The 144,179-nt window shown below is 35.6% G+C and overlaps 2 protein-coding genes and 1 long non-coding RNA gene across 6 annotated transcripts; all 3 read left to right on the top strand.

Moving 5' to 3' along the window:
• Positions 1-20,515: 20,515 nt before the first annotated feature.
• On the top strand, positions 20,516-31,108 carry LOC128354439 (uncharacterized). Of its 2 annotated transcripts, XM_053314681.1 has the most exons (15): positions 20,516-20,882; positions 21,763-21,912; positions 22,531-22,656; positions 22,749-22,903; positions 23,157-23,241; positions 24,066-24,215; positions 25,190-25,315; positions 25,408-25,568; positions 26,585-26,669; positions 26,954-27,049; positions 27,446-27,469; positions 28,182-28,268; positions 28,969-29,030; positions 29,140-29,260; positions 30,077-31,108. In XM_053314681.1, exons 1-15 carry the CDS (start codon positions 20,825-20,827, stop codon positions 30,154-30,156), a joined length of 1,566 nt encoding a protein of 521 aa, XP_053170656.1. In that variant the 5' UTR covers positions 20,516-20,824; the 3' UTR covers positions 30,157-31,108. The 2 variants fall into 2 exon arrangements, with proteins under 2 accessions (XP_053170656.1, XP_053170657.1); XM_053314682.1 differs by lacking the exon at positions 27,446-27,469.
• A 14,813-nt stretch (positions 31,109-45,921) lies between these two features.
• On the top strand, positions 45,922-102,018 carry LOC128354448 (CD48 antigen-like). Of its 3 annotated transcripts, XM_053314691.1 has the most exons (9): positions 45,922-45,926; positions 47,789-47,836; positions 98,724-98,873; positions 99,188-99,313; positions 99,406-99,560; positions 100,229-100,316; positions 100,602-100,688; positions 101,143-101,182; positions 101,504-102,018. In XM_053314691.1, coding segments are annotated over exons 2-8 (654 nt in total). In that variant the 5' UTR covers positions 45,922-45,926; positions 47,789-47,790; the 3' UTR covers positions 101,145-101,182; positions 101,504-102,018. The 3 variants fall into 3 exon arrangements, with proteins under 3 accessions (XP_053170666.1, XP_053170667.1, XP_053170665.1); XM_053314692.1 differs by lacking the exons at positions 45,922-45,926; positions 47,789-47,836 and adding an exon at positions 97,609-97,795 and having other exon boundaries at positions 101,509-102,018; XM_053314690.1 differs by lacking the exons at positions 45,922-45,926; positions 47,789-47,836 and adding an exon at positions 97,609-97,795.
• Positions 102,019-114,713: 12,695 nt separating this feature from the next.
• Positions 114,714-115,498, top strand: LOC128354465 (uncharacterized). The gene is made up of 3 exons (XR_008321051.1): positions 114,714-114,748; positions 114,940-115,026; positions 115,439-115,498. It is a non-coding gene; the product is annotated as an uncharacterized LOC128354465 (long non-coding RNA).
• Positions 115,499-144,179: the final 28,681 nt, after the last annotated feature.

Here is a 144,179-nt window from a genome sequence, read left to right as displayed (position 1 = left end):
AACTGCAGTACCACTAATGTCCACTGGATGCTGTCGCTTAAAAATCTCTAAGCTCTAGCAACATAAATGGAAAACCTTGCAAAAAAGACAAAACTTGTGAATGTTTTCCTCGAGAAGATTATCAAATAGACCAAAATCTGACACCTTATCTGTATTATTGAGTCCACCCTGTTACATAAACCCAGTTTATTGTTTAATGTTGGGAAAGGCAGCTTGAGTTGAGTCAACAGAGGCTTTAAAGGTTATCAGGAGCCACCTGAGAAAAAAACCTGTTTGCATTTCTCAGACAATGAAGCTGCTCTGATTTCAGTCTTTCAAGTTTTCTCACCTAAGACTTTAAAACCTTTTTGTTTGGGTCCTTTCAATTCAAAGGCCTTAGCAATCTGTACAAAACCTCCCTACAGTATCTTTAGACTGTGGTTCAGATAAGGGAAACTCTTTAACATGCCTTTTAACAGACAAACATAGAGGTTGTGTGTACAGAATAGACTGAAATAATGATAGTAAAATTGAAGCAAACATGAAGAATATGGATCCAAGAAGACATCGAGCAGCGACTCTTTACACTTTGAGCTGTCTGTGATGGAAACTGACAATTGTGAGAACATTTTGCCGGTTATTTATCCAAAATGATGTCCTACTGGTCCACCCGTGACCAATTTGAACTTAACAAACATACCAATCAGAATCCAACATGAACATTTTAACATTTCGTAACTGCAGTTTTTAGATCCACACAGTACATCCATGAATCACAAAAAACAAAATGATTGATATGAAATGAAAAATAACTATGAATTACCACACATTCATTGTACAATCTGACACATAATGTGACATTCATACAGTTTAAACCATTGTATGAGTACTTTTTTTGTCGTACAGACTTCAGGAATTCAGGTTCTCCTCCTTTCTTTAGATGTTTCTAAGCTTTCGTCTTTCAGTTCTCCAGCTTTGGTTTGATCTATCCAAGCTCTGGTCTCAGTCTTTCTAAAGAGTAGACTTCATGTAGAACACCCTGGTTTCTCCGGTATTGAACTTTCTAAGCTCTGATCGTGGTCTTTCTGTACTCTAGCCCTGATTTTTATAAGAACTGCCTTGCTCTTTATAAGCTTCGAAATACTCAGATTTTAGTTATTCTACATTCTGGGTTCACGCTTGTAATCTCTATTCTGTTTTGATGGTGTGCACTACAACACTGTCCTCACATACAAATAGAAATCCTCCTGAAGTCTGATTTCACCTCTTCTGTCCAAAACGGATCAATAGCACTTCCTCTTAAGATGCAGATTCCACCCATGTGCTGATCGTCTCTCATTCACACTCTCAGCGTGGGGCGTCTTCGGGGGTTTGCTGAGGTTCAGGTGGAGGCTAATCCGACTGCGTTTCCTCTTGCCAGCAGCGTGCCGGGGTGAACCGAGAGTCACTGCTGACGTCACGGCTGAGGCTTCGTTTGAAACATGGCTCATTATTTTATCATTTTTATTTACAAGCTGGGAGTGTGAGAGGGGGAGGAAGGAAGAAAGAGAGAGATGAAGGGAGTGTATGCAGTCATTTCATCTTGAATTGGGGATTTTAAAGCTGAAACACATAAAATATGTTTTTAAAGTTTTTTGAGTCAGGCCAAAGTCAAGTCATAAGATAATTGCAAGTCAAGATGCTGTCAGGTCTTTCAGGTCTTGCCACTAAAATTACATTTAAACATCTTACTGAGTTGTGTTAATGGTGTTTCTTATAGCAAGGTATAATTACATTAAAATAACACAGTAACATTACTTACAATAAAGACAACATTTTTAGAGTAATAAATTATTATATTATATTTTCAAATATTACAAAATGTATGTGAATAGTGTCTTTATTTTTAATTAAAATGTAAGAAATCAAAATCTCACATGGAAGACAGCATAACATGACATAAGATAACAGCATATAGCATAGCACTGTATAACATGGTGTCATTCATTCCTGTCAGAAGCAACCAATACATTTCACCCCCCCAAAATATCCTGCCATAATATTTGATGGTTGAGCATCAAAAAACAAATCTCATTTTTAATGAACGTGAGTTTCATTGAGTCGCCTTCTTCTGAAATAAGAGCGAGTCCTGCTCAGATGTGTGTCTTCTGTGTAGGTGGCAGCGACGCTCTGATTCTCTCTTATGCTGCTGTCAGAGCCAATTTATTTCATATGTAGCGCACACACACACACACACACACACACACACACACACACACACACACACACACACACACACACACACACACACACACACACACACACAGACACACACACACACACAGACACACACACAGACAGACAGACATCTTAAAGACATCTGAATGCAGATACTGAGGCAAACTGGAATTGTCCTTTTAAAATACCACATTGTAAGAAATTTGTGGGTCAGTGCTTTTATGTAGTTTAATTCACACTTAATCTACCAATATGACTTCTTAGCAATAAATAAGGTTAACATCCAAACTGGGATTAAGACAGAAAAAGCCAGATGGGAGTGTTAAAGACGGAGGAGAAAAAATGAGAAAAAGCGGAGTAGTAGATTTAAAACTTTAATGACAGCTGTTTAGTGAAGCGTGTCATTAACATGTTAAATTACACACAGCTCACCTCTGTAATCCAGAGGGGTGGGAGAGGATGCTGGGAGACCATTTGACAGAAATAAACTGGCTCCACGTCAGAAGTCATCTGTCGGTCACTATTTTAACTTTCAGAGATTTTAACTTTTCTAGATCAGATTTATATCTAAAACAAGCACATTCACCCAACTATTGGCCAGATTATCCAACCCCAGATCCCCAAATGATGAATTCAAATGATTTTCTGTGGATTTTTCCTTTTTAAGACTAAATTTCCAATTATTTTCAGTATAATTAGCGAGTTGCCTTTCAATTTAAAGAGCACAGTCATGCTTCTCAGAGGATAACCTCGTTAGTTTGATGCCAAATGTTACATTTTTAAAACTTTTCAAGTCAAATTTGACTCATTTTTACATTTGAGAGCATAAAAACTCCCTCAACGCTGCTCCTTTTTTGTGCCACACATATTTATTCAAAAACTGATTCTTAACACTTAATAACATCTACTTCAATTGTGGTGGCTGTTTGTTTTCCTCTTTAAATAACACAGGACCAAAATATAGGCGGATTTTGAATCTTTATTCCTTAATAAACCTAAAGAATACACTCTGTCTGCTCTCTCTAAGCTTCATTAAGAGTTAATTAACCACATTTATTGTTATTATTGAATAGATTTGTGATTCATAAATTTGGTATAGAGCCAGCATGTAAAGGTTAATCCCACTACTGAAGACTCCACTGTGTGTTTTCTTCTGAAGAAAGCAAAAATAACCTTACACCTTGCAGCAACACTAAATTGCACTTAGCATGGATTTTTTCTTCTTCTTTTTAAATCTTTTAGCCATTCAAGCCACAAATTCAAACTTTGGCTGAACAGATGCTGCCTCTCCCCCTGAAGCTCCAAACTCTTCCAAACTCTCAGCTTGTAAATGGGTCACGCATTCAAGTTACTTTGGTCGTAAATAATGACAAAATGAATGCTGTAAGAAAAGGTTTTTGTCTGGTAGTTGTTGTGTTCTAGGCTGGAAATATGGAGCAAATCCACTTCAGGCAGGTTAAATCCTTTAATTTGCTTCAACATAACTGCAGAGTCGAGTTTCTGTTTCGTCTCTTTTAGCTTAGAAAAGATTAACATGGTGCTACAATACTTTAAATATAATTTGTAACTATGACAATATAATGTATATAAATTCAAGTCAAGTCAGTCTTATTTGCCCAATATGACAAATCATACCTTTTTCTCAACAGTCTGTACAGCAATACATCTACTGTCCTTAGTGCCTCAATTCATATAAGGAAAAAAAACTTGTGTACAGTAATAGAGGAGGATCCCTCACTCAGGATGGACAAATGTGCAATAGATGGAGAAAAACAGTGTTGAACAGGATAACAATATTATAATGGATTAATAAGTTAAGTTGGGGAGTAAATGTAACTGTAATCTGTTACTCATACGAAACTACACATCGTAACCTTTCATTCATTCATTCATTCATTCAAGTTTTTCAATGGAAAAAAATGACCACAGCACATAGGTCGACTTTAGATCCCGCACTCGTCTATTTGATTATTCGTTTTTAATGACACACCCCTAGTCAGTATCCATCAAAAAACAGCTGAAAACATTAATTCGAAAATTTGAATTAAAAAGGAATCAAATGTAATAAGTTAAGTAATTGAAATAGTTTACTTTACTTTACTTTTAAAATGGAATAGGACCTGAGCCACGCAACATCCATCGCCATGGAGACCAGACTACAACATGGTGACAGAAAAGAAATTACTCACACAGGAGAGAGTATAATAAAGACATCATTCAGAGAGAGAGAGATGGAAAGAGAAAGATGGATGAGGTGAGGCTTTAACTTCTGCATGATGGGGAAACAGATCCAGAAACTGCAGGAAATGGCACCGACAACCAGGGAAACAGCGGTTTTAGGACGGGTGCTGGTCCAGTAAGACATGCCTGAGGGACAAGAGAGGATGGGAGGAGGAAGAAAGAGGAGCAAACATAGAGGAGGAACATATGAAAACAGTTGCAATAATCATTAATCTCATTGGCAGGACGGTGCTGAGTAGATTAATCAAGACAAGTCCTCAATTTAAGGCGACTGATTGTAGGTTGAGGCAAACGATGACTGTCATTGTAGCGTTTCGTACAACTTTTTCCAATTACTCGGAACATTTTCCCCCCTTTCACATCACTCCTCGTTCGGCTTTTAATTGCCATGTAAGTAAATAAAAGTGGTAGTTTCCTCACTTGGCCCCATAAGCTGTACTTAAAAGAGGTGAAATTATCTCCCACCGCCCATGAAATGTGGCTGAAAACTTTGGCAGTGCTGCTCTAAGAGGCTCAGGGTGCCTCTTAAATCTGCTCTCCTCTGTGACACTCTTGAGGCCAAAAATACACCGCTAGACCTCAGTTTACTGGTTTATGTTTCAGGTATTAAACTGGAAACTGTAAAAAATGCACAAAAATCTAGAAGGAAGGCAAGATCAGAGCAGAGAGAGGGGTTAAAGACAGTCAGACCAAAACGTCACAGAATCTGTAATGGAAAGTTAAAGAGGAAGAAGGGAGAGGGGAGAGGGGAGAAAGCATTTCAGCGTTAGATTTATTTATTTCAGATGATGACAGAAGATAGTCGCTTGACGCATATGTGCCGGATATGGAAAAACAAACTCCCGCATGTCTGTCATAGTACACAAATACACACAAACGTACGTGACAAGTTTGTTTGCTGTACTTTATACACACATGTAGAAAATCACTTTTATAATCTATGATGCATGTATACAGTAAATTTAACTGCCCTGATGTTCAATTACTGTTTTCAATCACTACATTTAAATGCTGTTTATAATCATAAACATGGTCAAAGTTACAAAACTTAGGTAAGCCTGTATGTTATATGAAATAATGATTTAATTATAGAAAGCTTTGGTCTCATTTGTTAAAGCCCTTATTCAAGAACAAGGTCATTCAAAGTTCCTTTACAAAAAACAAGACAGGATATAATAGCAACACATGGCAAAATAAAAATACGTTAAAGTACAATTAAAAGTGTCTTATTGGAATTTAAATTAAGCTAAAATAGAGTACAGACAGATAGAAACAGGAGAATATAAGGTTATAGTGCAATGTGAGATATCAACCCTAAAATTTAGATTTTCTGGGAGTTTGTTCTGATATGTGGAGCACAAAAACTGAATGCTGCTTCTCCTGGTTTAGTTTTGGGGTTAGCATTAGGGACAGAAAACAGATGTGACCCAGACCACCTGAGAGGTTTGGATGATTCATTATGTAGCAGCAGATCTGAAATGTATTTTATTGTTTTGAAAACCAACAGTAGTATTTTAAAGTCTGTTATTTGACAGACAGGAAGACAGTGTAAAGATCTGAGAACTACTTTAAGACTGAAAGACTTTCAAGGTACAATAAGCATCAAATTACATTGTAGTTATTATTTTTCTCCCTTGTTAGATGTATCAAGAAACACATTTTTTGAGGTTATAATGGGAGTAATACAATGCCATACCACTCCACATCAGCAGGGGGCATCTGAAGTTTAATCAGGTAGCCAGAGTGATGGCAAAACTACTTTTTGCAGACACTTTAATGAAGTTGACAAGCACACAAACTGATTTCCAATAATGATATTTCCACCTAGAGAGAGAAGGTCCAGTACAAAATCCACTAAAATCACTGTAGGAGTCAACAGTTTGGAGAATGTTTGAGCTTCAGTAGCCTGGGGTTGCGACTGTGTGACCCTTTGACCTGTCTGCTGCCGTCTTAAGCTGTAAATCTGATGCTGTGATTTGTGTAAATAAACTGTCCGACACTCACAGAGGAGGAGGAATGTGTTCAGCTCAAACTCTGTCTGCCTTCTGAGGTCAGAGGCCACCACACACAGAAATTAAACCCTGAAATGATCATCTTATTTATGAGTAACACTGATAGAACATATTGGGTTTGTCTTTAAGGATTTTTTTCTCATCCTCAGGAATCATACGTCAAGTAATGAGTTAGAGAAACATGATCCGCTGAGAAAGAGCTAAGCGGTTTATGTTTAACCTGGAACAAAAGCTTGAGTAAATAAACTTTGTATGACATCAAACAGGGTTAGAGATGACTGCTGCTGACTTTCCCACACTCACAGATATGACTCAGGTGTGTCACTCTAGCACGTATACCATCAACAACCACAACTCAACCTTTATGTGGAAGATGAAGGCCCAAATTTTAGCCTTGGTAGTCTTTCTATCATTGTATGGCTTCATTAATGGTTAAAAGACTCATTGATTGATGCTTTATAGATCATTTATAACTTTTTTTGGGGTTGGACCAGGGTGTTGAAAATCCTCCATCAGCATCTTTTTTTGGCTATTTAGTTGATCACTGTTTATTAAACCATTAAGTCTACACTTATAAATGATAGTGAAAGTCACTATAAAATGGAGAAAATGGTGTAATACAATAGGTGGAAGATGATGAAGGCCCACATTTGTATCTGAAATGCCATTTACTGCCTTTCTGTGCATTAAATGTAGCCTTTATAGTCTTTCTAACACTACATGTCGTTATTAATGGTCAAAAGACTCATTGATTAATGCTTTATAGATAATTTCTAAGTCATTTATAACTTTTTGGGTTGGCCAGGTTGTGGAGAATCCTCCTCCAACATCTTTTTTTTTGGCTATTTAGTTGATCACGGTTTATTAAACCATCAAGTCCACACTTATAAACGATAATTATACATTTTTTTAATAGCCTGGTCGAAACATCCATTGGAGGTGTATGCATGAACCGTTAAAGAGTTAAAAACACAAAGCAAAGATTTAAAGTAATGTTTGTAATCTTGTAATGTGATGCTATCTGTAAATATTTATGGGGATGGGAGTAACTTTGTAGAAGAAAAAACATGATTAAAAAACAGCATGTACAATCAGAGGAGAAACAAAAACAGTCTAGAGCAGAAATATGTAATTTTTTAGATATGACAGAGGTTATCAGTCCACCCCTGGGGGTTTCTCCTCTCTGTCATAACGGTCAGACTCATTTTATTTTTTGCCAAACATTTCAGCAACATTTGATGGTCTCAAAGTTTGAAACATCAAAGAAGCTTAATTAACTAAAGTAAGAGGCAGTCAAACATATAAAATTGTTATTTTCCTTAAAGGAGTTCTGAATATATCTTTGTCATGTTATGGGTTTTTTCTGTTAATCTTTGTATAATTTAATGAATATAACACCTTGATGTGACATGAATCCCTACAGTATAATATATAATATGAAACTTATTTATTGACTTGGTCAGAAGAAGGGGTAAAAAACATGTATGTATATTGTACAAAATAATTAATAAATTAAAAGAAAATGAGCTTTCAACCCTGCAGGCGAAATAAAGTCTCACTCATGCTCTCTCCAAATGATTTTAACCATTTCAGTCATATTTTACACCCAAAAGTATTCACTCTTGTAAAGATAATCTCCTCTTTTGTTTTTCATTTGGCGCCATCTGGTGGACAAACTCTGGATGTGCACTTTCTGTCTGACAGTAATAAACGCCTTTTATTCTCATATCATGTCCTTAGTGAGCAGGACAGTGATGAGTGATGAGAGAAATGAGGGCTGAAAAGTGAAATTAAGATAAATCAAACATCCTTAAATCATGTTCTTGGTGTGCAGGATTCACAGCTCCCTGGAGTCACAGGTGTCCCTCAGGATGTCAGATTTCCAGGTGACACAGTTAAAAGTTGAATTGCAGTTGAATGAAGTTGAATTTCATATTTTTTTAAATAATGAGAACAAAGATAATAATATTATTAAGATTGATCGCTGTAGTCATGTTATGTGGTTCTTGCTGCATGCATTCAAGATTTGAATACGTTATTAAACATCAGGAAGTTGGATTTTTGGGGAACCTTAGTGCAGCGAAAAAAGGGAGTAAGATGTATTTTAAAGCCTACAGCACTTTTTAGAGACATTCGTCAAAAGTGCTTTACATGAACACGACACAACATGCACAAAGTAAAAAAATTCTTTTAGTTTGTTATAGAAGCTAAAAAAAATGTTTTAATGATGGCTTTAAATAATCACAGTAGTCAATCATTTTAACAGTAATGATGCCTTTCTGAGACTTTACAAAGCTGTTAAAGTTCACATTTCATTGTCTATGCTGTGAGAAGTTTAACAGAAGTAATCTGATTCTGTCTGATAATCATCAAACTAAAGTTCACTGACATGATACACGTTGTTTTGTTTAATCTGTTTGAGAAACACCGCTGTGATAAGGAAATTAAGTGTGTGAAAGTAACTTGCAGAGAGACGGAAGCATGTAAAGTATGAAACTAAAATGTGACCGCAGCTCATCAGGTGAAGCGCTTCCTGTCCTGGCTGTAACTGCAGATTATATACGACCCTGCTTTCACCTTCACACTCACTTCCCTCTTTACTCTCAGCAGAGGATGTCAGCAGCATACTTTACTACTTTTCACTCAGTGAATACATTAATAAATCTCTGTATACATATATTTTAAAATATCAACAGAATCACATTTACGTGTTTTACTCCTATTGAAGACTAAATGAGAAGAGAAAAATGTGGATATTTTTCTTTTTGTTTTGGACTGCAGTGAGAGCCAACAGTAAGTTTTGGATCATTTAAATTGATATGTTGAGAAAAATTATAATATCATGCTATATCTCTAAGCTTTGTTATTTTTTAAGCTTTCAATTTGAATTTTGTAGTCACACCGTCACGTAGGATAAGTCTAGTTCCCGTTACAACATGGCCACATTTAGAGACTTCAGTGATAACAGGAAATGTTCATTTGAAGCCTTTAACTGTGAATATTTGGCTGTGAACTGTTTTATGAATTCGGTTTTAAGGATTAATGATGTGATGAGGAGTCATAAGAGGTTTTAAAGGGATATTTGTCCCTAAAATTGTGTCCTTAGTGAGCAGGACAGTGATGAGTGATGAGAGAAATGAGGGCTGAAAAGTGAAATTAAGATAAATTAAACATCCCTAAATCATGTTCTTGGTGTGCAGCAGGATTCACAGCTCCCTGGAGTCACAGATGTCCCTCAGGATGTCAGGTTTGCAGGTGTTGCATAGTTAAAAGTTGAATTGCATATTTTTTTTAATCATGAGAACCAAGATAATAATATTATTAAGGCTTCAGTGAATTAATTTAGGCTTCAGTGATAACAGGAAATGTTCATTTGAAGTTTTTAACTGTGAATATTTGGCTGTGAAAAGTTTTATGAATTCAGTTTAAGGAATAGTGATGTGATGAGGGGTTTTAAAGGAATATTTGTCACTAAAATGAGACTAAAGTCAGTGTTGGAAATTACTCAAGGTGCTAAAGGTCACTTTATGTTCTCCATTAATAAAATATATATTTAAACATTTAAAACATTTCATAACACCGTAATGTAGTGGTGAACACATGTTAAAAAGACAGGTTCACATTTCTCGTCTGTCTGAAAACAGTCAGGAGGTTTTTCTTTTCACATGGTTTCATTTATAGAAGTGTTAGAGGTCCTCCAGAGATAAAATTATACAATATTAAACTGAAAAGTAAATATGAGGACAGAGAAAATTATAACAAACACAACAGCACCACATTAAGGTTTATTTTTTATTTCTTTTCTTTCCCTTAGAAGGTCTGACCTCTACAGGTTGGGAACCAGCAAAACAGCTTGTGTGTATATATCCTTTGTGTAACTTGTTGCAGCAAATATACTGATTATAACAATACAAAGAAATAGGTTGGTTTTTTTTATTAGCCTATTAAATAGGTGCACAGTAAGACTGTTAAAAAGGCATTTTTCATTTCATCTCGACTTTAAACAGAAATTTCTATTAACTTGTTTTATTTTTATTTTGCAGAAGAACCACTCTACAAAGAAATAGGTAACACAGTTGTTCTCTTACCAGACTCTGTGAAGAATCCCATCTACAACATCAGATGGATGCATGGCAATAATGTTGCCATGACGTATCGGTATGGAGGCGAGCCTTTATTCTTCGGACGATTCAAAGGTACAAATGTAATCTAAATCAAGGTGTTTGGTAGACAGAGATCAAAGAGAGATTTTAGTTCAAATTAGGGGTCTAAATATTTGTAGTAGGGCTGTCAGCGTTAACGCGTTAATCGCGATTACATTAATGCAATCCATAACGCATTCATTTTTTTAAATCGCATTTTAATGTTGCAAGCCTTTTTGTCCCTTCTACTCCCCCGTAGACGGCTCCTCTAGCTGTAGCGCTATGCTTTGAAGTGGCCTCCTGCAGTAAACCTACCGCGCTGATGGAAAGTAAGAGAGCTACTGGACTTTTGAACGGCTTGTTTAACTTTAAAACACTTCCAGACGCTTCAGTTGACAAGTCAAAAGTAAAATGCAACCTGTGTCGATTCCCAGTTAAGACACTGTGGTAAGAAATGCTTTACATTATGGGCTTAAAACTGCCTTGAAATGTAAAATAAGAGGATTTAAACCCTTCAACAGGCAGGGATGGAAAATGAGATGTAAGTAAAATATTTCCACTCATATTTTTAATATATTGTAACGTCCCTCAATAAACACCGAGACGTTAGCCGGTTTAGCTGGCTCTTTATTCCTTTATATTACACAGGCTACTGTGGGCCGTAGCCAACACCAAAACAACCAAACCTAATGTAGTAGCTCCTTAGCCACACACGTGCTGCCGTCTTCTTCTCAGAGGCTAACAACAACAACACACCTGCACGCTGCAAGTCTCACTCTCAAGACGCGTTCACAGACACTCGGGAAAAACAGCACTTTAACTGAACAGAACAGAAACTGGCTTAAACTCTCAAATTTTATAACACAAAACAGTAACATGCCCAGTTTGTTACAATATTGTTGTATCTCCACCAGGATGCGTTGCCCTTATTAAGGTATAAAATGGTGATAATGATAAAAACACTTACAAGTGTTATTTAACATAGAAAAGTGATACACTCTGGTCATTATATCACACATACTAGTTTCTAAACTGATTTTTATAAATTCTATCAAAGTATAGACCTACCACAAGCTTCAACAGGATGTTAAAGAGTCTGTATCTCCTGGTGCACGCTGCCTGTTTAAACATGCAATCAAAATGTGATTAATCGCGATTAACTATGGAAATTCTGCAATGAATCGTGTTTAAAAAAATTAATCGTTTGACAGCCCTAATTTGTAGTCATAGATTAATTATATTTTAAGGTATTCTTTTACAGTGTTTAAAGACCGTGTAAAGTGAAAATATATTTGTGTTCTGAGTTAGTCACATCACAGACAGATGTGTTATTAACCATCCTTCCAAATTTGAATGCTAGAAAAATTGTCTAAGTATGTAAAATTATCTTTTAAAATCATGAAAAATCAAGCACTTCTCTGTGCTGCCAAACGCTGGGGGCGTGTCTGCTGAAGGCGCTGGAAACACACCCACGCGCGGAAGGGGGCCGCCTCCGTGTAACATAGCAACAGTAGCAATGGACGCTCGCGCTAACAGCATTGCAGTGACCCAGCCCTACATGTTTGAGCCATCAGAGCCAGATACTGACTCGGAGTCAGACAATGAACCTGCACAATCTCGTGCCTCACAGTCTGCAACAGAATGGTAATGTATTTCTCCTATTTATGCAAGTTAGCAATATGTATTACTGACTATCTGCTATGGGATACTGACGCCGAGCTAGCAACCGAGTTAGCTGCCGAGGTACGCTCCCACTGACTAGCTAAAAACGTTAGGGTTTCATGTAATGAAGAATTGTGATTGTTTTGTCTGTTCACAGATTAAACACTTGATTTTTATTACTGTTTCGTTAATTTAATTACTCCTTTTGTTTATACCTAATAAAGGTAGTACTAGTATTTGTTTTTTAGAGTGTAGTGGGTGGTAAACCCAAGTAAATTCAGTTTGTCCAGCTTTGAAAGGAGGCATTTTACTCGTTTTTTCAGATCATACTATTCAACAAATGTGGGGAAACGCATTAGGTAACTAATTAGACTACAAAAAAGTTAAATATAACACTAACCAGTTTCACTTAGTCAGTTACTTACCTGTCTTCTGATTAATTTGTGGATTGCTGAATGTCATCATTATAACACACAGGCTGAATAAGACAATATGCTTCAACTGATTAGGTCATTTTGCTGAACCAGGCTTCATACTGAACTGACAACTGAAATGGTTAACATTCGTCACACTGTGATTAAAAATGTACTTGTGCAGGTGCACATGTGGAGAATGCAGAACAATGCCCACAGAGGTTGAAAATGTCTGCTGCAAGGAGCTGAATGCTGTATGTAAATGAAAACTGTTTTTCACAATAATAAATACATAAGCAGCAGCATACTAGATGTCTAGCACTAAAACACCTATTACACATATTCCTATAGGTTCAGAGTAGATGTGGAGAGCTGCCTGAAGAGCCACGCTGCATGACTCTTCATCCAGGCTTGGAGCCAGTCTGCCTGAACCCCTACTCCCTGCAGAATGCCCTAAACATTTATCAGGCAGACCATGGACCACTGGCGGAAAAGGAAAGATCTGGGTAACATAGACAATATAATAATTGTTTTACTGATTTCAGATATTTATAAATTACACTTGTGTTGATCAAATGACATGCCTTACAAAGAGAGGTAAGATTTAGTACCCGGGAATAAACTTACATCATTTATACAATCATATTATAGTTGACTAATGTATACAGTGTATTTCATTTACACTTAAAGCACATGAGTGATGCTTGACTGTATCCATTTTAATCCTTCATCTTCCTGAGCTATATATAAACTCTCATGTTGGACAGATTGCAAACAATAAATACTAGTTCATTCTTTAGCTGTTTTTCACTACATAGTAAATCAAACAACATGTACATCACCTTGATATATAGATGTATAAACTGAATGCACATGATTGGACATTTATACAAGCAATCACTAGATTATTATTATTATTATTATTATTATTATTATTATTTCTGTAAATGTAGCTGTGTGGTCGTTGAAATTCCTTGGAAACTGCTGTCCATTTTCTTGTCCATCCATTTAGCCAATATGATGAGGTAGACTGCAGGTTGATGAATCAAACTCATCTTCCGAGGTCCCAATCTGTAAGACATGACAAAAAATGTGGAGGGAAACAAATAAGTTCAGTTTGGTTTCAGATAAGTTCTTCTAAAAGACAACACATGTCAATGTTTTGTGAAAGACAGCTCCAGTGTCAAATTTGATTACACAGAGGACAACATACCAAAAGTAAACATACATAAAAATATAAATCAAAGTATTTTTCTACATTTTTTTATTACAGGCGTGCTCGCTACCTGGCCTACAGGAGTGTTGTGTCCTGGTGCTGGGGATACCTGGGAAAGGACAACCGGGTTGTCATCCCCTCCTGTGTTGTCCTCCGCATTCATCAGGAGTACCCTGATGAAGATGGGGAATACACAGGTTTTAAACCTCCCCTTTAGATTGTTTTATTATTTATAGTTTATTGCTTGCTTATATTGTTATTTGTTTATAAAATGTGTCCAATATAAAATAAATGTATTATTGAGTAATGATATATTTGTGTGTGTCACAACTTACTTCTTTTACAATGGAGGCTGGTGGAGCTCTGGTCCTGAGATTGGCTGAGGCAGGAGTAGGCTTGGGCGGTATAAAGGTGTTGCAGTATACCAAGGTGCTTTCTGAGTGCTTCATACTGTTATAGTGGTTTAATTTCAAATGTTTTAGTCACCACGGAAATTAGTCGCCAGAAATGTGTAATAAATACCATACACTAAGGTAAATGTCTGGAAGCTATGAAGGCTTGAAAAAAATATATATACCGCCCAAGTCTAGGCACAAGGTAAGTCACAGGAACAGTGGCTGCCAGATATGATGGAGGAAGACACTGAGACCTGTACATGGGAAAAGAAAACAGGAATAAGGAAAAGAGACATTAGGCTGTCATCATGAACACTGCATACATACACACAACATACCTCGTGGGTACCTCGGAAGCCACTTTGACGCTCATTTTAGGTGTCCCTCGGTCCATGTTTTACATTACACACAAACGTAAAACCTCAGTCTACATATAATTCCTTGTCATAGCTATATTGGTGCACATAAAATATTACCTGTCGATTATCATTGTGTTGTCAGATGGATGACGCTCAGGGAATAAGGCCAAATTATGTCACGATTACATGCATGCTAACATTACACGGGCATGACGGTGCATGATGTAAAATCACTTTCAGGATTTGCGCATTCAGCAAAATGCATTTAATTGCCTAAATGTACAGTATTATAACTTATAAGCACATAACGTTACTTACACTCTCTGACGGGCACATAATGCCGGTGGCGGTGATGATGGCACCTGCTGTCGGCGGGATGGGAGGATGTAAGCCGGTGAGGGAGACGGTCGGTGGCGGTGATATAGGCACCTGCTGTCGGCGGGATGGGAGGACGTAAACCGGGGAGGGAGACGGTCGGTGGCGGGCACGTAATGCCAGTAGCACCTGCTGCCGGCGGGACGAGAGGACGTAAGCCGGGGAGGGAGACGGTCGGTGGCGGGCACGAAGCCGGGGAGGGAGACGGTTGGTGGCGGGCACGTAATGCCAGTAGCACCGGCGGGACGAGAGGACGTAAGCCGGGGAGGGAGACGGTCGGTACGGCACCTCTAAACAGACACAACGGACTGCTCAAAAATCCCGACTTCCAGTGAAGATGCACACACGAGGAGGAGTCATGACTAGTTAGCTAGCTGAGAGCGAGCTGGAAAACGACTGAGGCTAATGCGCTGAATGTATTTATACTGCAGCAGCAGCAGGGGCGGGTTTATGATAATTACCGCCGCGTTACGTAACGCGGCGGAGATTTCAGACCCGCCTACTAAATCCTGACACAGAAATCTGGAAACACAGTTTGTGAAGCCTAGCTCCACAATTCAAATCTAAATGGTTGAAATGCTTTTTACACCTTTTTTAGAAATACATTTATGACCTATTTAATGTGTTTAGAAGAAAATGTCTGATTTCACTTTACACGGTCTTTAACAGGTTTATCACAGAGTATGGCTAAAATAATGGATTGAATTACAATACAGGGGTTTTAAATGTGTTCTCTGCATGGATCTGTTTTTTAAGGAGTATAACCCATTACATTTGACAAATTAATGCTAACTCTGAATTTTCACCTTAATCAAAATATTAATACCCTTTAAAGGTATAATGTAAAATACAATCACTTTCATGTATTTTGGTATAAAATGCCTTTTAGATTCATTAATTATCCCTGTAAAACCTATTTAAATACCTTAATTTATTTTCAGTGGGAAATCAAAACTGTATAAAAATCAGCTGTTCTACAAACATGTTTAGTGTTTAAAGTGCATATTTCTCCAGCTGCCCTCCTTAAGTGACCAACACTAAAAATAAGTGACTCTAGCTGACAACATACTGTGAGATGACTATAAATCCTCATTTAGAAGATAAACTTGTACATTTTTACAGATCGTGGTTCACTGAACAATTCAACTGGAGTGATGATGATCAGAGGACTGACTCGAGACGACAGCGGCAACTACACAGCAGAGATCAACAATAACGTCACCAGCAAGACTGAACTCCTGGTTATCTGTAAGTGGAGGAAATGTGTTTGAAGTTTGGTTTCATGTATTAAAACGGCCTTAAATTCAAAGGAAGTGTTTCATTTTCTATCAGCTCCTGTCCCTAAACCCTCCATCTCTGTACGGTGTGATTATGAGAAGACCTACTGTGTCTACATCTGTGAGGGCAACACCACAGGAGCTGAACCAGTCACCTTCTGGTGGACAGCAGATGAAAAGATGTGGAATTCAACCAAGGAGCTCAAAATAACAAAGGTATACACATGATAATGATGTTTGTGAGTCTCATCACTAACAGATAAATCCTGTTGCAACAATAAACCAGAATCTAGTCTTTAAATTGATTCACATGTTCGGGCATCAGTCGGTGAGCTGAGGCAGAATCCAGACTGAGCTGTTTAGTTTATTTAGACAGTTTAGCTTTAACAATAGATTAAATCAGCTCCTTAAAATCTGTACATTTAGTTTATGAGCTTTCAGCTAATAATGTTTTTCTCCTTTCTAGGAGAATAAGGAGTGGTGGTTCAGCTGTGAACTTCAAAACCCAGTCAGCTCCAGCAGCAGTGAAGTCTTCAACCCCTTCATAAGTGAGTTATCATATTAGCAAATATCTGCTGTAACACACACTGTTCCGCCTACGGGACGGGTCGGAAGTTGGGAGGTAGCGACAAGTTCTTCTGAATGTTTTAAACACCAACCCTTAAACATATATATTCATGCCGTACATTGTTAGAAAGCTTAGATTGACCTGATTCATTCAAGACCACTCACGACTCATATGGTTGCTCACAGCCGTAATAGTATTAGCGATTGGCTCGGCTAGCCACTCAGCTAAAGTAAGAAAAGCTATAATGCTACATACCTTCAAAGTCTTCCCTTTATCCACAACGACCATCTTATGACTCAGGACTTTCTGTACAACTCGCCAAATATCCATTCTGCTGAAATATGAAATCCGTTTCCATAAAACCGAAATACTTTCCTCAATATGTCAACATGTATTTAGTCCAACACGTAACGTAATAACACAAATAACAAACCATATACGGTCCGTTTACGTCATTTCCTGACCTGCACGTCCATCTCAGAGTACACGTGACTAGATGTTTACGACCGTGAGCCTCTCCTGCTTCTGACGACATCACACACAAGCCAATCGGTGCTTAGGATTAGGCAGTACATGTCTCCAAAGCCAATGAGGACATGTGACCGACAACAATGACGACATGGCTTTGATTGACAGCTGTTCCAGCCAATGGAAATATTCGGTGAAATGAAGTTGATAACCTTTTAGCCAATAGTCTGAGGTTTCCAACGTTGTATGACATATGACACTAAGTTATCAAGTTTGGCTGTCCATAAGCGTAACCGGAGTGCTCCACTGTCTGTGCGCGCACCCGGTGTGTAAAAGAGTTGAATCATATTCTGCATTCTGCATTTTGTTACACGGTTGGTTGTTCTTCGACTTGACATCTTTATAGATAAATAAATGGATAGATAAATAGATGTATAGCTAAATAAATGGATAGATAAATAGATGTATAGCTAAATAAATGGATAGATAAATAGATGTATAGCTAAATAAATTGATAGATAAATAGATGTATAGCTAAATAAATGGATAGATAAATAGATATATAGCTAAAATAAATAAATAGATAGCTACATATGGCAAAGAAATACACAGCTGCAGAGACAGCAGAGTTGCTTATGAACTGGAGTGATGAGGAGGCATTTTGTGATCTTTTGACTCCAAATGTGGACTGCATGAAGCCAAGACCTGTGGCTGTGGCCTCATTGTGTCTATATCCCGCTGAGAGGTCCCTGAATGTCTGTACACATGTCATTGTAAAGGCAAACCTATGGGCGAGTAAACAACCCCATCATTGTAACCTCTGCCACTCTTTGTCAGTAAGTCACAGAATCACACAGACACTTTTACAAGAATCCTGAGAGTGTTTCCTTTCCAATGATACCAGACACATCTCTGAGTCTCAAACTATGTGGGATCTGTGCTGCTCACAACTTGGGCATGTCGTTTAGGCTAACAACATAAATAATAGGGGCGTGTGTTAAGTGGTGAATGCATCTTAATGTTTTCCTAAACATGACAATGTACTCAATGTCCTCATAGGAGTTACAAAACATGTTCTAACAGACATTAAATGACTAAATGATGAGCTTTGAGTTCATTATTTTAGTGTATTGGGGCTCCTCAGAGTGTATTATCAAAGATCAGCTAAAGACATTAGAATACAATACAGTGTCCTTATTAACTATTTGCTGTTTTAATGTTTTATTCATTCATTTAGGAGGAGGTGATCAGACATCACACAGCAACTTAATGACAGTATATGTAGTGATTACGGTTGTGTGCTTCTTGGTCTTCATCATCATCTTCATCATCTGTTTCAGGTAGAAGAAGAAATAAGTACGAAGTCAGAAAATATTGTATTTATTGTGATGCAGTAAATATTCTGTAATTTGGTGGTCTGATATAAATCAAATCCTTTGACTTGAATTTACATTCTTTATATTTTCTTTAGGTGTGGTGTGTTAATATTAATATTTCTCTAAATTTCTCTGATAATCCGGTCGTGTATCAAACATAATAAGGTTCTTTCAGGAGTGTGATTCTACCAACAATAATAATCCTGATGATGTATTTTCATGTAATATTTCTTTCACACCTATTCCTGGTTTATGTTTATGCTGGATAGCTCCTGCTAAGTATATTAAGCTTAGATATTTGTGTTGCAGTGATATACATTAATAGATTTCTGACACTAAGTTGTTTGTACACTTTTACAGTATTTTAAACTGAAAGGCTGCTTTTTTTTTTGGGCTTTTTGCCTTTAATGGACAGGTTAGCAGAGATAGACAGAGAGGGGGGCAATGACACGCAGGATGGGACCGCTCGGTGCGGGATTCGAACCGGGGTCAGCCTCATCACATGTGGCGGGCGCTCCTCCCACTGAGCTAAACTCCACCACCAGGCTGTTTTAATGCGCTTCATGGCAGTGAGGAAGAGGAGGAGGAGTGTCTACAGCCTTTTTAGCTGCCATACAAGCTAGATCCTGTTGGCACTCCAGCAACATTTCTTGTAAATATGGTGCCCCCCCCCCCCCCCCCCTCCCCCCATATTTTACTGTTGTACCAATACAATCCTGATTATTGGAATAAATCTTGTGTTAAGAGTGAAGTCAAGTCTCGTGGCCTTCCTTTTGATAGTCCACCATTTATTGAACCTCCTACTTTACACAAGTTAAAACATATAATGACATATTTTAAAGTTATGTGTTTCTTTCATGTATTATCATCTTTACACATCTCAACACTTATAGTGGGGATGATAAATGTGGTTTTGATTGCTTTTTATTGACTTATTTGTGTTTTTGCTTTGCCTTTATGACAGTAACTAACAGAGTGACTGAAACATGTAATATGAATAAAAGTGACAGTGGCTCAGTCATCAGCACGTCATGAAGGTGTGGCTATCGTGGGTTTAAGGTATGAGGAGCGGCTGCTGCAGCTTCATTCATGATCACTTTCTGTACTTTTTCACCCTTGGAAACAGTTTTTAATTTCCATGGAATATGAAACTTATTTATTAGGTTTGGTTGCTGTAAGCAGAAGAATGGGACAAAAACAACAACAATTAGACTGAAAGAGGATCACAAGTTATGATCTTGTAAAAAAAATATTGATGAATTAAAAGAAACTGAGCTTTCAACCCTGCAGGCAAAATAAAGTCTCACTCATGCGGCACATACAAGGAAAAAGTAAATAAACTAAAATTCATAACATTGGAAAAAAAGGCATTTTAAGATTTGTGGTGATGCTTCCTCTAAAAGATTTTGACTATTTTAACCTTTTACAGATACATTTACACCCAGATTTATTCACTCTTGGAAAGATATTCTCCTCTATTCTTTGTCTTTGGCGCCATCTGGTGGACAAACTCTCCACCTGCACTTTCTGTCTGACAGTAAGCAGCGCTGCAGCAAAAGATGCGGAAAAGAGGAAGTGCATCTACTTTGGTATAGGAGAAAGAATAAAAAACAGGTTTTAAAGATGGCTTTAAATAATTTTAACAGAAATGATGTCTTTCTGAGACTATAGCTGTTAAAGTTCACATTTTATTGTCCACGCTGCGCCAGGTTTGACCAAAGTCCGTGGCCGGTGTGGTGAAGCGCTTTTGTCTCTGGGCGGTAACCCTACATTTGCGTAAGATCTCGCGAGAGTGATGTAAACCTTGCTCTTTCCCTAAGTCAAACGGAGTGTATTGTGCGTCTAAAACAACCAGGACTTAAATAAAATCGAGTTTCATCATCATAAAACATAATTATTTTGTGCAACGAGCTTAATGAATAAATATGGCGAACAAATCTCGCGAGAATTACTCTAATCTATGATAAAACACAAACCTGTAGACTGCGCCTGCATTACTCAGCGACAATTCTTCCTACTTTTTCACTCAGTGAATACATTGCTAAATCTCTTTATACTCGAAATATTTTTAAATATCATCAGAATCATTGTGACTTTACGTGTTTTACTTCTATTGAAGACTAAATGAGAAGAGAGAAATGGATATTTTACTTTATGTTTTGGACCGCAGTGAGAGCCAGGGGTAAGTTTTGGATAATTTAAACTGTTTTTAAACTGAGATTTTGAGAAAAAAACGACATGTTATACATTTTTATAATATAATACATATTTATTTTTAAGTTTCACTTTTGTATTTGCACCGTCACGGAGGATAGGTCTCGTTTCCATTACAACATGACCACATTAGAGACTACCAACAGGAAAGGTAGATTTGAAGTCTTTAACTGATATTTGTCTCGAAAATTAAACTAAAGTCAGCTTGGTCACTTTATGTTATGCTATTTTACATTAATAAAATATGTATTTAAGCATGTAAAACCTTTCATAACACACAGTAATGTAGTGGTGAACACGTGTTAAAAAGACAGGTTCACATTTCTAGTCTGTCTGAAAACAGTCAGGAGGTTTTTCTTTTCAGATGGTTTCAATTATAGAAGTGTTAGAAGTCCAGAGAGATACAATTATACAATATTAAACTGAAAAGCAAATATGAGGCCAGAGAAAATTATAACAAATACAACAGCACCACATCAAGGTTTATTTTTTAAATTTATTTTCTTTCCCTTTGAACGTCTGACCTCTACAGGTTGGGAACCAGTGGAATAAACTACCACAGCAACATTGTTTTTTTCATTTAGCCCTGTATATATAATCTATTAAACGTATTCATTCATTCACACATTTGTCTATTTATTATGTATATATGCTTTTCTCTATCCATTGTGTAACTTGTTGCAGCGAATATACTGATCATAACAATACAAAGAAATCGCATTTTTTAAAATTAAATAGGTGCACAGTATGAATGTGGATGTGATCCCAAAAGATTCAAAAGGCATTTTTCATTTAATCTCAACTTTAAACAGAAATTTGTATTCACTTGTTTTATTTTTATTTTGCAGAAGAACCACTCTACAAGAAAATAGGTGACAAAGTTGTTCTCACACCAGACTCTGTGGAGAATCCCATCACCAACATAATATGGATGTATGGTAATGATATTGCCATGGAGTGGTATCAAGGCAAGACTTTATCCTTGCAACAATTCAAAGGTACAAATTTAATCTAAATCAAGGTGTTTGGTAGACAGAGCTCAAAGAGAGGTTTTAGCTCAAATTAGGGGTCTAAATATTTGTAGTTATGAATTAATTGTATTTTAAGGGATTATTTTACGGTATTTAATAGGTTTCTCCCATATTTTGGCAAATTAAAGGATTTTATAATACAGGGATTTAAAATGTGTTTTCTGCATGGATCTAGTTTTCAGAATGACCCATTACATTTGACAAATACAATTAATGCTGACTCTGATAGTCCCCTTAAAGATATACTCTAAAATAAGTTATCACTTTCATGTGTTTTGGTATAAAAAGCTCTTGAATTGTATAAATACAATACAAGTTACATTTTAAAGACTTGTTAATTCATTATATCTGTCAAACCCAAATAAATACCTTAAGTACATAATTATCTGTGGTAAATTGGTGTTAAAATTCAGTAAAAACAAAAAATCAGTTGTTCTACAAACATTTTTATTGTTTTAAAGTGCATATTTCTCCAGCTGCCCACTCTTCAGTGACCAACACTGGGAATAAGTAGCTTTAGTTAACAACATGCTGTAAGATAATTATAAATCCTCTTTTAGAAGATAAACTTGTACATTTTTACAGATCGTGGTTCACTGGACATTTCAACTGGAGTGATGACGATCACAGGACTGACTCGAGACGACAGCGGCATTTACACAGCAGAGATCAACGGCAAAGAAACCAGCGAGACTGAACTCCTGGTTATCTGTAAGTGGAGGAAATGTGTTTGAAGTTTAGTTTAATTTATTAAAACAGCCTTAAATTCAAAGGAAGTGTCCTTCTGTTTCATTTTCTATCAGCTCCTGTCCCTAAACCCACCATCTCTGTATCCTGTGAGAGGACCTACTGTGTCTACATCTGTGATGGCAACACCACAGGCACTGAACCAGTCACCTACTGGTGGACAGCAGATGAAAAGAGGTGGCCTTCAACCAAGGAGCTCAAAATAACAAAGGTCTACACATGATAATGATGTTTGTGAGTCTCATCACTAACAGATAAATCCTGTTGCAACAATAAACCAGAATCTAGTCTTTAAATTGATTCACATATTCAGGCATCAGTTGGTGACCAGCTGAGACAGAATCCAGACTGTGCTGTTTAGTTTATTTATCTAGTTTAGTTTTAACTATAAATTAAATCAGCTCCTTAAAATCTGTATGTTTGGTTCATGAGCTTTCAGCTAATAATGTTTTTCTCCTTTCTAGGAAGATAAGGAGCAGTGGTTTAGCTGTGAACTTGAAAACCACGTCAGCTCCAGCAGCAGTGAAAAAGTAATCAACCTCTTCAGAAGTGAGTTATCACACCAACAAATATATGCTGTAACACATTTAATGTATTAATGAATCTTAAAGGAGCTAAAGCTTTGAGTTTATTATTTTTATATATTGGGGCACTATAATTATCAATGATGGGATGAGCTGTGGTGGAAGTATAGTAAAAAAAAGACTTTGGCACTAAAAACACTGTAAAGTTGAAATATAGAAGACTCGATTTGACTCATTTGGACGCTGAAGCTTCATATTAGCTTCAGATCAACTTTTAAATCCATGTTTCCACAGAAGGAGGACTGTGGATTTAGTCCTCCATCACTTCCATTATAAACATTATGAAGGGATCTAATGGTCAGTATGAACAGGAGGAATCATTACAGCAAGAAAAACAGGTTTCAGTGCTCGTTTGGTCTCTTGACTGTTTTAAGACAAACTCTAGCTTAACGACAGGTTCATATTTAATTAACTAACTGGCTCCTTTTAGTGACTTCATATTCAAACACATTTTAACAATTATAACCAGGATATATATATATATATTTAAATTAGAGCATATACACTTAAATAAATGAAATATACATTTCAGTAATTAAAGTCTTGATGAAAAGGCATTGCGACTGTATGTAACTTCCATATTGTGACGTATTTCTGAATGAAACAGGACGGACAGGTGGAACATAATACATTTTAGCTCTGTGCTGCTAAAAGTTGAAGATTGATTGATAGTTGGAGGTCATGATATTATTGGTTGGTTCACACTCATGTAAGCATACATCATGTTTTGTTTTAAAGAAGGAAAACAAGTCAGAATTTTGATATATGACTTTCATTTTTATTTTGCAGAAGAACTACTCTACAGGAAAATAGGTGATAAAGCTGTTCTCACACCAGACTCCGTGGAGAATCCCATCTACAGAGTAGTGTGGAAACATGGACCTAATATTGCCATGCAGTGGTGGCATGAAGAGACTTCATCCTACCGACAATTCAAAGGTAGAAATTTAATCTAAATCAAGGTGTCTGGTAGACAGAGATCAAAGATTTTACACATTTATTTTGACGTTTTTGATACATTTAGGTTGAAATTTTCAGTTTAAATTCGAGGTCTAAATAGCTCTTCTACAAACATTTTTAGTGTTTTAAAGTGCATATTTGTCCAGTTGCCCACTCTTAAAACTGCAGTCTGTAGTACTGTAGCTAGAAAATTTGAATGAGTACAGCTTTCAGGTCCCTCCTTCTCACTCTCTGTTGCACTGCAGTCCTGCCTTCTAAGCCCCTCCCCACCCTGCCAAGGCTGTACAGTGTTTCCCACAGATCTGAAGGCAATGTGTGCAAACTGACCGGGGTGGGGGGATGGTTTGGGTGGGGGGACATAAAATGATGGAGACACACGCGGTGTGCACGGAGGGTAGGGGCTGTGTGTGTGTGTGTGTGTGTGTGTGTGTGTGTTTGTGTAGGCTATGTGAGAGAGACGTGTGAGTGACAGAGAGACGGAAGCGGAAAGGAAATGCAGCTTAACGAATACAATGCGTATTTTTTAAATAGCGTTAAAAAAATTATTAATAACGAAACGCAATATGTGGCGGCCGATGTTGAATCTGTGGCGCACCGCCACAAATTAGTCTATGTGTGGGAAACACTGCTGCATCAGGTGAAGGCCAGTCCCCACAGTAAGAGAGGAAACCGGTTTGACCAGTGAGAGCACTGCATGGGGGAGGGGGGCTACAAGCAGCTTGTGTACAAGGGTCATAGACACTCCTCTTGGCTGTTTTACTCGGAGGGAATGGATTCTTGCAAATTATTTTACAACCACTGGGTGGACCCAGAGACAGTGAATTATATCACAGCTTATCTATAATAGTTACAGACTGCAGCTTTAAGTGACCAAATAAGTGTCTCAAGCTGACAACATACTGTAAGATGACTATAAATCCTCATTTAGAAGATAAACTTGTATATTTTTACAGATCATGGTTCACTGGACATTTCAACTGGAGAGATGACGATCACAGGACTGACTCGAGATGACAGCGGCATCTACACAGCAGAGATCAACAATAGAGTCCCCAGCAAGACTCTACTCCTGGTTATCTGTAAGTGGAGGAAATGTGTTTGAAGTTTAGTTTAACTAACTAAAACAACCTTAAATTCAAAGGAAGTGTCCTTTTGTTTCATTTTCTATCAGCTCCTGTCCCTAAACCCACCATCTACATATCGTGTGATCCTGAGATGACCCACTGTGTCCTCACCTGTGATGGCAGCACCACAGATGCTGAACCAGTTACCTACTGGTGGACAGCAGGTGAAAAGAAGTGGCCTTCAATCAAGCAGCTCAAAATAACAAAGGTATACACATGATAATGTTTGTGAGTCTCATCACTAACAGATAAATCCTGTTGCAACAATAAACCAGAATCTAGTCTTTAAACTGATTCACATATTCAGACATCATTTGGTGACCAGCTGAGGCAGAATCCAGACTGTGCTGTTTGTTTATTTAGACAGTTTCACTTTAACTATATCTGGTTAATAAATGAAGATCAGTTACAGATTCTGAGGATGATAACAACATATTTTACAGACATGTAGCAGCTGATAATGTAATAAAAGAACCAATGAACCAATAACATAATAACTTTTTGTCAATAATGTAATGAAACTGAAGCTGATAACATAATAATGTACTAATATCACTTTATTTAATTTTTATTTATTGCATATAAAGTTTTATACTCTCTCTTGGAGTTCTATTCCTGCCCAATCCTTTCAGCCCATGTAATAAAAAGGGCCAGCCAAAACATTTTACACTGGTGGTGTAGAAAAAAATTCAGAAGTTTTAAAACTCTAAATATTCCCCCAGTTATCAAGCAAACAAAATGGCTGTAAAATGCAATATGTTAGGATAATTTGGCCATTAAAGTGGTGTTTTATAACATTTCTTGTGAGAAATGTGCATTTTATTTTTTCAATCTTCTTCATTGAGTGAATTTATGAGGTTTGGTTTATCAGTCATACTGTTTTTTTCAGGCTTTCTATTGTTTGAGTTACTCTCTCTGTATTGTGTAGTTATCCGAGCTATTATTTAACTGTTTGATGTTTTCAATAAAAAACATATATTTTAAATTGCACCAGGGATTAACTGAGTTCCACAGAGAGTCTAGTAATTCAATTTATACCAGATAATTCAGTCTTTCTGACAAGCTAAATAGTGGATTACATATATATTAAAAAGCTGATGACTGACAAGTAGCCACAGTAATGTTGTTAATCTGGACATACTGTAAAAAACAAAGGCTCCATAAAAATGAACTCTGTATGTTTGGTTTATGAGCTTTCAGCTAATATTGTTTTTCTCCTTTTAGGAGGATAAGGAGGAGTGGTTCAGATGTAGAGTTGAAAACCCAGTCAGCTCCATCAGCAGTGAAAAAATCTGCAACCCCTTCATGAGTGAGTTATCACACCAACAAATATCTGCTGTAACACATTTAATGTATTAATGCATCTTAATGTTTTTCCTAAACATGACAATGTCCTCAATGTCCTCATAGGAGTTACAAAACATGTTCTAACAGACATTAAATGACTAAATGATGAGCTTTGAGTTCATTATGTTTCTGTATTAGGTTTCCTCAGAGTGCATTATCAAAGATCAGCTAAAGACATTAGAATACAATACAGTGTCCTTATTAACTATTTGTTGTTTTAATGTTTTATTCATTCTTTGTTTGTAGGTGATCAGACATGGATCTACATCTTAACACCACTAGTTGTAGTGAGTCTGGTTGTGTGCATCTTCATCATCTATCTCAAACGAAAATGCAGAAAAGGTAAGAAGTCACAAAATATTGTATTTATGTTGATGCAGTAAATATTCTGTATGTTGGTGGTCTGATATAAATCAAATCTTTGACTTGAATTTACATTCTTTTTATTTCTTTAGGTTTATTAATATTTCTGTAAATGTGACTGATAATCTAGTCGAGTTTCTATCCTCATGCAAACATCCACAACCAGAACAAATACTAAGAGATTCTTTTATGCAGATTTCATGAATCTCAAAAGAAAAAGTGAAGCAGCAGAATTTCCTGTCAGATTTTGATTGTGGATGTTAATTAAGTAGTAACACAGTCTGTTTCCTGGAAAATAAACTCAAATTATAAAACAAATCATGATTAATGGAGAATTCCAGTGAGTTGACACACACTTATTCATCTGTAATACAGGACTCGTTGTCAGGACAAAGCAAGGTAAGATAGTACATTTTCACATTAATCACCTATTTTTGAGTATTTACATGACAGTATTTTAAAATAATTTTCCATTTTTATACACAAATCCAGCACTTTAGAAGTAATTTATATTAAAGCTTTTACAAGCAAAAAACTGTTTCATATCCATTCAGTGTACTTTTTTAAATGAACTAATGAATTTGCTCATTTGTAGATTAAAGATTTTGTTTTACTGGTCATCAGTTTAATCAGTTATAGCTTTTATGTAACTTTTTACATACCAGGTTAATTGTAGAGATTTTAAAACTACACTCAGATCATGTTGAAAAAAAATCTTGTTTGTAAAACTTTATTTAAAATGAACATTATAACACAAAGACACAAGACAAGATAAGAGTGAAAGGCTGCAAAACAAGACAACAACAAAAACTGGATTACAACTTGTATATTATCTTACTGTAGTACATATGTATGTGTATGTGTGTGTGTTTTTTCATAATTTCATAGATCACAGAGGGAGGCTTAAACTTTTGTACAGAACAGAACAAAAGTAATCTTGATTTAGTAAAGTGATCTGTTTTTAATTTAACAGATAAAAATGTATTTATTTGTAACTAAATACTGACAAAGACGTCTTATTAACATATTCTTTGAATATCAGCAGTAAAACATGATATATATTGTGTGATAACAGCATCATGGTTGTGATTGTTCTTCATTCATCTGACAGCGATGCAAGTAATGCTTTCAGATTTCAAAAATACATTTAACCTGAGCCTGGCATCTGTTGTGACCCACTGTACCAGCAATGGAGCTGGTGAGTAAAATATTATCATATAAAATATAATTGCTAACCTTAACCCTGAAAATGAGAACAATTCCTTTTTTTAAATGTTTTTTTGGTCCTTGAACTGATATATCTGCAGTGAACTAGAAGTTTCACTGTCTGACAGAACGGATTTAACCTGTTGATACCATCAATAATATTCCCCTCAGTAACTGCATTTACTTTCTGTACTTTAGCATAATTTTGAGTTACTTGTAACAGTTGAGTGTTTCCATTTTATGTTATTTTTTATTCCACTATGTTTATCTGACAGCTACAGTTACTGGGAACTGGGATTTATCTGAGCTGTTAAAAAGAAAAAAAAAACCTTTAGAGCCGAGGGGAACCGCAGGATTCATTCTGAGTTTGTCATTATGACCGACACATTTCACATTGTGTTATTTGATACATTGTTCAAAAAATATATAGATTAGTTCAGCTTTAATGCTCATTAGAAGTAAAATAATAAGTGTCTCAACTCACCTCTTTTACTGCTTAGTATATTCAAGCAGAACCAGCTTTACAGAGCAGTCAGTGGGGCACTGTGATAAGTAGGGGTTATTACACTTCTTACCACAAGGTGTCAGTAGTGGATGGTCATTAGCAGAGCTGTTGATATGGTCAATACACCTGCCTTTAGACTAAATCAAACTGATTTACCAATATCTTTTTCTTGTAACAAACAACACAGACCTCACACCACAATGGGAGTTTGCAGGAAAGAGAGGAAGATGGCATGATTTCAGAGAAAAGGTAAGTTAGCTGCAGAGTGGAGTTTATATTAAACTGAGACACTAAATTTGTCTGTGAGCAATAGATATATTTCAGAAATATTATTATTTGTTTGGACTGTTTTCCACAGATTGACCCTCCAAATATATGCTCAGTAACCATTGATGACATTGAGAGTTGGTACCAGGAAAACCCCCACGGCAAATTGCCATTCACAGTGAATGGAGACTCCTACGAGCTGGACTTTAACAGTTGAGTTTTGTTTTAAATCCTGTGATAAGAGAAAAATGGCTGTTTATGTTTAATTTCTTTATAGCTGTGTGGAAGGATCTGAACAATTTGGAACAAACTGTATGTAAAACATTGATATTGAACTGTATGCTAGTTTATAGTTCAGTGGACCTAGTCTGTGCTGTCTAAAGGACTCTGTTACACTTAAAGGAATATAATTTAACATTTTTTAAAATGTTTTGCCCAAGAGTTGATTAAGAAGACTGATATACTACTCTCATATTAGTCTGATAAATATGTTCAGCAAGCAGCCAGTTAGCTTAGCATAAAGACTTAAAGCAGGAAGAAGCCTAACATAAACATCACTAAAACCACAACTTATTGTTTTACACTTTAGTTTATGTACATATTAAATAAATGAGATATAGGTTCAAGTAGGCAGATTTTTATCTTCAGCAGAGCCAAGCTAGCTTATGTTAAGCTAAGCTAGCTGTCTGCTGACTGTAGCTTCATATTTAGGATACAGACGAGAGTGATATCAAGCTTCTCATTTATCTTTATAAAAGAAAGTGAATAAGAACATTTCCTCAAATGTCGTATTATTCCTTTAATTGAAATCAATTAAACAATTTGATAGATACAATAAACACGTTCTCTACTGCATTTGTTATGAGAGCAAAATGATACAGTTCGTTCCTGGGAAATTTATGGACAGAGAAAATACAAAGAACAACTAATAAATGATCTTAGCTATAACATACTGAAACCTCGTTAAAAAGACTCTTGAAACATCACATGGAAAATTCAATTCTATTTTATTTTCATGTTTTCCACAGAGATGATCCAAACCCAAGTGAAGGACAACAGTCAATATAGCATCAGACGTGTGCTGTTGCCACTCCATGCTCATGTATAACAGTTCCCACAGCCGAGCAACCGCATGGCCGCTGCGACAGTCTGTTTTAATGTTCTTCATGTCACTGAGGCCACACTCACAAGCAGCAGCAGCAGATAAAGGGAGAACATGGATCAACTTTTTGGTTGCCAAGATGCTGTCGCTTCTTGCTTTTGGCACTCCAGCAACTTTTTTTGTTTTTATCAATGATGTGCCTTTTGGAAAACTACCCCATTTTATCTGTCTGGCTCTCAAGCTTGTTACCAGCATAATTTAAATGTTATGTTTCTGAAGGTTTCATAAAACCATGAAGGTTTTGCTTGTACTGTATTTTAAGTTGAGGATAGATGGTTTGAGAAAGTTGAATCAATGAGGTCTGGATGTGTAGGTATCATGAGAAGTATTACTAAGTAAGAAGTATAACTAATACTAATATCAGGTTGATGCCGCGTGCAAAAAAGCCAACCAGTGCATGTATTTTTTTCAGAAGCTCAGGAACTTTGTACATTGACACTAGATTCATGAGAATGTTTTATTCCTGTTTTATAGAATCTGTTCTTACATTTGCTTTTATCTGCTGGTTCGAGTCAATTAACTTAAAGAACCGCAAAAGACTTCAGGGCATTGTCAATGTGTGTAGTAAAATCACTGGTACTCCACTGACAGACATTTCCCTTTTGTACAAAACTAGGTCCCTGAGGAAAGCAAAACGAATCTTGTCCGACCCCAGTCATCCCCTGGCATCGGAATTCAAACTGCTCCCATCCGGACGCAGATTTTGTAAGCCTAGATGTAGGACAGTCCTAGGTTCCAGCGGCCATTGGCCTTTTAAATAAAGGATGATTCTTGGCCTTTTTAAGCTATTTTAAGGTGGATTGCATGCACTGTGGTCACTTTAACTTTTTGTTTGTACTATTTATTGTTATTCTCTATTGTACTAACCCTAACCCTATTGTATTGTACTAACCCTAACCTTAACCCTTGCCCCTCGGGGACAATAAAGATATCTTGAACTTGAATGTATATTTTTATTGTAATATATGCGTAACTACTGTGTAGGTTTTATTGTTTTAAAATTACATGAACATACAGACTACTAGTTTTAAAATAAAAGTATTTCTAAGCCTAACAACTAGTGTCCCAGATTAAAAAACCTACAAATTATTTGGCATGGATAATATTAATATATTCCATCTTTGTTTAGTACAATATCGAGAAATTGTCTTTTGGTTTAACAAGAAAATATCTCAGGGTTTTCATAATGATGTAAGGTGTTGATATAATGTATTGGATTCATATGTAAATAAGGTAAACAAGTCAGTGTCCCACGTTACCCTAATCCACCCTACTGATGTTTTAAGGAAACTTTTATTGTTTATGTTCACTGTTATCCTTTGATTTGAACAGAAATAATTATCCTTTCACTTCTTCCAAACACTGTAAGAGCTACAACAAAATAGGCTAAATAAACTAATAGATAAATTAGCTTATATATGTATGACAAATCACAAACACAAACATCAATCAAATACAATTAAAATGTACAGATATGCATCAATAAAGACATTCACTGACACTACAAAACAAACAATATGCTTAATCACAGATGTAACACTCATTTATCATAAATGATAACTTAATAACCTTTCACTAACACTATTAATTGACAGGCCCTTTTTGTTTCGCCCATAAAAACCTTCAAAATAAAAGATCCAAAACAAAAGGGAACAGGAAGAAAAAAAAGCCACACATAAAATTACCATCAGCAGAGTAACTTCCACCTACACCCACACTTCTCTCTTTACTCTGTCTCAGATGTCAGCAGCATCCTTTCCTACTTTTTCACTCTGTGAATACATTAATAAATCTCTGCGTACTCAAAATATTTTATAATATCATCAGACTCACTGTGGATTGACTTGTCTTACTTCTATTGAAGACTAAATGAGAGCAGAACAAATGTGGCTGTTTTACTGTCTGTTTCTGACCGCAGTGAGTGCCAGGGGTAAGTTTTGAAACTTTAAAACAATTTTTAAACTGATATGTTGAGAAAAAAATATAACATTATGGTTTATTTCTGTGTATCCTTTGTGTGTTGTTTTTCTGTTTCAACAAGAATTTTGTAGTCACACCATCACATAAGATGTCTAGTTTCCGTTACAACATAACCACATTTAGAGAAATCACATTAACAGGAAATGTTCATTTGAAGTCTTTAACTGTGAATATTTGACTGTGAACAGTTTTATGAATTTGGTAGTATGTGTAGTGATGTGATGAGGAGTCATACAAGGTTTTAAAGGGATATTTGTCCCTAAATTTAGATTAAAGTCATTGTTGGTGCTTGGTCACTTTATGTTCTCCTATGTTACATTAATGAAATGTGTATTTAAACATTAAATAACATTTCATTACACACAGTAATGGTTTAAGTATATGTTAAAAAGATGAGTTCACATTTCTAGTCTGTCTTAAAACAACAAGAGGTTTTCCTTTTCAGATGGTTTCATTTATAGAAGTGTTAGAAGTCCAGAGAGATAAAAAATAAAAATTATACAATATTAAACTGAAAAGTAAATATGAGGCCGGAGAAAATGATAACAACCACAACAATACATTTAGTTTTTCTCTCCTCTTTCACTTCTTACCCTTTGTCTGACCCCTACAGGTTGGGAACCAGTAGAATATACTACCACAGCAACAGCGTGTTTATTCATTTTTTTATTTACACATTTATTTATTGACTTATTCATTCATTCACATATTTGTCTGTTTATAATTGTATACATTTATGTCTATATACTTCTGTTTCTATCCATCGTGTAACTTGCTGCAAGGAATATATTGATTATAACAATACAAAGAAATGTATTTTTGTTGAGACATTTATTGTAAAATATGTGCACAATATGACTGTGGATCTGATTCAAAAGGCATTTTGCATTTCATCTCAACTTCTCTAACAGAGAAATTTGCATTCACTTGTTTTATTTTGTGGTACCAGGCATCCCGAGACATTTTCCCAGACCTATTCCCAGATTTATTCCTAGATATCCTGTTCCCAAACCACCCCGTCTGCAGCCCATTGCGCCGTATCTGAATAGAGGCCACTCCAAAGGTACAAACTTAATGTAAATCAAGGTGTTTGGTAGACAGAGATCAAAGAGAGATTTTAGTTCAATTTGCAGTTGTATATTAATTATAGCATTGAATGGATTTATCGCAGATTTTGGCTAAATTAATGGATTGTATAATAATACAGGGGTTTTAAATGTATTTTCTGCATGGATCTAGTTTTTAAGCAGTATATCCCATTACATTTGACAAACGAAATGAATGCTAACTCTGAATTTTCACCCTTTGTTGTTCTTTTTTTCCTTATTTTAAAAAAAAGATGTACGGCCCTTTAAAGGTATACTGTAAAATAAGGTGTCACTTTCATGTGTTTTGGTATAAAAAGCACTTAAAATCGTGCTGATAGTCCTCAAACCTCAGCAACAGCTTGTTCATTCATTCACATATTTGTCTATTTATAATTGAACATACATTTCTGTGTATATACTTCTGTTTCTATCCATCGTGTAACTTGCTACAAGGAATATATTGATTATAGTAATACAAAGAAATTGATTTTTGTTGAGACATTTATTGTAAAATATGTGCACAATATGACTGTGGATCTGATTCAAAAGGCATTTTTCATTTCATCTCAATTTCTCTAACAGAGAAATTTGCATTCACTTGTTTTATTTTGTGGTACCAGACATCTGGAGACCTATTCCCAGACCTATTCCCAGACCTATTCCCAGATATCCTGTTCCCAAACCACCCCTGCCTCCCATTGCGCCGTATCCGAATAGAGGCCACTCCAAAGGTACAAACTTAATGTAAATCAAGGTGTTTAGTAGACAGAGATCAAAGAGAGATTTTAGGTCAATTTGCAGTTGTTTATTAATCATAGCATTGAATGGATTTATCGCAGATTTTGGCTAAATTAATGGATTGTATAATAATACAGGGGTTTTAAATGTGTTTTCTGCATGGATCTAGTTTTTAAGCAGTATATCCCATTACATTTGACAAACGAAATGAATGCTAACTCTGAATTTTCACCCTTTGTTGTTCTTTTTTTCCTTATTTAAAAAAAAAATGTTTGGCCCTTTAAAGGTATACTGTAAAATAAGGTGTCACTTTCATGTGTTTTGGTATAAAAAGCACTGAAAATCTGGCTGATAGTCCTCAAACCTCAGCAACAGCTTGTTCATTCATTCACATATTTGTACTCAATGTCCTCATAGGAGTTACAAAACATGCAAACATGTTCTAGCCACACACCTCCAGCCTAGTTCCATAACTAGCCAGAAAAATCATCTTCAGTGGAGATAGGGATTATTACTTTCTTATGATGAACTTTAAGTTCATTATTTTTGTGGATTGGGTTTCCTCAGAGTGCATTATCAAAGATCAGCTAAAGACTTTAGAATACAATACAGTGTCCTTATTAAGTATTTGTTGTTTTAATGTTTTATTCATTAATTTTTTTTAGGTGATCAGACATGGATCGGCATCTTAATACTAGTAGTTGCAGTGATTCTGTTTGTGTCCTTCGCGTATTTAACGTACAAATGCATGAAAGGTAAGAAGTCACAAAATATTGTATTTATTTTGATGCACTAAATATTCTGTGTTTTGGTGGTCTGATATAAATCAAATCTTTGACTTGAATTTACATTCTTTATATTATTAGGTGTGGTTTATTAATATTTCTGTAAATTTGACTGATAATCTAGTCGAGCATCAAACATAATCAGGTTCTTTCAGGAGTGTGATTCTACGTTTAAGTTAATATTTCTTACACACCTATTCCTGGTTTATGTTGATGCTGGTTTTACAGTATTTACCTCAATGAAAGGAGAATGTGATGATTAGAGGTTATGTGTATTCCTGTAACTTGTCAGAAGTGTCAAAGTTTGGAGTAGATAAGACAACTAATGTGGTTTGTTCTTTTTCTTAACAAACAACTTAGGTGCCAAAATACAATGGCTGTATAAAACAAAGAACAATGGCAGAAGTGAATGGCATAATTTAAGAGAAATGGTAAGTCAGCTGCAGAGTGGAATTTATATTTAACTGAGACACGTTATTTGACCGGGAAGAGCTGGACGAAGTGGCTGGGGAGAAGGAAATCTGGGCTTCCCTGCTTATGCTGCTGCCCTCGCGACCCGACCCTGGATAAGCGGAAGGGGACGACGACGACGACTTTATTTGTCTCTGAATAATAAATACATTTCAGTATTATTGTGACTTGAATTGACTTTTCCCCACAGATTGACCCTCCTAATGAATGCTCAGTTACCATCGATGACATTCAGCGGTGGTACCTGAAAAAACCAAACGTCAAAATGTTCTTCAAAGTGAATGATGAAGAGTACAAGCTGAACTTCACAGGTTGAGTTACTTTTTAAATACTGTGATAAGAGAAAAATGGCCAAGCTTAATTTCTTTAAAGTTTTCTGGAAACATCTGTGAAATTTGGAGCTAACTGTATGAGACTGCTGTCAGAGTTTAGTTAGTTGCGGTGAGTTTAACTATGTGTGAATTAACTATAAATGTTATTATTCCAAGATGTTGTGTATGCTAGCTTGTAGACAATCCCCCTTTTTTGCATCTTCAGTGGACCTGGTTCACACTGACTAATATTGAAAGGAATATAATTACACATCTTTGATATACTACTCTCATATTAGTTGGATAAATATGTTCAGATGGTAGAAGCTTCTCATTGAGCTTTCTGGGAGAAAGTAAATAAGCACATTTCCTAAAATGTTGTCTTATTCCTTTAATTGAAATCAGTTTGAATGGGTACAACAAAAAGTTATTATTAGAGCAAAATTAACCAGTTTTTTTATGGATAGTTATTTATGGACAGAGAAAATATAAAGAACAACTAATAAATAATCTTAGTTATAACATACTGTAACTTCCTTAAAGACTCCTGAAACATCGCATGGAAAATTAAAATCTGTTTCTTGTTGTTTTCATCAGTGACGACCCTCACCAACCTGAGGACCAAAACTAAACACCAGCTCAAGTATACGGTTACCTGATGATGTTGTTCATGTCACTGAGGTCACGCTCACAGGCAGCAGCAGATGAAGGGAGAACATGGATCAACTCAACCACCATCAGAAGGAGGAGAGGTTGTCTGCAGCCTTCTTAGCTGCCAGATACTGTCGTCTTTTGTTTTTTCGGCACTCCAGCAACGTTTTTTGGGAAACTGATGTGCCTTTGAAAAACCTGTGTTTTATTTGCCTCTTACAGCCAGCTAAACCCATATTACAAGGATAATTGAAATGTTACATAATTAGAGGTTACACCAAGGGTTAATGTTGAATAATGTTACAATTAAAAGATCATTTCTTTAGAGAAGTTGAATTGGATTTCCCTTCCTTGTTCCAATACTTAAGCCTTGAGTTACACAGTTTGAGCCTCTGTAAACTATTTTCTTTATTTTGTTATCATTTAAATGCCTTTTTTATTATTTTTATATACAGTATCTTGTGTTTTATAATTTATTAAGATGTTTAACAGGTTGTTGGTGATTTATTTGAGTACAGTAAACAGAGGTCACGGCTTGGAGAAGAGTTTAATGTTATGATTGACCAAAATAAGATTTAGATTCAGGCTTGAATGTTTGCTCCAGACATTAAAGCTTATTTGTAGGTGGTGCTCAGATGTAGGGTTGTACCTTTTTAAATAATAGATGTAATCTTCATCAATAAAGACCCTCTGTCACCCCCCTAATTGTCCTGATTGAGTTTACCTGGTTCACTCAATATCTTTCACCTTCACACAGGGTGGTAGACCTGGTGAGAGGTTTTATCTTCTTTAACTTACATTTTATCCTATATTAATCTAGTTTAATGGCAACTTAATTTGGATTGTTTTGTGGTAATTGAATGTTGTATCTTTTTCTTCATTTTTTGGATAATGAGGACATTTTTGGACATAGAGATATTTTTGGACATTATTGCTTACTAAGGATGTTTTGGGAGTCAGGGCACTTGGACAGTGGGGTCATTATTGCTTCTTAGAGACATAAAGTTAATTTCCTTGCATTTCTCTTTTTATGAAAACAAAAAAGGCAGAAGTTCACTTACACATGGCCTCTGCTTTTCTTCCTTTTTGTGAAATCAATGGACATTTGCTTGTTTTCTGTCCTTGAGTACCCGAAAGGACTTTAAGAGATTGAATATAAAGTCGATGGGGGTAGACTCTGCCCTTTACAGCTATGACTAGACCGCTCTGCTGTGGGTGTAGCAGGTGAAGTTGTGTTGACTGTGTTCTGTGGTTTATGTGGCAATCAGTGGACTGACGAAGCACATGGAAACAAAAGCAACTCAGTGGAAAATCTTTACCTGGAAAAAAGGAAAAAAAAGCTTTCTTACATAGCTTCTGTACTGCTGATATATTTTCACTTCACTTCTAAGAAGAGATGTTTTCAGAGCATCACATTTAAAATTAATACATACAATTTAACAACTACGGTATGCATGCTATACAGTATATCACTAAAATAAACAGGCAATTCTAGTTAGACTGTAATTTCTGGAAGCTTATGAATAAAATTTCTGGTATGCAAAAAGAAGCAAAGGGAAACTTCATCAATAACTGTCATTAGACTCCTACATGGCTCACAAAATGACCTTTTGTAAAGTTTTCCTTTGTAATGTAACTGTGAAACACTAACCAACAACCCCAAAATGAGCACACCCAGTTCCTTTTTTAAACTCTAAAAATTATTAGGTTGAGAAAGGTCCTTTGACTTTCTTCATGAAGTCAAACTTAAAAACATTCTTTCATTAAATGTGGTTATTTTTCTATCATTTGTATGTATGGATTGCTGATATGGATGCTCATATGTGGCTGAACAGTTCTGCAGCTGTGCTCAAAGCGTCTCTGGGTTGTTTGCAGAGTTGAGAATGACACCTTCATGTTCACTTTCCCTCTCTTGATTTTTCACCATTTCTCTGGATTATGTGCTTCAGAATCCAAATATAATCCACTCTTCTCCATTATTATTATTATCATCCAAAATTGTCTCTGAAACATGATCTGTGTGAAGAAAAGTGTCTCAGTGAAGTGACTGCTGTTAAGGTGGCATTGATCAGTAGCTGCAACAGAAACAAGTTTGATTATATCCTCAATTACAAGGAAGCTATATTGATATATTACAGTTATAATATTTAATTTTGAATATATACACTTGTTTAAAGTGTTGTTTGAAACTTTAGGATTAATCACAGTATTTTTTTAAACTGTGCCCTCACTGCCAAAAGCAAATAGCCAAGAAGTGATGCGGTGAGGAAATTAATTGTGACTTCTAAGAGTTTTGTGTATGTACAAAGTACGTCTTTGCATGTATGCTGGTGTTTATTTAAAGTATCAGAGCTGTATGACTGAATTCCTGTGGTTTTTCTCTGTTAGTTTCCACTTCAAATTTGTACTGCCTGTAGCTTCTCACATACACATATCTACTAGGGTTTGTGGTTTAAGTGGCCCCAATGGGTGGTAGCATTTTTCTTTTTCCTCAGGTAGGTTATGTATTGAGGTTAGCAACACAGAGCTAAAGCTGGCAGCTGAAGGAAGGAGGCCATGATTTGCACTCATGTAATGATGTCTCATGCTGGTGTTTCTTTTATGTGCTTGCACACCTGCTGTAAAAACTGTAGAGGAGTCGAAGGTGAAAGTCCCACTGCATGGGATACACTTTTCTGTACTTAAGACTTTAGAATTTCAACTGGGATTCTCCTCGGCCTTCCTAAAGATTTGTCCTTCAAAACAGTTTGGATGTCACGACTGCCCAGATCAACAACAACAAAAATGACACACACGACTGGCTGCATCAAATCAAGACTTCTGACCTGCTTTGGTGGAAAAGGTTGCAGGCTTTTTAGTGAATTGTATTTCTATATTGGAGATCTGAGAAATTGCAGCATTTTTATGAAATATGATTCAGGGACCAAATATTTAAGGAGCGAGACTTGACAAGATGCATCAGGAGCACATTGTGCATTTCCTTTGCAGCAATGCATCATTTGCAGGGAAAAGCATGGAGAAATGGAGAAAAAGAAATGTTTTTTTTTAGTAAATAAAAATAAAATCTTATTCGGACACAGTCAGTTCAGTGATGTGACAAGAAGAATCCACTGTTGCTCAGCCAATCAGGCACCAGGCTGAAGTTACTTCAATCAACAGCTTGACACGTTTTACGCAAAAAATGTCAGTTGAAACCTGTAAACCCCCCCACCACCACCTTTTCTTTCTTTGGACGGGTAAGCACCTTTTACCAACTCTACTAACCAACTTCCTGGAAAACACATTAAAAAAAAGGTTGGAAACTACGGGTGTTCATCAAACTGCTTGTGTGTCATCTTGCCATTTCCTGTGTTTAAGGTATGAGAGGTGGCTGCTGATTCTTCATTCACGCTCACTTTTCACCCCTGGAAACAGTTATAAATCTCCATAGAATATGATATTGATTTATTATGTTTAGTTATAAGGAAGAAGGGGACAAAAAGAAACAATTAGACTTGAAATGGACCACAAGCTGTGACTTTGTATATGTGATCTTGTAAAAAAAAAATTAAAAGAAACTGAGCTAAGATTCATAAAACAGTGGAAAATAAGCATTTTAAGAATTGCTGTGATGCTTCCTCCTCCATTTCCAGTCATATTTACACCCAGCTTTATTCACTCTTGTAAAGATATTTTCCTCTGTTGTTTTTTCCTTTGGCGCTTTCTGGTGGACAAACTCTCCACCTTCACTTTCTGTCTGACAGTAAACAGCGCTGCAGGGTAAAAAAAAAACGCCTTTTATTCTCATATCCTGCCCTTAGTGAGCAGGAGAGATGACTAGTGAGGACTGAAAAACACTCAAATACTCATATAAAAGACTTAAAACTTGCTAAAATGTGTCGTTAAATTCACATTCCAGTTTTGTTTTATGTTTTACATCAAAATACATGTTCATAAGTTTTTAAGTGCAAAAAATAACTTCCTTCTGAAGTTAAAGTTGATTTTTTTTTTGTTTTTTTTTGGTTATTTGTACATCATATTAACAAATAAGGCCAAGAATGAGAATAATAATCATAAACTGATAATAACTCACAGGGCTGGCCCTTGGATTTTGGTGGCCCTAAACAAAATTCTGTTTGTGGCCCCAAAACACTTCAGACACAAGCACCAAACTACACATGCTGCTCATAACTGAACAAACATGAACACACACACTAGAGATGGAACATGAACAACAACTCACTTTATTTGAAAACAAAAGTTTATTCAAATGTGTCTAATGGATGTATAGTGCTGGTACTATATGTTGGGGGGTAGCAGAGTATGTAGAAGGCAGTGGTTCAGCAGTTATGAGCTCTGGAGCTGCAGTCACATCAGAGGAGGGAGGAGATGAGAGATGACAGGTTGCTCCAAAATATTTAAATAATGCAAAGAAAAGATGATGCATTACATTATTATTCATATTTAAATATAGGCTGGAAGACATTACAAAGCAATGTATTACATGTATCTTCCAGACCGATAACCACACAACAAATACAATTTTATCAAAATATTCAAATGATCCAGTTATCTAAATATGTCCAAATATGATCTACAGAAATACAATTTAACATAACTAGAAAACTTATCTGACATACACTAGATTCATAAAACAGTGGAAAATAAGTTTTTAAGACATTGTGGCGATGTTTCCTCCAAAAGATTATGACTATTTTAACCATTTACAGTCATATTTACACCCAGATTTATTCACTCTTGTAAAGATATTCTCCTCTGTTGTGTTTTCTTTTGGCGCCATCTGGTGGACAAACTCTCCACCTGCACTTTCTGTCTGACAGTAAGCAGGGCTGCAGTGTAAACGCCTTTTATTCTCATATCCTGTCAGAGTGCAGGTGGAGAGGTTGTCCACTAGATGGCGCCAGAGGGAAAAAACAACGGAGGAGAATATCTTTAGAAGAGTTAAAACTTCCGGGTGTAAATATGACAGCAAACGGTTAAAATAGTCCAAATTTAAGAGGAAGTATCACCACAATTTTTAAAATGCTTATTTTCCACTGTTTTATGAATCTAGTGTAATGTCAGATAAAACGATACTAACCGCCAACAACAGGGGGCGCTAATACGATAATTAGTTTGTTAAGTGAAAAACTAACGAAGAAGAGTGGAAAACGAGTTGCAGTAATAATGGCAAGCGGGGCCTTTGAGCGGGACACGTAAGGAGAAAGACGGATTGGAAAAGTTAAAAGAAAAGAAAGTCCAGACTGATGCATCTAAATGTAAAAAGCTCACCGAGCTGTTTGGCTGCAGTGCGAATAGCAGCAGCAGTAATATAATTCTCGTCTGCAAAAACACGGAATCACCCAGCAAAAGTGTTGAGGACCAGGTGGAAGTTCAACCTGATTAGCATCAACATGCTGAACATGATGAGGGACAGACAGCAGAGGGACTGGTAAGTAACAGGGACACTATAGTAGACTACATTTAATCAGGTTACCATTGACCCCTCTCTCATAGTCAGCTTTTATCAACTGGGTTTGTATAATATGATGATGATGAAAACAACCATGCCGTTTAGTGCTGCTAATATTAAGGTGTTACATCTTGCTATCTGTAAATAAATAAACGCGGTTAAAAATGAATCGCGATGTGATTTAATCTAATCCTTATAGTGAGCTCACTTCTGCAGGTAGATAGAAAACCATGGTGCTGAAACTGGAAACCCTAAAGCAACCATTGGTATCACCCTTATGCTAGCGAGTGGGGAAAGGGGCTAAATAAAGCTCCACATGTAATCAAAAGTTTGGGGAGTTAAAATCTCACTGTCTTCCATCAGAGTTTGTTTCTCTGTCAGTAGTGTGGTGAGCTATGTGCTGACACTTATCCTAACATTGACTACAAGTCTGGGGTTTGTTTGTATATTATAAGGAAGAAATTGATAGTAATGAATTAGTTAATTGGTTCTGTGATATTATTTGCTACAAATACGTTGTTTGGTATAATATTGTGAGGAGATATCAGAACAAGTGACTGCTTGTTCTTGGCTGGGTGGTGGGCCTATTACGGAGAAAGTCCAGGGCCGTTTTTTATTCCCAGTCTGTCCCTGAGGACAGGTGATGATTAATGAGAGAAATGAGGGCTGAAAAGTGACAAATACTCAGATAAAAGTCTTTAAACTTGCTAAAATGTGTCTGTTATGCACATTCATTCCAGTTTTGGTTTTTTGAATGTGTGACATCAAAATACAAACAAGTATTTTAAATGTAAAATAACATTTTTTCTGAGATACAAGTTGCATCTTTTTAATTTGTTGCTTATTTGTACATCATATTAACAAATAAGGTTAAGAATGAGAATAATTATCATAATCTGATAATAACTCAGCTGTAAAGCCCCCCACTGCCCTCTATAATATACTGTAGCGTCTCCTGAAACACTACATGGAAAATTCAATATATTCTATTATTTTCCACAGCGATGATCCAAACCAACCTGGTGATGTTTTGAGCACCGAATAGGATTTCAAAGACCTCCAGAAGACAGCATGCAGCTGCTGAGGATATTCAACATCACCAAACAAAAAGAAGGTCCACCTCCCCACCTCCCTGTGGACATCTAATTGACTCTGGTGAGAAGGGACTGCTTGTGAGGTAGTGGGGAGACACTGTGATAATATCTTCAGTGGAAGTGAAACAAAACTAATTTACAGACAATACTTGACAAAATAATTTGGTTAGATAGCTCAGCTCAGAGTGTGCCAAAGCAGACATTCACTAAGAAAAGCACATCACATGTCTTACAGCAACACACAAAAGCTAGAGTTTAACACCAAAAGCACATACATTTGTAGTAACACAAAAAGGTGGAGAAGAAGAAATAACATAAATGTGAGGTGTATCGTGACATCAGAACAGGACTTATTGAATATGAGAAGTTACCAGCTGTCGTGTTGAAATTTTTCAACCGTTGCAGGCCCCCATACTTCCTCAAAAACACTGCCAGTTAAAGAGTCGTTTGTCTTCCGTACTCTTTCCAATACGTTTGGCCGTTTGGTGTTTGAGAGGGCTCAGTGCTTGTACTTATGTCACAATCTTTATTTTCTATTTCAAAAAAGAGAGAGAGATATTAAACGTATGTAAGTCTTGCATGTATCTGAAAAACCTCCAACAGATGAATTACACTCGAAATGAATTGAAAAACTTGACTGTTTCAATAAGTAAAATAAATTAAACATCCCTAAATCATGTTCTTGGTGTGCAGGATTCACATCTCCCTGGAGTCACAGACATCCCTCAGGATGTCAGGTTTAACAGTCCATAATAACATTGTGTTAAGATTAAAAGTTGAACTGCAGAAGTATCATATTTGTAAAGTCATGAGAACAAAGACAATGAATGTATTAATATTTATCGCTGTTCTCGCTTCATGCATTATAGCTAAATACGCTATTAGACACCAGGAAGTTTGATTTTTGGGGAAATTTAGTTCAATAAAAGAAAAAAAAGATGCATAGGATACAGCATGATCTATGGAGGACTGAAAGTGCCAAAATGAAATAAATAAATACACCATTAAATAATTAATTAAATGTGTCATTAATTAATTAAATGTGTCATTAAATAAATAAATGTTTTATTAAATATGTCATTAATTCATTAAATACCAACTCATTTGGTGTAAAAAAAAAAAAATTTAATTATTTCACTATTTAATTAATTATTTCATGGTCCTGTGTTGCAGGGCATCATGAATTTATTTTATCTGTCAACCTCACCCATCAAAGTCAGTGGGCGGATTCCTAATACCTGATTGGTTACCCTGCACATCAAGTCAAGGCATATCGATTCCAGATAATGGATTGATGCAGAGCTAGAGAACACACTCCTAAACACTGGGTGGTGCTATTCACATCTACGTTGGTTTTAGATACTCTGTCAAACAAAACTTTTTCTTCAACACTAAAAGTCCAGAGCGTGCGAGGTGCAGGACAAGATGGCTTTAAAGGGGCTAAATGCGATTTCAATTTCACTGCTAGACGTCGCAGCTCTGGACTGCGTGCAACCAAAACAAAACTAGCTAAGGGGTACACCCCCCCCCCCCCTTTCCGCTCGCCTCCCCCTCTACCTGCCTGTTTTCAGTGAAGCACTTTCCATCCGTGATGAAACAGCTGACTCAGGACACTACGGACCGTTGTGACGTCAAGTAACGAAGTAAGTAATATAAGCGAGAGTAACGTATTAGTAACGTATTTCTAAAGTAGTGTAACAGTTATTAGCTTTCCGATGCTAACGTTAGCTAACTGCTAGTAGTTGAAAATTAACAAGCTGAAAATAGTAGCCAAGCTAACAACTTCACATTGATCATTTCTGTTGGGTTTTATGAGCACTGCTGGCAAACAGACATTTGGGTTTTTGACCAAGACGTGTGTTGCTAGTGTAATGTAGCCAGAGTCTGGTTCATCAACTGTCTCTAAGGTAGCTAATGCTAAGTTTGTTCCTTATAAAATTATAACGTTATATTATAATTGTTGCTGCTCTCTTCATAACAGATAGTTTGATTTTGGTTTTAAGGGCAGCAGCAGCAGCATCATGTCTGCTGAGGCAGCGGCAGAGTGTCTGCCTCCTCAGAGGAGCCAGTGTGAGCTGCTCAGATGAGAAGAAACAGGTTTGTATCATCATAGTGTGAAACGCCAGTTTTTCCAGTGTGTCTACATCATGATTTACTTTTCAGTGTACGTGTTGTTTATCTTTTACAGAGCCTGCTTCAAGACTTGACCCTGGAAGGAGCCTTTTGGACCTGAGGCCAGGGCTGGTTTCTGATGCTCTGATGATGCAGCAGGGCCATCATGATGCTCAACTGCCATGCCATACCTACCTCTGACATCTGCAGCAACATGCACCCCACATTTACAGGAACATGCATCATTTAGAGATCAAAGGCAACTCAGTCCTGTTCAGTAGACTCCTAACATGTTTAATTAATCATTTATAATAATTTATGTTCAGAAGTTATTGTTTAGCCTATTGTTCATTAATGAGTAAACAAATATTCTTCAAAAAATGATGTGTGGATCTGCTTCATTCGCTAATAACCGAATTGTGAAACACCATAAGTTTTCTGCTTTGTGGTAAACAGTACATCAATTTACATTTCACTTGTGTATGGTCAGTGATTGAATTACACTCTATAAGCAGTAGTGGACTAAGCCAGTGTTATCTACAGTGTTACAAAGGATAATGTTGAAATGGATGAAGCATGAATACAATCTCAAATAATGTCCAGTTTATTGGTGAGCAGTATTGCACAGTCAATTCCAGAAAACAATCATAAATACTATTATTTTTTTAAAGAGGTATACATCACCTTCCTCTTCTTGCTGTAACCATCTGGACAAAAAAAGGTCAATTGTATCTGTATCTGTACAATCTACACTGAAGTTAAAATGAAAACTAAACTCCACTGTCGTACACGTTGATGTGTTAGTTATGTTTTAACATCTCAAATGTGGTTTACTGCCCCTTCAGTTCATAACAAACTGAAGACAATAGATCAAAAGCTCAAATTCAGAAATAATGACAATAATGACACCATTTAAGGTTTATGATCAGTAGTGACAAAGCAGCAGCATGCAAAGTGTAATTCAGTATGGTTTGTCTGCTTTTGTGGCGCCTGCTGTACTCAAAGCCACTGATGAGGACCTGATGAGGACAGGACGGAGAGTCTGAAGAGTAGCTCCTGGTGTTATTCCTTCCATCACACAGCATCTGCCAGTCTGCCATGGTGGAGTAACTGCAGTATTGGGCATTATGACCTGAGGAATGCAAGACAAAAAATGTAACCTGTGTATAAAATATTTCAGAGCTTTAATCTAAACAAACCCAACATGATCAACAATTCACACATTTAAACATTTCAGAATTGCTAAACTGTCAATTACAATAAACTTCTTCAGTTATAGAAAACACAAGTAGTTGTCAGACCAAAATGTCTATCATCTTTATCAGAGTAACAGTCACAGTATTTCATCACCAGTCCAATAGCCTGTTTATTATTTTTAGGACAAAAATATCTTACTTTATATTTAGTCAAAAGTTTCTGAAATAGCAAGGACTGGTCCAGTGAAGCATGGTTAGCATCATCATCATCATCATATATGTACTGCCCTGATAGTATTACAACTAACATTACACAAGCAGGCCATACATATTTTCATACTCACTCCGCCATGTCGCTTTCGCTAAGTCCGCAGCCGGTCCTCAGTGGTTTGAAAGGGGGAGTGGCATTACGGTCCGGTTATATAGGGGGAGTGGGTTAACGGTTAACTTCGGTGGTTTCAAGTTAGCTATAGCGAGGGTATGTTCACTTCCAGTTTTCAAAATAAAAGCACCAATTCTATCGTTATGGTTTTCTTAATAATAAAAGGCAACGGGTGTTTTATTTCATGAAAATGACCGGAAGTGCATTACTCGCTACGGCTACCTCCGAATTTGCAGGAACAAAACTTTAAACAGGTGTTATTTGGACAAATTAGCGCCACATTGTGGATCTAAAGGGATACTTTCTCACCTAAAAAGGTTAGAAATGTCGATAAAGTAGTATATTTGCAGAGTTAGACCTAAAATGAAATCCGCTTCAACCTGCTGATATCAGCTCGGGCAGGGACGAAGGCATGCTACTTCAGACCAAAGCAATGGATCAGGCTAGATCAGCGTTAGCCCCGCCCACTGACTTTGATTAGTGAGTTTGACAGATAAAATAAATTCATGATGCCCTGCAACACAGGACCATGAAATAATTAATTAAATAGTGAAATAATTAAATATATTTTTTTACACCAAATGAATTGGTATTTAATGAATTAATGACACATTTAATAAAAAAAATATTTATTTAATGACACATTTAATTAATTAATGACACATTTAATTAATTATTTAATGGTGTATTTATTTATTTCATTTTGGCACTTTCAGTCCTCCATAATGATCACGATACAACATGCACAAAGTAAAGAAGTGCTTTTACTTTGGTATAGAAGCACAAAAAATGTTTTAATGGTGGCTTTAAATAATCACAGTAGTCAATCATTTTAACAGTAATGATGCCTTTCTGAGACTTTGTAAAGCTGTTAAAGTTCACATTTCATTGTCTATGCTGTGAGAAGTTTAACAGAAGTAATCTGATTCTGTCTGATAATCATCAAACTAAAGTTCACTGACATGATACACGTTGTTTGTTTAATCTGTTTGAGAAACACTGCTGTGATGAGGAAATAAAGTGTGTGAAAGTAACTTGCAGAGAGACGGAAGCCTGTAATGTATGAAACTAAAATGTGACCGCAGCTCATCTGGTGAAGCGCTTCCTGTCCTGGCTGTAACTGCAGATTATATACGACCCTGCTTTAACCTTCACACTCACTTCCTTCTTTACTCTCGGCAGAGGATGTCAACAGCATACTTTACTACTTTTTCACTCTCTGAAACCATTAATAAATCTCTGTATACTCGAAATATTTTAAAATATCAGCACAATCACATTTATGTGTCTTACTTCTATTGAAGACTAAATAAGACAAAAATGTGGCTGTTTTACCTTCTGTTTTGGACCGCAGTGAGAGCCAACGGTAAGTTTTGGATCATTTAAACTGTTTTTTAAACTGATATGTTGAGAAAAATTATAATATGTTATATATTTTTATAATGTCACATATTTTATGTGAATGCTTTGTGCTTTTGGGTTTTTTAGGTTTCACTTTGAATTTTGTAACCACACCATCACGTAGGATGAGTGTAGTTTCCATGACAACATGACCATATTGAGAGGTGTCAATGACAACAGGAAATGTTCATTTGAAGTCTTTATCTGTGAATATTTGGCTGTGAACAGTTTTATAAACTCAGTTTAAGGAATAGTGATGTGATGAGAAGTTTTAAAGGAATATTTGTCCCTAAAATTAGACTAAAGTCAGCGTTGGAAATAACTTGAGGCGCTTGGTCACTTTATGTTCATTATTTTTGCATTAATAAATTGTATATTTAAACTGCGGCTGTCATTCATTAAAATATCTAGTCAAGATTAATCACATGATTGTAATGAGTTACATTAATTTCACATTTAACTTTTTTTTTCTGTGCCTTAAATGCTGTCACATTTTTTCAATTTTTCAGTATTTAATACTCTTAACAACATGGGAGATGACACACATGCAAATGTATATTATTATTACTGGAACAATTAAAAACAATGAAATAATGTATACTCCAAAAATCTGTCAGTTATGATATCAGTTAGGATCTACTTTAATAAAATGTCACAACACACAGTAATGTCGTGGTAAGAATAGGTGAAAAAGACGGGTTCACATTTCTAATCTGTCTAAACGTCCTGCAACCCTGATTCCTCATATGGGGACATTACATTTTTGGTTTGCTGGACCTTATACTTCATTCTGTTTAAGTTTGACCTGTTGTCCTTGTTCATACAGGCTTTTTGTGCCACCTAGTGGTAGCAAAAGCACAGTACATTAATCAGTGTAGAAATGGGAGGCATCTTGGCCAAATCAATCAAAAGCAGATTTTATGGTTGAAACTTGTTTATTTATTCTTAATAATGTTTATAGTTTGATATGCTGTAAAAATGTGAGTACAACTAGCAACAGTAACAAGTTGTGACAAGACTAATCAGGAAGTACTGATTTGAGGACATTGGGACTTTATGTAAGAAAACATTACTGGGTAAGATTTTCTTAATAAACCAACGGTTTTCCAATTATTGTTAAATATGCACAGTATGACATGGGATGTGATCTTCAAGGGCATTTTTAATTTAATCGCGAAGAAATTTGTATTCACTTGTTTTTATGTTATTTTGCAAAAGAACCACTCTACAGGAAAATAGGTGACAAAGCTGTTCTCACACCAGACTCTGTGGAGAATCCCATCACCAGCATTAGGTGGAAACATGGACCTGATATTGCCATGGAGTGGAATGGAGATGAGACTATATCCTACCGACAATTCAAAGGTACAAATTTAATCTAAATCAAGGTGTTTGCTTAACAGAAATCAAGGATTTTGCACATTCATTTGAAGTTTCTGATACATTTAAATCAGGTTTTAATTGTGCTCTCTGCATGGATTGATTTTTTTTTTTAAAGGAGTATAATCCGTTACATTTGACAAATACAATTAATGCTAACTCTGAATGTTCACCTTAATTAAAATATTAAGGCTCTTTAAAGGTATACTCTAAAATAACATCACTTTCATGTGTTTTGATCAAAAAGCCCTTAAATTATACAGATAGTCCCCAAATATCAGAATATGTTGCAATCCAAAGATGTATTCAATCCAATTAAAAACATTAATTACATAATTATCAATGGGTAATTTATGGAAATGGGGTTAAACTTTAGTTTTCAGTGGGAAATGAAAGCAAGGCTTTTGTATGTAAATCAGCTGTTCTACAAACATTTTTAGTATTTTAAAGTACATATTTCTCAAGATGTCCACTCTTCAATGACCAACACTGGAAATAAGTGTCTATAGCTGACAACATACTGTAAGGCAACTTCAAACCCTAATTTAGAAGATAAACTTGTTTATTTTTACAGATCGTGGTTCACTGAACATTTTAACTGGAGTGATGACGATCACAGGACTGACTCGAAACGACAGTGGTATCTACACAGCAGAGATCAGCGGCAGAGAAACCAGCAAGACTGAACTCCATGTTATCTGTAAGTGGAGGAAATGTGTTTGAAGTTTGGTTTAATTTATTAAAACTTAAATTCAAAGGAAGTGTCTTTTTGTTTCATTTTCTATCAGCTCCTGTCCCTAAACCCACCCTCTCTGTATCATGTGAGCGTCAGATGACCTACTGTGTCTTCACCTGTAGTGGCAGCATCACAGAACCTGCACCAGTCACCTACTGGTGGACAGCAGGTGAAAAGAAGTGGAATTCAACCAGCCAGCACAAAATAACAAAGGTATACACATGATAATGATGTTTGTGAGTCTCATCACTAACAGATAAATCCTGTTGCAACAATAAACCAGAATCTAGTCTTTAAATTGATTCACATATTCAGGCATCAGTTTAATTTTTCAGTTATTATGATTTTTTCAGAGTTTCTATTGTTTGAGTTACTCTCTCTGCATTGGGGTAGTGCTGGCCTAAAAGTTAGAGAAGTGAGTTTGTGACTGCCGGTTCACTGGTTTACTCCCCCGAACCAGCAGGATATATCTTGGTGGGGAGAAGTGAAGAAGCAGCACTTGTTCTTTCCTCATTACCACAACTGAGGTGCTCTTGAGCAAGGCTCTTAACACTTGTATACTATCATTTATTCCAGATAATTCAATTTTGCTGACATGCTAAATAGTGGATTACATATATGTTAAAAAGCTGATGATTGACTAAGTAGCCACAGTGTTGTTAATCTGGACATACTGTAAAATAACAAAGGCTCCATAAAAATGAACTTTCAACTTAATATTGTTTTTCTCCTTTCTAGGAGGAAAAGGAGCAGTGGTTCAGCTGCATAGTTGAAAACCCAGTCAGCTCCAACATCAGTGAAGAAGTCTTCAACCCCTTCATAAGTGAGTTATCACACCAACACCCTAACCCTAACCAAACCAACACATTTAATGTATTAATGCATCTTAACATGACGATGTGCTCAATGTCCTCATAGGAGTTACAAAACATGTTCTAACAGACATGAAGGGCCCCATCTTGCGGTCGGCGCACAGCGGATGGCGCACGTGTCTTTGTTAGTTTCTCTCGGCGCAGTTGTCATTTTCTCGCCCTGCGCCCACGTAGTGTAAAAAGCAAATGCACTTGCACCAGTCTGTGCGCCTATGGGCATGTTGGTCTCAAAATGAGGTGTGGTGTGGCGCATTGGTGCGATTGTGCTACTGACCAAAAAAAAAACATGTCTAAAGTCACTGGCACATATGAATTTTTCCGCCGTTAAAATAGCAAAAGTGGATTTGAATCCGCCTCACATTTAATTCATATAAAGGAAGAATATGGAGATATAACCAACCAGTCTGATGAGTGTAGAGGTGTGCAGCAGCCTGGTGTCATCAGCTGATTTAATAAACAGTGAGTGGCTGTGCGTAATGGCACTGCGCTCTGTGCAGCATCAGAGGCTACAGACTTTCATAGGTTGTTAGGACTGTCTGTAGTGGCACACTCCATTTTTTACAATGAATTAAATCTGATAAATATTATGACTAACTAATATGACATGCATTTTTAATATGTTGATGTACATCATAATACGAATTCACATTGTGGTCCTTTTATTTGTAATGTTTTGCATGTTTGTGTGCTGCTGCGTGTCCGTGTGGTAACAAGCACAGTGTCTGCGCCTATATACCCCCCTATATACCCATCTATATACCTGCCTACATACCCCCTTATATACCCCCTTATATACCCCCTTATATACCCCCCTAAATACCCGCCTACATACCCGCCTACATACCCCCCTACATACCCACCTATATACCCGCCTATGTACCCACCTATAGGAGCATATTGGACCCTAACCCTATAGTAGTAACATATGCGCCAGTGACTTTAGACCTGTGGGGTTTTTTTTGGTCAGTTGCACAATCGCTTTCCTCTGCCTCAAAATAGCAAGATGGGGCCCTCAATGACTAAATGATGAGCTTTGAGTTCATTATTTTAGTGTATTGGGTTTCCTCAGAGTGCATTATCAAAGATCAGCTAAAGATATTAGAATACAATACAGTGTCCTTATTAACTATTTGTTGTTTAATGTTTTGTTCATTCTTTGTTTGTAGCTTATTGGACATGGATAACAATCATGCCAAAAGTAGGTGGAGGGATTCTGGTTGTGTTCATCATCATCATCATCTGTTTATTATACAAATACAGAAAAGGTAATAAGTCACAAAATAGTGTATTTATTTTGTTGCAGTAAATATTGTGTATGTTGGTGGTCTGATATAAATCAAATCTTTGACTTGACTTTACATTCTTTATATTTCTTTAGGTGTGGTTTATTAATATTTCTGTACATGTGACTGATAATCTAGTCGAGCATCAAACATAATCAGGTTCTTTCAGGAGTGTGATTCTACCAACAATAATAATCCTGATTATGTATTTTTATGCTGAGAGACACAAAGTTTCTATCCTCATGCAAACATCCACAACCAGAACAAATACTAAGAGATTCTTTTATACAGGTTTCATGAATATCAAAAGAAAAAGTGAAGCAGCAGAATTTCCTGTCAAGTTTTGATTGTGGATGTTAATCAGCCTCTGTGTTGAAACTGTAAATGACATTATGATGATTCAGCACAAATATTCACAACAGTGTGTTTGAGTTCATGACGTTCATCGTTGAGTAACACACAATCTGTTTACTGGAAAATAAACTCAAATTATAAAACAAAACTGATTAATGAAGAATTCCACTGAGTTAACACACACTTATCCATCTTTAATACAGGAAGACGTGTTATCAGGAAACTGAAAGGTAAGAAAGTACTTTACATACCCATTTGTCATTAATTACAGTATTTATTATGAAAGTATGTTTAATGTTCTGTTTTCCTGTATCCAACACTCACAAGCAATTAATATCAAAACTTTTTTATTTTTAAATAAATTGATGAATTTGTTAATTTGTAAAACTTTTAACTGGTCATCAGTTTAATCAGTTATTGTTTCAAACTTTTTTAACAAAACAACCAAATGAGAGAGCAGTTATAAATTAAACATGATTAATGACGAATTCAAGTGAGTTAACACACATTAATCATTAGAGTATTCATTTCCACTGAGTTAACAAACACATTTATTCATCTTTAATACATGAAAACTTGCTAACAGGACAAAACAAGAGATTCTTTTATGCAGATTTCATGAATATCAAAAGAAAAAGTGAAGCAGCAGAATTTCCTGTCAGGTTTTGATTGTAGATGTTAATCAGCCTCTGTGTTGAAACTGTAAACATTGTGATGATTCAGCTTTGAAACTTTTAACTGGTCATCGGTTTAATCAGTTATTTTTTCTTATTATATTATAGTTTTTTTTTTTTTAACTTTTTGGACTAAATAAAACAACTAAATGAAAGAGCAGTTACAAATGTTAGAAAATATAAAACAGAACATGATTAATGAAGAATTCCAGTGAGTTAACACACACTTATTCATCTTTAATACAGGAGACGCTGTTGATGGGACAGGAAAAGGTAAGATAGTACATTTTCACATTAATCACCTACATTAATCACCACCAGTATTTAACATGGCAGTATTTGAAACAATGTTCCTTTTTCATGTACTGTACACATCCAGCACTTGAAAAATGCAATGTGCTTTTTTAAATAAAATGCGCAGCAGCACACAAACATGCAAAACATTACAAATAAAAGGACCATAATGTGAATTCGTATTATGATGTACATCAACATATTAAAAATACATGTCATATTAGTTAGTCATAATATTTATCAGATGCCGCTGTGGACAGTCCTAACAACCTATGAAAGTCTGTAGCCTCTGATGCTGCACAGAGTGCAGTGCCATTACGCACAGCCACTCACTGTTTATTAAATCAGCTGATGACACCAGGCTGCTGCACACCTCTACACTCATCAGACTGGTTGGTTATATCTCCATATTCTTCCTTTATATGAATTAAATGTGAGGTTAGCAGCTCATCAGCGTCCATGTTTCTGGTAGAGGTGATGACTTTGATTGACAGGTGACACTTGGTAGGCGGCGGGGTTTCAGCAAACTTGGCGGGCACTCCCACAACGTTTGGGAGCAGAGAAAGAGACAACTTTGAAGCCTAATTTCATATATTTGCCGATTTTTTTAATCATTCAAATTTGGCAGGGTGGTTAACAACACACTCTTTTGTGGTATGTCAAACTCAGAACACATATTTATTCTTACTTTACACAGACTTTAACCATTTGGGGTGTGTGTGTGGCAGAAAGAATTTTTTGGTTGCAAAAATGTGGATTCAGTATTCATTATGGGTTTGTCATTATGACCGACACATTTCATATTATACAGTCATTTGATACATTGTGCATATAAAAATATAGATTAGTGCAGCCTTAATGCTCATTGAAATAAAATAAGTGTTTTAAGTAACTCAGTTTGCTCAGCAGCAAATCAGTCACTGGGGCAATGTGGTAAGTAGGAGTTATTCCACTTCTTACCAAAAGGTGTCAGTAGTCATTAGACCTAAAGACATGTATTTGTCCTCTTATAACCTGCCAGAAGTTAAAAAAGGTGGGCAAAAATTTAGAGTAAATCAAACTGCTTTCTCTACAACACAGACTTGAAACCACAATGGCAGTATGAGAGAAGGAGAGGAGGATGGAGGGATTTCAGAGAAACGGTAAGTTAGCTGCAGAGTGGAGTTTATATTTAACTGAGAAACATTGTCTGTGAATAATAAATACATTTCAGAAATATTATGACTTGAATGGATGTTTTTCCACAGACTGGCCCTCCAAATGAATGCTCAGTAACCAGCGATGACATTGAGAAGTGGTACCAAGAAAAAACCCAAATCAAAAGGTCCTTCACAGTGAATGAAGACGAGTATGAGCTGGACTTCACAGGTTGAGTTACATTTACGCTGTGATAAGAGGAAAAATGGCAGTTTAAGTTTAATTTCTTCAAAATTGTCTGGAAACATCAGTGAAATTTTGAAACAGACCACTGTTAGGGTTTAGTTAGTTGTGAGTTTAAAGTAGCTGTTGATGCTCAGGTGAATTTCTTTTTTTAAAGAGCTGCTCCATATAAACCCAACAAAATATTCATGAATTATTAATTTATTACAAATGTTCCAAGATGTTAAATGTATGCTAGCTTGTAGAGAAATTTCATCTTCAGTGGACCTGGTTTACACTAAAAGACCCTGTTACACTTAAAGGAATATTATTTACATTTTTGGAAATTTTTGGCTTTTGTTTTTTTCTTCTTTGTTTTCTTTTTTTAGAGATAAGACGACTGATATATTACTCTCATATTAGCCGGTTAATATGTTCAGTAAGCAGCCAGTTAGCTTACCTTAGCATAAAGAACTAAAGCTGTAAGAAGCCTAACATAAAACCTAAAACCATAACTTGTATTTACTTTACTTTATGTACAGATTAAACAAATGAGATATAACAGTTTAATTAGCTATCTTTAGAAGTTCAAGTAGGCAGATTTTATCTAATCAGTCAAAGCCAGGCTGGCTTATGATACGCTAAACTGTCTGCTGACTGTAGCTTCATATTTAGGATACAGATGAGAGTGATATCAAGCTTCTCATTGATCTTTCTGGAAGAAAGTGAATAAGAACATTTCATAAAATGTTGTATTATTCCTTTAAATCAATCAGTTTGAATAGTTACAACAAACACTTTCTCTACTCCAGTTATTATTAGAGCAAAATTATCCAGTTCTTTCCACGCTCCTCCTGAGAAATTTATGGACAGAAAAAATCTCCTGAAAGACTCCTGAAACATCACATGGGAAATTAAATTCTTTTTTTCTTAGTTTTCACAGAGCAAAGCCATGCCGACCCAACGACCAGCAATGTATGCAAGGTCAGACGTGTGATGGTGGACCATGAATGCAACTATATAGCGGTTCCTGCGACAGTCGACAGTCAGCTTTAATGTTCTTCATGTCACTGAGGTCACGCTCACAGGCAGCAGCACATAAAGGGAGAACAAGGGTCAACTCAACCACCATCAGAAGGACGAGAGGTTGTCTGCAGCCTTATTAGTTTACCACACAAGCAAGATGCTGTCGTCTTCTGTTGTAGGCACTTGATGTGCCTTTGAAAAATATCCCTGTTTTATCTGCCCTTGCTCTCAAACTTGTGGCAAACTGCAAAATACATAGTTGGAGTTTTACCTCGATTCTTGAATGCCACCCCACTAAACTCATGTTACCAGTCTAATAGAAATGTTATGTAATTAGATTAAACCTTCAGTAATACAAGTGCTTCTTCATGGCATTGATTCAACAAGGTGCTGGAGACATTCTTCAGAGATTTTGGTCCATATTGACATGACAGCATCACACAGTTTCTGCAGATTAGTCGGTTGATGTTAATCGCCCATTCCACCACATCCAAAAAGTCCTCTATTGGATTGAGATCTGGTGACTGTGAGGGCCATTTGAGTACAGTGAACTCATCGCCACGTCTTTGTGACATGATGCGTTACCTTGCTGGAAGTAGCCATCAGTAGATGGGTACACTGTGGTAATAAAGGGATAGACATGGTCTGCAACAATACTCAGGTAGGCTGTGGCATGTAAACAATGTTCAACTGGTACAAACTGTGCCAATAAAATCTCCCCCACACCATTACACAACCACCACCAGCCTGAACCATTGATACAAGAGGATGGATCCATGCTTTCCTGTTCTGATGCGACCATCTGAATGTCACTTCAGAAATCGAGATTCATCACACCAGGCAACATTTTTCCAATCTTCTATTGTTCGGTGTCTGTGAGCTTGTGCAAATTGTAGCCTCGGTTTCTTGTTCTTAGCTGACAGGAGTGTTACCTGGTGTGGTTTTCTGCTGCTGTAGTCTATCTGCTTCAAGGTTCGACATGTTGTGCTTTCAGAGATGGTCTTCTGCAGACCTCGGTTGAGTTGGTTGTAGATCAACAGGTTGTGAAAGACCAGCCCATCTGGCACCAGCAACCATGCCATGTTCAAAGTCACTTAAATCACATTGTTTCCCCATTCTTATGCTCAGTTTTAATTTCAGCAGGTTGTCTTGACCATGTCTACATACCTAAATGAATTGAGTTCCTGCCATGTGATTGGTTCATTAGATATTTGCGACAACAAGCAGTTGAACAGGTCAACTTAATAAGTGCTTGGTGAGTGTATATTTTGTTCAATATTGTTTTATATGAGATTAATTGCTTGTAAATGTTGCTAATTGAATTGTTTTTAATTGTTTATTCTTGTAGTGTATTTTTATATCTTTCTGCCGAGGGTTTTTTATTTTTTGAAGATTACATGGCTAAAGATTTGAGTATAGTCAACCTTAAAGTATAACCTGGCTTTGTGATAAAGGGTTACTGTTGAATAATGTGAAGATAAATTCCATGCAATACTTTTGCCTTTTGTTACACACTTTGAGCTAATATAAACAAATATTTTATTTTATTATCATTTAAATGCCTTTATTATTACTTTTATTTATCTTGTGTTTTTTTATTTTATTTATTTGAGCACAGTAAACAGAGGTCACTGCTTGGAGAAGAGTTTAATATTATGATTGACTAAAGTAAGATTTAAATTCAAGCTTTAATGTTTCCTCTGGACATTGTTTGAAGGAGGTGGTGCATAGATGAAGTTTTATACAATGTAAATTAAATGTATCATCTTCATCATATCAATAAAGACGTTTAAACTTGATTACATGTGTAGTATGTGTAATTTCCCTCAACCCTCCCTTTTTATTATTCTTAATCAAGGTGTAGTAAACTGTTTTTGTTTTATTTATTCCACTTCCTTTTCCTCACTTATACCTCACTTCAAAAATCTCTTACAGTATTGTCACTAATGCTCAGTGACTGGTAAACAGCACAGTTGGTCTGTAGTGTAATCATAGTAAAACTTTGATATGTGTGATAATCTACTGACATTGATTTTTGATTTTATCACATTTTTTTCTACACGTGACACTGAAGATTTTTGAGTTAATGAATCTTTTTATATGGTAACTGTTTATATGTTATGTTGAATTTATATTTGAATATGTCTCTTTAATCACAAGTGTTTTTAACTTTAAGTATATTTTACTATGAGAACAGTAGATGGTTTGAGCTTTGTGATGAAAGGTTGATGTTGAACTATATTACAATTAAAATATAAAATACTTTAATTTAGTGGTCGGTTTTAATTTATAGGTGGAAAATATAATATGATTTATGCTTCATGTGAATATAAGCCAGTTCATCTCATTTCAATATATGTTTTCTGTATATGCCACAGTTGTAAAATATAGCTTTTAGTGTGTATTAGGTAGAATAAAGATGTCACAGCCTCACTACAGGTAAGAGATTCATCCTGACTCCATCTGTCAGAATAACCCTTTTCCATGCATTTACCATAAAAGTGAGAATATGTGCACACTCTAAATTCAAGCTAATTAGCAGGATGGGACACAGCTGGACCCGGTTTCACCTCCCAGTTCAGAGAGTTTGTGGAGAAATGTGGTTCAACCATTCAGACTTTAGTAACCCAACAGGTGCTTGTTTTATAGGCTTCATCAAAAAAAGCAAAATTTGAATCCTCTACACTTCCTATTCATTTACTTTTGTCACGTACACTTTTATAATGAGATGATTTCAGAGGGTTTTTTAAACGTAGGAATACAGATGAGAGTCATTACAGCTTAGACCTGAACTCAATAGTAGTTCTACTTCTCCACCACATTAATATCACTCATGTAGTTTGAAGAATCTTCCTTAAAGTAATTAACAGGATCTGGTAGTTTGCTAATGAACAGTCACATCTGCTGCATAGACGAGGAATATTCTGCTTTATTCTGTCGTGTTTCAGTCAAGTCACTGCAGGTATGATCTGAAGCTTCATATTAACTTCAGATAAACTTTAAAAACATTTGTGTACAGAAAGAGGTTTGAAGATTTTCCAAGCATACGTACTTTGCACACGCGCAGAGACGCTACCACGTAGGCTATCTGATGGGACCGGTTTTTCTTCTCTTTTTGTGCTGAATGAAATGGCAGCAGGGCATTACAGTATGTAGGTACAAACGTCGCAGTTGCCAGGTAGATCAGATAAATGCGTCTGAGTGGCATTTCCTTGATTGTTCTACTGTCTCACTCCACCCTTCTCATCCAGCTTTGACTGTCAGCCGCAACTTGTCGTACTTTTTCCACTTTTTCCACTTTCTGGATATAGTTATAAATCTCCATACGTTAACTATTTTTACATATCAACAACAGAATCACCGTGAATTTACTTTGTTACTCCTATTGAAGCCAAACTGAGAACAGAAAGATGTGGTTTCACTTTCTGTGTTTGGTCGCAGTGACTGCCAGTGCAGGTATGTTTTAAATAATTTAAACAGTTTTTAATCCGAACAAATTATTACATAATATGTGTCTATGTGTGCTTTCTGTCACACTATCAGGTTAGATAATAGAGTTTCACTTTTGTAGTCACACCGTCAACAGTGATAGGACATTTGAAGTCTGACTGTGAATATTTGGCTGTGAACTCACCTTGGTCACTTTATGTTCTCCTATTTTACATTAATAAAATATGTATTTAAACATTTAAAACATTTCATAACACCGTAATGTAGTGGTGAACACATGTTAAAAAGACAGGTTCACATTTGTGGTCAGCAGAGGCGGTACTGGCTAGTTTTGCGCCCTGGGCGGACAGACCATCTTTTTATTTTCATTTTTTTTTTTTTTTTTACTATCATATATATATTTTTTTTTTTGCATTTTATTTATTTGTTTATTGCATTTTCACATAACCCAATAATTTACATGTAGCAATAACGGGTCTGTATTAATTTTCTAAATGTAGGCTATTACTATTTATTTGGAAGCAGCAGTTTGTGTTGTGTGGCCTGGGATCATAATCATCACAGGTCAGTCTATCCCCCGCCCCCTCCCCTCTTTGCTTTTCCTCTGAGAATGAGACTCACTCACAACCTGCTCACAGCCTCTGCAGTCGCAAATTGATCCCCCGCCCCTCCCCTTTGCCTTTTCTTCTGACACACACAACCTGTATACATGACTCTCAGCAGCAAGTTGACGTGATAGTAGGGGCGCCTCATCGCCCACTGCACCAACTTGATGTGGAAATGAGCAGTATTAGTCTAGAAAACCGGCGATTTCTTTTTTTTTTTTTTTTTTTTGAGGACACACTTTTTTTTTTCTTTTTTTTTCTTTTTTTTTTGAGAGCGCTGGCAAGCCCCCAAGTAGATTGCGCCCTGGGCGGTTGCCCACATTGCCCATAGCAAAAACCGCCACTGGTGGTCAGTCTGAAAACAACAGGAGGTTTTTCTTTTCACATGGTTTCATTTATAGAAGTGTTAGAAGTCCAGAGAGATAAAATGTATACAATATTAAACTGAAAAGCAAATATGAGGCCAGAGAAAATTATAACAAACATAATAGCACAACATTAAGGTTTATTTCTTATTTCTTTTCTTTCCCTTTGAAGGTCTGACCTCTACAGGTTGCAAACCAGAACAGCAGCTTGTTAATTCATTAAGGCCTATACATTTGATTGATTTATTAACTCATTAAGTCATTCACACATTTGTCTATTTATAATTGTTTATCCATTGTGTAACTTGTTGCAGCTAATATACTGATAATACTAAAGAAATTATTATAATTATTATTTTATTGAAAAGATGCACAGTATGACTGTGGATGTGACCCAAAAGGGTTAAAAAGGCATTTTTCATATCATCTCAACTTTAAACAGAATTTTTTATTAACTTGTTTTATTTTTATTTTGCAGAAGAACCACTCTACAAGAAAATAGGTGACGAAGTTGTTCTCACACCAGACTCTGTGGAGAATCCCATCAACAACATGAGATGGATGCATGACTATGATGTTGCCATGTGGTATCGGTTTGGAGGCGAGCCTTTATTCTTCGGACGATTCGAAGGTACAAATGTAATCTAAATCAAGGTGTTTGGTAGACAGAGATCAAAGAGAGATTTTAGTTCAAATTAGGGGTCTAAATACTTGTAGTTGTAAATTATTTTTACAGTATTGAATGGGTGGATTGTGGCTAAAATCAGTGCCCGTCCTGGCCTCCCTTGCGCCCTAAGCAAAATTCTGGCACGCTTTGTAACCAAGGTGCGGACTTAGTGGTGGACGGGGCCTTTTCAGAAGCGCGGTGCCCTACGCAGCCTGCAAATATCTGCATATAGGCAAGACCAGCTCTGGCTAAATTAATGGATTGAATTACAATACAGGGGTTTTAAATATGTTTTCTGCATGGATCTATTTTTTAAGGAGTATAACCCATTACATTTGACAAATACAATTAATGCTGACTCAGAATTTTCACCTTAACGAAAACATTAAGGCCCTTTAAAGGTATAATGTAAAATACAACTTTCATGTGTTTAGATTCATTAATTATTAATTAATTGAAATCAAGTTTTACTGTATCTAAATCAGCTGATCTACAAACATGTTTAGTATTTTAAAGTGCATATTTCTCCAGCTGCCCTCCTTAAGTGACCAACAAGCTGACAACATACTGTAAGATAATTATAAATCCTCATTTAGAAGATAAACTTGTACATTTTTACAGATCGTGGTTCACTGAACATTTCAACTGGAGAGATGACGATCACAGGACTGACTCGAGACGACAGCGGCATCTACACAGCAGAGATCAACAATAGAGTCCCCAGCAAGACTAAACTCCTGGTTATCTGTAAGTGGAGGAAATGTGTATGAAGTTTAGTTTAATTAACTAAAACAGCCTTAAATTCAAAGGAAATGTTTTTTTGTTTCATTTTCTATCAGCTCCTGTCCCTAAACCCATCCTCTACGTATTGTGTGATCCTGAGAAGACCTACTGTGTCCTCACCTGTATTGGCAGCACCACAGATGTTGAACCAGTCACCTACTGGTGGACAGCAGGTGGAAAAAGGCGGAATTCAACCAAGGAGCTCAAAATAACAAAGGTATCACATGATAATGATATTTGTGAGTCTCATCACTAACAGATAAATCCTGTTGCAACAATAAACCAGAATCTAGTCTTTAAATTGATTCACATATTCAGGCATCAGTTGGCGACCAGCTGAGGCAGAATCCAGACTGAGCTGTTTAGTTTATTTAGACAGTTTAGCTTTAATTATATCACTAATTTGACCCTTTTGGTCCTTTATGCACAATATATTCCAATTCACTATTAATTGAAAACCCAGTATTTTGGTCGTCAGTGCATAACATACACATTTCACAATAACAGCTGTAAAATTGTGAAATACCTATATCTTATGTATGTTGGCAGTAAAGTAAACAAAATGGCTGGAAATGCAATATGATCATATAATTTAGGCTTTTAAAAATGTTTCTGTCACATTTCTAGTGAGAAATGTTTTTATGTAATTTTTTCATGTTACTGGTAAATGAACAATTGTAATTAAATATTCAGCAACATTAACAAACAATCCAGACTGTGCCGTTTAGTTTATTTCTGAAATTAAAATGTATATAAACATATTTGAGTCATTGTCTCTACTTTGTGCAGTTATATTAGCTGTTACCCAGGCAACAGCTACAACCAATTACAATTACAATATAATATAAATGCATACATAAATAGTCTCATTATAAATCCTTAATCCCCCCCCCCCCCCCATTTTATTTGTGTTCTTTCAAAAGTCTCAAAAGTCAAGTCAATATTTATTTGTAAAGCACATTTAAAAACAACCTCAGTTGACCAAAGTGCTGTACACTTGAAATATCAAACAGTTATACATTATAACTGTTTGATATTTCAATTAAAAACTGAATCTTAAATCCACAGAGAGTCTAGTGTACTGTAATTGATACCAGATAATTCAATCTTACTGTCTAAGTATCTAAGTAGCCACAATACTGTTGTTTTCTGGACATACTGTAAAAAACAAAGGCTCCATAAAAATGAACTTTATATGTTTGATTTATGAGCTTTCAGTTAATATTGTTTTTCTCCTTTTAGGAGGATAAGGAGGAGTGGTTCAGCTGTGAGCTTAAAAACCCAGTCAGCTCCATCAGAAGTGAAAAAGTCTTCAACCCCTTCATGAGTGAGTTATCACACCAACAAATATCTGCTGTAACACATTTAATGTTTTAATGCATCTTAATGTTTTCCCTAAACATGACAATGTCCTCAATGTCCTCATAGGAGTTACAAAACATGTTCTAACAGACATTAAATGACTAAATGATGAGCTTTGAGTTCATTATCTTAGTGTATTGGGTTTCCTCAGAGTGCATTATCAAAGATGGTCACTTTATGTTCTCCTATTTTACATTAATAAAATATGTATTTAAACATTTAAAACATTTCATAATACACAGTAATGTAGTGGTGAACACATGTTAGAAAGACAGGTTCACATTTGTAGTCTTAAAACAGTCAGGAGGTTTTTCTTTTCAGATGGTTTCATTTATAGAAGTGTTAGAAGTCCAGAGAGATAAAATGTATACAATATTAAACTGAAAAGCAAATATGAGGCCAGAGAAAATTATAACAAACATAATAGCACAACATTAAGGTTTATTTCTTATTTCTTTTCTTTCCCTTTGAAGGTCTGACCTCTACAGGTTGCAAACCAGAACAGCAGCTTGTTAATTCATTAAGGCCTATACATTTGATTGATTTATTAACTCATTAAGTCATTCACACATTTGTCTATTTATAATTGTTTATCCATTGTGTAACTTGTTGCAGCTAATATACTGATAATACTAAAGAAATTATTATAATTATTATTTTATTGAAAAGATGCACAGTATGACTGTGGATGTGACCCAAAAGGGTTAAAAAGGCATTTTTCATATCATCTCAACTTTAAACAGAATTTTTTATTAACTTGTTTTATTTTTATTTTGCAGAAGAACCACTCTACAAGAAAATAGGTGACGAAGTTGTTCTCACACCAGACTCTGTGGAGAATCCCATCAACAACATGAGATGGATGCATGACTATGATGTTGCCATGTGGTATCGGTTTGGAGGCGAGCCTTTATTCTTCGGACGATTCGAAGGTACAAATGTAATCTAAATCAAGGTGTTTGGTAGACAGAGATCAAAGAGAGATTTTAGTTCAAATTAGGGGTCTAAATACTTGTAGTTGTAAATTATTTTTACAGTATTGAATGGGTGGATTGTGGCTAAAATCAGTGCCCGTCCTGGCCTCCCTTGCGCCCTAAGCAAAATTCTGGCACGCTTTGTAACCAAGGTGCGGACTTAGTGGTGGACGGGGCCTTTTCAGAAGCGCGGTGCCCTACGCAGCCTGCAAATATCTGCATATAGGCAAGACCAGCTCTGGCTAAATTAATAGCTTGAATTACAATACAGGGGTTTTAAATATGTTTTCTGCATGGATCTATTTTTTAAGGAGTATAACCCATTACATTTGACAAATACAATTAATGCTGACTCAGAATTTTCACCTTAACGAAAACATTAAGGCCCTTTAAAGGTATAATGTAAAATACAACTTTCATGTGTTTAGATTCATTAATTATTAATTAATTGAAATCAAGTTTTACTGTATCTAAATCAGCTGATCTACAAACATGTTTAGTATTTTAAAGTGCATATTTCTCCAGCTGCCCTCCTTAAGTGACCAACAAGCTGACAACATACTGTAAGATAATTATAAATCCTCATTTAGAAGATAAACTTGTACATTTTTACAGCTCGTGGTTCACTGAACATTTCAACTGGAGCTCTGACGATCACAGGACTGACTCGAAACGACAGCGGCATTTACACAGTAGAGATCAACAACAAGGTCAACAACAAGACTGAACTCCTGGTTATCTGTAAGTGGAGGAAATGTGTTTGAAGTTTAGTTTATTTTGTTAAAACAGCCTTAAATTCAAAGGAAGTGTCTTTTTGTTTCATTTTCTATCAGCTCCTGTCCCTAAACCCATCCTCTACATATCGTGTGATCCTGAGAAGACATCCTGTGTCCTCACCTGTAATGGCAGCACCACAGATGCTGAACCAGTTACCTACTGGTGGACAGCAGGTGAAAAGAAGTGGCCTTCAATCAAGCAGCTCAAAATAACAAAGGTATACACATGATAATGATGTTTGAGTCTAATCACTAACAGATAAATCCTGTTGCAACAATAAACCAGAATCTAGTCTTTAAATTGATTCACATATTCAGACATCAGTTGGTGACCAGCTGAGACAGGATCCAGACTGTGCTGTTTAGTTTATTTATACAGTTTAGCTTTAATTATATCACTAATTTGACCCTTTTGGTCCTTTATGCACAATATATTCCAATTCACTATTAATTGAAAACCCAGTATTTTGGTCGTCAGTGCATAACATACACATTTCACAATAACAGCTGTAAAATTGTGAAATACCTATATCTTATGTATGTTGGCAGTAAAGTAAACAAAATGGCTGGAAATGCAATATGATCACATAATTTAGGCTTTTAAAAATGTTTCTGTCACATTTCTAGTGAGAAATGTTTTTATGTAATTTTTTCATGTTCCTGGTAAATGAACAATTGTAATTAAATATTCAGCAACATTAACAAACAATCCAGAGGGGTATTGCACGAAACCAAGATAAGGGATTAAGCCGGGATATGTTAGTTATCCTGGCTGAATTTAGCCTCAAGTCGGTTGCATGAAAGCAGGTTAAATTTAACCCGGCCCAGTTACTATGGTGATTTATTCTCTGCAGCTAGCCTGCTCCAGACCAGGCTAACAACCAGGCTAAGATTATTCCCAGGGATTCATCTGGCAGTTCTGTCAATCATGTGACAAATTAATGTGTTTTACAGCATTTCCATGGTCTTTATAAATATGTTGATATAATAGACTATATTGTTGTTTCATTAAAGTCTGTTGACTGTTTAATTGCAACAGTCATTTTATAGTCATTCATGTGGTATCATTATTGTGTATAATGTAGCTACAGTAGATTTGCTTTGTACTATTTACTAGCCGATACTCACAATATTACTTGGCTGCTTCTGAGGCTGAGCAGCATCTGGGTCCTGTTACACATTATTTTCTATTAGCACCAAATCACTGACTTCATATCCATTATGGGCTAAATGAGCAAGACAGTTCCATAAAATTGACATGATACCTCAAGCCTGGAGTCCAGCAACACTGTCTCCTCATCTGCAGAAGTGCATCCTGCAGCTGCAGATGTGCCTTCCTCCTGCCCTACACCTAATTATAATAATTGTTTGCACTTAATTATATTTCCTGAGTAGCATGCACTTTTACTTGCCACATTTAAATCAAAGTGTTTATTTTAATTTAAATCAAAACTGTTGATTAGTGGGCTTGGACAGTAACTTCTTTAGTCCTTTAATTGTAATTTTGACAGTTCTAGTGGAGCACTGTTGTATTAATTGTACTTTTTTTTAAAAAAGTATATTTTTTGGGCTTTTTGCCTTTGATGTACAGGTTAGTAGAGAGAGACGGGAAGACTGGAGACAGAGAGGGGGTAATGACATGCAGGATAGGAGTGCTTGGTGTGGGATTTGAACCAGGGTCGTCTGCAGCGAGGACTGTAGCCTCAACACATGGGGCGAGTGCTCTACCCACTGAGCTATACTTAACCCATTAATTGGATATTAATTTCACTACTTATGCATTGAGCCGGTCTGCGATTGTCTGACAGGCTTTCTCCTTTTCCTTGATTACAGTGCTTTGTGCTTGTGTTGCCTTTTTTTCTTATAATTTCTTTAACCTCATCATGAAATTCCATCAGGAGCTGTTTTTCAGCGGTTGTGAAGAATGACGCGCAACACCTTTCCATTTTGCAATCTGTGATTCTGTGATCGATCCCGTGGGTCTATGTGAGAATGCCGTGAACACGCATTTATCCCAACTATCTACACCTGGCTTGACATAGCCGCACCTTTTCATCTTGGCTCAGCAAACGTGCAACCGAATAAGCCAAGATGCGCCGGTCAGACTAGATCAAGCTGCGCTTGCTCAGTTATCCTGGATTTCTTTATTCTACTTTTGTGCAATACCCCTCCGGCCGTGCAGTTTAGTTTTTTTAATGTATATAACACATTTGAGTCATTGTCTCTGCTTTGTGCAGTTATCTTAGCTGTTTAGTTTAGTTTATTTGTGTCCCCATTAGCTGTTAGCCAGGCAACAGCTACAACCAATCACAATTACAATATAATATAAATGCATACATAAATAGTCTCATTATAAGTCCTTAAACCCCCCCCCCCCCATGTTATTTGTGTTCTTTTCTGTAACTCAAAAGTCAAGTCAATATTTATTTGTAAAGCACATTTAAAAACAACCTCAGTTGACCAAAGTGCTGTACACTTATTAAAATACATTATAACTGTTTGATATTTCAATTAAAAACTGAATCTGAAATCCACAGAGAGTCTAGTAAACTATCATTTATACCATATAATTAATCTTACTGTCAAGCTAAATAGTGGATTACATATATATTAAAATGCTAATGATTGACTGACTAAGTAGCCACAGTGTTGTTAATCTGGACATACTGTAAAAAACAAAGGCTCCAAAAAAATGAACTCATCAAAAAATCTGTATGTTTGGTTCATGAGCTTTTAGCTAATACTGTTTTTCTCCTTTCTAGGAGAATCAGGAGGAGTGGTTCATCTGTGAACTTAAAAACCCAGTCAGCTCCATCAGAAGTGAAAAAGTCTTCAACCCCTTCATAGAAAGTGAGTTATCACACCAACAAATATCTGCTGTAACACATTTAATGTATTAATGCATCTTAATGTTTTTCCTAAACATGACAATGTCCTCAATGTCCTCATAGGAGTTACAAAACATGTTCTAACAGACATTAAATGACTAAATGATGAGCTTTGAGTTCATTATTTTAGTGTATTGGGTTTCCTCAGAGTGCATTATCAAAGATCAGCTTAAGACATTACAATACAATACAGTGTCCTTATTAACTATTTGTTGTTTTAATGTTTTATTCATTCATTTTTTGTAGGTGATCAGACATGGATCATCATCTTAACAGGAGTGATTCTGGCTGTGTGCTTCATCATCATCTTATATTTAATACACAAATGCAGAAAAGGTAAGAAGTCACAAAATATTATATTTATGTTGTTGCAGTAAATATTCTGTATATTTTGGTGGTCTGATATAAATCAAATCTTTGACTTGAATTTACATTCTTTATATTTCTTTAGGTGTGGTTTATTAATATTTCTGTACATGTGACTGATAATCTAGTCGAGCATCAAACATAATCAGGTTCTTTCAGGAGTGTGATTCTACCAACAATAATAATCCTGATGATGTATTTTTATGCTGAGAGACACAAAGTTTCTATCCTCATGCAAACATCCACCACCAGAACAAATACTAAGAGATTCTTTTATGCAGATTTCATGAATCTCAAAAGAAAAAGTGAAGCAGCAGAATTTCCTGCCAGTCTTAGATTGTGGATGTTAATCAGCCTCTGTGTTGAAACTGTGGATGACATCATGCTGATTCAGTACAAATATTCACTACAGTGTGTTTGAGTTCATGACGTTCATCGTTGAGTAACACTCAGTCTGTTTACTGGAAAATAAACACAAATTATAGAACATGATTAATGAAGAATTCAAGTGAGTTAACACACATTTATTCATCTTTAATACAGAAAAACCTCCTAAAAGGGAAGAGGAAGGTAAGAAAGTAAATTTTCACACATTAATCATTTTAGAGTATTTATTTCCACTGAGTTAAGAAACACTTATTCATCTTTAATACAGGAAGACTTGCTAACAGGACAAAGCAAGCATCTGTCATTAATTACAGTATTTATTATGAAAATATGTTTAATGTTCTGTTTTCCTGCTTCCAACACTTAAAAGCAATTAATATCAAAACTTTTTTTAAATAAACTGATGAATTTGTTCATTTGTAGCTTTAAAACTTTTAACTGGTCTTCAGTTTAATCAGTTATTGTTTCAAACTGTTTTAACAAAACAACCAAATAAGAGAGCAGTTATAAATAAAATGTGTAATTAATGTAGATTTTCAAACTACACTTTGGTCACACTGAAGAATAATCTTTGGTTTAACTATATGTACAACTTCATTTAAAGAAAACATTATTTACATCTATGTTTTATTGTATGTGATTATAACTTTCACTATGTGACAGATTATTATTTCATTTCTAAACCAGAGCAGAATAGATAGATAGAATAGATCATGTAACCAATGAGTACATGAAGTTTGATTATTTCTTTTCAGAAGAGTAGCTGTTGTTTGTGCTTTTTATAAGGTTGATAGTATGAAATGAGTGATTGACACAAAGACACAAGACATGAGGGACAGACTGCAAAACAAGACAACAAAAAAACTGGATTCAAACTTTCATATTTTCTTACTGTAGTACATATGTATGTGTTCATAGATCACAGAGGGAGGCTCAAAGTTTCTGTACATCAACTTCAACTTCGTTTCCATTGTATCTTTACACAGTCATCAATCATACAGAAAACAATAAAACATGTATTCTGACAAATAGACTTTTTTATATCAGGGGTTGAAACATGTAACATAGATTTACTGTGTTAACTGCATCATGGTTGTGACTGTCCTTCCTTCATTTGACAGAGATTGAAGAAATGTTTCCAGATTTCCAGGAATCACCGAATCAGGAGCCAACATCTGTTGTGATCCACTGTTGCTGCAAAGGAGCTGGTGAGTTGTTGTTGACAGTCTGACAGATTATTGTGGTTGTAACAATTCACTTATTGATAGTGATCTCATCAAGTCCAGAGATCCATGAAACACATGAACTGTTTTACATCATTGTGACAGTTTAACTTTTTAATATTTTAACAGAAGACAGGAAGTCTTCTAGGTATGAAAGAAACATCAACCCAAACAATCAAACATCAATCCACTATGTTTATCTGACAGCTACAGTTACTGGGAACCTTGCAGATTCTAATTTTATAAAACATGATCATCATATAAAATATTTGTTATAAATAGTTAAAATCAACAGCAATTTGAACCAGAGCAGTAAAACATTAATGAAAACACACATGAATATAACATTCACAGGGGCCTTTTTTCTACAGCACAAGGACTTTCACTTTTTCTGCTGACTGATTTACAAAATATTCATGAATTATTAATTTATCACTGGAAATGTTAAGAGGCAAAAAAAACCCTTAGAGCTGAGCAGAACTGCAGGGTTCATTATGGTTTTGTCATTATGACGACACATTTCACATTATATAGTCATTTGATACATTGTTCATGTAAAAATATAGATTAGTGCAGCTTTAATGTTCATTAAAATAAAATAATAAGTCTTAACTTATTCAGTTAGCTCAGCAGAACCAGCTTTACAGAGCAGTCACTGTGATAACTAGGAGTTATTCCACTTCTCACCACAAGGTGTCAGTAGTATTTGGTCATTTGACCCGATGTATTTGTCCTGATATAACCTGCCAGAAAGGAGGAAACCGTTCAGAGTAAATCAAACTGACATGGTCTCTGCTTTCTTGTAACAAACAACAGACCTCAAACCACAATGGCAGTATGAGAGAAGGCGTGGACGATGGAGGGATTACATGGAAATGGTAAGTTAGCTGCTAAATGGAGTTTATATTTAACTGAGAAACTTTATTTGTCTCTGAATGATAAATATATTTCAGCATTATTATGATTTGAATGGACTTTTTTCCACAGACTGACCCTCTAAATGGATGCTCAGTAACCAACAATGACATTGAGAGGTGGTACCAGAAAAAAACCCACAGCAAAATGCCCTTCACAGTGAAAGGAATCCCCTACAAACTGGACTTTGATGGTTGAGCTTTCTTTTAAATCTTGTGATAAGAGAAGTTTAATTTCTTTAAAGTTGCCTTGAAACATCTGTGAAATTTGGAGCTAATTGAATGTAAAATAGAGACCACTGTTAGAGTTTAGTTAGTTATGGTGAGTTTAAAGTAGCTGCTGAGATGCATTTCCTTGAAAGAACTGCTCCATTAAAACCAAACAAAATATTCATGAATTATTAATTTATTACTGGAAATGATATTATTCCAAGATGTTGAACTGTTAGCTTACAGAGAAATTCCCTTTATTGCATCTTCAGTGGACCTGGTCCACTGACTAAAAGACTCTATGTTACATTTAAAGGAATATAATTTACATATTAGTTGGGTAAATATGTTAAGCAAGCAGCCAGTTAGCTTAACTTAGCTTAGCATAAATACTCAAAGCAGGAAGAAGCCTAACATAACTCCCCTAAAACCACAATTTGTCTTTACACTTTGTTTTTGTATGGATTAATTGGATTAATTAAATGAGATCTGATCAGATAACAATAACAGGTTAATTAATGAGCTTTAGAGGTTCAGTTAGACAGATTTTATCTTTGGCTAGAGCCTTGCTAACTCATGCTACGCTAGCTGTCTGCTGACTGTAGCTGCATATTCAGGATGCAGACGAGAGTGATATCAAGCTTCTCATTTATCTTTCTGAAAGAAAGTGAATACGAACATTTCATAAAATGTTGTATTATTCCTTTAAATCAATCAATCAGTTTGAATAGTTACAACAAACACTTTCTCTACTCCAGTTACTATTAGAGTAAAATTATCCAGTTATTTCCATGCTCCTCCTGGGACATTAGAAAACACACAAACTAATAAATAATCTTAGTTATAATATACTTTAACCTCTTTAAAAAGACTCCTGAAACATCACATGGAAAATTCAATTCTATTTTATTTTCTTGTTTTCCACAGAGATGATCCAAACCAACCTGGAGACCGAAACTAAACGCAAGGTCAGACGTGTGATGTTGCCCCGAGTGCCAATATATAGGAGATGTTGCCCCCTGAGTGCCAATATATAGGAAATGTTGCCCCCCCCGAGTGCCAATATATAGGAAATGTTGCCCCCTGAGTGCCAATATATAGGAAATGTTGCCCCCTGAGTGCCAATATATAGGAGTTTCCTGCTCTGACAGTCCACTTTAATGTTATTTATGAGGTCACGCTCACACGCAGCAGCAGATAAAGAGAGAACATGGATCAGTTCAACCTTTGAAACACTACCCTGCTTTATCTGCCTTGCTTTTAAACTTGTGCCAAACTGTACAATACTACTGATCCTCTGATGCCACCCAGCTAAACTTCTGTTACCAGGATAATGGAGATGTTTCTGAAGGTTCCTCAATGTTTGCTTGTACTGTGTTTTAAATTGAGGATAGCTGGTTTGAGAAAGTTGAATCAATGAGGTCTGAATGTGTAGGCATCATGAGAAGTGTTACTAATATATATTTTGTATGATGTTTTATATGTGATTAATTGTTTGTAAATGTTGCTCATTTACTTGTTTTTAATTGTTACTCTCGTACTTTATTGTTTTTATATATTGTTTGAAGGTTACATCATTACGGGTTACACCAAGGATTAATGTTGAATAATGTTAAAATTAAAAGATCATTTCTTTAGAGAAGTTGAATTAGCTTAGATAGTAAATACTTTAGCCCCGAGTTACACAGTTTGAGCCACTATAAACTATTTTCTTTGTTGTTATCATTTAAATGCCTTTTTTAAATTATTTTGCTTTATGTGTTTTATCAGGTATCCTCTACATGATGAACAGGTTGTTTTGTGATTTATTTGAGCACAGTAAACAAAGTCACTACTTGGAGAAGAGTTTACGGTTATGAATGACCAAAGTAAGATTTAAATTCAAGCTTTAATGTTTCCTCTGAACATTATACAGTGTTAGTAAGAAGTTTTATACAATGTAAATTAAATATATAATCTTTATCATTTCAATAAAGACGTTTAAACTTGATAATATTTGTAGTAGGCCATGTGTAATTTGCCTCACAATTATTATTCTTAATCAAGGTGTAGTAAACTGTTTTTCTTTTATTTATTCCACTTCCTTTTCCTCACTTATACCTCACTTCAAAAATCTCTTACAGTATTGTCACTAATGCTCAGTGATGGGTAAACAGCACAGTTAGTCTGCAGTGTGCACACAGATGAAAAACTGTTGACACCTTTTATACCCTGGAGCTCAGTAAACATCCTTATCTGGTGTCATTTCCATCTGAAGTGCTCTGTCCATCTTGCACATAGTGGATATAATTACGCTCGGCATTTGGACACTCAAATAAATGGCAGTGGTTAGATGTAGTGCACTTGATATTAAATAAGGAGTGATTTCAGACATAGCCTAAGATTCTGTTACATTGATATCAGTTTAGTATCAGCATAAAGTCTTCTTAGTTAAAGGTTAAATAGTAAGATTCAAATGTAGGACAACTTGCAGCCTCTTCTTGAATTTATATATAAAACAAGGAGGTTAGTGAATCCCACAGAGACATAGAGAGTTGCTTCACCCCTGAATCCTGCACTTACCTCTTTGCTGATTGGGTCTGTCAACATGCTGCAGACCAAAAGTTAAACCCTGTGACAAATAGAAGATTGAACAGACGTACTGAGAGAACATTTCTGACCTATAACTGAACTAAGGCCTGAACTAAATCCATAACTGACTTTTGAGGTTGTTTCAATCAGGACGAAGGACCATCACCTCAGTAAACATGGAGATAAAACTCACATCTTTTGGGTCTTATCTTCAGACGAGTCATAAAATCTCACATTCCCTGAATCTCTCTACAAATCTGAACATCATATTAATGAAATGTCTGATCGTTATAGTCATGGTAAAACTTTGTGTGTGATAATCTACTAAGGACATACTGAAGATTTTTGAGTTAATGAATGTTTTTATATGGTAACTGTTTATATGTTATGTTGAATTTATATTTGAATATGTTTCTTAAGGTTTAATCACAAGTGTTACTTTAAGTATATTTTACTATGAGAACAGTAGATGTTTTGAGCTTTGTGGTGAAAGGTTGATGTTGAACTATTTTGAAATTAAAATATAAAGTACTTTAATTTAGTGGTCGGTTTTAACTTATAGGTGGAAAATATAACATGATTTATGCTTCATGTGAATATAAGCCAGTTCATCTCATTTCAATATATGTTTTCTGTAGATGCCACAGATGTAAAATATAGCTTTTAGTGTGTATTAGGTAGAATAAAGATGTCACAGCCTCTCTACAGGTAAGAGATTCATCCTGACTCCATCTGTCAGAATAACCCTTTTCCATGCATTTACCATAAAAGTGAGAATATGTGCACACTCTAAATTCACGCTAATTAGCAGCAGGATGGGACACAGCTGGACCCGGTTTCACCTCCCAGTTCAGAGAGTTTGTGGAGAAATGTGGTTCAAGAAAGGTCATTCAGACTTTAATAACCCAACAGGTGTTTGCAGGTAACCTAAAAACTGCCCTTGATGATAGGCTTAGATTTATAGGCTACATCAAAAAAAAGCTAAATTTGAATCCTCTACACTTCCTATTCATTTACTTTTGTCATGTACACTTTTATAATGAGATCATTTCAGAGGTTTTTTAAACGTAGGAATACAGATGAGAGTCATTACAGCCTCAGACTTGAACTCAATAGTAATTCTACTTCTCCACCACATTAATATCACTCATGTAGTTTGAAGAATCTTCCTTAAAGTAATTAACAGGATCTGGTAGTTTACTAATGAACAGTCACATCTGCTGCATAGACGAGGAATAATCTGCTTTATTCTGCCGTGTTTCAGTCAAGTCACTGCAGGTATGATCTGAAGCTTCATGTTAACTTCAGATAAACTTTAAAAACATTTGTGTACAGAAAGAGGTTTGAAGATTTTCCAAGCACACGTACTTTGCACACGCGCAGAGACGCTACCACGTAGGCTATCTGATCGGACCGGTTTTTTTTTCTTTTTTTTTGTGCTGAATGAAATGGCAGCAGGGCATTACAGTATGTAGGTACAGACATCGCAGTTGCCAGGTAGATCAGATAAATGCGTCTGAGTGGCATTTCCTTGATTCTTCTGCCATCTCACTCCACCCTTCTCATCCAGCTTTGACTGTCTGCCGCAACTTGTCGTACTTTTTCCACTTTTTCCACTTTCTGGATATAGTTATAAATCTCCATGAATGAACTCATTTTACATATCAACAACAGGATCACCGCAAATGTATTTTGTTACTTCTATTGAAGCCAAACTGAGAACAGAAAGATGTGGTTTCACTTTCTGTGTTTGGTCGCAGTGGCTGCCAGTGCAGGTATGTTTTAAATAATTTAAACAGTTTTTAATCCGAACAAATAATTAATAATATGTTTCTATGGGTGCTTTCTGTCACACTATCAAGGTAGATAATAGAGTTTCACTTTTGTAGTCACACCGTCACGGACAGTGATAGGACATTTGAAGTCTAAAATATTTGGCTGTGAACTCAGCTTGGTCACTTTATGTTTTCCTATTTTACATTAATAAAATATATATTTAAACATTTAAAACATTTCATAACGCCGTAATGTAGTGGTGAACACATGTTAAAAAGACAGGTTCATATTTGTAGTCTGAAAACAGTCAGGAGGTTTTTCTTTTCAGATGGTTTCATTTATAGAAGTGTTAGAGGTCCTCCAGAGATAAAATTATACAACATTAAACTGAAAAGCAATATGAGGACAGAGAAAATTATAACAAACATAATAGCACAACATTAAGGTTTATTTCTTATTTCTTTTCTTTCCCTTTGAAGGTCTGACCTCTACAGGTTGGGAACCCGCACAACAGCTTGTTTATTCATTAAGGCCTATATATTTGATTTATTTATTAACTCATTAAGTCATTCACACATTTGTCTATTTATAATTGTTTATCCATTGTGTAACTTGTTGCAGCTAATATACTGATAATACTAAAGAAAATTATTATTATTATTATTATTATTATTATTATTATTATTATTTTATTGAAAAGATGCACAGTATGACTGTGGATGTGACCCAAAAGGGTTAAAAAAGCATTTTTCATTTCATCTCAACTTTAAACAGAAATTTTTATTAACTTACGTTTTATTTTACTTTGCAGAAGAACCACTCTACAAGAAAATAGGTGACAAAGTTGTTCTCACACCACACTCTGTGGAGAATGACATCAACAACATGAAATGGATGTATGGTAATGATGAAGCCATGTGGTATCGGTATGGAGGCGAGCCTTTATTCTTCGGACAATTCAAAGGTACACATTTAATCTAAATCAAGGTGTTTGGTAGACAGAGATCAATGAGAGATTTTAGTTAAAATTAGGGGTCTAAATACTTACAGTTGTAAATTATTTTTATCGTATTGAATGGGTACAGGGCACATGCATCCTGTACCTCTAGCGAGCATTACAAACGTGGCTAAAAGCAGGAAGAACCCAGGATGTCTTATTGTGCAGTATAATGTAATAAATCATAAAAAACAGAAGTTGAATTTCTTGTATGAATTATTTTAAAAAACAACAACATGAATCTCTACTTTATTACAATGTAATACAAACTATTTACATTTTCCCTCTCTTCACCAATAATTTTTTCTATTCTCTCTTTTTATTTTTTATACTATTACAGCAAATGTGGTATAATTGTTGAGCACGCACCTAGGTGCGGACTTAGTGGTGGGCGGGGTCTTTTCGGAAGCAAGGTGCCCTACGCAGCCTGTATGGAGCTATTACTGTTGCAATATTATTTGCAAATGCGTATCTCAATCTGTCTGTGTGTATTCAGATCTGTGTGTGCGTATTCAGATCTGTGTGTGTGTAATATGATCTGTGTGTGTGTATTCAGATCTGTGTGTGTGTATTCCGACCTGTGTGTGTGTAAAAAAAATCTGTGTCTGTATTCAGATTTGCAAGTGAAGACAAATCTGCAAGTGCATGCAAAGATCTGTGAATGTGAACACAGATGTGTAAGTGTACATAGATCTGTAAATGTGTAAACCGATCTGTAAATGCATACATAGATCTGTAAATGTCTGTCATCACTTACAACTCAGGCAGGAGCTCTCGATTGGCTGTGTTTTTACACGTGAATTTTGCAACACTTCTGCCGCGGCAGATCTGTGATCTGCAAATGTGTAGAAATGAGATTTGTCTGTGACCTCAGTGTTCCTTTGCCCTGAGCTCAGGCTCACAGGCTCACGCTGCCTGGCTGCAGTAGCAGTACCGCCTACACACAAGTTCATGTTTCAACAGTAACATAGTTGTCAGAAGTATTATTGCCTTCTTAAAATAAATTATCAGTAATGTTATTTGTGAACAAGTTACGTTTGCTCAGCTTGTGTGTGTCACTGAGCAAATATGTCAAGTAACAATACTTCTGACAACTAAGTTACTGTTGAAACATGAACTTGTACTTACAGCGAACACTCTTGAATCCATGTGTATTGCCTCCCGACCATACACTCGACACAACGCCAACCGTGAGCGCAATGAAATGACCCCAAATGACACGCTTATCATCACTGGGTGCTACGCGCCGACTGGTGGTGTGTAGGCGGTACTGCTACTGCAGCCAGGCAGCTTGAGCCTGTGAGCCTGAGCTCAGGGCAAAGGAACACTGAGGTCACAGACAAATCTCATTTCTACACATTTGCAGATCACAGATCTGCCGCGGCAGAAGTGTTGCAAAATTCACGTGTAAAAACACAGCCAATCGAGAGCTCCTGCCTGAGTTGTAAGTGATGACAGACATTTACAGATCTATGTATGCATTTACAGATCTGTGTTCACATTCACAAATCTTTGCATGCACTTGCAGATTTGTCTTCACTTGCAAATCTGAATACAGACACAGATTTTTTTTACACACACACAGGTCAGAATACACACACACAGATCTGAATACACACACACAGATTGAGATACGCATTTGCAAATAATATTGCAACAGTAATAGCTCCATAAGCCTGCCAATATCTGCATATAGGCAAGACCAGCTCTGGCTAAAATAATGGATTGAATTACAATACAGGGGTTTTACATGTGTTTTCTGCATGGATCTATTATTTAAAAGTATAACCAAAGTCCTTCTAAGGCAAGTCATCTCACTCGGCGGCAAAATTGGCCACGCCTCCGGGCAGCTATTTGGCCATAGGAAGACCAACCGGCTATCTAAATGAATAGGGAGAGAGCTGTATCTCCATTTTCTGAGGTCTAAGGGACATAAAAAACATATGTTTTGAAATCACGATGAAAATCAAACTATAATCGCTGAAAGGGTTTGATGGTTTGGTATCAAATTAACGTTTTAAAAGCCTTTTTCCTTACAGGCATCTTGGACTGCGCATGCGCAATACTTCACGACAGTCTTCATTTACGGCAGGCACTGACAGCAAGACGTCATCTTACGCTCACAGCAGAGACAGGAGTTTGCTCACAGTCAACTTTCCCAGATCATGCCACAATTTTGGATAAAGCATTACAAAATATATGTACACAAAGTAGTATAAACTGCTGATCATGTGTTTTAAAATGTCGCTGTTGAAAATGACTTCCAAGTGTCGCAAAAACGTGACCGCGTAGGACCAGCAAAATGATTGGAGCAACGGCACCAGAAGAGGCGGGACATGTGCAAACACCGGCCATCTTGGCGTTACGTAGTTTCCCTATGCATTTCAATGGGAGTGATATGTCTCCTCTTATTATAATGTCTCTGGTATAACCCATTACATTTGACAAATACAATTAATGCTAACTCTGAATTTTCACCTTAATGAAAACATTAAGGCCCTTTAAAGGTATAATGTAAAATACAATCACTTTCATGTGTTTAGATTAATTAATTATCCCTGTAAAAGCTATTTAAATAACTTAGTTACATAATTATCAGTGGGTAAACTAATGGTACTGGGGTTAAAATTCACTTGATTTTTCAGTGGGAAATCAAGTTTTACTGTATCTAAATCAGCTGTTCTACAAACATGTTTAGTGTTTAAAGTGCATATTTCTCCAGCTGCCCTCCTTAAGTGACCAACAAGCTGACAACATACTGTTAGAAGACTATAAATCCTCATTTAGAAGATAAACTTGTTTATTTTTACAGCTCGTGGTTCACTGGACATTTCAACTGGAGTGATGACGATCACAGGACTGACTCGAGACGACAGCGGCAACTACACAGCAGAGATCAACGGCAAAGAAACCAGCAAGACTCAAGTCCATGTTATCTGTAAGTGGAGGAAATGTGTTTGAAGTTTGATTTAATTTATTAAAACAACCTTACATTCAAAGGAAATGTCTTTTTGTTTCATTTTCTATCAGCTCCTGTCCCTAAACCCTCCATCTCTGTATGGTGCCATCCTGAGAAGACCTACTGTGTCTTCACCTGTATCGGCAGCACCACAGGAGCTGAGCCAGTCACCTACTGGTGGACAGCAGATGGAAAAAGGTGGCCTTCAACCAGGGGGCTCATAATAACAAAGGTATACACATGATAATGATGTTTGTGAGTCTCATCACTAACAGATAAATCCTGTTGCAACAATAAACCAGAATCTAGTCTTTAAATTGATTCACATATTCAGACATCAGTTGGTGACCAGCTGAGGCAGAATCCAGACTGAGCTGTTTAGTTTATTTAGACAGTTTAGCTTTAACTATATCACTAATTTGACCCTTTTGGTCCTTTATGCACAATATATTCCAGTTCACTATTAATTAAAAACCCAGTATTTTGGTCCTCAGTGCATAACATACACATTCACAATAACAGCTGTAAAATTGTGAAATACCTACATTTCATGTATGTTGGCAGTAAAGTAAACAAAATAGCTGGAAATGCAATATGTTGAGATAATTTAGGCTTTTAAAACATTTTCTGTGACATTTCTAGTGAGAAAAGTTTATTTTATGTAATATTGTCATGTTCCTGGTAAATGAACAATTGTAATTAAATATTCAGCAACATTAACAAACAATCCAGACTGTGCAGTTTAGTTTATTTCTGAAATTAAAATGTATATAAACACATTTGAGTCATTGTCTCTGCATTGTGCAGTTATATTAGCTGTTACCCAGGCAACAGCTACAACCAATTACAATACAATATAAATGCATACATAAAAAGAGTCTCATTATAAATCCGAACCCCCCCCCCCCATGTTATTTATGTTCTTTTCTGTAACTCAAAAGTCAAGTCAATATTTATTTGTAAAGCACATTTAAAAACAACCTCAGTTGACCAAAGTGCTGTACACTTATTAAAATACATTATAACTGTTTGATATGTCAATAGAAAACTGAATCTGAAATCCACAGAGTCTAGTGTACTATAATTTATACCAGATAATTCAATCTTACTGTCAAGCTAAATAGTGGATTACATAAACATTAAAAAGCTGATGACTGACTAAGTAGCCACACTACTGTTGTTAATCTGGACATACTGTAAAAAACAAAGGCACCATAAAAATTAACTCTATATGTTTGGTTTATGAGCTTTTAGCTAATATTGTTTTTCTCCTTTCTAGGAGAATAAGGAGTGGTGGTTCAGCTGTACACTTGAAAACCCAGTCAGCTCCAGCAGCAGTAAAAAAGTCTTCAACCCCTTCATAAGTGAGTTATCACACCAACAAATATCTGCTGTAACACATTTAATATATTAATGCATCTTAATGTTTTTCCTAAACATGACAATGTCCTCAATGTCCTCATAGGAGCTACAAAACATGTGCTAACAGACATTAAATGACTAAATGATGAGCTTTGAGTTCATTATTTTTCTCTATTGGGGCTCCTCAGAGTGCATTATCAAAGATGGTCACTTTATGTTCTCCTATTTTACATTAATAAAATATGTATTTAAACATTTAAAACATTTCATAACACCGTAATGTAGTGGTGAACACATGTTAAAAAGATGAGTTCACATTTCTAGTCTGTCTGAAAACAGTCAGGAGGTTTTTCTTTTCAGATGGTTTCATTTATATAAGTGTTAGAAGTCCAGAGAGATAAAATTATACAACATTAAACTGAAAAGCAATATGAGGACAGAGAAAATTATAACAAACACAACAGCACAACATTAAGGTTTATTTCTTATTTCTTTTCTTTCCCTTTGAAGGTCTGACCTCTACAGGTTGGGAACCCGCACAACAGCTTGTTTATTCATTAAGGCCTATATATTTGATTTATTTATTAACTCATTAAGTCATTCACACATTTGTCTATTTATAATTGTTTATCCATTGTGTAACTTGTTGCAGCTAATATACTGATAATACTAAAGAAAATTATTATTATTATTATTATTATTATTATTATTATTATTATTATTATTAATATTTTATTGAAAAGATGCTCTGTATGACTGTGGATGTGACCCAAAAGGGTTAAAAAAGCATTTTTTATTTAATCTCAACTTTAAACAGAAATTTTTATTAACTTGTTTTTATTTTACTTTGCAGAAGAACCACTCTACAAGAAAATAGGTGACAAAGTTGTTCTCTCACCAGGCTCTGTGAAGAATTACATCAACGACATAAGATGGATGTATGGTAATGATGAAGCCATGTGGTATCGGTATGGAGGCGAGCCTTTATTCTTCGGACAATTCAAAGGTACACATTTAATCTAAATCAAGGTGTTTGGTAGACAGAGATCAAAGAGAAATTTTAGTTAAAATTAGGGGTCTAAATACTTACAGTTGTAAATTATTTTTACATTATTGAATGGGTGGATTGTAGCTAAAATCAGTGCCCGTCCTGGCCTCCCTGGGGTCCTAAGCAAAATTCTGGCACGCTTTGTAACCTAGGTGCGGACTTAGTGGTGGGCGTGGTCTTTTTGGAAGCAAGGTGCCCTACAGCCTGCCAATATCTGCATATAGGCAAGACCGGTTCTGGCTAAAATAATGGATTGAATTACAATTCAGGGGTTTTACATGTGTTTTCTGCAAGGATCTATTATTTAAGGAGTATAATCCATTATATTTGACAAATACAAATAATGCTAACTCAGAATTTTCCCCTTTTATGAAAACATTAAGGCCCTTTTAAAGGTGTAATGTAAAATACAATCACTTTCATGTGTTTAGATTAATTAATTATCCCTGTAAAAGCTATTTAAATAACTTAGTTACATAATTATCAGTGGGTAAACTAATGGTACTGGGGTTAAAATTCACTTGATTTTTCAGTGGGAAATCAAGTTTTACTGTATCTAAATCAGCTGTTCTACAAACATGTTTAGTGTTTAAAGTGCATATTTCTCCAGCTGCCCTCCTTAAGTGGCCAACAAGCTGACAACATACTGTAATATGACTATAAATCCTCATTTAGAAGATAAACTTGTTTATTTTTTACAGCTCGTGGTTCACTGGACAATTCAACTGGAGAGATGACGATCACAGGACTGACTCGAGACGACAGCGGCATTTACACAGCAGAGATCAACAATAAAATCACCAGCAAGACTAAACTCCTGGTTATCTGTAAGTGGAGGAAATGTGTTTGAAGTTTGGTTTCATTTATTAAAACAGCCTTAAATTCAAAGGAAATGTCATTTGTTTCATTTTCTATCAGCTCCTGTCCCTGAACCCGTCCTCTATGTATTGTGTGACCCTGAGATGACCTACTGTGTCTACACCTGTAATGGCAGCACCACAGGAGCTGAACCAGTCACCTACTGGTGGACAGCAGGTGAAAAGAGGTGGAATTCAATCAAGCAGCTCAAAATAACAAAGGTATACACATGATAATGATGTTTGTGAGTCTCATCACTAACAGATAAATCCTGTTGCAACAATAAACCAGAATCTAGTCTTTAAATTGATTCACATATTCAGACATCAGGTGGTGACCAGCTGAGGCAGAATCCAGACTGAGCTGTTTAGTTTATTTAGACAGTTGAGCTTTAATTATATCACTAATTTGACCCTTTTGGTCCTTTATGCACAATATATTCCAGTTCACTATTAATTAAAAACCCAGTATTTTGGTCCTCAGTGCATAACATACACATTCACAATAACAGCTGTAAAATTGTGAAATACCTACATTTTATGTATGTTGGCAGTAAAGTAAACAAAATAGCTGGAAATGCAATATGTTGAGATAATTTAGGCTTTTAAAACATTTTCTGTGACATTTCTAGTGAGAAAAGTTTATTTTATGTAATATTGTCATGTTCCTGGTAAATGAACAATTGTAATTAAATATTCAGCAACATTAACAAACAATCCAGACTGTGCAGTTTAGTTTATTTCTGAAATTAAAATGTATATAAACACATTTGAGTCATTGTCTCTGCATTGTGCAGTTATATTAGCTGTTACCCAGGCAACAGCTACAACCAATTACAATTACAATATAATATAAATGCATACATAAAAAGAGTCTCATTATAAATCCGAACCCCCCCCCCCCCCCCCCCATGTTATTTGTGTTCTTTTCTGTAACTCAAAAGTCAAGTCAATATTTATTTGTAAAGCACATTTAAAAACAACCTCAGTTGACCAAAGTGCTGTACACTTACTAAAATACATTATAACTGTTTGATATGTCAATAGAAAACTGAATCTGAAATCCACACAGAGTCTAGTGTACTATAATTTATACCAGATAATTCAATCTTACTGTCAAGCTAAATAGTGGATTACATATTTATTAAAAAGCTTATGGCTGACTGACTAAGTAGCCACAGTACTGTTGTTAATCTGGACATACTGTAAAAAACAAAGGCACCATAAAAATTAACTCTGTATGTTTGGTTTATGAGCTTTCAGTTAATATTGTTTTTCTACTTTCTAGGAGAATAAGGAGCGGTGGTTCAGCTGTGAACTTAAAAACCCAGTCAGCTCCAGCAGCAGTGAAAAAGTCTTCAATCCCTTAATAAGTGAGTTATCACACCAACAAATATCTGCTGTAACACATTTAATGTATTAATGCATCTTAATGTTTTTCCTAAACATGACAATGTCCTCAATGTCCTCATAGGAGTTACACAACATGTTCTAACAGACATAAATGACTAAATGATGAGCTTTGAGTTTATTGTTTTTCAATTCAGAGTACATTATAAATAAAGTTTACATTTTGTATTCTTTGTTTTTTGTAGCGGATAACACATGGAAGCTGATCTACCTCATAATACCAATTTCTCTGGCTGGGTTAATAATTGCTGTCTATTTCAGACACAAGTACAGAAAAAGTAAGAAAATATTATTTATTTTGATTAACTAAATATTCTGATATAAATCAATTTACATTCCTTATATTTCTTCAGCCGCGGTGTTGTAATATTTCTGTAAATTTGATTGATAATGTTAATCAAGTTATGCATCATACATAATCAGGTCCTTTCAGGAGTATTGATGAGAGACAGGAAGTTTTTGCTGGTTAACTTCTGCTAACTTTATTAAGGCTAGATAAATGTGTTAGTCATATTCTTTACTAAGAAATAGTTCCTGACACCTATAATTTGTTTGTACACTTTTAAAGTATTTGCCTCAAAGAAAGATGGATGTGATCATTAGGAGTGTTTACACTTCTTACCACAAGGTGTCAGTAGTGGTTTGTCATTAGACCTGAAGACATGTCTTTGTATTCATGTAATCTGCCAGAGAAGTAAAAAGCAGAACATAAGAAGCTTGGTGCAAATCAGACAACTGACATGTTTTCTTTTTCTTGTAATGAACAACACAGGCTTCAAACCACAATGGCAGTTTGTGAGATTGAGTAAAGGATGGTGGAATTTTAGAAAAACGGTAAGTTTGCTGCAGAGTGGAGTTTATATTTAACTGAGAAACTTTATTTGTATCCAAACAATAAATATATTTCAGCGATATTATGATTTGAATGGACTATTTTCCACAGACTGACCCTCCAAATATATGCTCAGTAACCAGCGATGACATTGAGAAGTGGTTCCAGGAAAGACCCCAGGACAAAATGCCCTTCACAGTGAAAGGAGACCCATACGAACTGGACTTTGACAGTTGAGTTATCTTTTAAATATTGTGAAAAATTGAAAAGTTGAATTTCTTTAAGTTTTCTTGAAAATATTACTGTTGGTAAAATAGACTGTCAGAGTTTAGTTTAGTTGTGGTGAGTTTAAAGTAGTTGTTGATGCTCAGATGAATTTCCCTGAAAGAACTGCTCCATTTAAACCCAACAAAATATTCATGAGTTATTTATTTATTACTGGAAAAGTTATTCTTCCAAGATTTTGAACTGTAGCTTATATAAGCTGCTAGCTTATAGAGAAATGTCCCTTTTTTGCATCTTCAGTGGACCTGGTTCACACTGACTAAAATACTATGTTACACTTAATATAATTTACATTTTTGGAAATAAGTTTATTTGTTTTTTTACCAAGAGTTAGATAGAAGATAAATATGTTCAGCAAGTACCCAGTTCACTTAGCTTATCTTAGCATAAAGACTTAAAGCAGGAAGAAGCCTAACATAACTCCCCTAAAACCACAACTTGTTGCTTTTACACCTTGGTTTATGTACATATTTTATCTTCAGACAGTGCCAGGCTACCTTATGATAACTAATACATAATCTCTTAGCTATAATATACTGTAACTTCTTTAAAAAGACTCCAGAAACATCACATGGAAAATTCGATTCTATTTTATTAATTTCCACAGAGATGATCCAAACCAACCTGGAGGACGACAATGCATGCAAGGTCAGACGTGTGATGGTGCCCCCTGAATATAAAGCAGTGTTCTGCCCTCACTGTGCGTAAAGCCACCCTTGCAAAGCTAGGCAGACAGTTAACATCAGCAGGTGGGAAAAAAGGACCAGGAGGAGACTGATTTTGGTTTGAAGGCAAAGTCTTGTTTAGTTTTCTGATTCTCTTTTCTTTCCTTTTTTTATTTTTTGTAGAACTACAAGGATATGAAATACACATAGAATGAATGTTACAATGTGTACTTAATAATGTTTACCACTGTAACTGTAACTTTTTAACAATGCTTTTTAAAGACATGAATTGACACCAACATGAATTTAGCTGCCTACAAGCCAGCATCACAAACAATAAACTGAAGCCTAATGCTAAAGGCTAACAGAATAAGCTACATGACCAGAGCTGATTAGCAGCAAACATGAGATTTCTACCACAGAGTGAAAATGCAATTGAACTCTGGAACAGGTACCATCAATAAACATTAATGAGACAGTGAATTAGCAGACGTATATTCACCCGGGCTTGTCAACTAGAAATGAGAGCCGCACATGGCTTGTTGTAGCATGCCCAAAAACAGAATTAATGTGAAACAACCAGCCACCATCAGAATGGGGAGGGGTTGTCTGCAGCCTTATTAGCTGCCACACAAGCAAAATCCTGTCTTTTGTTTTTGGGACTCCAGGAATGGTTTTTGGAAAATTGATGTGCCTTTGAAACACATCCCTGTTTTATCTGCCCTTGCTCTCAAACTTGTGGCAAACTGCACAATACATAGTTGGAGTTTTACCTCGATCCTCGAATGTCACTCAACTAAACTCATGTTACCAGGATAATAGAAATGTTATGTTTCTAAAGGTTTGATCTAATTACATAAGTGTTGCTTTAACTGTATTTTTAAATTGAGAAGGATAGATAGTTTAAGAACATTGTATCAATGAAGTCTGGATGTCTAGGCATCATGAGAAGTGTTACTAATGTACACTCATCGGCCACTTTATTAGGTACACCTTGCTAGTACAGGGTTGGACCCTCTTTTGCTTTCAGCATTGCCTTAATTCATGGCATAGATTCAACAAGGTGCTGGAAACATTCCTCCGAGATTTTGGTCCATATTGACATCACAGCATCACACAGTATCTGCAGATTTGTCGGTTGATGTTAATCTCCCATTCCGCCACATCCCAAAAGTGCTCTATTGGATTGAGATCTGGTGACTGTGAGGGCCATTTGAGTACAGTGAACTCATCGCTACGTGTTACCTTGCTGGAAGTAGCCATCAGTAGATGGGTACACTGTTGGTAATAAAGGGATAGACATGGTCTGCAACAATACTCAGGGAGGCTGTGGCATTTAAACAATGCTCAATTGGTACAAAGGGGCCCAAACTGTGCCAAGAAAATCTCCCCCACACCATTATACAACCACCACCAGCCTGAACTATTGATACAAGAGGATGGATCCATGCTTTACTGTTCTGATGCGACCATCTGAATGTCGCTGCAGAAATCGAGATTCATCACACCAGGCAGCGTTTTTTCCAATCTTCTGTTGTTCGGTGTCGGTGAGCTTGTGCGAATTGTAGCCTCGGTTTCTTGTTCTTAGCTGACAGGAGTGTTACCTGAGGCCTGTACTACGAAGCTGGATTTTCTCTTATCGAGGTAACTTCAGGGTTAACTCTGGGTTTTCCGTACTACGAAGCTGGTTCACTTCTTACCGGGGTAAATCACCATGGTAACTTATGCTGAACGGCTAACCTGCTCCGGAGCAGGTTATGTTCTGGATAAGAGATCAATGAGTACAAAAGCACCACCTCCTGACCAATCAGTTCTCTTAGAAAATGACCTGCCCATTCTTAAAAGATCCTGGCTGTCAACATTGGTGCGCGGATCGCGAGAGGAGCGCTTAGGAGAGAATGAGCTTTTAGGGATAGATGCAATTTTTTAATTGGCCAAAATATATATTTAAAAAATAATCATTGAGGCACATGAGGGATATTATTCTGTATGTTATACAGTTGGTTTGACATCATTCACTCAAATGGTTGAAGCGGATAATAGGTTTGTATTTTGAATGTTGAATATTAAACTAACTTAATGTCTCTTATGAAAGGAAGGGCACTGAGGAAGCGCTCTGCCCCAAACGTCTGTGCCGTGATAAAGTGGCATTGTGTGATCAGAGTGCTGTCCGTTTATATTGTCTGATAAATTAATATTGTATGATCTCGTGAATTTACACATTAACAGACTCAGCTATTTTCTGCCAGCATTGCTTCCTGGCTTTTGCTGCAGCAACAGAGTTGCTTTTGGCCTGGATGATGTGTTTGAATTCTTCATATTGTTGAAGAATAATTGTCTGCTCCTCCATGGTAAAGTAGGCTGCTCTGCAGGGTTTCTGCATGTTTGTGATTGGTCAGACGCTGCAAACACCTCCCCTTTATGTGAACGCGCAGAGATCCAGATTGGAAAACCCTGGGTTGATTTACCGAGTTGATAACCAGCTTCTAGTACCGCTTATCCCGGACTGCGAAGATCTGGTTAAGTCAACCCAGGTAACGGAGAGAGATCCTGGATAGGTTAATCCAGCTTCGTAGTACAGGCCTCTGGTGTGGTTTTCTGCTGCTGTGGCCCATCTGCTTCAAGGTTGGACATGTTGTGCTTTCAGAGATGGTGTTCTGCAGACCTTGGTTGAGTTGGTTGTAGATCAACAGGTTGTGAAAGACCAGCCGGTCTGGCACCAGCAACCATGTCACATTCAAAGTCACTTAAATCATATTTTTTGTCAGTTCAAACTTCAGCAGGTTATCTTAACCATGTCTACATACGTAAATTAATTGAGTTGCTGCCATGTGGTTGGTTCATTAGATATTTGCGATAACAAGCAGCTGAACAGGTCAACCTAATAGAGTGCTTGGTGAGTGTATATTTTGTTCGATATTGTTTTATATGTGATTAGTTGTTTGTAAATGTTGCTAATTGAATTGTTTTTAATTGTTTATTATTGTACTGTATTTTTTATATATTCCTGCCCAGGGTTTTTTATTTTTGAAGACATGGCTAAAGATTTGAGTGTACTCGACATTAAAGTATAACCTGGCTTTGTGATCAAGGGTTAATGTTGAATAATGTGAAGATAAATTCTATGCAATACTTTTGCCTTGTGTTAGACACGTTGAGCCAATATAAACAAATATTTTATTTTATTATCATTTAAATGCCTTTATTATTACTTTTATTTATCTTGTTTTTGTGATTTGAGCACAGTAAACAGAGGTCACTGCTTGGAGAAGAGTTTAATGTTATGATTGACTAAAGTAAGATTTAAATTCAAGCTTTAATGTTTCTTCTGGACATTGTTTGAAGGAGGTGGTGCATAGATTAAGTTTTATACAATGTAAATTAAATGTATCATCTTCATCATATCAATAAAGACGTTTAAACTTGATTACATGTGTAGTATGTGTAATTTTCCTCAACCCTCCCTTTTTATTATTCTTAATCAAGGTGTAGTAAACTGTTTTCCTTTTATTTATTCCACTTCCTCTTACAGTATTGTTACTAATGCTCAGTGACTGGTAAACAGCACAGTTAGTCTGCAGTGTAATCATAGTAAAACTTTGATATGTGTGATAAAATCAAAAATCAGTATGTCAGTAGATTATCACATTTTTACTACATGTGACACTGAAGATTTTTGAGTTAATGAATGTTTTTATATGGTAACTGTTTATATGTTATGTTGAATTTATATTTGAATATGTTTGTTAAGGTTTAATCACAAGTGTTACTTAAAGTATATTTTACTATGAGAACAGTAGATGCTTTGAGCTTTGTGGTGAAAGGTTGATGTTGAACTATATTACAATTAAAATATAAAGTACTTTAATTTAGTGGTCTGTTTTAACTTATAGGTGGAAAATATAACATGATTTATGCTTCATGTGAATATAAGCCAGTTCATCTCATTTCAATATATGTTTTCTGTATATGCCACAGATGTCAAATATAGCTTTTGGTGTGTATTAGGTAGAATAAAGATGTCACAGCCTCTCTACAGGTAAGAGATTCATCCGGACTCCATCTGTCAGAATAAAGTTGATGAATCTCCTTTTCCATGCATTTACCATAAAAGTGAGAATATGTGCACACTACAAATTCAAGCTCATTAGCAGGATGGGACACAGCTGGACCCGGTTTCACCTCCCAGTTCAGAGAGTTTGTGGAGAAATGTGGTTCAAGAAAGGACATTCAGACTTTAGTAACCCAACAGGTGTTTGCAGGTAACCTAAAAACTGCCCTTGTTGATAATCTTAGTTTTATAGGCTACATCAAAAAAAGCAAAATTTGAATCCTCTACACTTCCTATTCATTTACTTTTGTCATGTACATTTTTATAAAACCTGAACTTAATAGTAATTCTACTTCTCCACCACATTAATATCACTCATGTAGTTTGAAGAATCTTCCTTAAAGTAGGCTAGTAGTAATTAACAAGATCTGGTAGTTTACTAATGAACAGTCACATCTGCTGCATAGACGAGGAATAATCTGCTTTATTCTGCCGTGTTTCAGTCAAGTCACTGCAGGTATGATCTGAAGCTTCATATTAACTTCAGATAAACTTTAAAAACATTTGTGTACAGAAAGAGGTTTGAAGATTTTCCAAGCACACGTAGTTTGCACACGCGCAGAGACGCTACCACGTATCTGATGGGACCGGTTTTTTTCCTTTTTTTCTTCTTCTTTTTTTTTTTTGCTGAATAAAATGGCAGCGGGGCATCATGTAGGCACATACATCACAGTTATATACCCTGAGTGTTGCATTTCCTTGATTGTTCTGCCATCTCACTCCACCCTCCTCACCCAGCTGTGACAGTCAGCGGCAACTTGTCGTACTTTTTCCACTTTCTGGATATAGGCTAGTTATAAATCTCTCTACATATACGTGAACTAATTTTAAATATAAACAGATCCGTGAATGTACTTTGTTACTCCTATTGAAGCCAAACTGAGAACAGAAAGATGTGGTTTCACTTTCTGTGTTTGGTCGCAGTGGCTGCCAGTGCAGGTATGTTTTAAATCATTTAAACAGTTTTTAATCCGAACAAATTATTACATAATCCATAATATTTCTATGGATGCTTTGTGTCACACTATCAGGTTAGATAGTCGAGTTTCTGTTTACCACCTGTTCACAGCGATAACTATTTTTTAAATAGGGCCTGTCATAACGGAGTTTGCTGTTAAGATGTCGTGATGAAGGGTCATAAATCCTTTTGCAAAGAGGTTTTAAAGGGATATTTGCAAATTGTCCCCTATAATTGGAAATAGACTAGAACCAGTGGTGGAAATTAGCTATTTTAACTAAATTTTATTATTTATCTGAAACGTGAGGAATGCTTTATAAATGCACTGCTGTAAATGCTAGACTGGTGGGCTTTAAGGAAAGTGTTACTGCTTCTTTTTTGAGTATTTTATTCAACTTTATGCTCCACTACATTTTAGAGAAAATATAATGTTCTTTGTACTTCTATTTAGCTTTTTACTGAAACTTGAGCACTTGATTAAAAGGGGGTGGGGGGGATCAGTAATTACAAATTTGCATTCACCTGTATTTATTTTATTTTGCAGAACCACTCTACAGGAAAAGAGGTGACAAAGCTGTTCTCACACCAGACTCTGTGGTGAATCCCATCAACAACTTAGTGTGGAATCATGGACCTAATATCGCCATGGTATGGCATCGGAATGGAGGCGAACCTTTATCCTACCGACAATTCAAAGGTATAAATCTAATCTAAATCAAGGTGTTTTTTAGACAGAAATCAAAGATTTTACACATTTTACTCCAGAGTGGCTCTAGCTAGGAGATAAACTTGTGGATTTTTACAGATCGTGGTTCACTGAACATTTCAACTGGAGAGATGACGATCACAGGACTGACTCGAGACGACAGTGGCATCTACACACCAGAGATCAACGACAAAGTCTACAACCAGACTGAACTCCTGGTTATCTGTAAGTGGAGGAAATGTATATGAAGTTTAGCTTATTTTTTCAAAATGACCTAAAATTCAAAGAAAGTGTCTTTTTGTTTCATTTTCTATCAGCTCCTGTCCCTAAACCCACCATCTCTGTATTGTATGATACTGAGAAGACCTACTGTGTCTTCATCTGTGATGGCAGCACCACAGATGCTGAACCAGTTACCTACTGGTGGACAGCAGGTGAAAAGAGGTGGCCTTCAACCAAGGAGCTCAAAATAACAAAGGTATACACATGATAATGTTTGTGAGTCTCATCACTAACAGATAAATCCTGTTGCAACAATAAACCAGAATCTAGTCTTTAAACTGATTCACATATTCAGACATCAGTTGGTGACCAGCTGAGACAGAATCCAGGCTGTGCTGTTTAGTTTATTTAGACAGTTATTTATTAAATTAGCTTTAACTATATCTGGTGCAATAGATGGATTGTGCATTGTCCCTGCTAAATGGAGAATAAATCAATAAACTGAATAGCAACAGGAACAAACCTGCAGAGAATAAAAATGACCATAAGAGCTGCACTGGGATATAAGTTTGGGTGTTTTAGATAATGTAATATTTTATGAGCTCCCATAGTTTGACAAAACAAGATATTTTTTCACATTACCATTTCTCTGCCGCTTTTGGTCCTTTATGCACAAGATGTGGCAGTTGAACAAATGAACTTTCAACTTACAGTTTTTCTCTATTGCTTAAACACATTTCACGATACTGCCCCCACTTTTCACAAAACTCTAAACACAAAACACTTTTCTATAGCTACGTACACTAAACCTCACAGTTTCTTTTCAAAACCAACCCATCACACCAAAACAGATGCTCATATGCTCAAAAGCAAACTCTGACACCAAAATACCACTCAAGGCCTGCAAAAATGTAAACACTACTGAGCATCATTAACCACATTACCAAAAAAATTGAAAACACAATTTTCACAGTGTGAGACTGTTCTTTTTACAGTTTCACAACTGCCAGGATGCATTTGAGCAACCCTTATTTATTCTCAAATATATTTTGGGCATTTACTATAGATTTGTGCATTTCATGGGAATAGTTACATAATGCAGAAAATGCAGTAATATCACAACTCAATGCAAAAATGAGTCATGTCATGCCGTGGACAATGACGTGGTCAATGACTGTTGCTCTCATTTCATCTGTAATGAAAATGCGTTGTCTTGCTTGCCCTCCTTCTCCTCTCCCTCCTTGGCCTGCTCCTCTTTGGACTGCTTCTCGCCCTCTTTGGCCCACTCCTCGGCCCGCTCCTCTCCCTCCTTGACCTGCTCCTCTCCCTCCTCGGCCTGCTCCTCTCTCTCCTCGGCCTGCTCCTCTCCCTCCTTGACCTGCTCCTCTCCCTCCTCGGACACGAGCTCCTCTGCCTCCTCTGACACGAACTCCTCTCCCTCCTCTGACACGAACTCCTCTGCCTCCTCTGACACGAACTCCTCTGCCTCCTCTGACACGAACTCCTCTCCCTCCTCTGACACGAACTCCTCTCCCTCCTCTGACACGAACTCCTCTTCTTCTGTCTTGATCATCCATTTTTGTTTTTGAACCTTCAGCAAACTGCACTGACTTATATAGGTGTGGTCACATCATTTGCAATAGGTGTTTTCAATTATGAGTCATTGTGTTTACTGATTGACACCAGGTATGTTCATTGTGTTCAAGTTTTGCTGATTGTGGGTAGCATTTTGCATCACATGAGCTTCACAATGCATATTGGAGCAGAGTTATATGCAAAATGTGTTTTAGCACGGCAAAATGTGTTTAGAGTTTTGAGGAAAAGGGGATGGGTTTTGTGAACAGTGTCTACAGGTGAATTGTGTTTGTGGTTGTGGCAAAAGGGGGGTAGTTTTACTAAATGTGTTTAGGCAACTGGTCATTTGGTTTAGAGTACTGGGTTTTGTGTTTTGGCAATAGAGAAAAACTGTAATATTGTTTTTCTCCTTTCTAGGAGGATAAGGAGGAATGGTTCAGCTGTACACTTGAAAACCCAGTCAGCTCCCACAGCAGTGAAAAAGTCCTCAACCCCTTCATAAGTGAGTTATCACACCAACAAATATCTGCTGTAACACATTTAATGTATTAATGCATCTTAATGTTTTTCCTAAACATGACAATGTACTCAATATCCTCATAGGAGTTACAAAACATGTTCAAACAGACATTAAATGACTAAATGATGAGCTTTGAGTTCATTATTTTTCAATTCAGAGTACATTATAAATACAGTTTACATTTTTGTATTCTTTGTTTTTTTTGTAGCGGATAACACATGGAAGCTGATCTACCTCATAATACCAATTTCTCTGGCTGGGTTAATCATTGCTGTCTATTTCGGGTGGTACAGAAAAAGTAAGAACATATTTATTTTGATTAACAAAATATTCTGATATAAATCAAATCTTTGACTTGAATTTACATTCCTTATATGTCTTCAGCTGTGGAGTAGTAATATTTCTGTAAATTTGACTGATAATGTTAATCAAGTTATGCATCATACATAATCAGGTCCTTTCAGGAGTATTGATGAGAGACAGGAAGTTTAACGCAATATTTCTTACACACTTATTCCTGGTTTATGTTTTTGCTAGTTAACTCCTGCTAAGTTTATTAAGGCTAGATAAATGATAAATGTCATTTAAACCAAAAGGCGTCTCCGTGTGGATGGCCCCTAAGAAATAGTTTCTGACACCTATAATTTGTCTGTACACTTTTGCAGTATTTGCCTCAAAGAAAGGGGGATGTGATGATTCGGAGTGTTTAGACTTTTTGCCACAAGGTGTCAGTAGTGGTTTGTCATTAGACCTGAAGACATGTCTTTGTATTCATGTAATCTGCCAGAAGTGAAAAGCAGGAAGAAAGAAGCTTGGTGCAAATCAGCCAACTGACATGTTTTCTTTTTCTTGTAATGAACAACACAGGCTTCAGACCACAATGGCAGTATGTGAGATTGAGTAAAGGATGGTGGGATTTCAGAAAAACGGTAAGTTTGCTACAGAGTGGAGTTTATATTTAACTGAGACACTTTATTTGTTTCTGAATAATAAATATGTTTCGGCAATATTATGATTTGAATGGACTTTTTTCCATAGACTGACCCTCCAAATGAATGCTCAGTAACCAGCGATGATATCGAGAGGTGGTACCAGGAAAGACCCCAGGACAAAATGCCCTTCACAGTGAATGGACACCCCTACGAACTGGACTTTGATGGTTGAGTTATCTTTTAAATATTGTGAAAAATTGCAAAGTTGAATTTCTTTAAGTTGTCTTGAAATATCTGTTAGTAAAATAGACTGTTAGAGTTTAGTTAGTGGTTGTGAGTTTAAAGTAGTTGTTGATGCTCAGATGAATTTCCTTGAAAGAACTGCTCCATTTAAACTCAACAAAATATTAATGAATTATTAATTTATTACTGGAAATGTTATTCTTCCAAGATGTTGAACTGTATGCTAGCTTATAGAGAAATGTCCCTTTTTTGCATCTTCAGTGGACCTGGTTCACACTGACTAAAAGACTCTGTTACACTTAATATAATTTACATTTTTGGAAATAAGTTTATTTGTTTTTTGTTTTTGTTTTTTTTATCAAGAATTAGATAAGAACACTGATACACTACACTCACATTAGTTGGATAAATATGTTCAGCAAGTACCCAGTTAGCTTAGCTTATCTTAGCATAAAGACTTAAAGCAGGAAGAAGCCTAACATAACTCCCCTAAAACCACAACTGGTTGGTTTTACACCTTGGTTTATGTACAGATTAAATAAATGATTTATAACAGTTTAATTAGTTTTAGAGGTTGAAGTAAACAGATTTTATCTTCAGACAGAGCCAGGCTACCTTATGATAACTAATACATAATCTTAGCTATAATATACTGTAACTTCTTTAAAAAGACTCCAGAAACATCACATGGAAAATTCAATTCTATTTTATTATTTTCCACAGAGAGGATCCAAACCAACCTGGAGGACGACAATACACGCAAGGTCAGACGTAAGATGGTGCCCCCTGAATGTATAACACTGTTCTGCCCTCACTGTGCGTAAAGCCACCCTTGCAAAGCTTGGCAGACAGTTAACATCAGAAGGTGGGAAAAAAGGACCAGGAGGAGACTGATTTTGGTTTGAAGGCAAAGTCTTGTTTAGTTTTCTGATTCTCTTTTCTTTTCCTTTTTGAAACAGGCACCATCAATAAACATTAATGAGACAGTGAATTAATACTTACAGACGTATATTCACCCAGGCTTGTAAATTTGAGTTACTGTTTCCTTTCTATTATCTCAAAGCAGTCTATCTAGCCATTCTCCTCTGACTTCTGGCATCAACAAGGCTTTTTCGCCCAGAGAACTGTCACTCAGTGGATATCTCTCTTTCCATTCTCTGTAAACCCAAGAGATGGCTGTAGTTGTTTTGAGTTGGTTGTAGATCAACAGGTTGTGAAAGACCAGCCCATCTGGCACCACCAACCATGCCATGTTTAAAGTCACTTAAATCACATTTTTTTCCCCATTCTTATGCACAGTTTGAATTTCAGCAGGTTGTCTTGACCATGTCTACATACCTAAATGCATTGAGTTCCTGCCATGTGGTTGGTTCATTAGATATTTGATATTTGCGATAACAAGCAGTTGAACAGGTCAACTTAATAAGTGCTTGGTGAGTGTATATTTTGTTCGATATTGTTTTATATGAGATTAATTGCTTGTAAATGTTGCTAATTGAATTGTTTTTAATGGTTTGTCTTGTACTGTATTTTTGATATCTTCCTGCTCAGGGTTTCTCATTTTTTTAAGATTACATGGCTAAAGATTTGAGTATAGTCAACATTAATGTATAACCTGGTTTTGTGATCAAGGATTAATGTTGAATAATGTTAAAATTAAAAGATAATTTCTATGGACAAGTTGAATTAGCTTTCCCTTCCTCTATGCAACACATTCGCCTTGTGTTACACACGTTGAGCCAATATAAACAAATATATTTTTTAATTTTTTTATCATTTGAATGCCTTTATTGTACAATCTTTATCATATAAATAAAGAAATTTAAACTTGATTTTATATGTAAAATGTGTAATTTCCCTTACTACGCCCCATTTGATTATTCTTAATCAGCCTAAAAATGTAACACTCAGAGAAAAGCAGAGGGGAACCCCACTCTGTCAGAGGCTTGACCAAGTGAGGTCACGTCAGGTTATATTGGCACCCTTTGCTGGTTTATTATCAAAAGCAGTCAGACTACATGCACCCTGAAGATAAACTCTTTAATGAAAGTGTCATTTCAGAAGGAGTAGGAAAAACAGATAGTCATGAAGCAAAACCTCAGGCAGCAGATGTTGCACTTTGAAGGGTAGTGTAATTGTAATTTATACATTTTTATATAAATTACAACCATAAATGCCATAATGATTGCAATCATAACCATCACAGATATCAAAAATTAAGTATGCAAAATAGAAACTTCATTGACAATTCACAATTATATAAATATAGCCGAAATAAAAAAGAATCAAATGATCATGCATTATAACATATTGCACAAATCCTATATCACACAAATATACAAATAGATCAACACACTTATAAATTGTGTTTTATTTATTTTTAATGTGACTGATTTTAATTTTTTCATCCTTAGGCCACCATACCACATTAGGCACTACATCCCCCTGCTCCTCCTACCTCAGGCTCTCTGTGGAGAGACCTGAGATCAACAAACTCCTGCCCCTCTCCCCATCTCTTACTGCTGACTGTGAGATCTTCTCAGCAGGTCGGAAACTGCTAGTTCATAAACTAGAGCAACAAATGTTAATTGATCCACACTGTGCCGTTATATCATTGAGGTGGCGTGTTTACACCCTGTGCCACCCCCTGGACAGCTGCCCATGTTGCTCATATCAGAATCCTGCACTGGTAACAAGAATCAGATAAGACCCTGCTTTAACCCTACGCACTTATTTCTCTCTTTACTCTGAGCAGAGGCTGACAGCAGCACCCTTTCCTACCTTCTCGCTCTCTGAATACATTACTAAATCTCTGTAAACTCCAAATATTTTAAATTATCGTCAGAATCGCCGTGAATTTACGTATCTTACATCTATTGGAGACTAAATCAGAACAGGAAAATGTGGCTGTTATACCTTCTGTTTTGGACTGCAGTGAGAGCCAGCAGTAAGTTTTGGATCATTTTAACTATTTTTGTTAATATGGTTTATTTCTGTGCATGTTTTGTGTTGTTTTTCTTTTTTCAACAAGATTTGTGTAGTCACACCCTTAAATTAGATCAGATAGTCTATTTTCCGTTGTAACATGCCCATATTTAGAGGCTATTAACAATGACAGGACACATTTGAAGACTTTAACTGTGAATAGTTGGCTGTGAACAGTTTTGTAAATTCGGTGTAAGGAATAGTGATGTGTTAAGGGGTCAAAATAGGTTTTAAAGTGATATTTGTCCCCTAAAATTTGACTAGAGTTAGTGTTAGAAACTCAAGGTGCTTGGTCACTTTATATTTATTGTTTTGCATTAAGAAAATGTGTATTTAAACATGTAAAAACATTTCATTACAAACAGTAAGCTAATGTAGTTGTAAGCACATGTTAAAAAAATGAGTTCACATTTCTATTGTCTTAAAACAACAGTCAGGAGGTTTTTTTCTTTTCAGATGGTTTCATTTATAGAAGTGTTAGAGGTTCAGAGAGATACAATTATACAATATTAAACTGAAAAGCAAATATGAGGCCAGAGAAAATTATAACAAACACAACAGCACAACATTAAGGTTTAAGGTCTGCACCCTACAGGTTGGGAACCGCCACAGCAACAACTTGTTTATTCATTTATGTGTATTTCACATTTGCATATTCATCTATGTATTAAATTCATTAATTCATACACAAGTCTATTTATAATGTTATGTATATATACTTTTATTTAGCCATTGTGTAACTTGCTATAGTGAATATAATAAAAAGAAAAGTTGTTAAATAGGTGCACAATATGACTGGGGATGTGATCATAAAGGGTTAAAACTTCATTTCATCTCACCTTTAAACAGTGAAATTTGCATTAATTTGTTTTTATTTTATTTTGCATAAGAACCACACTACGGGAAATTACATGGTGTAGCTGTTCTCACACCAGACCATGTGGGGGTTCACATCACAGACATAACGTGGAAACATGGATCTGTTGTGGCCATGGAGTGGCACGGTACTGGAAAAGGTTCATCCCACGGAAATTTCCAAGGTACAAATTCAATCTAAATCAAGGTGTTTGGTAGCCAGAAATGAAAGATTGAAAGTTTTTTTTACATTTAAGTTGAGATATTGGTTTAAATTAGGGTTGTTTAAATATTTTCAGTTGTAAATTAATTTTATTCTAAGGGATTCTTTTCAGTATTGAATAGGTTGATCTTCTCTTATCAGCTGTTCTACAAACATTTTTAGTGTTTTTAAGTGTATATTTCTCCGACTGCCCAAATAAGTGGCTCTACCTGACAACATACTGTAAGAGGACTAAAAAATCTCTGTTTAGAAAATAAACTTTGTACATTTTTACAGGTCGTGCTTTGTTGGACACTGGAACTGGAGAGATGACGATTGAAACACTGACTAAAGGCGACGACGGCATCTACACAGCAACAATCAATACCAACCTTACCAGCCAGACTAAACTCCTGGTCATCTGTAAGTGGAGGAAATGTGTATGAAGTTTGGTTTAATTGATAAAAACAACCTGAAATTCAAAGGAGGTGTCCTTTTGTTTCATTTTCTATCAGCTCCTGTCCCTAAACCCTCCATCTCTGTAAAATGTGACACTACGACCTGTACCTTCAACTGTGAAGCCAAACTCACAGATGCTGGACCAGTCACCTACTGGTGGAAGGCGGATTACAGGAGGTGGACTTCAACCTCCCGGCAAAGAATAACAAAGGTATAACACATGATGATGATGTTTGTGTGTCTCATCACTGACAGACTACACTTTGTCATAAAAAAGTGGCAATATGAGACAATATAGTTTCACAAAACATTCAAAGATATAAGTTTAAACCTTCAACTATTTCCAAAGTTGTCATGGAAATGGTAATAAAGCATGACATTAAATGATTAATTCCTGTATTTATTTTACAGTTGGATATAAATTAATACCATTGCTGTGACACTTTTGGTCCTTTATGCACAAGATGTGGCAGTTATCTGCAATTAACACAGTCTCATATCAAAGTCTTTAACAGCTACGCTGGTCCTCAGAGCAAAAGTCTCACAAACAGCTGTAAAATTGTGAAATACCTGCATCTTTTTGGACGTAGGCAGAAAGTTTGTGTCTGTTTGCCATTCCTGTTATTCTCAATTGTATAACATTTCTTGTGGTCTTACTAATCTGAATTAAGTGAATGCATATGATGTTCAGTTTGTCATTTATTACGAAGATTTTTTCAGGCTTTGTATTGTTGTTATGGAAGCTGAAACCACAAAGCTGCATGTTGTTTGAGTTATTGTCTCTGTCCTCTGTAGTACAATAGTGGATTACATATTGGACATACTGTAAAAAGACAAAGTGAACTCCTCAAAAAATCTATTATTTTTTCTCCTTTCTAGGAGGATAAGGAGGAGTGGTTCAGCTGTATAGTTGAAAACCCAGTCAGCTCCCACAGAAGTGATGAAATCTTCAATCCCTTCCTACCAAGTGAGTTATCACACCAACAAATATCTGCTGTAACACATTTAATGTATTAATGCATCTTAATGTTTTTCCTAAACATGACAATGTACTCAATGTCCTCATAGGAGTTACAAAACATGTTCTAACAGACATTAAATGACTAAATGATGAGCTTTGAGTTCATTATTTTTGTGTATTGGGGCTCCTCAGAGTGCATTATCAAATATCAGCTAAAGATATTAAAATACAATACAGTGTCCTTATTAACTATTTGATGTTTTAATGTTTTATTCATTTGTGTTTTTGTAGGTAGTAAGACATGGATCTACATCTTAGTAGCAGTGATTCTGGCTGTGGGCATCTTAGGATTCCTAGGATACAAATACAAAACTAAATGTAAGAATTTATTGTGTTGAACTAAATATTTTGGTAGTCTAATATAAATCAAATCTCTGACTTGAATTTTTCTTTAGGTGTGGTTTATTAATATTTCTGTAAATGTGACTGTTAATCTAGTCGAGCATCAAACATTATCAGGTTATTTCAGGAGTGTGATTTTACCAACAATAATAATGTATTTCTTGCTTATGTATTATCATGTTGACAGGAAGTTTGAGTTTATATTTCTTACACACATGCAGTGATATTCTTTCTGACACCTGTAATTTGTTTGCACACTCGGAAATATTATTCTTCCAAGATGTTGAACTGTATGCTAGCTTGTAGATAAATTACGATTATTATTATTATTATTATTATTATTGCATCTTCGGTGGAGCTGGTCTGTGCTGAAAGTCTCTATGTTTAATTTCAATTTGGAAATTTGCTTTTTTTGTTTGTTTTTTTACAGAGAGATAGGAAGACTGATATACTACTCTCATATTAATAAGGTAAACATGGTCCGTAAGCAGCCAGTTAGCTTAGCTTAGCATAACGATTCAAAGCATGAGGAGGTATAACATAAACAAGGCTAAACCACAGCTAATTGTTTTTTACCCTTTGATATTGATACATATTAAACAAATGAGATATATGATATGTTTAATTAATGACTTCAGAAATTCGATTAGACAGATTTGATCTTTGGACAGAGCCAAACTAAGCTAACTGCTGACTGTATAGCTTCATATTTAAAATACAAGCTGTAATTTCCTCAAAGACTCCTGAACCATCACATGAAAAAATCAATTGTATTTTATTATTTTCCACAGCGAAGACCCAAACCAGCCAGATGACCCAGATGACGGCAATATACGAAACATCAGACATGTGATGCTGCCTCCTGAATGATCATATATAGAAGTTAGAGGATGGATTGAACTGATGTGCCGTTTAATAACTACCCAGCTTGATCTGCCTTGCTTTCAAATGACCTTATACCATACTACCAGGATAATTGAAATGTTATGTTTCTGAATATTTAATCTTAATATTTAATTAACTGTAGGATTTTAAGTTGAGGCTAGATAGTTTGAGAAAGTTGAGTCAATGAGGTCTGGATGTGAAGGCTTCAATACTTTTATATTATATTCATAGGATGTCTTTATATGCTGTGTATCTTAATTGCATTGCTTTTTAATTGCTTGTATTTCATTTAAAACTCAAACTTAATTTCCTAGTGTAAGAACAATTATTCATCATCTCAAATCGTAGTGAAGCTCACCTTTAAATTATCCAGAACAAAATTATTTAATGTTCATCAACATTTCGACTCGAAAACAATTAAAACACCAAACTCTTTAAATCCAAAATTATAAAAAGGAAAGCTTGATTGATTCAGTTTAGGACATGAACCAAGACAATTCTTATTAAGATGTCTTTGTTTTAAAGTTTTTATTGAACCAAGCTTAGTTTGTTTTCTTTTATATGCAGTATTAAAACTCATGCTTCCACTTAGTATTATTTTATTTTTGAAGCTTGTATCACTAAATATTCGTGTAGTCCTATTAAACTCAGCCGCTTGTTTGCAATAGTTTTTATTCACCTTGAGTTATACAGTTTGTACCACTAAGAGCTATTTTCTTCATTTTATTATCATATTATCATCTTGTGTTTTATCATGTATCCTCGAGATGTTTAACAGGTTGTTTTGTGATTTATTTGAGCACAGTAAACAGAGGTCACTGCTTGGAGAAGAGCTTACTGTTATGAGAAGGTGATGCTCAGATAAAGCTTTATACAGTGTAAATTATATATGTAATCTTTATCATATCAATAAAGTTGTTGAGACTTGATTATATGTGTAGTTTGTGTTCCTCCATTCAATGTGAGAGAAAAAGGGAATTCAAAGTAAGATATTATGAAAGGTGTTGTAAAGATTCACTATTTTTCTTTTATTTATTCCACTTCTTTTTTCCTTTCTTCTCCTTACCTTCTCACTAATTGGCCTAATTGACCTGATTGAGTTCACCTGGTTCACTCAATGCTTATTTAAAGACACCTTCACACAGAGCAGCAGACCTGGTAAGAGGTTTTAGCTTCTTTAATTTACATGTTATCCTATTTTAATCTAGTTTATTAAAGACTTGATTTACCTTTTTAGAAATGCAGATAATTCAATTTGTGTTCATTTAATCTTGTATCTTTTTGTTTCAGACTTTTAGACCCATGTGTGTCTTTCCCCTCCTCTTTAATTTACTGCTGCACCAATACAATCCTCATTATTGAAATAAAACTTGTGTTAAGAGTGAAGTCAAGTCTCATGGCCTTCCTTTTGATAGTCCACCTTTTATTGAATCTCCTACTTTACAAAAGGCAAAACATGTAATAAAATATGAATAAAATGACAGTGGCTCAGGCATCAACACGTCATGTAGGCGTGACTATCGTGGGTGTAAGGTTTAAGGTATGAGGAGCGGCTGCTGATGCTTCATTCATGCTCACTTGTGAGTGTCGGAAGCAACTTTCTGTACTCTTTCACCCCTGGAATCAGTTAATAATCTCTGTATACTCTAATTATATCTAAATAGGAACAGAATCGCTGTGAATTTGTGTGTTTTACCTCTATTGAAGTCTCACAGAGCAGAGAAATGTGGCTGTTGTACTTTCTATTCTGGGCTGCAGTGAGAGCCAATGGTAAGTTTTTGGATCATTTAAACTGTTTTATTCATTTTTAACTGATTTTCATCAATATGTATCATGGTACTTTTTTTGTGCAGGACATTAATAGGGTTTGAAATACTTTGAATAACTGAATAAAAATAATAGATTTAATGGGAAACTAAATGTATAAATGTTACGTGTTTTTATATATATTCATTTGTATGATATTAGTCAATTCACACATTTGCCTATGTGTGAATTCGGCATATATGGGCAATATATTGGTGCACGATATGATTGGGGATGTGAAATTTATATTAACTTGTTTTTATTTTATTTAGCAGAAAGACCACTGTACAAGAAAATAGGTGACGAAGCTGTTCTCACACCAGACTCTGTGGAGAATCCCATCACCAGCATAGTGTGGAGACATGGGTCTGATATAACCATGGAGTGGAGTGGAAATGAGACTTTATCCAACCAACAATTCAGAGGTACGAATTTAATATAAATCTACTCCCCAAATTTCTGAATGTTGTATTTCATAGACTCATTCATTCATTGTATGTGTCAAACCCAATACCTTACATTGTTATCAATGGGTAATCTAGCTGACAACATACTGTAAAATTACTATAAATCCTCTTTTAGAAGATGAACTTGTATATTTTCACAGATCGTGGTTCACTGAACATTTCAACTGGAGCTCTGACGATCACAGGACTGACTCGAGATCACAGCGGCATCTACACAGCAGAGATCAACAACAAAGAAACCAGCAAGACTGAACTCCTGGTTATCTGTAAGTGGAGGGAATGTGTTAATTTGGTTTGATTTATTTAAACTGCCTTAAATTAAAAGGAAGTGTCTTTTTGTTTCATTTTCTATCAGCTCCTGTCCCTAAACCCAACATCTCTGTATCATGTGATGCTGAGATGACCTACTGTGTCTTCACCTGTGAGGGCAACGTCACAGGTGCTGAACCAGTCACCTACTGGTTTGCCGCAAGTGACATGGTGTGGCTTTCAACCAACCAGCAGTACAACATAACAAAGGTTTCTATTGTTTGAGTTTCAGTCTCCTCTTATGATGATTGTGATATTTTCTGTAACCAAAACATAGATTGATGAACTGAATCTGAAATCCAAAGTCTAGTAAACTATCATTTATACCAGATAATTAAATCTTGCTGACATGCTAATTAGTAGATTACATATAAAAGCTGATGACTAAATAGCCACAGTACTGTTGTAAATCTGAATTTACTGTAAAAAACAAAATGAACTCAAAATATCTGTACTTTTGTTTTATGAGCTTTCAGCTAATGTTGTTTTTCTCCCAATGTGTAGGAGGAAACGGAGCGGTGGTTCAGCTGCTCTTTTGTAAACCCAGTCAGCGTCAAAATCAGTGAGGAGATCTTTAACCCATTAATGACAAGTGAGTTATTACACCAACAAATATCTGCTGTAACACATTTAATGTATTAATGCATCTTAATGTAACATGACAATGCCCTCAATGTCCTCATAGGAGTTACTAAACATGTTCTAACAGGCATGAAATCATTAGTTTTCAATTCAGTGTACATTAGCTAATTACAATACAGCGTCCTTATAAACTATTTCATTTTTTATTCTTGTTTTTTTGTAGGGGGTTACTGGAGGTTCATCGGCCTCATAACACTATTTATCGTGGTTGTGTGCATCATCATCATCGTCATATATTTAATACACAGAAAAGGTAAGAAGTGTATTTATTTTGATGCACTAAATATTCTGTATGCTTTTGGTGTGTCGTATTAATATTTCTGTAACTTTGATGATCTAGTCATACCAACAATATTAATCCTTATTGTGTATTTTCATGATGAGAGACATCAATATAATTTTCTTGTACACTTTTTCAGTATCTTCCTCAAAGAAAAGATGTGATGATGGATTATGAATGCTAACGTACCACCACAGCATTTCAACTGAAAAGCTGCTCTGACCGTCTGTTTTAATGCTTCATGGCACTAAAGAGGAGGAGTCGGAGTCGGCAGCCTTCTTAGCTGCTACACAAGCACATTTTTGGCACACCAGCAACATTTTTTAGAGAATGGATGTGCCTTTTGAAAAACTGTCTTGTTTTCAAACTTGTGGAGTTTCACCTACATCCTCTAATCTCACCCAACTACACTTCTATTACCAGGATAACTGAAATGTTACTTATCTGTATTTTAAACTGAGGGGAGATGGTTTGCTAAAGTTTGCAATTAATGAGGCTTGGATGTGTAGGCATCATGTGAAGTGTTTATACTTTTTATATCATGTTGTTTTTTTTATATGTGATATATTCATTTTTTAAATTGCTTGTATTGTACCATATGTCATGTGAAGTTCATAAACCAAGACAATTTTCATTAAGATGTCTCGTTTCAGTTTTGTTTGTAGCATTAAGTCTTGTGCTTCCACATACAGTATAGTTTATTTTTGAAGTTTACACCACTAAATAATAGTCAGACCTCTGCTGGCTTGCTGCAGTCACACAACTAGAAGTAAAACTGAAATGTCTCTGTCCAAAGCAGCTATACTGTTAAAATGAATTATTTGAAGTTGAACAAGCTTTCCCTTCCTCATTGTGATATGATAATATTGGATCACACAGTTTGAGACACTCTTTCCAAACAGTTATCTTTATTCCATTATCATCTGCATGCCTTATTATTCTTTTTACTTGTGTTTTATCATGTATCCCCAAGATGTGTACAGTAACAGGCAGTTGTGTGACTTCTTGGAGCACAGTAAGCAGAGGCCACTGCACACAGAGAAGTGAGGTGTAAAAATAAGTCACAGTATATTGCATTGGAAGTTTTTGTCAGTGTGGTTTCAATGTGTAACCAGGTCTTAACTTAACACAGCGGTGTCACATCATCATAAAGCATCATTATTGTGTACAACGCCCATCATTTTAAAAACGCGTGCAAATCTCTCGAGAGTTTCGCGTGCCCCGACAGTTGTTTCCTGATACACAAGCAGTTACCATCAGCACTGCCAAACTTTCCTCTTCCTCTTTCCTTTTCTCTGTGTATATAGTTATTAATCTGCATATACTTGAAATATTACACCAGAATCGCTGTGAATCTTCGTGTTTTACTTCTACTGAAGTCTGAATGAGAACAGGACAATGTGGATATTTTACTTTCTGTTTTGGACCGCAGTGACAACCAGCGGTAAGTTTGGGATCATTTAAACTGTTTGTTAAACTAATATGTTGATGTAAAGTATAATTTTTAGAGTAATAATTGTCATAGTGTCTTTCTGTGTATATTTTGTGTTAGGCTATGTTTTAGTTTCATTTTTAATTGAATGACCACACCTTCACTTCAGGTTCGGTATAGTCCATTAGTTTAATTTTAGACATTGAAACACCTTTAACAGTGTTAACAGCTATTTTATGTCAAGTCCTAACTGTGAAGAGATGGATGTGAACACGTTTGTTTAGGGGTCATGACACATATGGAAGCCCATTTCCGCTAATGGGATGAACAAAATACGTCGCTATAAATCGTTATGAGGAACCATCTTAAAATAATGACAAAATAACGTCGTATCTCATTGTTAATGCTGCTGATTTCAATGATGACTTAGTTTCTCATTATAACGGAATACTATCTCAAGATAATGAGATACTAAGATAGTCATTATCTTGAGAGAGTTTCTCATTGTTTTGAGTCACTTAGTCATTATTTTGGTAACGTGTCTCATATTGGGCACAGGATCTTTTTTTCTATCACACTGGCGAAAAATGGGCTTTGATACATAAATCATTGGTTTGAAAAAGATTTTAAAGGAAGAATTTATCGCTGAGAATTGTAAATATAGCCTAGAACCAGTGAATTAACTAAATAAATACTCATTCTTTATCCAATTGCAGTTATAGACATTCAAAGGAGGAGTTATAACCTTTTTACAATTACATTAACAAACACTTATATTTTCCATAAAACATTATAGTGTGTTAAATGTCAAATACTGCTATAAATAGGCTGCTGAATAAGTGGGATCTAAGTGAAATGTTACTGCTTGTTATTCTATTGTATTGTACTTTGTGCTCCATTGTATTTTGTATCATGTTAGCCTCTAATACTTCTTCTGCAATCAGTAGAAAAGATTGTATAACAGAATAACACTGTAGAAGAAAATTGCATTTAAACCTAACCCCAATATAATGACATGAGACTAAATATTGTCTTAGGTTTTGAATATCATAATATAGTGATATGGAATAAATGTCTTCTATTTCTGGTTTTAAAGGCTGCATAACAGTAAAGTGTAGTTTTTATGAACTAACCAGACTGTTATAGCTGTTTTATTTGTTTTTACCTTCTTATTAATTACATTTTTACATTATTATGTTTAGCAAAAGAACCAGTCTACGGGCAATTGGGTGGCCAAGTTGTTCTCAAACCAGACCCTGTTGGCAGTCCCATCACCAGCGTAGCATGGAAACATGGAGCTGATATCGCCATGGAGTGGTATCAGTCTGGAAACTTGTTTGACTCCTACCGACAATTCGAAGGTACAAATTTAATCTAAATCATTGTGTTTTGTAGACAAAGATCAAGAACTTGAAGAATAATTTGAAGGTTTTGATTCATTTTGGTTGAGATTTTAGGGGTCTATATATTTTCAGTTGTAAATACGCATAACTTCACCTACTTCCAAGGTGAATGTAGAAGGAAAACAGCTTGAGCAACACTTGTAGTATAGGAGAACTTTATTAACAGACCAACTAGGGGTGAGAAACACCTGAGGCTCCACGATACGATATTATCACAATACATCAATCAATTGATTTTATTATTCTAGTACCTTGTAAACTAGTAAACTTACATTTTCATTTGCAATTTATATGATAAAAGATCAATACTTGGCATCTGTGTATTGATACAATATTGCCACGCAAAATATCACGATACTATGCTGTATCGATTTTTCCCCCATCCCTAAGACCAACGCATTCTGGCGTGTGGCCTTCATCAGGGTCTAGGCCAGAAGCCGAAATGTGTTGGTCTGTTAATTAAGTTCTCCTAAAATACAAGTGTTGCTGGAGCTTTGACTTTCTTCCCAAAACTTAAGACAATAACATCAACCTAACTTCATGTGGTACTGGCTCTACCAAAGATCAATTATTACTTTTATCACTTAAATTAAACGAATCACCATCTGATTATGTGACAATCCAGAAGTAAAGAAGTGAAAATTCAACAAATGGGTTACCATTGGAGCATGTGTATATCTGTGAAAATGACTATTAAAGACATTAGAAAAACTTTAAACACACGTATAAAAAGTTTAATAATGGTCAACAAACATTTTTAGTGTTTTAAAGTACATATTTCTCCAACACTGGAAATAAGTGGCTCTAGTTAACAAGATACTGTAAGATGACTATAAATCCTCATTTAGAAGATAATCTTGTATATTTTTACAGTTCGTGGTTCACTGAACAAATTAACTGGAGAGATGACGATCAAAGGACTGACTCGAGACGAAAGTGGCACCTACACAGCAGAGATCAACAACAAAGTCAACAGCCAGACTCAACTCCTGGTTATCTGTAAGTGGAGGACATGTTTGGTTTAATTAATCAAAGCTAGTCTTTCTTCTTAGAGTTTCTCAAGGAAAACACTGCTTATGTTCGGCCGTGTTGATATGATCTTTTACAACTTAATTTCCTCCGTGCACAACCAAACATGTACTCGGCTTTTTCATTGCCAGGTACTTTTTAAAGGAAGGAGTAAGACAGGTTTGGTCAGACAGAGCTGCAAGTGTCATTGCAACAGTCTTGACAATGACATATATGCTTACTGTAATCAAAAGGGGCCTTAATTTGAGTCTTTTTGTTCTTCTTTTCTATCAGCTCCTGTCCCTAAACCCAACGTCTCTGTATCATGCGATACTGAGAAGACCTACTGTAACCTCATCTGTAATGGCAGCATCACAGATGCTGAACTAGTCACCTACAGGTGGACAGCAGGTGAAAAGATGTGGCCTTCAACCAAGGAGCTCAAAATAACAAAGGTATACACATGATAATGATGTTTGAGTCTCATCACTAACAGATAAATCCTGTTGCAACAATAAACCAGAATCTAGTCTTTAAACTGATTCACATATTCAGACATCATTTGGTGAGCTGAGACAGAATCCAGACTGTGCTGTTTAGTTTATTTAGACAGTTTAGCTTTAACTATAAATTACATCAGCTCCTCAAAATCTGTATGTTTGGTTTATGAGCTTTCAGCTAATATAGCTTTTTTCCTTTCTAGGAGGATAAGGAGGAGTGGTTCAACTGTACACTTGAAAACCCAGTCAGCTCCAGCAGCAGTGAAAAAGTTCCCAACCCCTTCATAGAAAGTGAGTTATCACACCAACAAATATCTGTTGTAACACATTTAATGTATTAATGCATCTTAATGTTTTTTGGGTGTATGTGTATTGGGGCTCCTCAGAGTGCATTATTAAAGATCAGCTAAAGACATTAGAATACAATACAGTGTCCTTATAAACTATTTGTTGTTTTAATGTTTTATTCATTCATTTAGGAGGAGGTGATCGGACAAGGATCTACATCATAATAGGAGTAGTTGGAGTCGTGGGCATCTTGAGCATCATCAGCATCATCATCTGTGTCAGACGCAAATGCAGAAAAAGTAAGAAGTCACAAAATATTATATTTATTTTGATGCACTAAATATTCTGTGTTTGGGTGTTCTGATATAAATCTAATCTAATCTCTGATATGAATTGACATTCTTTATATTTTATTTAGGTACATAATATTTCTGTAAATTTGACTGAAAATGTAAATTTGAGGTTCCTTGATAGACACGCTAAAAGGCACCAGAGACAGTCTTCCTTTCTCTATCTGTAAATCTGACGGTTCTGAAGTCATAACAAAGCCTGAGGGTCTGATAGTTATAATGGCAAGACCAGGCGAGTGTTCAACTGTACTGCAGAGACTGTACAGTATGACGTCACTAAACTAAAACATATGACTCATTACATTTTCTTTGGAGAAACAGGAAAACCCCATCTCTCACAACCCTACACATGTCGACTCTGTTTATATTGTTATATTTGTCAATAAGAAGCTGTGTTTGTAAAGGCCAGCTTCAGCATTCATCATTAATTCAAGGGTTTAATCTCTCAATTTCTCAACTAAACAAAACCACCAGATAAAGCAGCAGTTATGAAAAACACAAATTTATAAATGCCCATGTTGCACAAGTTTGACATTCACAAAATAAAATGTGAGTCAGGATGAACATGAACCAGCAGAATTTCCTGCCAGTCTTAGGTTGTGGATGTTCAACGGCCTGTGTGTTGAAACTGTAAACGACATTATGATGATTCAGCACAAATATCCACAACAGTGTGTGTTTGAGCTCATGATGTTGATTGTTGAGTAACACACTCTGTTTACTGGAAAATAAACTCAAATTATAAAATTCCAGTGAGTTAACACACACGTTTTTGTCTTTAATACAGGAAAAGTTGGTGGCTACACACTGAACAGTGATGGTAAGATTGTACTTTTTCACATTGGTCATGTATTTGTCTTTACCCATGTTGCTCAAGTTTTACATTCACAAAAAAAAAGTGACTTGGGATGAATATGAGCCAGTGTCAGCTTTTGATCGTAGACGTCAACCTGCCTCTTTATTGAAATTAAGGGTTATAATATTGTAAACCAGTTCTATAAGTTCATTGGAGCCCCCTGCTGGACTTTATGGGTACACAAGGTGGAGCCTGATGAGGATTAGGTTTAGGGTTGCTGTGACATCTCGTCATCGAGGCTGGGTATCTTAAAAAGTTATGATACCAGCACAAATCCAAGTGAAGTGAAGTTGGCAATCCCATTCTATTACCCATATAGTCGACTAGAGGGCAGAGCATGTCAGATCCAGCTGTAAATGACGTTATCCTCATTCAGCACAAATATTCACAACAGCGTTTGTTTGAGTTCATGACGTTCAATGTCTCTGCTTACTAGCAAATAAACAGAAATTATAACATAAAGCATGATTAATGAAGAATTCCAGTGAATTAACACACTTTTTTATCTTTAATACAGGAGGAACTGTTGACAATACAGGAAATGGTAAGAGAGTACATCTTCACATTAATCATCTATTTGTCTTCAATGATTTTAGAGTATTTAACATGACAGTGTTTTAAATAATGTTCCATTTTCATGCACACATCCAGCACTTATATCAGAATAAATATCTTATCCTATTATTTACAAATGTCTGTCTGGTTTTATTGAGCTACTTCTCCACAGTGTTACATTTGTGTGTCCACATGTAGTTTGTACTGTATGTGATTATAACAGCAGTGAACTAGAACTTGCACTGTGTGAAAGATTCATATTTTATTTATAAACCAGAGCAGATACATTTCTACACATATATAGACTGTTCTTTATTCATTTGACAGTGATGGAAGTAATACCTGTAAGTTTCCAAGAATCATCCAATCAGGACCCGAAATCTGTTGTGACCAGCAATGGACCTGGTGAGTGAAATATTATCAAATCAAGTATAAGTGACAGCTAAAACCTGAGAGTGACACACACATTTATTCATCTTCATTGTAGGAAAAGTTGCTGATGGGACAGAGGAAGGTAAGATAGCACATTTTCTCATTGGTCACCTGTTTGTCCTAAATAATTAATATCTGAACGTTTACAAGCAAAAACCTACTGGTCATCAGTTTAACCAGTTATAGCAGTTATATCACTTTTTACATGACAGGTTAATTGTAGAGATGGAACAACTACACTTATTGAATGACAGCAGTTTAAAAACATGTAATATGGATTTATTGTGATAACTGGATCATAGTTGTGACTGTTCTTCATTCATTTGACAGAGAACGAACCACTGCTTTCATCTGCCCAAGAGACATCCAATCAGGACCAAACATCTGGTGTGACCCACGATACCAACAATGGACCTGGTGAGTAAAATATTATCATATCAAATATAATAGCTAAAACCTTGAGAGTAAATAGAACTGATTTCTTGTTAATAGTGCAAAATGAGTGATTAACATGAGATGGACAGGCACAGAAACAGGACAACAACAAAAAAAACGTTTACATTTTCTTACTGTAGTACATGGTAGCATGTCTGTGTTTTTTGTGCTTATTTTCAATAATTGGAGATCACAGTCATCAATCATACTGCTATTAGTTTTAACCAATTAAAATAAAACATGTATCCTGATAAATAGATTTATTAGCAACTAAATACTGACAAAGACAAACATTTTGTTGAATAGAAGCGATTAAAAAACAGATTCACAGATGCATCATGGTAGTGACAGCTCTTTATTCATTTCAGTATTGCGTGAAGCTGACCAAGAAACATCCAATGAAGACCCGACATCTGATGTGACCCCTGGTACCAGCAATGGACCTGGTGAGTTAAATACGATTACACCAAATATAAGTGATAGTTAAAACCCTAAGAGTGGTTCTTGAACTGTTATATCTGCAGTAAATCAAAGGTTTGACTGTCTGACAGAAGTATTTTGGTTGTGATGATTCTTTTATAATTCAATAGTGATCTCAGCAGTGTGTGAGGTCCATGACACACCCAGTAAGGACCAGGACGTTATTGCGTCCCCAGATACCAGCAATGACCCTGGTGGGTGAAACTTTTCTTTAACCATTTGGTGTGTGGTGGGAGGATTCTTTGGTTTTCAAAAACGACTTCAATCATTTTAGATTCATTGTGATTGTGACAGTTCAACTTTTTACTATTTTAACAGAGGAGCCAGCGAGTCTTTCAGCTGAGGAGGAAACATCCACCCAGGACACAACATCTGCTGCACCTCCAGAAACCAGTAATGGTGAGTAAAATGTTTTAATATTCAACTTAAACTTCAATTAAGTGTTTCCATCTGATGCTACTCCATTTCAAAGGGAAGTATTGAACTCCTTACTCCACTTCATTTATCTTCCAGCTACATCATATAAAATATTTGTTATGTAAGTCGTTGAAGTTAGCAGCAATTTGAATCCGAGTGGTAAAATTTAATTACACTTAAATATAACACTCACACAGGCCATGTTCCTGCATAACAAGTACTTTTACTTTTGATACTTAGTGTATTTTTCTGCTCACACATTTATACTTTTATTCATTTTACTTACATTTCTAATTTTTTACCTCAGTTACTTCTACTACTATTAACTGGACTTTAAAATGTGATATTACCACGACTGCTAAAAAAGACAGATGATAACACTTGGCACAACTATTAATCCTTATCCTCCTTCCTAGACTGAAACTGTTTTATTAATGTAGAAACAACAGATTTCACTGTGTAACAGGTTTATTGTAGTCATGACAGTTATTGTGTCATTTGACAGAGAGGTTTGCATCGAGTCCAGAGGACCATGAAACAACCAACCAGGACCTGAAAGCTGATTCTGCCCCAGAGACCAGCGATGAACCTGGTGAGTGAACCACTGACCCAATTAGACACCATTTATGAAATAACTGGAACTTTTCTATAACCATTTGATATGTGGGGGTATTTCTTGGTTTGTAAAAACCTTACATTGTAACTGTGACAGTTTAACTTTTTAATGTTTTAACAGAGAAGTCAGTGAGCCTTCCATCCACCCAGGACCCAACATCTACTGCACCTCCAGAGACCAGCAATGAAACTGGTGAGTAAAATGTCTTAATATTCAACAGGTTTGATGGTCAAAGTCATGGTCAGATTTCACCTGTTAATAACAATAACATGAGTGTTTGGGTCATTTTTCTGCATACTGATATTATGTATTTTGTCTGCTAACACATTTGTTACTTTTACATTAGTTGTGTAGTAGATGCAAACATCCAGAATAGCAAAGCAGGCACTGGATCAAATAACTAAATCTGTAACAGCAGAAACAAGTCCTGCAGTGTGTGGACTATTTTCTGTGATTACTTTTACATGAGTAACATTTTGACTGCAGGCATTTTGACAGGTTTATTGTAGTCCTGACAGTTTTTGTGTCATTTGACAGAGAGGTCAGCATCAAGTCCAGAGGACCATGAAACACCCAACCAAGACCTGGAAGCTGATTCAGACAATGACAAGATAATAAGTCTTCCAGCTGAAGAGGAAACATCGACCCACGACCCAACATCTACTGCACCTCCAGAGAGCAGTGATGAAACTGGTCAGTAAAATGTTTTAATATTCAACAGGTTGATACCAATTATATTCCACACAGTTTCTGTACTTAAACACAATTTTGAGGTACTTTAATTCATTTCACAGAGAGGTCAAGTCCAGAGGTCCATGAAACTCCCACCGAGGACCTGGAAACTGATGGGGCCCCAGATACCAGCAATGAACCTGGTGGGTGAAACAGTGATCATACTGACCCAATTAGACCCAATTTATGAAACAACTGGAACTTTTCTTTCACTATTTGCTGTGTGTGGCAGGGAGGATTTTTTTGGTTTATAAAAACAAACAAAAAAAGTTTTACCATCAGTGTGTCAGATGCATTGTGAGTGTGACAGTTTAACTTTTTAATATTTTAACAGAGAAGCCAGCAAGTCCTCCACCTGTGGAGGAAACATCCACCCAGGACACAACATCTACTGCACCTGCAGAAACTAGTGATGAAACTGGTGAGTAAAATGTTTTAATGCTTTAAGTTCAATTGAGTGTTTTCATCTGGTGCTACTTTATATTTTAACTCCATTTCAAAGGGAAGTATTGAACTCCTTACTCCACTGTTTATCTGACAGCTACATACAAAACATTTGATCATCATATAAAATATTTGTTATAAGTCGTTGAAATTAGCAGCAATTTGAACCAGAGTGGTAAAATGTAATGACACTCACACAGGCCATTTTTCTGCATAACAAGTACTTTTACTTTTGATATTTTTCTGCTAACACATTTGTACTTTCACATGAGTAAAAGTTTGACTCCAGACTTTTATTTACTGGACTAATGGAGAACTTAACTGAAGATAACCCTTGGCACATCTATGAATCCTTCCTAGACTGTAATTGTTTTAATTATTAATGACAGAGTGCTCTGCATCAAGTCCTAAGGACCCAGGAACTCCCACCCAGGACCTGAAAGCTGCTGGGGCTGTAGACACCAGCAATGAATCTGGTGAGAAAAATATCACTTTAACCAATCAGAGTGATGGATGAGAAGCTCCAGCACTAAACCAAAACTGTGTGATCTGCATGTATGAGATGCATTGTAACTCTAATCATACTTTTATCATTTTATAGAAAAGATTTCTGATTACCTGGACATGAGCAGCACATAGTATGCAGGCCTGTGATTGATGAACTGACAGCAGATCCAGAAGATGAGGCCCAAACTTGACGTACTTTGGGTTCCTTGTTACTTATAAAAAACACCTTTGCATCAGTATACTGAATACCTGCTTAAGGCTCCTTCCCATTGCAAAGGATGTGATTATAAGCAGCGTTAATGCAGCTGTGTGAAGGAAATACCTGCGGGTGAGAGACGCTTGTGCTTTTCTGAATTAATTTAGGAGTTAAGTTATGAGTAGTTACTTTATGGTAATGACTGTGTTTTACATTGTGTCATATTTTATTAGCTGTAATTTAGTCATTGTGCTCTTTTACTTTTTATTTTTGGCTGACAAAAACTGAAATTGAAGTTTAAAACAGAAGCTTTTGATATTTCCTCTGCTTTTGAACTGATATCAGGACCAAAATGAGGATTTGGTGGCACAATATGAAGCCTGTGTTACTGTAAAGATGTTTTGTAAGAGAAAAACCAAAAGCAGGTAAATAACTCTCAAGTAGAGACTTGTTACGTTATTGGTGTTACAACTTAATGTATTCTTTATTCCATATTTACTAGAAAAGGCTGAATTATAGCTCCTTTTATAGTTTATTTTTTGCTGTAGTCCTAAAGAAAGAACTACAATAGGTCAAATTCTTTTAGAGATGTTTGTTAATGGAAACTTTTTTAAGCTGCTAAGATGCCAAAGAAGAGAAACAACTTATTTATTGTGGAGATACTGTTGATATCATGGAAAAGGTCTCATGCTGTTACATGTTGCTGCTGCTGCTATTCTTCATCTGACCACCAGAGGTCCTCACAGAGTCACACACTATGCTTTGTTTCTAACTGCTTCACCTTTTCCCTTTTAAAATCTTCTGTTTCCTTTCTCAGTTTTAATTGCTCGCATCTGATTCCACTTTCCTGTGTTAGACGTGACAACAGCTGTGAGTCATCAGCACTATTAACCTCTCTTATTTGGAGCATATATAGTACGTAGGCGGTTACAATCATTTCAAATGTGACTTCATGTCCAAAAAAACACATATTTTACTCCATGTGTAAATATGTGTTCCTCTCCGTTTTAGCTCTAGTTCCCAATATTAACAGTGGTGGAGGTTTTGTCTGTTTATTTTAATTAATCAGTTTATGAGTCATCTTACACAGTCTCCGTCGAGTATTTTATGTCTCACAGTGTTATAGTTAATGAAGGGTACTCAATGGTACTCTAATGTTTATGTTTAGTGTGTTTGAAGTACTTGAAGTATACTTTTACTCCACTACAATGTAGTTACTTTCCAGTTTTAGATTAGTAATACAAAGTTGATCCATTTACCAGCATATATATCTATATAAAGCACCAGCTGCAACATTAATACACCAGTAATTTTAATAATTACATGTATAAAATCCAATAATATGACAGATGGATCATATTGCATAATGAGTAATTTAAGTGTTGGTGCTTTGGTTTAATTCGATGTTAATTTTTGAATGACTTTTTTTTACTTGTAACCACTAAGTATTTGCGTCTTCTACTCAGTAAGAGACGTAAATACTTCTTCTACCACTAGGAGAGGCTGAGAAGCTAAAAGGCTGGTTACTGTTCCATAGCAATAGGATGAGGAATAGGCTGCTTTTTTACTTTGTTGGATCAATTTTTTACTCTATTTCATTCATATTTTTACCCATAAACACTGTAGTTTGAGATGAGAGGTTGCTCAAATAGCCTAAAGTCAGGTTTTTACAATATAACAAAAGAAACACCACAGCTACAGTCCTACAGATGCTCCACAGTCTTTTGTCACAGCGTCACTCACTCAATACACTATCATGTAACAGCACGGTTTTATTCACAGCCCTTTCCTCACTTTTTAAGGTCTTCCTCTGCACCTGCTGTACTGTATCTGTTTGCACTGTACCTTACTGATAAAGCACCTTTTATAAATACTGTGTGTTAGCTGGTTAATACAGTGGATCTCATTTCAGGATCAACCGATAATAACTAATGTGGTTGCACTGTTCAGACTCCTGAATGATTTCTCTCTATATTGTTGAGTCAGTTACACATGAAGAGATGCTTATGAGACATTTCATTTGTTTTATCTCAACTTTTAAATATGATTCGGTGGCCTTTAAATGATATTTGTGTCTTTTAAACTCTGTGTTCAAGTTTTGTTGTTAATTACTTGATAAAAAAAAGAGGGAGAGAGATAATCTGTATGTGTCTCATGTAGTTTGCTGTAATTCAATGTGACTGATTTGTGCTCAAAATGTTGGACTAAGCACAACTTAAAGCACAAAGACACTCAAGAAATAAGATTATTGAGGTGATATTGTGCTTACATGAAACTTATTTGTATGTATATAATTGTCATGTGTGCATTTGATGTATATATTTGGAATTAAAGAGTTAAATATAAAGTATGCAGATCACCTTAGAAACAACAGGATCTTTTATACTCCTGTAAGAAGGTGAATTTGCTTTTTATAATGTTACACAGTTCTTTTTAAAATGTATAGTCACTATCAGCTACCAAAGACATGTAATTGATATTCGAAGGAAGCTTATTTCTTCAATGACTTTATGGTCTATGCATAGTTTTAAGCTTTAATTGGATAGTGGACGTGATGAAATGAAGGGTAATTAAGATAATTACTGAAGGATGTATAAATAATGACGTTATGTTATTTATTGTAAAATGTTGAAAAACAATATATTTGTATTGTTAACAGACAGGCCAGTTTGAAGCAGATCATGGTTTCTATACAAGAATAAAATGGAAGATTTTTGGGCGATATGCAAATAACTTATACAGATTTTTTTGTGGACCCAGCATCAAATTTCTGCTTTTATTCTTTGAATACAAGGAGTCTCAAGGACAATGTTAAAGAAACGCTATTTTTTAGGGGTGTGGCGATACACTCTGCTCACGAGACGAGACGAGATTTTAACTATTTTTAATGAAACTTCAATGATGAAATATATGACTGTTCTTTTATTTGAAAGTCACAACATGCAAAACAATGCAGGTGCATTTTGAAATGTTTTAACTCATCATCTTATAATGAAAGTCACTTCAGTTCTACTTTCGCTTTCACACCTTTAGTTCGATTATTTGGTCCGCACCAGGCAGTTAAATAGTTACAGCTGCGGTGTGATCCACGTTCACACCTGCAAACGAATCAAGATTGGTCTGATTGACGTTCCCTCATCTTCCGGTAGGTCAGCATTTGGTGCGGAGTCAATCGGACCGAGACCTCCTCTTTTTGGAGGTCTCGGTCCGCTTGATTTAGGGCGGTTTCACACTAAACAGTCCATTCGGACCAAATGCTCTTAGTTTGGTTCGTTTTGGTTGGTGTGAAAGCATCAATCGCAGTCGGGTGCACGGACTGAGGCCTCTTATTGGAAGTCTCGGTCCGCTTGACACCGCAGCCTGTATGCTAGTAATAAATTCACTGCCTGGTGCGGACCAAATACTCGAACGAGTGGCGTAAAAGCGCCGTAAGTATGAATTATACGCAGTACGCAATATGCTAAAGGATCCTGAATTGACCCATTGATAATTATCAACACCTGAATTATCAGAAGTATCAGTTTAATGTGCACCCTTAACTGATCATTGCCTCTTGTCTCTTGTGCTACAACCTTTAATGCTTAGCTTCTGTGGTTAAAAAAAAGAAGAGAGAGAAACTCAATTAATGTGCTTATTATAAATACTGTTGAATGTACAGACCCTAAACAACTGTCTGATTAAATCTATACATTTGATAAAGGTCTAAACTCCTCATCCTTATTATAAAGAGGAGTCTGCTTCCCTTTTCAGAGCAGATAACAAGATCTAAGATCCTTACTCTCTAAAGAATGTTTCCCTTCCTCCTTAAAAACAGGATTTATATTAAAAAGCTATTCTACTGATGTTTCTACCTCTAAGAGAATTAGATGTAACTATATGAAATTCTCTATTCCACCTAAAGCTAAAGAAGTGTACTTTAAAACAATGAATGAGATCTATCCATGCAGAGAACTGCATCTTAGATTTAATATTGATTTACATGAATGTACATTCTGTAAAAAATGGAATTGAAACTAAGGAACACCTTTTTCTTTTCTTGTAATGTTTCTGAATTGTTTTGGGGGGGAAATCATCAATGGATCTCAGCACACAGTCTGCATGTCTCTGTCAGTTTTAACCTATAATAATATTAGATTTGATATTATTAAACAATCTTATAAAACTTGCAAAATATTTTACAGATGTGTACATTCATGAATGTTACCCCACATTTCCTGTTTTGTTTTTGTTTTTTTTAAAAGCTTTCTATATTTTTTTTACTCCTTGAAAGATATCAGATCTAAAGAGACAGTGTCTGTATCAGCATTTGTCAGTTTTTTCTGTTAATCAGACCCCAGAATATTGTAATTGATTGATTTTTTTCCTTTTTTCCTTCCTATTGCCTTCCTGTTGTTGTTTTTTCTTTTGTCATATTGTACTTAATTGTTTTCAGTCAGTCACAAGGAGGAAATTGTGTTGGAAATTATATTGCTTGTTAGATTTGTCTTCACTAATAAGGCTTATGGGGGGAAACAAGTTAGTCATTTCCTACTAGTATCATATTTCTGTGCATGTTTTGTTATTTTTATTAAACTTTCACTTTGAATTTTTTAGTCACACCGTCACATATAGGACTGTGGTCCTACATACCATAAGTCCACGTACGATAAGTTGATTTTCCGTGACAACATGACCACGTTTAGAGGCTTCAGTTACTTTGTACGTGATGATAAGTCTAGTTTCTGTGACAACATGACCACATTTAGAGGCTTCAGTTACAGGAAATGTACATTTGAAGTCTTTAACTGTGAATATTTGACTGTGAACAGTTTACTTAGTTTAAGGAACAGTGATGTGATGAGGGGTCATAAGAGGTTTTAAATATTTGTCCTTAAAATTAGATTAAAGTCAGTGTTGTAAATTACTCGAGGTGTTTGGTCACTTTATGTTCTCCTATTTTGCATTAATGAAATTTGTATTTAAATATTTAATGAAATTTCATAAAACACAGTGATGTGTTTAACCCTTGTGTCTCACACAAAATGTTCCTTAAAGTTCATCAGGGACAAAACATGTCAAACAGGCTTCATCTATATTGACGAGCCTTCACTTCTGTGCAGCATGCACTGCAGGTTAATCTCTGAGGGTTAGTGGTTGTAGCAGCAGAGAGGAGGATGTAGCGACCTGTACGTTGTACTCGTTCAAATGTTATACATACAAAAATAACTACATACTGCAACTTTAACTGTGTTTTATATAACTCTATTTCTATCTTCATCTCTGCCTATCTCTCTTTCTGCCCACATACAAACTCACACATACATTGCTTTTTTTTGTAATTCTCTTTTTATTGATATCAAGATGCATAATTCCTTCCACACATTACATCCTGTATAATTATGTTCTAGATATACAATGCAGTACAAGAACTCCGTACAGGAGATGCAAATCATACATAGACATCATCTCATGTATAGTCCTTCATACCACAGAATCACACAAAGACAGTTTTTTTCAGTTCTCTCTCTTTATTTCCATTCCCTTCTTACAGAGTAATTTTCCTCTTAATGGAAGACATCGAAAAACGTATAATCATGTGAACACTTTACTTCACTCCGACACCCATACCAACACATCCAGGTAATTTTAGATTCAACCACATGTTTCACTGGTCTGCTGTGCTTCATGATACAGGAAGAACAGGACTGGGAAACATTGAAGGTTCATTTATTATTCTAATTAAGATTTATGGTTACAACATCAACCAATATTAGCTTATGTTACCAGAAATCTCTGATATTGTCACTGAATACAGAATTCAAGGACTTGAAAGCTGCTGTGGCTGCAGACACCAGCAATGAATCTGGTGAGAAAAATATCACTTTAACCAATCAGAATGATGGATGAGAAGCTCCAGCACTAAACCAAAACTGTGTGATCTGCATGTATAAGATGCATTGTAACTCTAATCATACTTTTATCATTTTATAGAAAAGAGTCCTGATTACCTGGACACACGCAGCACATAGTATGCAGGCCTGTGATTGATGAACTGACAGCAGATCCAGAAGATGAGGCCCAAACCTGACGTACTTTGGGTTCCTTGTTACTTATAAAAAACACCTTTGCATCAGTATACTGAATACCTGCTTAAGGCTCCTTCCCATTGCAAAGGATGTGATTATAAGCAGCGTTAATGCAGCTGTGTGAATGAAATACCTGCGGGTGAGAGATGCTTGTGCTTTTCTGAATTAATTTAGGAGTTAAGTTATGAGTAGTTACTTTATGGTAATGACTGTGTTTTACATTGTGTCATATTTTATTAGCTGTAGTTTAGTCACTGTGCTCTTTTACTTTTTATTTTTGGCTGACAAAAACTGAAATTGAAGTTTAAAACAGGAGAAAAGAAGAAGCTTTTGATATTTCCTCTGCTTTTGAACTGATATCAGGACCAAAATGAGGATTTGGTGGCACAATATGAAGCCTGTGTTACTGTAAAGATGTTTTGTAAGAGAAATACCAAAAGCAGCTAAATAACTCTCAAGTAGAGACTTGTTACGTTATTGGTGTTACAACTTAATTTATTTTTTATTCCATCTTTACTAGAAAAGGCTGAATTATAGCTCCTTTTATAGTTTATTTCTTTTTACTGTAGTCCTAAAAAAAGAACTACAGTAAGTCAAATTCTTTTAGAGATGTTTGTTAATGGAAACTTTTTTAAGCTGCTAAGATGCCAAAGAGGAGAAACAACTTATTTATTGTGGAGATACTGTTGATATCATGGAAAAGGTCTCATGCTGTTACATGTTGCTGCTGCTGCTATTCTTCATCTGACCACCAGAGGTCCTCACAGAGTCACACACTATGCTTTGTTTCTAACTGCTTCACCTTTTCCCTTTTAAAATCTTCTGTTTCCTTTCTCAGTTTTAATTGCTCGCATCTGATTCCACTTTCCTGTGTTAGACGTGACAACAGCTGTGAGTCATCAGCACTATTAACCTCTCTTATTTGGAGCATATATAGTACGTAGGTGGTTACAATCATTTCAAATGTGACTTCATGTCCAAAAAAACACATATTTTACTCCATGTGTAAATATGTGTTCCTCTCCGTTTTAGCTCTAGTTCCCAATATTAACAGTGGTGGAGGTTTTGTCTGTTTATTTTAATTAATCAGTTTATGAGTCATCTTACACAGTCTCCGTCGAGTATTTTATGTCTCACAGTGTTATAGTTAATGAAGGGTACTCAATGGTACTCTAATGTTTATGTTTAGTGTGTTTGAAGTACTTGAAGTATACTTTTACTCCACTACAATGTAGTTACTTTCCAGTTTTAGATTAGTAATACAAAGTTGATCCATTTACCAGCATATATATCTATATAAAGCACCAGCTGCAACATTAATACACCAGTAATTTTAATAATTACATGTATAAAATCCAATAATATGACAGATGGATCATATTGCATAATGAGTAATTTAAGTGTTGGTGCTTTGGTTTAATTCGATGTTAATTTTTGAATGACTTTTTTTTACTTGTAACCACTAAGTATTTGCGTCTTCTACTCAGTAAGAGACGTAAATACTTCTTCTACCACTAGGAGAGGCTGAGAAGCTAAAAGGCTGGTTACTGTTCCATAGCAATAGGATGAGGAATAGGCTGCTTTTTTACTTTGTTGGATCAATTTTTTACTCTATTTCATTCATATTTTTACCCATAAACACTGTAGTTTGAGATGAGAGGTTGCTCAAATAGCCTAAAGTCAGGTTTTTACAATATAACAAAAGAAACACCACAGCTACAGTCCTACAGATGCTCCACAGTCTTTTGTCACAGCGTCACTCACTCAATACACTATCATGTAACAGCACGGTTTTATTCACAGCCCTTTCCTCACTTTTTAAGGTCTTCCTCTGCACCTGCTGTACTGTATCTGTTTGCACTGTACCTTACTGATAAAGCACCTTTTATAAATACTGTGTGTTAGCTGGTTAATACAGTGGATCTCATTTCAGGATCAACCGATAATAACTAATGTGGTTGCACTGTTCAGACTCCTGAATGATTTCTCTCTATATTGTTGAGTCAGTTACACATGAAGAGATGCTTATGAGACATTTCATTTGTTTTATCTCAACTTTTAAATATGATTCGGTGGCCTTTAAATGATATTTGTGTCTTTTAAACTCTGTGTTCAAGTTTTGTTGTTAATTACTTGATAAAAAAAAGAGGGAGAGAGATAATCTGTATGTGTCTCATGTAGTTTGCTGTAATTCAATGTGACTGATTTGTGCTCAAAATGTTGGACTAAGCACAACTTAAAGCACAAAGACACTCAAGAAATAAGATTATTGAGGTGATATTGTGCTTACATGAAACTTATTTGTATGTATATAATTGTCATGTGTGCATTTGATGTATATATTTGGAATTAAAGAGTTAAATATAAAGTATGCAGATCACCTTAGAAACAACAGGATCTTTTATACTCCTGTAAGAAGGTGAATTTGCTTTTTATAATGTTACACAGTTCTTTTTAAAATGTATAGTCACTATCAGCTACCAAAGACATGTAATTGATATTCGAAGGAAGCTTATTTCTTCAATGACTTTATGGTCTATGCATAGTTTTAAGCTTTAATTGGATAGTGGACGTGATGAAATGAAGGGTAATTAAGATAATTACTGAAGGATGTATAAATAATGACGTTATGTTATTTATTGTAAAATGTTGAAAAACAATATATTTGTATTGTTAACAGACAGGCCAGTTTGAAGCAGATCATGGTTTCTATACAAGAATAAAATGGAAGATTTTTGGGCGATATGCAAATAACTTATACAGATTTTTTTGTGGACCCAGCATCAAAGTTCTGCTTTTATTCTTTGAATACAAGGAGTCTCAAGGACAATGTTAAAGAAACGCTATTTTTTAGGGGTGTGGCGATACACTCTGCTCACGAGACGAGACGAGATTTTAACTATTTTTAATGAAACTTCAATGATGAAATATATGACTGTTCTTTTATTTGAAAGTCACAACATGCAAAACAATGCAGGTGCATTTTGAAATGTTTTAACTCATCATCTTATAATGAAAGTCACTTCAGTTCTACTTTCGCTTTCACACCTTTAGTTCGATTATTTGGTCCGCACCAGGCAGTTAAATAGTTACAGCTGCGGTGTGATCCACGTTCACACCTGCAAACGAATCAAGATTGGTCTGATTGACGTTCCCTCATCTTCCGGTAGGTCAGCATTTGGTGCGGAGTCAATCGGACCGAGACCTCCTCTTTTTGGAGGTCTCGGTCCGCTTGATTTAGGGCGGTTTCACACTAAACAGTCCATTCGGACCAAATGCTCTTAGTTTGGTTCGTTTTGGTTGGTGTGAAAGCATCAATCGCAGTCGGGTGCACGGACTGAGGCCTCTTATTGGAAGTCTCGGTCCGCTTGACACCGCAGCCTGTATGCTAGTAATAAATTCACTGCCTGGTGCGGACCAAATACTCGAACGAGTGGCGTAAAAGCGCCGTAAGTATGAATTATACGCAGTACGCAATATGCTAAAGGATCCTGAATTGACCCATTGATAATTATCAACACCTGAATTATCAGAAGTATCAGTTTAATGTGCACCCTTAACTGATCATTGCCTCTTGTCTCTTGTGCTACAACCTTTAATGCTTAGCTTCTGTGGTTAAAAAAAAGAAGAGAGAGAAACTCAATTAATGTGCTTATTATAAATACTGTTGAATGTACAGACCCTAAACAACTGTCTGATTAAATCTATACATTTGATAAAGGTCTAAACTCCTCATCCTTATTATAAAGAGGAGTCTGCTTCCCTTTTCAGAGCAGATAACAAGATCTAAGATCCTTACTCTCTAAAGAATGTTTCCCTTCCTCCTTAAAAACAGGATTTATATTAAAAAGCTATTCTACTGATGTTTCTACCTCTAAGAGAATTAGATGTAACTATATGAAATTCTCTATTCCACCTAAAGCTAAAGAAGTGTACTTTAAAACAATGAATGAGATCTATCCATGCAGAGAACTGCATCTTAGATTTAATATTGATTTACATGAATGTACATTCTGTAAAAAATGGAATTGAAACTAAGGAACACCTTTTTCTTTTCTTGTAATGTTTCTGAATTGTTTTGGGGGGGAAATCATCAATGGATCTCAGCACACAGTCTGCATGTCTCTGTCAGTTTTAACCTATAATAATATTAGATTTGATATTATTAAACAATCTTATAAAACTTGCAAAATATTTTACAGATGTGTACATTCATGAATGTTACCCCACATTTCCTGTTTTGTTTTTGTTTTTTTTAAAAGCTTTCTATATTTTTTTTACTCCTTGAAAGATATCAGATCTAAAGAGACAGTGTCTGTATCAGCATTTGTCAGTTTTTTCTGTTAATCAGACCCCAGAATATTGTAATTGATTGATTTTTTTCCTTTTTTCCTTCCTATTGCCTTCCTGTTGTTGTTTTTTCTTTTGTCATATTGTACTTAATTGTTTTCAGTCAGTCACAAGGAGGAAATTGTGTTGGAAATTATATTGCTTGTTAGATTTGTCTTCACTAATAAGGCTTATGGGGGGAAACAAGTTAGTCATTTCCTACTAGTATCATATTTCTGTGCATGTTTTGTTATTTTTATTAAACTTTCACTTTGAATTTTTTAGTCACACCGTCACATATAGGACTGTGGTCCTACATACCATAAGTCCACGTACGATAAGTTGATTTTCCGTGACAACATGACCACGTTTAGAGGCTTCAGTTACTTTGTACGTGATGATAAGTCTAGTTTCTGTGACAACATGACCACATTTAGAGGCTTCAGTTACAGGAAATGTACATTTGAAGTCTTTAACTGTGAATATTTGACTGTGAACAGTTTACTTAGTTTAAGGAACAGTGATGTGATGAGGGGTCATAAGAGGTTTTAAATATTTGTCCTTAAAATTAGATTAAAGTCAGTGTTGTAAATTACTCGAGGTGTTTGGTCACTTTATGTTCTCCTATTTTGCATTAATGAAATTTGTATTTAAATATTTAATGAAATTTCATAAAACACAGTGATGTGTTTAACCCTTGTGTCTCACACAAAATGTTCCTTAAAGTTCATCAGGGACAAAACATGTCAAACAGGCTTCATCTATATTGACGAGCCTTCACTTCTGTGCAGCATGCACTGCAGGTTAATCTCTGAGGGTTAGTGGTTGTAGCAGCAGAGAGGAGGATGTAGCGACCTGTACGTTGTACTCGTTCAAATGTTATACATACAAAAATAACTACATACTGCAACTTTAACTGTGTTTTATATAACTCTATTTCTATCTTCATCTCTGCCTATCTCTCTTTCTGCCCACATACAAACTCACACATACATTGCTTTTTTTTGTAATTCTCTTTTTATTGATATCAAGATGCATAATTCCTTCCACACATTACATCCTGTATAATTATGTTCTAGATATACAATGCAGTACAAGAACTCCGTACAGGAGATGCAAATCATACATAGACATCATCTCATGTATAGTCCTTCATACCACAGAATCACACAAAGACAGTTTTTTTTCAGTTCTCTCTCTTTATTTCCATTCCCTTCTTACAGAGTAATTTTCCTCTTAATGGAAGACATCGAAAAACGTATAATCATGTGAACACTTTACTTCACTCCGACACCCATACCAACACATCCAGGTAATTTTAGATTCAACCACATGTTTCACTGGTCTGCTGTGCTTCATGATACAGGAAGAACAGGACTGGGAAACATTGAAGGTTCATTTATTATTCTAATTAAGATTTATGGTTACAACATCAACCAATATTAGCTTATGTTACCAGAAATCTCTGATATTGTCACTGAATACAGAATTCAAGGACTTGAAAGCTGCTGTGGCTGCAGACACCAGCAATGAATCTGGTGAGAAAAATATCACTTTAACCAATCAGAATGATGGATGAGAAGCTCCAGCACTAAACCAAAACTGTGTGATCTGCATGTATAAGATGCATTGTAACTCTAATCATACTTTTATCATTTTATAGAAAAGAGTCCTGATTACCTGGACACACGCAGCACATAGTATGCAGGCCTGTGATTGATGAACTGACAGCAGATCCAGAAGATGAGGCCCAAACCTGACGTACTTTGGGTTCCTTGTTACTTATAAAAAACACCTTTGCATCAGTATACTGAATACCTGCTTAAGGCTCCTTCCCATTGCAAAGGATGTGATTATAAGCAGCGTTAATGCAGCTGTGTGAATGAAATACCTGCGGGTGAGAGATGCTTGTGCTTTTCTGAATTAATTTAGGAGTTAAGTTATGAGTAGTTACTTTATGGTAATGACTGTGTTTTACATTGTGTCATATTTTATTAGCTGTAGTTTAGTCACTGTGCTCTTTTACTTTTTATTTTTGGCTGACAAAAACTGAAATTGAAGTTTAAAACAGGAGAAAAGAAGAAGCTTTTGATATTTCCTCTGCTTTTGAACTGATATCAGGACCAAAATGAGGATTTGGTGGCACAATATGAAGCCTGTGTTACTGTAAAGATGTTTTGTAAGAGAAATACCAAAAGCAGCTAAATAACTCTCAAGTAGAGACTTGTTACGTTATTGGTGTTACAACTTAATTTATTTTTTATTCCATCTTTACTAGAAAAGGCTGAATTATAGCTCCTTTTATAGTTTATTTCTTTTTACTGTAGTCCTAAAAAAAGAACTACAGTAAGTCAAATTCTTTTAGAGATGTTTGTTAATGGAAACTTTTTTAAGCTGCTAAGATGCCAAAGAGGAGAAACAACTTATTTATTGTGGAGATACTGTTGATATCATGGAAAAGGTCTCATGCTGTTACATGTTGCTGCTGCTGCTATTCTTCATCTGACCACCAGAGGTCCTCACAGAGTCACACACTATGCTTTGTTTCTAACTGCTTCACCTTTTCCCTTTTAAAATCTTCTGTTTCCTTTCTCAGTTTTAATTGCTCGCATCTGATTCCACTTTCCTGTGTTAGACGTGACAACAGCTGTGAGTCATCAGCACTATTAACCTCTCTTATTTGGAGCATATATAGTACGTAGGCGGTTACAATCATTTCAAATGTGACTTCATGTCCAAAAAAACACATATTTTACTCCATGTGTAAATATGTGTTCCTCTCCGTTTTAGCTCTAGTTCCCAATATTAACAGTGGTGGAGGTTTTGTCTGTTTATTTTAATTAATCAGTTTATGAGTCATCTTACACAGTCTCCGTCGAGTATTTTATGTCTCACAGTGTTATAGTTAATGAAGGGTACTCAATGGTACTCTAATGTTTATGTTTAGTGTGTTTGAAGTACTTGAAGTATACTTTTACTCCACTACAATGTAGTTACTTTCCAGTTTTAGATTAGTAATACAAAGTTGATCCATTTACCAGCATATATATCTATATAAAGCACCAGCTGCAACATTAATACACCAGTAATTTTAATAATTACATGTATAAAATCCAATAATATGACAGATGGATCATATTGCATAATGAGTAATTTAAGTGTTGGTGCTTTGGTTTAATTCGATGTTAATTTTTGAATGACTTTTTTTTACTTGTAACCACTAAGTATTTGCGTCTTCTACTCAGTAAGAGACGTAAATACTTCTTCTACCACTAGGAGAGGCTGAGAAGCTAAAAGGCTGGTTACTGTTCCATAGCAATAGGATGAGGAATAGGCTGCTTTTTTACTTTGTTGGATCAATTTTTTACTCTATTTCATTCATATTTTTACCCATAAACACTGTAGTTTGAGATGAGAGGTTGCTCAAATAGCCTAAAGTCAGGTTTTTACAATATAACAAAAGAAACACCACAGCTACAGTCCTACAGATGCTCCACAGTCTTTTGTCACAGCGTCACTCACTCAATACACTATCATGTAACAGCACGGTTTTATTCACAGCCCTTTCCTCACTTTTTAAGGTCTTCCTCTGCACCTGCTGTACTGTATCTGTTTGCACTGTACCTTACTGATAAAGCACCTTTTATAAATACTGTGTGTTAGCTGGTTAATACAGTGGATCTCATTTCAGGATCAACCGATAATAACTAATGTGGTTGCACTGTTCAGACTCCTGAATGATTTCTCTCTATATTGTTGAGTCAGTTACACATGAAGAGATGCTTATGAGACATTTCATTTGTTTTATCTCAACTTTTAAATATGATTCGGTGGCCTTTAAATGATATTTGTGTCTTTTAAACTCTGTGTTCAAGTTTTGTTGTTAATTACTTGATAAAAAAAAGAGGGAGAGAGATAATCTGTATGTGTCTCATGTAGTTTGCTGTAATTCAATGTGACTGATTTGTGCTCAAAATGTTGGACTAAGCACAACTTAAAGCACAAAGACACTCAAGAAATAAGATTATTGAGGTGATATTGTGCTTACATGAAACTTATTTGTATGTATATAATTGTCATGTGTGCATTTGATGTATATATTTGGAATTAAAGAGTTAAATATAAAGTATGCAGATCACCTTAGAAACAACAGGATCTTTTATACTCCTGTAAGAAGGTGAATTTGCTTTTTATAATGTTACACAGTTCTTTTTAAAATGTATAGTCACTATCAGCTACCAAAGACATGTAATTGATATTCGAAGGAAGCTTATTTCTTCAATGACTTTATGGTCTATGCATAGTTTTAAGCTTTAATTGGATAGTGGACGTGATGAAATGAAGGGTAATTAAGATAATTACTGAAGGATGTATAAATAATGACGTTATGTTATTTATTGTAAAATGTTGAAAAACAATATATTTGTATTGTTAACAGACAGGCCAGTTTGAAGCAGATCATGGTTTCTATACAAGAATAAAATGGAAGATTTTTGGGCGATATGCAAATAACTTATACAGATTTTTTTGTGGACCCAGCATCAAATTTCTGCTTTTATTCTTTGAATACAAGGAGTCTCAAGGACAATGTTAAAGAAACGCTATTTTTTAGGGGTGTGGCGATACACTCTGCTCACGAGACGAGACGAGATTTTAACTATTTTTAATGAAACTTCAATGATGAAATATATGACTGTTCTTTTATTTGAAAGTCACAACATGCAAAACAATGCAGGTGCATTTTGAAATGTTTTAACTCATCATCTTATAATGAAAGTCACTTCAGTTCTACTTTCGCTTTCACACCTTTAGTTCGATTATTTGGTCCGCACCAGGCAGTTAAATAGTTACAGCTGCGGTGTGATCCACGTTCACACCTGCAAACGAATCAAGATTGGTCTGATTGACGTTCCCTCATCTTCCGGTAGGTCAGCATTTGGTGCGGAGTCAATCGGACCGAGACCTCCTCTTTTTGGAGGTCTCGGTCCGCTTGATTTAGGGCGGTTTCACACTAAACAGTCCATTCGGACCAAATGCTCTTAGTTTGGTTCGTTTTGGTTGGTGTGAAAGCATCAATCGCAGTCGGGTGCACGGACTGAGGCCTCTTATTGGAAGTCTCGGTCCGCTTGACACCGCAGCCTGTATGCTAGTAATAAATTCACTGCCTGGTGCGGACCAAATACTCGAACGAGTGGCGTAAAAGCGCCGTAAGTATGAATTATACGCAGTACGCAATATGCTAAAGGATCCTGAATTGACCCATTGATAATTATCAACACCTGAATTATCAGAAGTATCAGTTTAATGTGCACCCTTAACTGATCATTGCCTCTTGTCTCTTGTGCTACAACCTTTAATGCTTAGCTTCTGCGGTTAAAAAAAAGAAGAGAGAGAAACTCAATTAATGTGCTTATTATAAATACTGTTGAATGTACAGACCCTAAACAACTGTCTGATTAAATCTATACATTTGATAAAGGTCTAAACTCCTCATCCTTATTATAAAGAGGAGTCTGCTTCCCTTTTCAGAGCAGATAACAAGATCTAAGATCCTTACTCTCTAAAGAATGTTTCCCTTCCTCCTTAAAAACAGGATTTATATTAAAAAGGTATTCTACTGATGTTTCTACCTCTAAGAGAATTAGATGTAACTATATGAAATTCTCTATTCCACCTAAAGCTAAAGAAGTGCACTTTAAAACAATGAATGAGATCTATCCATGCAGAGAACTGCATCTTAGATTTAATATTGATTTACATGAATGTACATTCTGTAAAAAATGGAATTGAAACTAAGGAACACCTTTTTCTTTTCTTGTAATGTTTCTGAATTGTTTTGGGGGGGAAATCATCAATGGATCTCAGCACACAGTCTGCATGTCTCTGTCAGTTTTAACCTATAATAATATTAGATTTGATATTATTAAACAATCTTATAAAACTTGCAAAATATTTTACAGATGTGTACATTCATGAATGTTACCCCACATTTCCTGTTTTGTTTTTGTTTTTTTTAAAAGCTTTCTATATTTTTTTTACTCCTTGAAAGATATCAGATCTAAAGAGACAGTGTCTGTATCAGCATTTGTCAGTTTTTTCTGTTAATCAGACCCCAGAATATTGTAATTGATTGATTTTTTTCCTTTTTTCCTTCCTATTGCCTTCCTGTTGTTGTTTTTTCTTTTGTCATATTGTACTTAATTGTTTTCAGTCAGTCACAAGGAGGAAATTGTGTTGGAAATTATATTGCTTGTTAGATTTGTCTTCACTAATAAGGCTTATGGGGGGAAACAAGTTAGTCATTTCCTACTAGTATCATATTTCTGTGCATGTTTTGTTATTTTTATTAAACTTTCACTTTGAATTTTTTAGTCACACCGTCACATATAGGACTGTGGTCCTACATACCATAAGTCCACGTACGATAAGTTGATTTTCCGTGACAACATGACCACGTTTAGAGGCTTCAGTTACTTTGTACGTGATGATAAGTCTAGTTTCTGTGACAACATGACCACATTTAGAGGCTTCAGTTACAGGAAATGTACATTTGAAGTCTTTAACTGTGAATATTTGACTGTGAACAGTTTACTTAGTTTAAGGAACAGTGATGTGATGAGGGGTCATAAGAGGTTTTAAATATTTGTCCTTAAAATTAGATTAAAGTCAGTGTTGTAAATTACTCGAGGTGTTTGGTCACTTTATGTTCTCCTATTTTGCATTAATGAAATTTGTATTTAAATATTTAATGAAATTTCATAAAACACAGTAATATGTTTAACCCTTGTGTCTCACACAAAATGTTCCTTAAAGTTCATCAGGGACAAAACATGTCAAACAGGCTTCATCTATATTGACGAGCCTTCACTTCTGTGCAGCATGCACTGCAGGTTAATCTCTGAGGGTTAGTGGTTGTAGCAGCAGAGAGGAGGATGTAGCGACCTGTACGTTGTACTCGTTCAAATGTTATACATACAAAAATAACTACATACTGCAACTTTAACTGTGTTTTATATAACTCTATTTCTATCTTCATCTCTGCCTATCTCTCTTTCTGCCCACATACAAACTCACACATACATTGCTTTTTTTTGTAATTCTCTTTTTATTGATATCAAGATGCATAATTCCTTCCACACATTACATCCTGTATAATTATGTTCTAGATATACAATGCAGTACAAGAACTCCGTACAGGAGATGCAAATCATACATAGACATCATCTCATGTATAGTCCTTCATACCACAGAATCACACAAAGACAGTTTTTTTTCAGTTCTCTCTCTTTATTTCCATTCCCTTCTTACAGAGTAATTTTCCTCTTAATGGAAGACATCGAAAAACGTATAATCATGTGAACACTTTACTTCACTCCGACACCCATACCAACACATCCAGGTAATTTTAGATTCAACCACATGTTTCACTGGTCTGCTGTGCTTCATGATACAGGAAGAACAGGACTGGGAAACATTGAAGGTTCATTTATTATTCTAATTAAGATTTATGGTTACAACATCAACCAATATTAGCTTATGTTACCAGAAATCTCTGATATTGTCACTGAATACAGAATTGTCAACAACACAAACCTGATTGTTAGGAGGAGACTTGAACATGGCACCTGATGATTGGCTTCATAGGTGTCCATCTAAAGTCAACACTAACTATTATAATACAACTTTACTTGATTTCTGTAACACTCATTCACATATTCACATCTGGAGGAGTAGAAATATGAATATTATTCCATTTTCATGGATAAAACCCAATGGAAACGCCAGATCCTGAATTGACCCATTGATAATTATCAACACCTGAATTAACAGGTTTTGTATCAGAAGTATCAGTTTAATGTGCACCCTTAACTGATCATTGCCTCTTATCTCTTGTGCTACAACCATCACTGCTTAGTTTCTGTGGTTTAGAAAAAAGAAGACAAGAGAAACACAATTAATGTGCTTATTATAAATAATGTTGAATGGAGGCTACTAAACAACTGTCTGATGAAGTCCATACATTTGATAAAGGTCTAAACTCCTCATCCTTATTCTAAAGAGGAGTCTGCTTCCCTTTTTGTAGCAAATGTAGCAGAAATAAGTATCTAAGATCCTTACTCTCTAAAGAATGTTTCCCTTCCTCCTTAAAAACAGGATTTATATTAAAAAGCTATTCTACTGATGTTTCTACCTCTAAGAGAATTAGATGTAACTATATGAAATTCTCTATTCCACCTAAAGCTAAAGAAGTGCACTTTAAAACAATGAATGACATCTATCCATGCAGAGAACTGCATATTAGATTTAATATTGATTTACATGAATGTACATTCTGTAAAAATGGAATTGAAACTAAGGAACACCTTTTTCTTTTCTTGTAACGTTTCTGATTTGTTTTGGGGGGGAAATCATCAATGGATCTCAGAACACAGTCTGCATGTCTCTGTCAGTTTTAACCTATAATAATATTAGATTTGATATTATTAAACAATTTTATAAAACTTGCAAAATATTTTACAGATGTGTACATTCATGAATGTTACCCCACATTTCCTGTTTTGTTTTTTGTTTTTAAAAAAGCTTTCTATATTTTTTTTACTCCTTGAAAGATATCAGATCTAAAGAGACAGTGTCTGTATCAGCATTTGTCAGTTTTTTCTGTTAATCAGACCCCAGAATATTGTAATTGATTGATTTTTTCCTTTTTTCCTTCCTATTGCCTTCCTGTTGTTGTTTTTTCTTTTGTCATATTGTACTTAATTGTTTTCAGTCAGTCACAAGGAGGAAATTGTGTTGGAAATTATATTGCTTGTTAGATTTGTCTTCACTAATAAGGCTTATGGGGGGAAACAAGTTAGTCATTTCCTACTAGTATCATATTTCTGTGCATGTTTTGTTATTTTTATTAAACTTTCACTTTGAATTTTTTAGTCACACCGTCACATATAGGACTGTGGTCCTACATACCATAAGTCCACGTACGATAAGTTGATTTTCCGTGACAACATGACCCCATTCAGAGGCTTCAGTTACTTTGTACGTGATGATAAGTCTAGTTTCTGTGACAACATGACCACATTTAGAGGCTTCAGTTACAGGAAATGTACATTTGAAGTCTTTAACTGTGAATATTTGGCTGTGAACAGTTTACTTAGTTTAAGGAACAGTGATGTGATGAGGGGTCATAAGAGGTTTTAAATATTTGTCCTTAAAATTAGGTTAAAGTCAGTGTTGTAAATTACTCGAGGTGTTTGGTCACTTTATGTTCTCCTATTTTGCATTAATGAAATTTGTATTTAAATATTTAATGAAATTTCATAAAACACAGTGATATGTTTAACCCTTGTGTCTCACACAAAATGTTCCTTAAAGTTCATCAGGGACAAAACATGTCAAACAGGCTTCATCTATATTGACGAGCCTTCACTTCTGTGCAGCATGCACTGCAGGTTAATCTCTGAGGGTTAGTGGTTGTAGCAGCAGAGAGGAGGATGTAGCGACCTGTACGTTGTACTCGTTCAAATGTTATACATACAAAAATAACTACATACTGCAACTTTAACTGTGTTTTATATAACTCTATTTCTATCTTCATCTCTGCCTATCTCTCTTTCTGCCCACATACAAACTCACACATACATTGCTTTTTTTTGTAATTCTCTTTTTATTGATATCAAGATGCATAATTCCTTCCACACATTACATCCTGTATAATTATGTTCTAGATATACAATGCAGTACAAGAACTCCGTACAGGAGATGCAAATCATACATAGACATCATCTCATGTATAGTCCTTCATAACACAGAATCACACAAAGACAGTTTTTTTTCAGTTCTCTCTCTTTATTTCCATTCCCTTCTTACAGAGTAATTTTCCTCTTAATGGAAGACATCGAAAAATGTATAATCATGTGAACACATTACTTCACTCTGACACCCATACCAACACATCCAGGTAATTTTAGATTCAACCACATGTTTCACTGGTCTGCTGTGCTTCATGATACAGGAAGAACAGGACTGGGAAACATTGAAGGTTCATTTATTATTCTAATTAATATTTATGGTTATAACATCAACCAGCTTATGTTATCAGAAATCTCTGATATTGTAACTGAGTACAGAATTGTCAACAACACAAACCTGATTGTTAGGAGGAGACTTGAACATGGCACCTGATGATTGGCTTCATAGGTGTCCATCTAAAGTCAACACTAACTATTATAATAAAACTTTACTTGATTTCTGTAACACTCATTCACGTATTCACATCTGGAGGAGTAGAAATATGAATATTATTCCATTTTCATGGATAAAACCCAATGGAAATGCCAGATCCTGAATTGACCCATTGATAATTATCAACACCTGAATTAACAGGTTTTGTATCAGAAGTATCAGTTTAATGTGCACCCTTAACTGATCATTGCCTCTTATCTCTTGTGCTACAACCATCACTGCTTAGTTTCTGTGGTTTAGAAAAAAGAAGACGAGAGAAACACAATTAATGTGCTTATTATAAATAATGTTGAATGGAGGCTACTAAACAACTGTCTGATGAAGTCCATACATTTGATAAAGGTCTAAACTCCTCATCCTTATTCTAAAGAGGAGTCTGCTTCCCTTTTTGTAGCAAATGTAGCAGAAATAAGTATCTAAGATCCTTACTCTCTAAAGAATGTTTCCCTTCCTCCTTAAAAACAGGATTTATATTAAAAAGCTATTCTACTGATGTTTCTACCTCGAAGAGAATTAGATGTATTCCACCTAAAGCTAAAGAAGTGTACTTTAAAACAATGAATGACATCTATCCATGCAGAGAACTGCATCTTAGATTTAATATTGATTTACATGAATGTACATTCTGTAAAAATGGAATTGAAACTAAGGAACACCTTTTCTTTTCTTGTAACGTTTCTGATTTGTTTTGGGGGAAAAATCATCAATGGATCTCAGAACACAGTCTGCATGTCTCTGTCAGTTTTAACCTATAATAATATTAGATTTGATATTATTAAACAATCTTATAAAACTTGCAAAATATTTTACACACGTGTAAATTCATGAATGTTACCCCACATTTCCTGTTTTTTTTAAACAGAGCTTTCTATATTTTTTGACTCCTTGAAAGATATCAGATCTAAAGAGACAGTGTCTGTATCAGCATTTGTCAGTTTTTTCTGTTAATCAGACCCTAGAAAATTGTAATTGATTGATTTTTTCCTTTTTTCCTTCCTATTGAGGAAGTTGTGTTGGAAATTATATTGCTTGTTAGATTTGTCTTCACTAATAAGGCTTATGGGGGGAAACACTTGTCACTTCCTTATTTATCAGCATCAGCAACTGTCAGTGTCAGCGACGCATCTGTCAGCGACGCACTCTCCATTTTTTTTCAATCTGTGTAGACATTACTAGATCTCTGTATACTCGAAATATTTTTACATATCATCAGAATCATCGTGAATTTGCGTGTTGAAGACTAAATGAGAAGAGGAAAATGTTTGAAAGTAGTAAAATGATATTTTTCTTTCTGTTTTGGAGCGCAGTGAGAGCCAGCGGTAAGTTTTGAATCATTTAAACTGTTTAAACTGAAATGTTGAGAAAACTTATGATATGTTCTGAATTTGTATAGTATCATATTTCTGTGCACGTTTTGTTATTTTTATTAAACTTTCACTTTGAATGTTTTAGTCACACCGTCACATAGGACTGTGGTCCTACATACCATAAGTCCACGTACGATAAGTTGATTTTCCGTTACATCATGACCACGTTTAGAGGCTTCAGTGACAGGAAATATACATTTGAAGTCTTTAGTATTTGGCTGTGAACAGTTTACTCAATTTAAGGAACAGTGATGTGATGAGGGGTCATAAGAGGTTTTAAATATTTGTCCTTAAAATTAGATTAAAGTCAGTGTTGTAAATTACTCGAGGTGTTTGGTCACTTTATGTTCTCCTATTTTGCATTAATGACATTTGTATTTAAATATGTAATATAATTTCATAAAACACAGTGATATGTTTAACCCTTGTGTCTCACACAAAATGTTCCTTAAAGTTCATCAGGGACAAAACATGTCAAACAGGCTTCATCTACATTGACGAGCCTTCACTTCTGTGCAGCATGCACTGCAGGTTAATCTCTGAGGGTTAGTGGTTGTAGCAGCAGAGAGGAGGATGTAGCGACCTGTACGTTGTACTCGTTCAAATGTTATACATACAAAAATAACTACATACTGCAACTTTAACTGTGTTTTATATAACTCTATTTCTATCTTTATCTCTGCCTCTCTCTCTTCCTGCCCACATACAAACTCACACATACATTGCTTTATTTTTGTAATTCTCTTTTTATTGATATCAAGATGCATAATTCCTTCCACACATTACATCCTGTATAATTATGATCTAGATATACAATGCAGTAAAGAACTCGGTACAGGAGATGCAAATCATACATAGACATCATCTCATGTATAGTCCTTCATACCACAGAATCACACAAAGACAGTTTTTTTTCAGTTCTCTCTCTTTATTTCCATTCCCTTCTTACAGAGTAATTTTCCTCTTAGTGGAAGACATCGAAAAACTTATAATCGTGTGAACACTTTGCTTCACTCTGATGCCCATACCAACACATCCAGGTAATTTTAGATGCAACCACGTTTCACTGGTCTGCTGTGCTTCATGATACAGGAAGAACAGGACTGGGGAACATTGAAAGTTCATTTATTATTCTAATTAATATTTAAGGTTATAACATCAACCAATATTAGCTTATGTTACCAGAAATATCTGATATTGTCACATATTCACATCTGGAGGAGTAGAAATATGAATATTATTCCATTTTTATGGATAAAACCCAATGGAAACGCCAGATCCTGAATTGACCCATTGATAATTATCAACACCTGAATTAACAGGTTTTGTATCAGAAGTATCAGTTTAATGTGCACCCTTAACTGATCATTGCCTCTTATCTCTTGTGCTACAACCATCACTGCTTAGTTTCTGTGGTTTAGAAAAAAGAAGACGAGAGAAACACAATTAATGTGCTTATTATAAATAATGTTGAATGGAGGCTACTAAACAACTGTCTGATGAAGTCCATACATTTGATAAAGGTCTAAACTCCTCATCCTTATTCTAAAGAGGAGTCTGCTTCCCTTTTTGTAGCAAATGTAGCAGAAATAAGTATCTAAGATCCTTACTCTCTAAAGAATGTTTCCCTTCCTCCTTAAAAACAGGATTTATATTAAAAAGGTATTCTACTGATGTTTCTACCTCTAAGAGAATTAGATGTAACTATATGAAATTCTCTATTCCACCTAAAGCTAAAGAAGTGCACTTTAAAACAATGAATGAGATCTATCCATGCAGAGAACTGCATCTTAGATTTAATATTGATTTACATGAATGTACATTCTGTAAAAATGGAATTGAAACTAAGGAACACCTTTTTCTTTTCTTGTAACGTTTCTGATTTGTTTTGGGGGGAAAATCGTCAATGGATCTCAGAACACAGTCTGCATGTCTCTGTCAGTTTTAACCTATAATAATATTAGATTTGATATTATTAAACAATCTTATAAAACTTGCAAAATATTTTACACAAGTGTAAATTCATGAATGTTACCCCACATTTCCTGTTTTTTTAAAAAAAGCTTTCTATATTTTTTTTACTCCTTGAAAGATATCAGATCTAAAGAGACAGTGTCTGTATCAGCATTTGTTTTTTCTGTTAATCAGACCCCAGAAAATTGTAATTGATTGATTTTTTCCTTTTTTCCTTCCTATTGAGGAATTTGTGTTGGAAATTATATTGCTTGTTAGATTTGTCTTCACTAATAAGGCTTATGGGGGGAAACACTTGTCACTTCCTTATTTATCAGCATCAGCAACTGTCAGTGTCAGCGACGCATCTGTCAGCGACGCACTCTCCATTTTTTTTCAATCTGTGAAGACATTACTAGATCTCTGTATACTCGAAATATTTTTAAATATCATCAGAATCATCGTGAATTTGCGTGTTGAAGACTAAATGAGAAGAGGAAAATGTTTGAAAGTAGTAAAATGATATTTTTCTTCCTGTTTTGGAGCGCAGTGAGAGCCAGCGGTAAGTTTTGAATCATTTAAACTGTTTAAACTGAAATGTTGAGAAAACATATGACATGTTCTGAATTGGTATAGCATCATATTTCTGTGCACGTTTTGTTATTTTTATTAAACTTTCACTTTGAATGTTTTAGTCACACCGTCACATAGGACTGTGGTCCTACATACCATAAGTCCACGTACGATAAGTTGATTTTCCGTTACAATATGGCCACATTTAGAGGCTTCAGTTACAGGAAATGTACATTTGAAGTCTTTAACTGTGAATATTTGGCTGTGAACAGTTTACTTAGTTTAAGGAACAGTGATGTGATGAGGAATCATAAGAGGTTTTAAATATTTGTCCTTAAAATTAGATTAAAGTCAGTGTTGTAAATTACTCGAGGTGTTTGGTCACTTTATGTTCTCCTATTTTGCATTAATGAAATTTGTATTTAAATATTTAATGAAATTTCATAAAACACAGTGATGTGTTTAACCCTTGTGTCTCACACAAAATGTTCCTTAAAGTTCATCAGGGACAAAACATGTCAAACAGGCTTCATCTACATTGACGAGCCTTCACTTCTGTGCAGCATGCAGTGCAGGTTAATCTCTGAGGGTTAGTGGTTATAGCAGCAGAGAGGAGGATGTAGCGACCTGTACGTTGTACTCGTTCAAATGTTATACATACAAAAATAACTACATACTGCAACTTTAACTGTGTTTTATATAACTCTATTTCTATCTTCATCTCTGCCTCTCTCTCTCTCTTCCTGCCCACATACACATTTGCATACACATTGCTTTATTTTTGTAATTCTCTTTTTATTGATATCAAAATACATAATTCCTTCCACACATTACATCCTGTATAATTATGTTCTAGATATACAATGCAGTAAAGAACTCGGTACAGGAGATGCAAATCATACATAGACATCATCTCATTTATAGTCCTTCATACCACAGAATCACACAAAGACAGTTTTTTTTCAGTTCTCTCTCTTTATTTCCCTTCTTACAGAGTCCTTTTCCTCTTAGTGGAAGACATCGAAAAACTTATAATCGTGTGAACACTTTGCTTCACTCTGACGCCCATACCAACACATACAGGTCATTTTAGATGCAACCACGTTTCACTGGTCTGCTGTGCTTCATAAGACAAGAAGAATAGGACTGGGGAACATTGAAAGTTCATTTATTATTCTAATTAATATTTAAGGTTATAACATCAACCAATATTAGCTTATGTTATCAGAAATATCTGATATTGTCACATATTCACATCTGGAGGAGTAGAAATATGAATATTATTCCATCTTCATGGATAAAACCCAATGGAAACGCCAGATCCTGAATTGACCCATTGATAATTATCAACACCTGAATTAACAGGTTTTGTATCAGAAGTATCAGTTTAATGTGCACCCTTAACTGATCATTGCCTCTTATCTCTTGTGCTACAACCATCACTGCTTAGTTTCTGTGGTTTACAAAAAAGAAGACAAGAGAGAAACTCAATTAATGTGCTTGTGATAAATAATGTTGAATGGAGGCTACTAAACAACTGTCTGATGAAGTCCATACATTTGATAAAGGTCTAAACTCCTCATCCTTATTCTAAAGAGGAGTCTGCTTCCCTTTTTGTAGCAAATGTAGCAGAAATAAGTATCTAAGATCCTTACTCTCTAAAGAATGTTTCCCTTCCTCCTTAAAAACAGGATTTATATTAAAAAGGTATTCTACTGATGTTTCTACCTCTAAGAGAATTAGATTAGTTTTTTGTTTGTTTTTTTAAAGAGCTTTCTATATTTTTTTGACTCCTTGAAAGATATCAGATCTAAAGAGACAGTGTCTGTATCAGCATTTGTCAGTTTTTTCTGTTAATCAGACCCCAGAAAATTGTAGATTGATTTTTTCCTTTTTTCCTTCCTATTGAGGAAGTTGTGTTGGAAATTATATTGCTTGTTAGATTTGTCTTCACTAATAAGGCTTATGGGGGGAAACACTTGTCACTTCCTTATTTATCAGCATCAGCAACTGTCAGTGTCAGCGACGCATCTGTCAGCGACGCACTCTCCATTTTTTTCAATCTGTGAAGACATTACTAGATCTCTGTATACTCGAAATATTTTTACATATCATCAGAATCATCGTGTATTTGCGTGTTGAAGACTAAATGAGAAGATGAAAATGTTTGAAAGTAGTAAAATGATATTTTTCTTCCTGTTTTGGAGCGCAGTGAGAGCCAGCGGTAAGTTTTGAATCATTTAAACTGTTTAAACTGAAATGTTGAGAAAACTTATGACATGTTCTGAATTTGTATAGTATCATATTTCTGTGGACGTTTTGTTATTTTTATTAAACTTTCACTTTGAATGTTTTAGTCACACCGTCACGTAGGACTGTGGTCCCACGTACCATAAGTCCACGTACGATAAGTTGATTTTCCGTTACAACATTTGCCACATTTAGAGGCTTCAGTTACAGGAAATGTACATTTGAAGTCTTTAACTGTGAATATTTGACTGTGAACAGTTTACTTAGTTTAAGGAACAGTGATGTGATGAGGGGTCATAAGAGGTTTTAAATATTTGTCCTTAAAATTAGATTAAAGTCAGCTTGGTCACTTTATGTTCTCCTATTTTGCATTAATGAAATTTGTATTTAAATATGTAATATAATTTCATAAAACACAGTGATATGTTTAACCCTTGTGTCTCACACAAAATGTTCCTTAAAGTTCATCAGGGACAAAACATGTCAAACAGGCTTCATCTATATTGACGAGCCTTCACTTCTGTGCAGCATGCAGTGCAGGTTAATCTCTGAGGGTTAGTGGTTGTAGCAGCAGAGAGGAGGATGTAGCGACCTGTACGTTGTACTCGTTCAAATGTTATACATACAGAATAACTACATACTGCAACTTTAACTGTGTTTTATATAACTCTATTTCTATCTTCATCTCTGCCTCTCTCTCTTCCTGCCCACACACAAACTTACACACACATTGCTTTATTTTTTGTAATTCTCTTTTTATTGATCATCAAAATACATAATTCCTTCCACACATTACATCCTGTATAATTATGTTCTAGATATACAATGCAGTACAAGAACTCCGTACAGGAGATGCAAACCATACATACACATCATCTCATTTATAGTCCTCCTTACCGCAGAATCACACAAAGACAGTTTTTTTTAGTTCTCTCTCTTTATTTCCATTCCCTTCTTACAGAGTAATTTTCTTCTTAGTGGAAGACATCGAAAAACGTATAATCATTTTTCAATACACACCACAACCATACCAACACATCTAGGTCATTTTAGATGCAACCACATGTTTCACTGGTCTGCTGTGCTTCATAATACAGGAAGAACAGGACTGGGGAACACTGCATTGCATTCTCCCATAGAGCTAAATACAGCTAAATGGTATCTGGTGAAAAACAAAAAAAAACTAAAATGTTGAAGCCCCGGCTCTAAAATGAGCCCAGAACACAGGAATGTATGAAAGTCATTATTTTAGCAGGGGGGTCAGAAAATATGGTTATAATGGTTTTCAATGGGGACATTCTTGTCCCCTAAGGAGCTCAGTGGAACAATGTTGTTTACAGTGTGTTATAGACCTATTATAAGTGATTAATTAAAATAAAATATATATATTAAAAAGAATGTCCTCGGAGAATTTGATGCCATAAGCATTAACACAGCCCAAATGATCAAGAAAATAAAAAATGAAAAGCCAAAAATGTCCTTAGTGAGGCTCAAGGGTTAAGGTTAATCTCTTCCTTATTTGTTACCCTTTGCAGGTCTGACCCCTACAGGTTGGGAACCATCACAGCATTAGCTTGTTTATTCATTTATGTATATTTCCACATTTGTTTATTTATTTATTTATTTGTATATACTTCTATTTATCCAT

This window comes from Scomber japonicus, chromosome 24 (assembly GCF_027409825.1).
Source record: "Scomber japonicus isolate fScoJap1 chromosome 24, fScoJap1.pri, whole genome shotgun sequence".
Classification (NCBI taxonomy): Eukaryota; Metazoa; Chordata; class Actinopteri; order Scombriformes; family Scombridae; genus Scomber; species Scomber japonicus.
Note: the sequence above shows the minus strand (reverse complement) of the source record. Positions and strands in the feature narration are given on the sequence as shown.

What these genes read in the sequence shown, in the direction of transcription:
- LOC128354439 (XM_053314681.1), top strand. Translation starts at nt 20,825, where the DNA reads ATGAGAAGAGAGAAATGGATATTTTACTTTATGTTTTGGACCGCAGTG. An exon ending in CTGTACCAGCAATGGAGCTG is followed by an intron (nt 28,269 to 28,968) that starts GTGAGTAAAATA and finishes CAAACAACACAG; the next exon opens with ACCTCACACCACAATGGGAG. An exon ending in GGCATGATTTCAGAGAAAAG is followed by an intron (nt 29,031 to 29,139) that starts GTAAGTTAGCTG and finishes TGTTTTCCACAG; the next exon opens with ATTGACCCTCCAAATATATG.
- LOC128354448 (XM_053314691.1), top strand. Translation starts at nt 47,791, where the DNA reads ATGTGGCTGTTTTACCTTCTGTTTTGGACCGCAGTGAGAGCCAACG. An exon ending in ATCCCACGGAAATTTCCAAG is followed by an intron (nt 98,874 to 99,187) that starts GTACAAATTCAA and finishes ACATTTTTACAG; the next exon opens with GTCGTGCTTTGTTGGACACT. An exon ending in CTTCAATCCCTTCCTACCAA is followed by an intron (nt 100,317 to 100,601) that starts GTGAGTTATCAC and finishes GTGTTTTTGTAG; the next exon opens with GTAGTAAGACATGGATCTAC.